Below are 130,099 nucleotides of genomic sequence, written 5' to 3'. Positions count from 1 at the left end.
AAGCTATGTAGGCGCTGAATGCCTGGGGCTAGATTTAGTGTGCTTGGGAAAAGGTTTAGTGACTTAACTGAAGTAAATGTAAACGGATCCACACTCTTACTGACAGAAACAGTGTACATGTATGCTGACATTAAAATTTTGAAGGTTTAGCGAAAGAAGTATAGCAACCTAAAATGCATTTAGGATGTATTGTCCGAATTTCTCCCTTGAGTGCAGAAGCTCATAGACTGTAAGAAACGACAATATTTGTGTATATACTACAGTGTACATAGACGGTGGAGGACTACACAATACTGGTGGTGGGAACGATAACCTTTTGTTCAACCCTACAGATCTGGTAGAGGTTCGTCTACATATGCGGTGAAGATATACAACAACAACAACATTGTCGCAAAAAATCGTTATTGCTGGCGACAAATAAATCACTTTCTAGAGCCTAAAATAGCTTTCTCTTACATAATTAACAGATCAGGAAAACACTCATACTTCCTTTGTAATGTGTATACAAAAGAAAATCCACTTACCCTGATAAAGAACGGTGTACAGATTGTGTACTTTGTCTCACGTAGAACTTTTCGCACTCGTTTTGCGTGCTCGATCTGCGCAGTGAAATACCATATCCGGTTACTAAGTCTATTTTAGAGAGAGATCGTGAATATTTGTTGTATTTTTTTTATTTTCTTTTATCTGGAATGTCTTGCTAACGCAAAATAAAATAACAATATTTTAAAATATGTTTATAAAATACCAAATATAAGGTCTTCAATAAATGTCTCAGAAAAAAATTATTCTTACTGTATCCGTAAACACTCGTATCTTTTCGGCCTAAACCGTAAAGTAAGGAACTTGTTCTCGCATGGATATGTAAACCATTAAAACAATGTCGTAGCCAATGCTTAGCAATTTTGCTTCAATATTTTTCTGTACATTTGTATGACACTGTCATGTTATATAGTGGTTCTATATTTCCGAGGCGGGTTATTGAGATATGCGAAGAACTACTTTTAGTGCGCATTAATTAGCCAATTCGGATAGGCTCTGAAAATTGGTATCATTCTTATGGCCTTGGGGCTATGCCCCAGGCCAAACTGCTATGACATCACCCAATATAAAAGTCAGTCAAACAATCTAATTAACTCAGTTTTCTCGCGGGCAAACAGAAATTGGAAATGCTTGCGTCTGAGATACAGACCAATCGATAATTTCCATCTTTGAACTGTATGCTTAATATATTTTACTGAATAAAAGAGTTTCAAAGAAATTGTATTAAGACCTAGACGGTGGTCTGTAGTTTAGTACATGTTATTCTATTCTAAATGCATAATATCTGTGTTATAAGTACACATTACTATTACAAAAGGTACTATTACAAATGGTATTCTTATTCTTTGATATGAACTTTAAGTAGTCAGAAAGTTTTTTTAATAAGAGCCAGATTGATGAAGGTTAAGTAAAACAAAATTAAACAATACTTCAAGTCTGACCCCAGTTGACACAAGTTCGACCAGGAAATACACGGTCTTCATGCAGATCATTCAGTTCATGTTGCATGAGTGCCATCGCAGTAGAAGTAATGCGGCCAACCTGTCACTAATATATTCATTGTCAACGCGTGCATTACATGTGAAAACAAAATGTTAGAAGAGTAAACACATTATGAGGGAATAATCCTTTAGAACGTATATGAGGAAATAATTTTTTAAACGTATAGATGAAGACCGTAGAGTATTTGTATCATGAAAGAACCATCCAGAAGTTGAATCAGGGAAGAAACATTCCGAACTTGTATGTGGGAAGAACCATCTAGAACTTGACTCAAGGAAGAACCATCTAGAACTTGAATCAGTGAACATCCTCCAGAATGTTCATGCTATTATAACGATCCAGAACGTTTATTGGTGTAGACCATCTAAATCGTATCCGAAGGACGAATTCTACTGATCTCTTATCAGAGATGAACCTACCACATAAAAATAGGCTAATTATATGTGAACAGAACCACTCAAAACTTATATGCATCAACCCTTCAACAGTGTTAATAAGTAAAGACCTTCCATAACGTATATGATAAAATAACCATCAAGAACTTATTTTGGGGAAAAACATTTAACCCTTTGGAACTAATTTAATGAAATAATTTTGTGGAGGAATAACCATTAACTGAAACGGTAACCCCCCGGTTTTGCTTACATAAGTGAAGAACCTTCAAGAATTTGCATTAGAAAATAAACAACCAGAACTTATGTGAGTAAAGATACCTTCAAAATTAATATGAGTTAAAGATCATTCAGATCGTATTTGGTGAGATCGTTTTTGGTATAGATTCTCAATAACGATATAAATATTGTTGGTATGTGGTAGAACAAGTACACTGAACAGTTAGGTGTTGATTTGCACAAATAATGTGGGGGCGGCAAAGTAAATTTACTTCGAATTCAGTCATGTTAAGGTCACGCAGAAACTAACTGGTGACGGTGTTTAAAATTGTAACATGGCTGCAGGTATTATTGTATATGATATAGCTTAAACGTTATCAACATTTCCCAATCCAACATTTCTAAAAATATTTAACTACGAATAGCATACAACCATAATGTTGGATTGATGCGATTATGTGTCCTGACTTCAAATTATTTATTTTCACAATAAACAAAACTTTAAGTTTGGAATGACCTAAAAATATCTTATAAATGAAGTATGAAATAATTATATTTGTTAAACTTAATAAATAAGCAACATTATACTTAAATAAATGCAATTATTAAGCTACGCCTGACATTGTGTGGTCACTTTGAATAAATATTCTCACGAAAACACGGATACATGTAAATTGGTCTTCCTTCGAAATGAATTATGTTATGTATCTATTTCAAACGATTGCTGTATATGTATGTTAATGACGATGAGCGTTACATGCTTGTATATGAATATACCATTATGTTATGATCTGTTCTGTACACATGTTAACGTATTTAGGAAAATTCATTACATAAGCCATTTACATACAAATAAACGTGACAATTAAAATGGCGCACACAATCAAATCCGTAAGCAAGTGTCACCAATAGTTCAACACGGTATGGTTACAACGCTATTAAATTTAAAAGACAGACCGAAATCGAAATTTCCTTTGCGACGAATCCGTGATTGCTATCATAATGTTCTTACTCAGTTTTTGTTTCGTTTGTAGATGAGTGCGTTTTAACACAATAAGTTTACAAACTATAAACACAACTAATTGTATTACAATCTTAAGTTAAAGTGCATATAGGTCATATTAATTTAACTTGTTTAAATGCATCCATAACCAAGCTATTGAAGATTGCATGTTTTACAAGTATTAATGCTTCCCCGGAACAACCACCTATATGCACTACCTGTCCCAATCATCAGGCATTTCGCGCTTTTTTGCCAATTTTTTAATTCACCCTGCGTTAAAATTCCCTTGCTCGAATTTGCTTCGCAATTCCTCGGTGCCCTCATTGATAAACATGTTATTTCGTTGCATAACTTATAAAGGGTATTCGCCTACAGTATATAGTTTATGAAAGTTTATTCTCTCATATGAATTATGGATGGTTCTCTCCTTATATAACTGACATCACTTAAAGATACATGTATTATATGTATAAAAGAATTTGTTTTAACTATTTATGTCATTATTGTAATATATAACTATAACATTATGTAATCGAAAAGTACTCAAATCATACTATAATATTTCATTGTTATAAAATACAAAGATAACAAAACATATACATATATCCTGTCATGGTCTACGACATGAAATTTCCCTGTAAGCAATACACTTACAAAAAAAAACGTATCGCATTCAAAACCTATACGAAATTCCATTAAGGTGAACAAGCTTTGTAAAACAAGGCCAAGCGCTCGATTTAGTATAATCCATATTCCTATGTTGTTCAAACCATTTGTGAATATTAGTCATGGTTCTAGAACATTCACGAGGCCAGCTATGCAAATTAGGGTCTGGCGAATCAACCATAACACGTTCAAGGAATATTTGATAATGTCTTATAAACTTCCCTTCGAGTATCACCCCGATACCCTGGAATTGTATTTCAAGAATCGCTATGGATTTTACATATGAAGTCTATATCTCATGGTTGACTTTTATAGTTATTTTCATTTTAGATATTTATTTCTCACTTGAATTATTCAACTACGAGCGACACTTCACAGTTTATAGCTGATATTAGTTCGATTGAGGTTTAAGTGGCTATAATGGATTGTACTTTTTTCAGGATTAATTGGTATGTACACAGCATTGAAGATTGTTTTACTACACTGCTTTCAACACATCAAATCAGACAATGATACTTGTAGAAAAAAGCAAAGAAATAGTACAGGTAAACTTATGATCTACTTATATTTTATTTAATTATGTATTAATATTTATTTTTATGAAAGTATGTGTTTATGTATTATTATTATTTAGAATAGCAATAAACAGTTCGAACATATTTTACAAATGATCCCATATACGTAGAATAATGGTCGTAAAAACTACGCCGTACATAAAACATTATGTATTATGACGAAACTTTTATCCTGTTTCAGCTGATGAACTCGTAGACATTCTCAACCACGATATTATGTTGCAAAACATGTATCAAACAACAGATACCAGCACAGCTTTAAGTCTTTTAAGAAAAGCAAACAATACCTTCTAGTTCACAAAACGTCAAGTAAAACGCTCTTTCCAAATCGTTACAGCATGTTATTAAAATTCACGTTTGCACATTATAATCTAATTTGCATCATTCACTTTCTCATCTTTGCGAGTGCGTGCAAGTCGCTCGATATTAGCGTAACATAAGCGGACACGTCGCTTTCCGATACCTTTTACAAAAGCAACAAAACGCGTCACTTGACATCTCAACCACGATATTATGGTGCAAAACAAGTATCAAAGAAATACTAGCATGACTTTAAGTCTTCTTAGAAAAGCCAATATCTTTTTGTTTACCAAACGTCAACTCAAAAGTAAAATGCTCACCCAAAAAACGTAAAAGCATGTTGTTAAAATTTACGCGCTCATTAAAATCGTAGAAAATGTACAACCCTCAGTTTCTCATCTGTGAAAGTGCGTGCCGGGTGCCTCTGAGAACGAGAGCGCCGATGGCGTGCAGATACTATTTGCAAGATACAGGGAACGAGTTCCTTCTGATAATGTTTCTAAACCCTTGTAAGTGAAATTTTCTAAAACCATTTTTAGAAAATAGAAAAGAAAACAAATTGCGTTCGTAAACAATTATATTTCTTCTATTCACAATCAGCAAAAATTGATAAGAGGGCGAAGTCACGCGACTAGCAAAATTCCAAAACTAGGCTGAACTTGTATCCATTTCTAATAGTTCCATTCAACGCATCTGATTTCAACCATTCACTCTTTTGAACATTCTATGACGTAATGCTAATGCCAACAAAAGATGAGATTGTCACAATGAGCAGTAATATTCACTTGCCATTTTAATTGTGAATTCATTAAATTAATTTCTTGATTGAAGTACTTGTTTCATTCAATTCAGTTTACACACATTTTACGCTCTTCGTTAGAGCCTTTTTTATCGCGGTGTTTTATCAAAGATCAATCTATAATCTTGTTTATTAATAGATATGTGGTTTTATTGCCCCTGTGTTTAACACAAATCGATTATCTCGTTGTGATCAGATACTGTGCCGACAAATATAAAATAGCAACAAGTTTTCATAAGCCACGGGCAGCAAATGTCTGGTCATAAAAATTAATTTATGAAACCTACATGCAGACATGTCTTCTTCTGGTAGTAGAATTGCGTTCTCATTTCTAGAACTAAATTAGCTTCAGATACTTAAATTGAAAGTAAGTTGTCAGAAACTAAATACTCTATAAATATAAGCCAGTTTAATTATAATTTTAAAGTGAATGACGGACATTAGTTCTTACGCTAAGTTTGACGATCCGTTTCTTACATTATTTTATCGTGGTCATTATTATCATACTTTATCTTAATAAATATTACAGTCTGGGCATTTTTTTACCGGACTTTTTAATATGTCATTATTAAATTGTGTGCTACATTTCCTATTTGCATAATATTTTATTCAGATTTAAGAATTTTTCGTGAGCATGATAATAATAGCATTAAAAGTAAATCGAATACAGAGTAACACTAACACGGAGATCTGTAATTGGCGAAACCTTGTGAAAATCGGGGCGACTTAAACTGCGTTGCCACCGTCTTGTAGACTTAGACATGTGATTCTTAGCCTATGAGCGACCCTCGAAGCATAGGACAGACTGACCATGTTCGTTTGATAGAAGTTTCATGTAGTAGTGAATTTAACGGAGTGGCCCATTACTAAATGCATGTATACATGTACATATCGATTTCACAGTTTAGGTACTGGGTATAATTGTACGAACCTATGTCCGAATGTAAAAAATACTTCGGAGCAAATGTCCGGGCGTAAAAAGTATGCAAGAAGGAATATCCCGACTCTCAAAATAATGTGAGAACCATTGTTCGGGTTGTCAAAATAACGTTGGAACAAATTTTCAGGTAGTCAAAACAACGTAGGAACAAATGTCTGCTTTGTCAGAATTAGCGTTTGAACGGTTGTCAGTGGGAACGAAAGTCGTAATCATATTAAAGCTCTTAATATTTATTCGTTTTATATATTATTTTTTAATGCTTAACATTTAACGTCTTAAGCATGTATCGAGTAAGAAAACACCTCCGTATAGGTCCCTGATTTTCGGGGTTAAATAATGTTTCCGAAACATACAACCATAAGATATTTATTATATATATGTGTAACTTATAATCACTCACTCACTCACAGACTCAGCGCTTCCGCTAGCTTTTAAAAGTTCGAAGTCTTGAATTCAAAGCCTTAAATTTGGACGTCCCAGACAAATTTTGAAGTCCAACTGTTATTTCACAATTTTAATAGACCCTACCGTAGGCCTACCAAATGTGATATCGATGGATACAAACATGTTCCAAGGATATAAAAATAGACATTTTATATTAATATTAATAGATAATAGATTATTTTGTCCGTCGCGCGGCGTCAGCATTTGCCTTGTTTACACTCTAGAGGCCACATTTATTTCCGATCATCAGATTAGTGCCATCAAGTGTTGAGACATATGCCCCCCCCCCCCAAAGTGTGTTGATTGATACAATACTCAATGTTTCCTTTAACTTTTCAAATCTATAGGTAATTCGTCTTACATGCCGTTGAGCTTTTCGGAAGGTCAAAAGCTGGGAGTTTGATTATTGCAACTACACTAAAGGTTCTTGAAAAAAATCAAAATTTACATGAAATGCACACTATGTTTTGGTAAATTATAGGCTTTAAAATGTATTATGACACCACTCATGCAACATATTATATAATTTTACAATTATAATTCACATTATTTCTGAAAGAATCCAATACATCAACATATCACCTTAGCCTCAAGTCATAGTTATTTTTTTACTGCAGTTTTGTCTTAAACATAATGTTGTAATTTTATGTTATGATCATGTTTCTGCGTTTATTAAAAAAAACATGTTAAACTTTAAAATTTGCGTAAGAGCAATTCAGATCGGGAATTAAATGAAATATCAGTAACGGGTAACTCTAGGATCACAGTCCAGAGTTATTAGTCACATCTGAAAATATGTGTTCGGCCATACATAATTTGTTAATGATTACCAGCAAGTCATATAAAAATACGTTTCTGTATTGATATGTCCAGAAGGGTAGTAGGATGGAATTAAAAAGAAGCACGGTGCAACACGCTGATACTTATCTCTTGGTATTTTAATTCAATTTTCAGGTAATTTTCATAACAAAAAAAACACGAAAGTCTCATATTTCAAAACAAAATTTATATAAAAAGGTAATATTACTGGTAAAAAAAGTAAATAACATCACCAAAGTTTTTGCTGCATCTAATACTCTTGATATTGCAGACAAGAAACACTCATTGTTGGAAAAGTGTTGTTAGTCTGCATTTTTCCAGCATGTATACATTAAAAGTGTTTAAAGTGGCAGATTTTGGCATGTATTGACGTTTGTCATTAAATGCTTCATATTGATAATTGTAAGCATTGGGTATAACAAAACTCCATTACAAAAATAAGAATAAAATTAAAGAAAGAAAAAAAAGTAACCCTCAGCTGGGCTTGAACCACTGACCCCTGAATATAACTTCTATCGCTTAGGCCACTCGGCAATCCGTGCTCATACATTGAGTGATGCATTTTATACTTTATATAAGCAATCCTCGTAGTGTCACAAAATATAACGACAACAACAGAACTCTCAAACTTTTTCAATCGTTTTGCGTTGCAAAGCTTTATAATTTTCAGGTTTTTAAATCGTCAAAAGATGTATATAATGGATATTTTAAAGCATGTTAAATGTTCAGTATTACTGTTTTCTCACAAATATAATAACTACAACGAAACTTTGCAAATCTGAAACATTTTTTATTTTATTTTGTAATTAAATATAAAAGTGATTTCCTTGCATGATTGCATGAAAACAGTTCATAAATGCAATCCGAATAATAAAAAATGCCATCACTAATATCAATTAAAAAGTCATGGAAAAGTGCCTTTTGAACTAAACTTATAGAATGAATATTTCAATAATACATTCCGAATATGAAATTAACAGTCGAATGATTCCATTGCAAGTGCGATGCACTAATTCAAATTCACAGCAATCACTATTTAAGGATACAACATGACTTAATATCCTTCATACACTAAAAACATAATTACACATTTTATCATGTTTATTAATTCTTGCTTACTTTATACATTTATCATAACAATCATGTGCATCTTCAAATATATAATAAACTTGTAACATCATTGTTTTTACACCAATAACATAATGATTGAAGCGAGCACAGTTAACAATTATCACCGATTTCTAAAGTACTTTGTATTGTGTGTTTATTTTTTTGTTTTTCGTTAACATAAAAACATGCATATACTAATTTACATCAAAAACAAAACACTGGTTTAAGCGTATGTATGGCTTTACAGAATGAAACAAGCAATTGCAAATTTGATAGCAGTCACATGATAAATGACACAACTATGACGTCACGAAATTCGTGACGTCATTAGATCGTTCTCAACTTATTCACTCCAGAGTCGAAGCCGTTTTTTAAACGTGGGAAATTAGTGTTTAATTTTCCTTTTGTTTTGACTGCGGATTTATATGTTTAATGTGTAAGTTTAATTAACGTGATAATTTGCACGCATGGGACGCTATTAATGCGCCAGATTTTGTTAAGACTTGGATCAAGGATGGTGTAAGGATTCCATTTCAGGTAAATAGTGACACTTGCAGTTTTGATTTGCCAAACAGACCATTTAATAGAAAAGAATCTGTTTTCTTTGAAAATGAGATTTCTCGTATAGTATTACTAGATTATGTAGAACATTGTACTGTCAAACCAATTTGTGTAAATCCCATACATTGTGTTCCAAAGCGTACTAGTTCGTTTAGGCTTATCACGGACCTCAGACGTATAAACTCATTGTGTACAGCGCCTCATTATAGAAACGAGTATTCAGAGACGCTGCTCAGTTTTTGAAGGCTGATGATAAGTTTGTAGCAGCTGATATCAAGGACGGCTTTTTTCATGTGCCAATTGCAAAAGAACACAGAGATTATTTGGGGTTCTGTTACAAAGGCGTTTATTACCGTTGGATAGTTTTGCCTTTTGGTCTTTGCTGTTGTCCGTATTATTTTTGCAAGATTGTTAGGCCTGTGGTAACATATCTTAGGTCTATCGGTCTGCGGATCACAGTTTACGTTGATGATTTTCTATTAGCAGTCGAGAGATCCTGTGCCACCGATCACATTGATCAATTGATAAATACCCTTACGGAGTTAGGTTTTACCATTAACTTTGAGAAATCTACACTTGTTTCGTCCAATAAGATCAATTATATTGGCTACACGCATCTAAGTGACCAGGGTCAAGTTAAAATTAAGGCTCAGGCGACCCGTGTATCAAAACTTAAGCGCAGTATTCGTAGAGCTTTTGATCAGAAAAGTGTCACTTTCAGATTTTTAGCGCAAATTTGCGGTCAGTGTGTCTCGGTAGCTTGGGTGGTTCAACCGGGGAAACATTTTCTTCGGCATGCATATAGGTTGTAAGGAACGCGTGATAGTTGGTCGAGTCAAGTGGTTTTGTCACTTGAAGAGATTCAAGAGCTCGAGTGGTGGTGAGAATCCGTTGATAAGTGGAACGAACGTTCAATATGTTCCGAATCGGTACAGGGGCAAATTGTAACGGACGCGAGTCACCTCGGTTGGGGTGCAGTGTACGAGGGACGGATCGCATCCGGCGATTGGAACCTCCAAGTTTCATATCTGTCGTCAAACGAACGCGAAATGCTCGCCATATTAATGGCATTGAAAGCTTTTTCAAGTTTGATACAGGGAAAGAACATACAAATCCTTACAGACAATATTTCAGCCATGGCTAATGTGAATTCCAAGGGAGGACACTGTCCTTCACTGTCAAAATAGCTATAGCAATTAGGGCCGAGGCAATCGAGATTAGAGTCTCGATCAGGTGCGCTCATATAGCAGGAGTAGAGAACCAGGAGGCCGACCTCTGGTCCAGAAAACCCGACAAACACAATTGGATGCTTCATTCACGACTTTTTGCGTACATCGACCGTCTATGGGATCCGCACACCATAGACAGATTCGCGAATTGTCACAATGCGCAGGTTCCGCGCTTCAACAGCAGATATTGGGAACCAATGTCAGAAGCTGTAGACGCACTTTCTCAGGCCAACTGGCATTACGAGAACAATTTTGTCAACGCGCCGTTTTGTCTGCTACACAGAGTTTGAGATGTAATTCAAGATCAACGCGCTCAAGCAACAGTCATTGCGCCAAAATGGTTAGCTCAACCATGGTACAGTCGCCAGGTCAAAATGTCCGTAGAACCGCCGTTAAAAGTCCCGAACAACCCGCGGGTGTGTCGGTCGATGGGTGTAGCGGAACCTTGCCGGAACCGGTAATGGGCACTTTTCGCCTGGAGAATTTCTGGAAATTCGACCTCGAGCTGAGAGGTTGGTCGATTAATTGCATAAATAGATTTCGGTTTTGTCTCGCTCCGAGCACGTTGAATTCTAACAATGGTGCACTAGAAAAGTTGCATTCATTCTGTCGGGAAAGAAATTGTAAATTTCCGCCCTTAGACGTTAGTTTGGTTGCTGAGTATCTTGCTAGTTTGTCGAAAAATTCAGAACGACCGCGTTCAGTATTGAATAATGCAATATCCGCGCTCGGTCACGTGTACCGGCTTTAAGTTTACCCAACGTCACAGAGAATTATGAAATCATAATTCTAACAGTAGCGCTTGTGAAATCGGGAACAGTTGTACCTATGGTGAGGTCAAAGAAAATGCCCTTAAGCAATTTTCACAACTTAGTCATGACTAAGTCAGACAATGGCACGCTTAATTTGAAATCACTGCGGCTCAAGGCCGTTACACTTTTAGCGCTTTCTGCGATGCTGAGGCCTTCTGATATTGCCCCAAACGCGCGATATATTGATGATCAAGGTGTTGAATGTAGGATAGTTTTCTCTGTCGACCAGGTACTGTTTTCGGACCAGGATGCAACAATCTCGTTTTTATTACTCTTAGGACTCCATACAAAGCTTTAGAGGCGTCGTCAATCGCTAAAATAATGGAACAGTTCATTTGCCTGGCAGGGCTTGGTGAACAGGATTTTTCGGCTAAGTCATTTCGACCTACCGGTGCTACTTCTGCGATTGAGCAGAGAGTAAATCCAGAGGTTATTAGAAAGGTCGGTCGCTGGAAAAATTCGGAAGTGTTTTTCGCACATTATGTGCATGCTAGAACACCAGATAGTTTTTCCGACAATATACTGAACCATGATTAGTTACCTGGTGTGATCAAATAGATCAGATTCACTTTCAATACAGTGCTAAAGAAGGGACATTATGAGTAGATCTACACCGGTATTTTGTGTTTTACATAAATAATTCCATCGTTCATCTTTAATTTGACTATTTAAGGTATTTAAATGGCTTTTTTTATTTTTGTTTTTCATGTTTAGTTGTTATCATTATGGCAATTATGTTATTTTGTTTAGCAATAAACATAAAAACTTGTATGTTTGGGTCATTGATCCCAGTGACGTATATTTGCTAAAATAGCAGTCACATGATCAATGACACAACTATGACGTCACGAAATTCGTGACATCATTAGGTCGTTCTTGACTTATTAACATTTCACGATTGTGTGTATACCGTATATAAGCTGGAGTGAATAGGAGAGAATATAGCAAATATGTTATTTTGTTTGTCAATAAAAATAAAAACTTGTATGTTTGGGTCATTGATCCCAGTGACGTATATTTGCTAAAATATACATTGTATCTTATATAAACTGTGTTTTGGCATTTTGTAAAACACGTACGTCGTATCCCACTTGGGTTAACGTTTCGGCATATCTGAATAATCATTTACCAGAGAAATACAAGAAATATGGAATTTAAATTATAAACTAACTGGGCGTGCGGACTGTCGTTTTACAGGCATACACTGTTTAAATTTAAAATGATGTTTTGATTCGGTTACGTTCAAGTTTTTGCTTTGCGTGTTGAGTTAGTAATTATTAATTTCAATACGTTCAATTAGTACACACAGTGGATATTACATTGGAATGAGCCTACAATCAACTTTTAAACATTGAGCGGGATATAAACTTTGCTTTAATTTACAATAGAAAAACAACTGAATTGAATATGTGCATGTACTCCGCTTCTTGACAGAAATTCGCTCAAGAACATGTAAACAAGTTACAATAACTTAATATTTCTCAATAAAGGTACGTACCTTCAGTCATTCCCATCATAGCCAAAACAACACACGCAACCAGGAGGTTAAGTAGAAAAGCAGTCTCTATGATGATACTTTTCTTTCGGTGTTTGAAGTCAGAATATCTCAACATGGATAGTTGAGCGCTATTTGTAGGCGATTTAAACTGGATGTTGTTCAGTGCAGTGTTTACGAGACAAGAAGAGGCGGTACGATCATCATTCACTTTTAAATTATCAACAACATTAAATCATTTTTGTATGACCCGCAAGCATCCGTCTTTTGGACAAAAATAGATCGAAGCGAGAAAATATGTCAATAACATGCCTTTTAATATATCGAGCAGATATGCGAGCAGATATGCGTTGTTTATGTCACATGCCATGTTGAAATGTACGGTTGTATAATGCATGTCTAATAAGATGTTTTATACAAATACACAAAATGACGGCTTTCCAGGTATTTTAGTTTTCTGTTTGATTCATGTCCTTATTACATTGCTTCATTTTTGACGTAACACATAGCATTGCGTAAAATAGCGCTAGCATTTGAATTTTGATTTAACATGTATCTCGATATTCATACCAGCTTGAGATTCGCAGTTCGCCGTTAAATGTTGATGTCAGGGCGGGAATGAAATTAAACCTAGGTCGATATTCGACGTTTCAATTTCGATCGCAGAGCTAGCACGAAATTCACACTAGATCGATATTCACGATCGATCTTTGAACTTCAATGTCAGTGCATGCACAAAATTGAACATACCTCGATATTCGCTATTCATGTTTGAAATTCGATCTCAGAGCTAGCGCAATATGCTTACAAGCTCGACATTCGGGTTTCAATTTGGAATATACATATAAGTACTGGCTAAAATTTCAACCTTATCTCGATATTCGCTATTGTTGAAAAAAGATACACAGATTGTAACTCTTCCCTTTATCGTTATTTCGCAATTGTTCAACTTGGTTGACGACACTTGCTCGATATTCGCAAGTCCGAATAACACAATACCTAGTATGGTATCGGTCATGCTCCCATTTGAGATAATGTTTGAATTCCCAATGCCCAGCAAGTGATTATTTCAGACTCCATATGTGCTAAATGTCGAATACCAAATACCCAACTAGGTATTCGCTAAAGCTTAAATACTCAATACAAAGCTGGAAATTGAACCATAGCTCGAAACTGATCAAGTTCGAGTACCCAATACCAAGCAGGATCTTCGACAATGGCTCAGTATTCCCTTATGTTCGTATACTCATTACCAAGCTGATTTTTCAAGCTGGCTTGATATTCGCTAATTTTGTAATAAACAAAACCCATTCTGACGCGATGTTCTCGATAGTAAGAAACCTCAATTACTAACAGAGTATTCGTTCCTGACTTGATGTTTTCGATTAGGTTCGAAGACTCACCATGTAGCTGGGTTTTTCCTCTGGCTCAATATTCGCAATAGTTTGAATACCCAATACCCAGATGGGTTTTCGCCCCTGGCACGTTATTCGCTTTATTTCGAATATAAAAAACCCAGCTGGGTATTAAACTTTGAATCGGTATTGATTTCTTAATACCAATGTCCAGCCTATGTCATCGATGTAGATGCAAATAGGCTTACTACAGCTAAATTAATGATACAAACTAATCATCATTTATTAATCATTTATAAGTTACATTAATTTTCGTTGATTTCGTGGACAGACCGACCCACACATTTAACAACAATTTGATATGAGTAAAGATACCTGCGCAGAAATTATATTAATGAATAAACATTCAGAACTAACCATCGGGAAATGCGTCAATAACGTATATCAACACACTAGTGACGATGACTGATATGAGTGAAGAGCAAACTTTGTTACAAAAATATATAATTTAATATAAATCAGAATATCAGTTTAAGTATGGTGTCAATTGCTTAATAGTTGCCTAAACAATATTATACCAATTCATAATGGCCTAAGATAGTTTTCCGGTTTGCCAATAAACCTTGAAATATTTATTGGTGTATCCGTCAGGATTGCAGAAGCTGTGATAACCCAGCGCAATAACCCCTCCAGAACCAGATACAAATACACAAGAACAATAAATAAATTTATTTACAACATTAAAATAAACTATTTACAATATGATATGAATATTAAAAGAAATAAACAAAAAAATATCAAAGTTAATGGCCAGTTAACGTAGTAAAACTGAAGATGGTAGATGAAGTGGTGGAGTGATATCGATTGTCACGACCTAAACCTATGTCCAGCCGTCAATGACCAGATCCGGAACTGAGAACCGGTTGTAGTGTTCTGCGAAGTAGCAAACTTCGAGCTGTACCAAGCCCGAAAGTAGAGTGCAGATAACTCGAGCTGTATTGAGCCCAGAAGTAGACTGTAGATACCCGAGCTGTATCAAACCCGGAAGTAGACTGTAGATACCCGAGCTGTATCGAGCCCGGAAGTAGTCTGTAGATACCCGAGCAGACTATGCCCGGAAGAAGACTGCGATACCCGAGCTGTATCAAGCCCGGAAATAGTGTTCTATCAATCACCGAGCAGACGATGCCCGGAAGTAGAACGTTGTAAAACGCCGAGCAGACTTTGCCCGGAAGTAGAACGTACTGATGACGTTTACGTGACCGGTCGTATACCGGTGCGAACGGTTTCCCGTATTCCGCCTTATAACGAGGTGTCGTAGGTAATGTCAAAGAGTATGACGCCCTGTAGACTTGCGGATGTTCATGTAGCACTGGCGTAACGCAACGGTGCGTTGACGACCTGTCGTCTACCATGCCAAACGACTACCCACATTGAAACGGCTAAAATAAATGACATTAGTAAATACTTTGCCATTAACGACTGTCTTACAGCCGTACCATATAAATATATATATATAGTACAATTTCATACAGTGTATCACAAACTTGTTTACTTCCATAAATGCGAAAGTTTCTTATAAAATATTGCTACTCGCTTGAATGCATATATTAAATGCATGGTGTGCCAAAAAGTTGTACACATAATACTCAATTCACCAACTAACATCTAAATGTTAAATATGATACTCCACCGTTTATGTGTAATATTAAATTAAATCAAACTCTAATGGTTTGTTTAATCAATTGATGTATAAAGCGTCAACACACAATAAATGATATAAAGACATAAACAAAGACATTATTATACATGCCTCGCGTACCTAGGATAATGTACACAAGCAAACAACTACACAGGTAATGCAAGTTTCCGCTTTTGACAACTATTTAAAAAATTGAAACACAACTTCGGCGTTTACTTGTAAAAATGCAAACAACAATCTACTTCATTTCTATAAGAATAAATTGCTATATTTAAAATAAACTTCGGCGTTTACTTGTAAAAATGCAAACAACAATCTTTTTTATTCCTCTAAGAATAAATTGCAATATTTAAATAAAACAACATTTTATTTCACCTAGCAAAAACAGGTATCAAAAATTTAATTAAAAATAAAATAACTTACCCAAATGCCGTATGTTATGTAGAGCTGCAACGATTCGATCCGATTCATCGAAAATCGATTCGAAATGCTTCGATTCGATTACGATACCAAACCTACCAAATTCGATTCGATTCTTTAACATATATACATATATATACATAGATACGTAAAGCACGCTTTATTCTGACTATTGATACGGGAAGGTGAAGGTTTTATCTCTACCTGTAATTACGACCCGCGCGATTGGTTGCTTAGTACTTTAGTCATCCAATCAATAAGCGCGTTACGGTCTACTTTCGGAAAAAGCGTCAAAATGGCTGAACAAGTTGTTGCCGACAAATTGAAATTATCAGATGCGCATAAGAAGCTAAAATCAAAAGTGTTGCAGTATTTTGGGTTTCGGGATGGTAGCCCTACCGATAAAGCAAAGTGTAAACTGTGCTTCACGGATGTGGCGTACGCAAAGTCCGGCTTACTAATCTAATGCAACATGTCAAACGCAAACATAACGTTGATTTAGCAAGACTAAGAGGACGCATAAGTGCAACTACTTAAGTCGCGAGCCAGAAAAGTAGTTCTATTTCTGTTGGAATTTTGTTAAGTTTATTAGAGAATGTGATTTGTCCTACAGGTAACAGGTGATGCTGTCATGTCACAATGGTAGACATGCTTATTGCGGTTTTGGGTAAAAGTATAATAGTGATAGTACTACCATTCAACTGATTCCAGATACGTTCTTATGTTGTTGTTTTTTTAATATATTATTGTGTAATCAAAACAATCTTCTAGTCAGAACTTTTTATATTAAAATTCCTAATTTGCTTTTCTTTTTTATGTGTTTTATTGAAATCACATTTGAACAGAAATGTTAATTTTGAGGCATAAGAGTGAATATATTATAAAACTAGGTTTTAAGATGAATCGAATCGAAATAATCGGTATCGGAGTGTCTGAATCGTAATCGAATCGAATCGAGCTGTTGGTGAATCGTTGCAGCTCTATTGTTATGGACACTTACGTCCCAGCTAGTGCTCTAGTCTCAAATCTGTAACTGTCCCTGTATGTCAAATAGTCTGTCGATTTATACGCCTAACTGCCCAGCAGCGTTTACCGAAAAAACGAGGAACGAGCTCTCCATGAACTTGAACTGAACAACTTTTCTTCAACTTACCAATAAAAATAGACATAAATCGATCTTGTACACATCACCCGATATCGTACGACTAAACGCGTAATTTACTGAGGCCCGTTAGTCTAACTTTAAAGAAAAACATAACAATTTACACAAAAATGAAGATCGAAGTTTCTTAAAACTTAACGTATTTAAGGGTGTTTTGGCTTAAAATGTATCTTCTACCACACTGAATAGTGTGGCGAACAAAAAATTGCTTAAACCCCTATTATAACCACCAAACAGAAAAATCTGAAAACTTACATAACTTGACAAATGTAAAGTTCTATACAAAGGACTTAACCTTTTCTGTTTTGGGATAGTGGAAACAGGGAAGATATCGAATTTCTTAATCTGATGAAAACGAAAAGGATCTTGCATTGAAGAAAATTGCATTATATATATTGGCTTAAAATGTATCTTCTACCACACTGAATGGTGTGGCTAACATAAACTTGCTTAAAACCCCTATTATAACCACCAAACAGAAAATCTGCAAACTTACATAACTTGACAAAAGTAAAGTTCTATACAAATGAAGCCCAATAATAAACATAACATAACATAGAAATAGGTTCTATCGCTGCAATTGGTTATAAATGAGCAAATTTAATATAGAGACTCCAGAACCTTTATAAGTATGAAATTCTTGTTCTCATCCACTTCTTGTATAACCGAACATCATCAATAGACATGAATTAATTGAAACTGGGTTCGCAGGATTGAACAGTTCAATTCAATGCATTTGTGGTTAGTGACAACAACATATGTGATATGGTATGTATGTCCCATTTGTATATGTGGCTATTGCTTAAAAGAGTCATGCTGACAGTTTTCCTAATTCGTCAAAGTGTCGAATCTTTAGCTACTATTTGCCAAATTATTTTATTGAAGTAAATAAATGTCTGAGTTTAAACAAACATTTGTTTAAATATTTTATTCAGACGTCAGACGACATTAGATGGCCAAAGCAGTAATCGGATTCCGTATAATAAAATCAATTTGTCATTTTGCATTTTGAATCATTATCGTTGTACTGAGGTTTCAAGATGAGTTTTTTGTTTCGAGTGCGTTTAAACGATAATGTATATAGGAGTATAAACGATTTTTTAAATACATAACACAATAAGCAAATAGCCGTTAAATTCCTTAATGCATGGCGCCTATTAAAAGGAAATGTGCATAATAAATGGAGCATTTCTTGAAAAGCCTTTCATTGACCCTTCCTAGGTGGTTGTGGCAATTTTAATCATTTTTGTGAAAACATTTATTTATTTTGTTGTCGTTATAAATTTAGTTTGGCAAACAATTTAAAATGTAACTTTCAAACAATCTTCACATTCTAGATATCAGTAACAAATCAAACAACGTGATTTATTTGTTATTTTATTCAATTATTATTTCGAGAAAGTATGCTCTTGGTTAGAACTTCTGAAGAAACTGCATTGTCTCAACATGGTTAAATTCCAAATAGTCCTATCACACATGACAAAATAATAATAAGTATCAAAAAATTAAAAATGTGAAGGGCGCAGAGGTTTGATGGCATAAGTGCATAGTTTTATAAATACACTACTACTGTTATATGCCCAGTATTTTGCTCGCTTTTTAATCATATTCTTAATACAGGAGTATTTCCCTACATGTGTTTCGAAAGCATTATTGTTCCCTTACACAAATGCTGTTCTTAACCGAAAAATTATATAGGAATACTTTTCATAAATTTAATGAATACAATATTTGGAAATATTGTAAATTTACAACATTGTACTTGGTTTAAAGAATTTATAAATTTTGATGACACGCAATCAGGTTCTCGAAAAGATCATTCTACAATTGATAACATATTCGTATTACAGAGCATTGTGCAAAAATATATAACTAAACCAGTAGGAAGGTTTCATGTGTTATATTTTTATTTTCAAAAGGCCTTTGATGGAATATTGCTCATTAACTAGTTGACATAAGGCTAAAATTAGGTTTAACATGAAAACTACATAAGATATTTGTCTCTTTGTGCTAAAATTCACGGAGTCGCGTGCGTGTAATAAATAACAATATCAAACTGATTTTAAGTGTAAGATTCGTGCAAGTTAATCGGACGTAACTAGCACTATCAATTTTAATTTATTTATTAATGGGTTATCTCTTTACCTACGTGACCGGGGCCATCAAATGATTTAATTTATAAAGATGTTAACACATATACAAGGAATACTATTTACAGATGATGTTGCGAGTTGCTCTGAAACCACTTTTTAACTACAGCGCCAATAAAATGGTATTTTTGACTTAGCCAAATAAGTGGCATGGTTTTAAATGAAAAAAAAATCAAAGTAATTATATTTAGAAGTGGTGGCCTATTGCTGTCATTTTAAAGTTGGCTCGATAATCGAAATCGTGTAAATGTTACATCAGTGTACAAGTACATGGGTTTACTGTTTACCCCTAAATTTTGTTGGTCCAAGGCTTAAGCAAAGTTGGCAATGCAAGCTAAAAATACTATTGATTCTATAGACAGTTAGAAATGCTATTTTGGACTATTTGACATTCAATGGTGTTTTAAACTGTTTGATTCAATGTTAAAGCCGATCCTTACATATGGGGCTGATATTTGGAGTCATACGATTTATGAAAATATAGAACACGTCCAGGCTCAACTATGCAAAGATTGTATTGGTCTTAATAGGTCAACCAACACTTTCATGGTTGAAGGGGAGGTTGGTAGATTAAACTTCAGTGTTAAATATCATTTCAAGTGTGTAGAATACTAGTGTGAACTTATTCATGTGCCATTGCATAGGTATCCTAAAAATCGGTATAATATGTTAAAACGGCAGGATGAAATCGGAAAGACAATTTGGACAACGTTTGTGTAACACTTTTGTCCTAGTAAACTTACTGAACTCAATACGAACTATCATACATGTAGGATTCGAACTGTCATACGAAGGGATGATCTATACATATAGGGCTCGAACCATCATACGATGGGGTGCTCTTGGCGGTCACACGGGTGTTGAACAGGCCACGAACTGCTGTTGACTGGGGTTAAGATACAAAAATGCTTCTAGAAAAAACAAAAATGCTACTAGAAAAAACAATTTTGACAGGTTGATGGAGAGTTTTGTTTACTGGCTGAGACCATCACGTTTTTCTAAAACATGACCGTTTATATAAGCATTTATATAAGAGTAAGTATAAAAGCGGGGTATTTCTTAACGAACTTCTAGAAATTTTGATAGCAACTCGCACAGTGAACATCCCAATTTAACGGCTTCAGTGGACAGTGCAGGAGAGATGGACAGTTACTTTTGAGACGAACTATATTTGTGATTGGAGTATCTTGATTATTTCATGTCTTCTATATTGTTTCAATTATTTAATACATTAAATAAGAATAATACACGTTTATTTAACCAGTAATAAAAACTGATATCCTTATAAAAGACTTGTGTCAATTATCCTGTAAACTTATGAGTAGTAAAACGAATCTGGGACATTTAAAGCAAATAATAAATAAAATTACACAACGCGAACTTTGAGAACCAATAGATTCACATAAGGACAGAAGTGCCACATGTACATATCTATTTTTGGTGCCGTGACCAGAATTACTTAAAAAGTTTGCAGGCAAATCAAGACACCGGAAAGGGGGCCAGAAAAACAGTTACCAATTTACTTTTTTACAGAACATTATTTCAAAGACGAGTGGGACGTTACGACGAACAACAATAATCAATCATTCTTTACAGAACATTATTGCAGCGACGACATTGACAAACTCTCTTTTAGAAACAACGACAACAGCAGCAGCAACGACTTTGGCGACGGGAGCGGCAGGAAACCATCACGACAACGACCGGAAGCGAGCGACGACCATTTTGTTTAATATTTAAATTTATTTAAATAATTGTAAAGAGATAAACAAATAATTCCTATTATATTATCTAAATATTTTTTAATAATTACAGGTCACGAACATATCGTAGGAGCTCTCCGGAAAAACGAACGGCTGAGGAGGTATTTCACCACGCAAAACCGGAGTCAGGTCAGAACCTTTTTAATATCTCAGTTCTTTGACCTGCTTGCCAAATTGTTAAGGTTGAGCTGATTAATACTCACATTTTAGGTCACGCTTTTAAGTATTTACAGTTTAGGATATAGCAATCAGGTTGCAGCTTTAAAAGATGGCCACAGGGTCACAACAAACACCTTTTCAAGTGCTAGCTGAAAGTTAAAGCTAATTTACCGAATATTTTATATGCTTACACGGCTTTGACTCAATTACCACGATTCTCTGGAAAAACATCAGAATTCCATGACTATACACTAGAATGAGAAAGATTATTTATGATCCACGAATATGATGAGACCAGAAAAGTTAAAATTGTTTTCCAGACGGCCGCAGGCACAGTCTGTGAATTCTTGAAACGTTTTTTATCAATAAACCCTGAAGTTAGATATGTTGATTTAAAGGCTGAGTTAAAAATTCGGTACGGAGAAATAACGGATCCGCAATATGCCTTAAAGCTTTTGAGGAATGTAAAGCAACGAGTGGGGAAAAACGTCGCCAATTATGGTAAACGAATATTGATGTTGGATAGAGATGCATGCGAAGGAGAACTCGACGAGAGGAATCCCATGCAGAGAATTCTCGTTGGTCAATTCATCGATGGGTTAATCGATGATTCTGTTAAAAATAAATTGATCAGGAGTAACCCAAGTAATCTGACAGAAGTCTTTGATATGACTCTAAAGGAACAAAATATATTAAAACGTGTACACATGAGGAAAGGTCACGGGGGTACGATTCACATGACAATGACCCACAGCCGATGGAGGTCGACCATGCGCGTCCGACGCGCAAGTGCTATAAATGTGGGAGAAAAAAACACATAGCGAGAAACTGTAAAACCGTTAGTGCGGTTCATCAGCAACAACGGGAACCAGATGAACATAGGCTCAGATGTTACACGTGTAATTCAACCGATCATTTAATCCGAGATTGTCCTCATGAATATTACTGGAACAAATGTCATAAATGTCTGTCACCTAAACATTTGATTAAGAAATGCCCAAAACCAATGACCATTACTGGGTCTCTATCCCACCATTTTCACACTGAAACCCAAAAAGCAAAACGTTTGAAACGACAACGACCTTTCGACGCGGGCCAACCGAAAGGAACAAACTAGGGGCCACACAACTTAAATTACCAGAAGATCCTACCTCGTGCTTAATTAAATTAGGAAATGTTAAAGTTAGGGGATTAATCGACACAGGTAGCGATATAACTATTTTGAGTGAAAAAATATTTAAACAAATATCTCCGCGTAAAAATATGCGTAAATACTCACCAAATATTCAAACTGTAAGTGGCGACAGTCTTGAAGTTTAAGGTATATCAACACTTTCATTCACAATAGGAAAACAGAAACTTGTACACGATTTCGTTATTATAAAGGACATTCATCGAAATTGCATAATAGGAAGAGATTTTCTAAATAGATTTAGCGCAAGAATTTATTTTGATTTAAAACGAATTCGAATTAATAACGAAATGATTCCAATTGAGAGTGATATTCACATAGCGTCATTAGAACGCATATGTCGGTCAATCACAATTCAGCCGTATACTACGCTTGTCACAAACGAGAAAATAAAAAACCATAGCTGCACGCTTAACGGTGTATATAGTTTAACCTCAACGACAGACTGTCTAGACAATGAACCAGGTTTACAATTAATGGATACGATATTGACCGTGTCAAAATGCAATTAAATACCAATTTTCGTTGTCAATAATACCGGACGTACGATAAGATTACGAAAAGATCATATTATTGGAAAGCTAGATAAATCAGTCGAAGTAAATACCGTAACATCTTCTAATGATAAGCAGTTTAAGAAAAATTATGAAAAGTTTAAGTTTAATTGCAATCCGAAATATACGCACTTAATTCAGCCGATAATGAAAAAGAATACCGATTTGTTTGCACAAACGGATAAAGATTTAACTCCGACTTCTGCTATTAAAGCGACTATCGATACAGGCGATCACAAACCTATTAAGTTAAGACCGTATCCCACACCAATCAAACATAGGGAAATAATAGGAAATACAATTAAGGAAATGCTCGAGGCAGGAATAATTGAACCCTCAAATTTTCCTTGGTCTTTTCCAGTAGTATTAGTAAAGAAATCAGATGGTAGTCTTCGTTTTTGTGTAGATTTTAGACAATTAAACAAAATAATAAAAGATGATGCCTGGCCTTTACCTCGCATAGACGAAATCTTACCACTATTAGAAGGGTGCAGTTTTTTCACAAAATTAGACATGAAATCAGGATTTTGACAAATACCTGTTGATGAGAAGTCACGCGAAAAACTAGCTTTTACTTGTGCAGGGCTAGGATTTTATCAATTTCGTGTAACACCTTTTGGGGCAAAAATATCTCCATCAATATTTTAAAGACTTATGGATACCGTTTTGAGGGGCTGTGAATCTTTTGCTATTCCATATCTTGATGATATTATAGTGTTTAGCACTGACGTCAATAGTCACCTGACCCACATTCAAACCGTATTTGATAAATTAAGACAGTATACTCTAAAATTAAAACTTTCGAAATGTAGCTTTCTTGAGGAAGAAACAAATTATTAAGGCTTCATATTAAACAAACATAGTTACAAACCCGCCCCGGAAAGGTCAAAGCAATTAAAATTGTTCCTCCACCACAATCTGTTAAAGACATCAGATCATTTGTTGGTATGTGTGGATTTTATAGACGAATAATACCAAACTTTTCTCAAATAGCGGCACCACTGATTGCTCTTACAAAGAAATATGAACGTTTTAATTAGACATCCGAATGTCAAAGCGCCTTTGACATGTTAAAAGAACGACTGACAATTATTCCTTTATTAGGTTTTCCCGATCGTACTAAAGGTTACCAACTGTATACGGACGCACCAAATGATTGCATAGGGGCTGTTTTATGCCAAGAATATGACGAAGAAGAAAGCATTATTCCAGAAATACCTAATAAACGACCAATTCACTTTTTATCCCACAAATTTAGTGCTACAATGCAAAATACTCAGTTATAGAAAAAGAGGCGTTTGCTCTGAAATACGCTCTTGATAAACTACAAATATACGTACAAGACGCACCTATTACGTGTTTCGTAGACCACCGACCTTTAATGTACCTTATGACAGCAAATCTGACAAATAAAAAGTTACAGTCATATGCACTCGCTATTTCTGGTTACAACGTAGACATAAAACATATCTCTGGATGTAAAAATAAGGTTGCAGATATGTTATCACGATGCAGACATGATGGCACAATACCCGAGGTAAGTGAGGATGAATTACCTCAACATTTTGACATTGGAAAGCATGCATATGTTGCAAAGGAACCGTGCACGAAGTTAAGGGACTCTGAGGATAAGAAAATGGAGGTAAATGCTGTACATTTAAATTTATTCAATCCAAGTAAAGATTCTAACGTAACTGAAGACAGTGAAACTCAGAAAATTATGCCATCAGTGTACATCGATGACAGAATCGACGTAAAGAAAGCACAGTCTGAAGACCCGCAGGTCCAAAAAAGGATCACAGAACTAGAAAGGGGCGAGAGAGAGGGGAATTCTACAAGGTACATTATTATTGACCAGATATTATACTATCTTAGTGACAAAGATGAGTAACCAATTTTACGACTGTTCATTCCTTCGAGTTTACAAGCAAGCTTAGTTGAGCATTATCATGATAATTTGGCACACATGGGAATTGATAAGTGTTACGACACGTTAAAGAGAAAATACTTTTGGCCTAATATGTACACAGATTTATACAAAAATATTCGTTCATGCATTTCTGTATCTAGCTTTAAACACTAAAACAGCTTTTTTACTAATCAGATATTAGATAATTACATCATTTGGACTGGTCTTGACTTTTGTGCAGCACTTACTTTTCTTTTGGATAACTTGTTTGTTGAATTTAATGGTAAAATATTTAAACAAATTATTGGCGTTCCTATGGGTACTAATTGTGCGCCACTTATGGCTGACCTTTTTTTATATTGCTATGAAAGCGAATTTATATTAGAATTATCTAAAACTAAGCAAGTAGATTTGATTAATTGTTTTAACCTTACTAGTAGGTACATTGATGACATACTTAATTTAGATAATCCATTATTTGAACAATATATTCACAAAATCTACCCAAAAGAACTAGTCTTCAATTGATCGTGTATATCCAATACAGACGCTGCGTATTTAGACTTACATTTAACTATTAATAATAATTTGATCAAAACTAGTTTATACGACAAACGGGACGATTTTAACTTTGAAATTGTGAATTTTCCGTTCCTAGATGGCAACATCCCTAAAGGACCTTCCGATGGTATTTACATTTCGCAGTTGGTACGTTATGCCAGAGCATGTTCGTGTATTAAAGATTTTAATGATCGTAATCTAATATTAACTAAAAAATTGCTAAAACAAGGCTTTTTGTATCATAACCTAAGAAATAAATTTGCTAGATTTTACTCTAAGTATGGTGTTTTAATTTCAAAATATAATGTTTCTTTAAAATTGCATTTAAATAATGGAATCTCCCATCCATCATTTTACGGAGATGTTTTGAAGCGTGTCCGCAAATTAAAATATGTTAAACCTAATGTTCATATTAAACTCTTCAATTTAATTAACTTGTTTTTATCAAAAGGATACGATGCTTATGTACTTAAAAACACGTGTTTGATGGTTTTCGATTCACTTTATCTTTCTTCCCTTAAAATTTGGAATCATTAGTGATATTATAGGCATTTTCACTGTTTAACAAAATTGTGTCTTTGTGTCGTTTGAACAAATCTGCATGAAAACTACATTTGGACTCAAATCGTTCATCAAATCATTTCTTTCGTCAGTTGTCACAACACCTATATACTGTTTGATTCCAATAATGTCGCTTTAATGGAATTACTATTTTATATATTTGATTCTTAATATTTAATCAACTAAACTTGTTTTATAAGGGCATTTTTTACTGTTGAACAAAATTGTGTCTTTGTGTCGTATGAACAAATCTGCATGAATACTACTTTTGGACTCAAATCGTACATCAAATCATTTCTGTCGTCAGTTGTCAAAACACCTATATACTGTTTGATTCCAATAATGTCGCTTTAATGGAATTACTATTTTTATATATTTGATTCTTTATATTTAATCAACTAAACTTGTTTTATCAGTAGTACAATTTTGCAGTAGCCCCCCATTAATAGTTTTATTATTACTTTACAGTACCGCCCCTGGATTTTTTTCACGTCATTGTGTCTTCGCCTGTCAATTACGTCATAACTCTTTCTCTGTTCCTGGGTACATGTAAGCTACATGCATAGGTCAATGGGTTTATAACGTTCAATTTGATTTATATTTTTTCTCTGATAGGCGTTTCTTTTTTTATTTAATTACTATTAATTTAATTTTTAGCAGTCACATAAACAACCAAGCAATGTAATATGGAATTTTTACACCCATTATTGCTGCTTCTTCCTGTATTTGCGCGATGATTATCTGAAATATTAACTTAATGACGCTATATTTTTAAATCTTTTTCAATAAAGAAGGAATGTAGTTAACACATGTTTGTAGTTTCATTTTATCGTTCGTCAAAAAGTTGTAACTCTGTTGGTCTGGTATCTTCAATACCATTGAGTAATTAAATTGTAATTAAATTGAAAGCGTTTTAATTCCCTTTTATTATTGTTTGATTTGAGTTACAATGCGATGACGTTAAATTTTATTTACACTTACATGTATTATGAATATTGTTGGGCCAAGTGTGAGGTTGAGCGCTCTATAACCGGTTTAAACCACCAATGCTTTGCATTGACCGTTCCAAGGCGGTGACCCCAGCTTTATTCATATTTTGTGTTTATGTTGGTTTGTATAGTGCTGTATTGTGCTGTTTTGTACTGTTTGGGCAATCGGTCACTTGCCTTAAATAAAGGACCAACGAATTGTTTTTAATGAAAATTCGATACTGCTCCAGCAGCTGGAGTTTCACTTCTTTATATTGTCAAGAACGAGCCAAATCCAATAACAAAATTCCAAGTCAAGAAACTAGAGTATCTCATTCAAGCGGTATAACTTGGTCCGTAGACACTTCGGGGTCATATAAGGAAACTTTGGCAGGAAATACGTATCTTATCACATTTGTTGATGAAAACACTAAATGGGTAGAATCATTTCCAGTCAAGAATAAGCAAGCAGAAATAGTAGCACACCTTTTCCTCGACGAAATTATCCCTAGATTTAGCTTTCCATATCAGATAAGATCGGATAATAGAACAAAATATTGCAATCAGGTGATAGATTACATTTGTAAGTACTATTCTATAGGCAAAATTACCACTTCAACGTATAACCCCCAGGCTAATATTCAAGTTGAGAGAGTTAATAGAACACTCAATGACATGATTTCTAAGACAATAAGTGAAGGAGAAATTAACTGGGATTTGCATGTTAATGCCTGTTTGACAGCCATTAGGACAGCACCTTCAGAATCGACCGGATTCAGTCCATTTTACTTAATGTACGGACGAGATCCAGTTTTACCATTAGACAGTTTATTACAACCGCACCGGAAGTACATGGGAGAAGATACCTCAAGGTACTATATAGAAAATTTACACAGGGCCGTGAAACAGGCTCACAGAAATATGAAAAAAGCTAAAAGAAAACGGAACCAGAGAATTAATACAGATGCACAGGAACCAGTATTAGAGGTAGGTCAAGCCGTTATGATAAAGAATCATAATCGCACTAATAAATTAGACAGCTATTATAAGCCGTATTATAGAATAATTAAACAGATATCTCCAGTTACGTTTAAGGTTAAGAACGTAGCGAATGGGTCAGAACAAACCGTGCACGCACGTTATATAAAATCGGTAGATATCGAAACTTGGGACGTTCCGCAAGAACGACTCCAGCCGATTAAAGGTAAGCGAAAAACTGCTTATGTTGTACCACCGAGCAGTGATAGCGAGGTGAGTGATAGCGAGATGAGTTCTTAATACGATAATCAGAGTGAGGGTCGTATGTCGGACAATGACGATACGCCCTTAGCGAAATTAATTCGGCGACGTGTTTATGAGCGCAGTAATTCATCGGATAGTAATGATGACATACCTTTTGCCGAGTTAAAGAGAAAATATCGACGAAAGGCAGAGCGTTTGCGTAAACACGAAAGGTCAAATTCGGGTGATAGTAGTGATCACTCCGATATGGAGGTTAATGTAGTCGAATACGCAAGTCCGCGGTCGATTAAGAAACATTACTCCGATAAAAATGACCTTTTAATTGATTTAATAAAAAAGATGTTAAAGTAAATACAAACTCTTTGTACGTGTGAAAACACATACTTTTAATACCTTCCAGGACAGGATGTACGACTTACGACTGACGATACGGATATGGACATTGACATTTATCACCGGGTTGAGCATCGCACAGCCCATTGTAAGGAACAACGTAGTTTTCATGCCCGTAAACAAATTTTCTGCGACACAGTATACATGGACGATAAGCTTTGTACTAGATCTACAGCCATATGACGACTTTCTAAATGCATTAAAAGCAGACTTGACAGAATCATTGCTACAAATAAATACCTTTTTAAGTGCAACCTATCCAACACAAATTTATGTGATATATGCAGCGAACACATTGAAACAATAGAACACCTTTTCTGGGAGTGCAAACATATTCAAACTCTATGGAACCAGTTAACAACTTTTCTAGAGAAACAACAATTAAAATTAAAACTGTCTCTCTTAAATATCAGTTTCGGTGTGAATACTTTTAAAATACCAATAATTAATAACACTGTGAACCACATTATCATATTACTGAAATATTTTATATTTAGCTGCAAATACAAAAAACAAATACCTACTTTCAACTGTTTTATAAACTATTTAAAACTAAAGATCCAAATTGAAAAAGAAATAGCCCTCAACAACGATAAACTTCATATTTTTGAACAAAAATGGAAACGCATAAACTTTCATAACCCATTCCAGTTGTCATCCACCTAACTCTACGCAACTCATCTATAGGATTGATTATTACATTTAAAAATAACAGCATACACCACATGCAACCAAGGCAAAAAAACATTATATCCTAGCATATCATGTATAATATGTGTTTGATATTATTACTGTTGTATTATACCACCTTTGTTCTTGCTTATGCACATATTTACATTGTATGTTTTATATTGAATAAAAAAAAGAGCAGTCTTGACGATAACAGAAACCTTCGATGACGAACAAGTACCTACTCACTAATGCATACAAATTTCAAGAATTATATTTAAGTTCTAATCAAGGGTTAAATGCTGAAATACCGAAACTGTATAGTGTTTACATTCAACTTTTACACAAAGTAAATTCAAACAAGTTTATACGTCAGAAACGAGCTTTATTTGAGTTTGGATCGGATATATTAAGAGCAGTTTTTGGTGTTGCTAAAGATAGTGATATTCAGCAGATCCGTTCTGTTTTAAATACCCTTCATCAGAGACAATAACGTTTAATGCATGTTAGTTTTCAGTCTTTAACGCTGTTAAATCTCACACCAAACGCTGTAAAAGAAAATCGCAACTCATTAAATGACGTAATAAACACCTTTAATAAAGTTGAAGTACGATTACGTAACGTGACTGACGAGGTTAACGCCAGGTTACTTGAAACTAATAATTTCATGGTAGCATATTTTCATTTGGACCTTCTTATTCAAGAAGTAAGGGATTTAATGTCACGAGCAACCCTTATATTTGAACATTTAGATAATCAACTCACTGCCTTAAGTTTAGGACATTTATCACCAAATTTAATTCCTCCTTATCAGTTAAAGGATTTACTTCTAGAAATCAAAAATGAATTGCCACCATTGAATGCGTTACCGTTTGACCACGAAAAGGAAATTTTGGAGTACTATAAATATCTTCCATTATCGGGCGTTATCGAAAATAATAAAATGGTTATGGTAATAAAAATACCTCTAAACGAGCAATATGAATATTATCAGATGTATAATATCATTAATATTCCGCTCACATTTGCTATTGCGACAAAAGTTCAATTAACGTCGAATATGGCCGTAGCGAAATATGACATTCCAAACGCAGGTATAGCGATAAACTCGAAACAAACAAAATACGCGTAACTTGAGGGCGGAGAAATATCTAGTTGTGTCGGGGCACCATTTCGTAAATTAATGAAACCTCTTTATCCGATTGAACTATCAAGCAGATGTATTGTTCATATATTCATGAATAAACAAGATTTAATAGCTGAACATTGCAGGGAATTGGTTAAACCCAATGTACAGCTACCTTACGCCGAATATATTACTAATGGTGTTTGGGTTGTGGTAACACCCAAATCACTGAGGTTATCTATCACATGCAAACGTGAAAACAATTTAGAGTCTAGTTGGTCAACGATTAACCCATCATTTGACATCATTACCATTCCTCAAGGCTGTACGGCAATTAATTATCTAATTACGTTGTCGGCTACGTTTGATTACAAATCTACTTTTACTATTACTGATGATTTTGTACAAATCATGAAGAAAACGCTTAATATATCTTCATTGTCGATATGGAAGGATTACCCATACTTGTGCATCATCCTGGATCATATTTATTTTGTTTTGAATTTCAAATGATTTGTGTCCTGTTGATTTGTTTCATGTTGGTATCATACAAATTACAATGCGAACGTAAAAAAATCATCCGATCAAGTATATGCAATTTTTTAGCAGCCATAAATTTGGTTAAAAAATGTATATTTGCACTTTTTGCAGGATACAATGGCACTTTCATAACACTTAACAATGAATCAACTTTTGAAACACTTAATCGTGATTGTTTCCATATAGCGCACTGTGAAAACGGATACATCGTAAAGGACCAATACATATTAAAACTTATCCCTTTTATCATATGAAAAAAACAGTGAATGAAACCATTTAATCGGTTCATTTTTCTCGTGTTTTTTCGTCCCTTTGTTGCTCATAGGAGACTATGAAAGATTGCAATTGCACTTACAAATATTGTTCCTTTGGTAATATTTAACATATTTCTGTTTTGCAAATTAACATTTTTAACAGCAATTGGTAATTTATTTATATCTCAGTTTTAATTAACTTCAAGTTGGCTCTGTATTGTTGAGGTAAGTTTATAAACAGCAGCGATTTTGAACTTAAAAGGATGTGTACACACAAACACAGTTTCATGTAAACACACTGAAACGGTATAATGTGAAAACACTGGCACTGAATGGGTGGGGGTGTACACACTGACACAGTATGATGTGAACACACTAAAAATGTATGTTGTGAACACAATGTCACTGCAGAATGTGTATACAATGCCAATGCATGATCTTAGCTCACCGAGTCTGTATGACGTTAACATAATGCCACTGTATGATGATTACACAATGTCACTGTCGATGTCTTTACAATGTCACTGTATGATGTTTACACACTGTCACTTAATTATGTAAACATTCTCTCAATATATATGAAAACAGTTTCACTCTATGATGTCTACATAATGTCACTGTATGATGTATTAATAATGTACGATATTAACACCTTGTCAATTTATTATTTGAAAAAACTGTCATTGTATTACCAAAAAACTAAGAAATATCGAACATTATTGTTCACATAAAACATTGAATATAATATGGTTAGTCTAATCGTTTCAACGATGTGAGTGTAATAAAAATGAAAGTGTGTCGGTGGTCAATACATTTATATGTGTATACGAGTACTATTTATTGTAAATATAATCATGCAAGCAGATACATGTATGTGGTTAATACATTTATATGTGTATACGAGTACCATTTATTGTAAATATTCTCATGTAAGCAGATACCTGTTGTAATTAAAATATTATCATCTTTGGATTTCTAATTGGTATTGACTGTCCCTGTTTGTACGTTCTCATTGTAAGTTCTATCTTGATGTATGTATTCGTATTTATCCAGAGCTCAATCAAAATCAATAAATACAAACACACGTTTTTATTCTTTACGTGAACATTCAATAAATATTCAAAAAACAATTTTAACAACGTTTCGAAATATAATTCTATGATAATGACTTTTTCAATGTAACTTACGCATATAAGACAAAAAAATAAAATATACATATGTTGAAAAGACTTTATTGTATAAAACGGTTTTACAGTTATCGAATTTCATGTGGTCGTTACGGCTGGCATGCTTCTGAAAAAGGCGATCATTCAATAATGAACGTATCGGAGTTTCATGTTATTTCATTAGTTTTATATATATATTTTACTAGATCTACTATGATGATATTTGTGTAACAAGTAAGACAAATATATTTAACATTTAGAAAACAACCTACTTCCATGAGACCTGTTGAATTTATAATAAATGATCCTTCACTTACATCAGTTTACTCGCTTAAAACTTGTCTGCACTAAGAAAACGTGTATAAAAGGTTATTTATTTGATACTACACATAATCATTTTCCCATAAAAAATGCGACGACTTGGTGACCGTGACCAGCGGCCCATCTCCCGCTCTGCTAACCTGCACTACAATCTGCACTTCCAACAAGTGTTTAGGTGAAGGGGCATTGTCAATTGCTATAAAGCAATCAAACATATCAAAATCGGTACATTCGCTCATAAATAAGGCAACCCATTTTCCATTTCGCAACCACTGCCGGTGCATGCGAGTTTGATTGATCGTCACTATACAAAACATGTTGGATATATGTCGGGTAATCGGGTTTTCTCCACATATAACAAGTTAAATTCCAAATAACAAATGTTCAGTGAAAACAACACCTCATGTAGTCAAGTGAGTTAATTCGGTACAAGTGCTGGGACACACTCCGGGCCCTTACAAATTCAACCTCAGCCTAAGATGACGAAGGATCGCATTACATCTATATACACAAGCGCTTTTCATTCCATATCAATATTTGATTCCATGTCATAACGATCGTTTTAGACAGCGAACTGTTATTACGAATATTTGGATTGTAACAAAATACATTATATCAGTACCAGATATTGATATTATGTTTTGCTTTCGTGAAAAAAAAATATATATCATAAATGAGTTTAGAAATTTTGTAAGGCGAGTAACAAAGTTTCAATAAATTCGTTTATCACAAAAAATCTGAGCCAAGTTTGAGATGAGTGCTTGTTGGTTTTCGACCTCATTTGCTATTATTGGTACTGATCGTTCAAATGTGACTCAATAGTTATCGCCATATGTTCACGCCATCTGATTTTTATTCCTGTATCTAAATGTATGGCAATATTTCACTTGCCTCAATTAAAGGACGTTGCAATGATTATACGAATGATCTACTAATGATGCAACTCTGTTGTTGCTGTATTTTGCTTCAGTTGTTTCCGTGTTCCGATTAAAACTCTAGTAAAGAAAATTCAACAACTAATAGACGATTGCGATATTGTATTGTTCAATCTAACCAGGACATTTGAATGTCAATATGGTCCAGTGTGCCTTGGTGGTCCTGAAAAAGAAACTCAAGCATTGGATTATTCCTATTCATCAACATACCGTTTTGGAGGAAAGGAATCTGTTTTCTCATTTCTTTTTGCATGTTAGGAATTTACATTGTCTAAAGTACTAAAAATAGTTTTATTAATTACCAGAATTAATAAATCTACACAAATAAAATAACCTTCACACTTGGAATGCTTTGGTGTTAAAATAACATAATTATATAAATAAATTCTATGGAATAAGTTTCAGTACATTGACCGTTTAATATTGAATGCAAGGCTTTTGTAACGTAATCGCGTATGTGTGCATTGAAAAATGGTTAATATGTGCAGCATGTTTACCTCAATAATTTCTACAGCAATTCTTCTGATATGAGTTGTATGGACACGGACCGGCGTAACTCGTTCCGTAACGACACGGTCCGCTACTGCAATGGCAGTCACGGTTGGGTGGAGGGTAGCCTTGGGCTAGAATAAAAAAATATATGTTTACTTTCATGCCTTGAGTTCTGTGGACACTGACCATTGTACATCTCGCAGTACCGATACGTTTCCGTCCTGTGCAGGCAGTTGCCACCAGGTGTACCACGCTGAGCTACGAGCTCGAACACTACGTTCAACAAAGACAACGCATGCGTTATTCACTTCGCACATACCGTGCGAATTCCAATGTCACGTAACCTCTAGATGCAGGGTAACCGCTTCGAGTTAAAATAAAATAATAGGTACGGCAGTAAAATCACATTTAGAATAAAGACACTAACAGCAATAATCGTTTTGTTTATACAGTAAGACTTGCACCAGCACTTATGTTCGGTTGAAGGGTAACCGCCATAGATAACATTACAAACTATATGCATCATTTAAATACTCTGGAAGTCCGATGATGCGCCTTGCCTATTCCAAAATCGCATAGCCCTATATTGATTTCTAAATACAAACTGTACATTGATACATACAAAGTTGGTTTTAAGGTAACGTTCGGAAATTTACAAGCACATTTCATAATAGCTACTAATTAATAAAAGTACAATTTGAATGCATGTTATGTACTAATTATATTGTTTATATCATCCTCTTGTTTGTTGTTAACTTGCCTGAAATAAAAGGCGTTTCTTTTGTAATCATTTTTAAATGAACATTTGACAAATATAAAGGAACTAAGCATTCCAAATCAGGACGGCGCAGTGAACTGAACTTTACCTGAAATGTTTCTATGTATATTTCATTTTTAGAGCATGTATGTACTTTTTTAACTATATCTAAAGAATCCGTAGAAAAAAAGAGATATTTGCAATATTTGCTTACTCAAATGATCTCTAAAGAATTGCGAAGATCCTACTCACATGCACTGAGATATGTCCGAAACAATATTGCTTACCTTCAGTCATTGGCATGGTAACCATGACAATGCAAGTGAACAGGAGCGCAACTATGCAGGCAGTCTTCATGATGATACTTGTCCTACGGTGTTAAATGTCGGAAATAAATGTTCGCTTCGTTTCGAGCGATCTTTATACTCGATTAAAAACGGATGTTGTTCAAGGCTGCGGTGTCAAGACACGATAATGCGGTCATTTTTTGCTATTTTTTTCACGAACTGAACTTGTCAACAATTTTATTTTGAAGCTCAAATGACACAACAGTTCCTGGATATCCATTAGTGTCAATTTGTCAGCAACATAATCCCAAAGGATGAAATTTCCTCAAAACGTTCAAACAAACAATTCACATTGTATATATTGGATTCTGATTTTGAATGCGTCCATTTCCTATTTTGCATGCAATATTTAATCATGTTCATATGTAGACGTAGGCATAATATTATAAGATCAGTTGTTTGCCATTACGCAATTACCGCATCCATATTCGGCCTTGATGTAATGTATTGTTTGATACCTTATATGCACACAGAGAGCGACCAGTAACTGTCTGGTGTAATAAACAATCAAAACCAGTAGGTGTTCATTATCATAACAACAAAAGAACGACCAAATATTGAATATTTCATGGTGAAATAAAAATATAACTCTGAATAAAGGACATAGAGATAGGGATACAATCAAACCTTCTCGACTCGCTCTACAAATTATCAAATAAACAATCAAATGTCCATGATGTTAAAGCCGAGGAGCTATTATGTACTAGTATTTTACACAATATCAATTAAAACGAAAACGAACATGTTTCAAGGAGACTGACTTATGTTCAGTTATGTAGTCAAGTGCACAACAATTAAATCGAAGTGACGCAAACAATCCGATCCGTCTCCGACGGTCACCACCAGGATTTAATTTTGTGGTGGAAATTTTATTATAAATATACGAGGTGTTATTTATTTTGTTTTGTCATGAATACCTGAATTATTTGATAATGTGCTGGCAGATTGAAACAATGGCTCCGATTGTTTTATTGGTATTTTGTCTTTCATATAGCAAGCAATTAAACTCAAGAAGTCGAGAACGTTATCAAGAGATAACTTTTTTTCATTACCAGCTGCTATGTTTATTTCACGCAACATGAAGGCAAAATCGTTAGATATACTAGTAGCCTCTTTTCTTTCATATTCTCGTATCATTTGGCTAGTTACAAGATTCATTATATGATAGACCCTTTATCATTCATTCACTCATTTTACGACAGATCAGCACCAAGTCGATGTGGTTGTACAACAATGCATGGAAATACTTGGTTCTGAAGCTCAGTATAAAATCTCTGATATATAAATCAACTTTAATATAGAGATTTAGAGATATAGAGATTTTTGCTCAGTACGTGGCATGGTGTTAGTGAACAAACATTTAAATGGCTTCATATTGCTTTTATTCATTAATATTAATAACACTGACAAACAAACAATAATTCAGGATTCATTCAGCTCTAATATACCAATGACCAGAACACGATCTTTCGTATACATTATGGTATATAATACTAATGACGTGTTACATACCGGGAGGTTTGTGTAAGGAGATAGATACGATGCTATAATACTATAAATGGATGTAAAATATATACAAAAAAGCGAGATATCATGTACAGCTTTTGGGCACTTTCTTTGAGAATCATCTATGCATGTTTTAGTGAACTGAATTGTTTTCTGTTCTAACAAAAATTGTGTTAATATTTTAAATATTTGTTTTAGGCGTGTAATGTGCCTTGAATTCAATATAGAAACGCAATTACATTTATACCACAAGATTCTTCACATTTATAAATGAACTGCAAACGTAGTGTATGTGCATATTGTTTTAGAACAAATAAATGTACTTTTATATGACATTACAACTAATATACATAAATTCGCATTAAATTGTATTAATACTTTAAAGCCGTTCACCGGGTTTGTATTAGAAAATTTGGTGTCATAAAAATGTTCGTATTTGTTTTTTGTTTTTGTTTTTTATTATAATTAATTTCTGTTTAACTCGTGTTTTCTGTTCATTTTATTGCCCTTAATCCGCTTGTACAATCTAGAACATTTTCGTTCAGAAATTATAAAATAGCAAACAACTGAAGAAATATGTGTGCTTCTTTATTATAGTTTCAAATCAAAACAGTTAAATATCCCTGTTGAGTGCCACTGACTTCATGGCGTGCTTTGGCATTCCTGTAAATATGTAAAATACGTCCGATGGTTTACCTGTTAAGATCACACGCTTAACACAACGAATGAAAATTAATGATGTCCAAATGCATAGGCCCCGATACAACGCGGTATGACTCAATTTCATTAATATCTTTACACGTGTATGTAACATATATTATGTTACATCGCGGAGTTTCATCAATGTAAACCGCATAAAAACGCCCTCAACAGATACTATTTACAGTTCATCTATATATTGGTATATCTACGCTATTTATGTGTGTTCACATGTTAATTTAACAGTCGTCAAGCAATTCCAAGTTATACATTTAAAGTACATGTCTATCTCTTTTTTAACATAATTTGTATCATGTCATACATGTTAGTCGTGCAAATATATTACATCGGTCTAAATTTTAACGCACACATGTGTATAATTGCGAAATTTGGGACGAGATAGAAGATGTTGCGAGCTTGTTTTAAGTTAATTTCAGTATTCAATCAGAAATGAAGACGGTTTATCTTGAAACCTCAATGCACAATAATGTTTCAAAAGCTTCTTGACAAATTGGTTTAGTTATACAAAGACCGCTTAGTGTATTAGTCATCGAATGTCGTCTGTCGTCTGTAGACAATATCCAGACATGCAGACTTGTGTTTATGAGTAGAAAATATTAACCCATTTGTTTGTTAGTATTACAAATGTTTTACTGTTAAAATTATTCTACCAAATAGTAGTTTTAAATTAACGACAATTCGACAAAAAACGGAATAATGTCAGGAGGGATCTTTTAAGCACTAGATAACAGATACAAGTGGAAAATACATACCATACTATTTACATATTCGGTCTAAACAAAATAACGTTATCCTGGTATTTTGTTGTTTTTGTCGGTCAAAATATTTTTTAAACCACCAACGCTCTGCATTTATCGGTCCATGGCAATGATTCCAGATTTAATCATTTTATGTTAATAGCTAATGTTCAGTTATACAAGTTGTGGATAAGAAAAAGACATCTGACAAGATATAGATGTTCACTGGCGTGTAATATTACAGCGGCTTATCACCACATGCATTGCTACTTGTGAAATAAGTTGCTTCGTCAAAACTACGTTTCAATGGTGTTAAACTTTTTGTGCGCAAAATAATTCCACATAGCTTAAATTCTCCGACTTCCATGAGCGTTTATTTTATTTAGATGGTTGTTCGTGTCTTTTAACGTGTTTTGTTTTGACAGAACGAACTTTAGTTTACATTTGCTCTCAAACGGAAATAACTTATCGCTATGTAACGATAAAATGATATCCTGGTGGTGACAGTTTGTGACGGATCGGATTGTTTGTAATTGAGTGATTGTTTGCATTGTTAAATACATCCTTTATTTTTATGTACTTGATGACATAATGGATGTAATGAACGCTCGTCTCGTGCACATATGTTACAAGTATAAACTTGCTTGCGATATTTTTCTAACAGTTTTTTTAAATATAAATATTGTTGGCAGTTTATATTTAAAGTTGTAACGGTCAAATCAGACGCAATACTATTTTAGCCATTTTCAACAAAATCATAATTTAACTGTCCCATGGAAAGAACGATTTTTGTTCCTTTTTTTTCTGGAAAAAAGCATTTTCATTTCTTACGAAATAACCAGCAAGTACTTTCGCAGTGTTAAATTCTTGAGCTTGGCCATGTAATATCCTTTAATTTATAAGTAATTATTTCTTAGTATATTGGAATAAACATTAGGAAAAAATATCAGCAATATCCTTGTAAATCCCATACATATGTGCTTAAATCTGTGTAGATGTTGGCGACAGTTAAAGTGCGATTATCATTCATATCGCCAACAACTTCAACAGTTTAGGTTTATTATGATAAATGGTATTCATGCTGTCTAGGAATAATACAGGTATTTATTTAAATGGCATGTAATTGCTTTGATGTTTTTAATAAAATATCTACACGACACTCAGGTTGTAATTCAGTCATTTCGAGTATCTATACATTTTTTAAAAAGTGTGTCTATAGTTTCCGAGTCCTGAAACTTCCGGGTACACATCTTCTACAGTCGAAGATTTACAATAAGATTCAAAAATACAAAACGTGGTCCAAGCTTGATGAAACGTGGTCAGAATGTTTATTTAGACAACACCTAGACCAAGTTGCAATCTGATTCACAGGAGTCCACGAATAAGGTCACCTCATTTATAACTCAATCACGCTTTAAAAAGTTAAAACCCACCTTAAACTGTTCTTACACTACTTTAATAATAATCCACACTCTTGGCTTCCAGATTAATTAGGACCAAATAATTGACACAGTAGATCTGTTCCACCCACCCAGACAAAGGATGATCTCACTGAAGTTCCCATATTTACTCAATGAGTATGCACCGGGTGGTCAAAAGTATTTAATAAGTTGCTTGAAGGTTGCACATGTATTGTTCCCTCAAACGAAACTGTTTGTTCAGTTTGCTGGTTAGTTTGTTTTGTGAATTGTACTTCTAACAAGAAGAATTTAGTCATCAGGCCATAAAATTCTAATCTGTGACGATTTCGGCATTTCTTAATATATAATTGTGTAAGATTGTCGCCTGATGGTGTTTCTCTGGAAAGGATTAAGGGTTGCCCACCGTCTAACCATCCAATGTCTGTTCGCTACTTTCCCACAAAATTGTTCACCTTTTGCTTAATTGACAAAATAGAAGAACAACTGATTCAGATTTGTAAATTTTTGTTGTCGTTGTGATATTTGGGAGGAAACATTCAAATACTGAACATTTACCATGCTCTATAATATCCATTGTATGCATCTTTTGATGATATTAAAACAAGAGAATTATGAAGGGTAACGATTAAAAAAATGGAGAGTTGTGTATATCATTATATTTTGTGACATTACGATGATTGCTTATATAAAGAATAAAAATATATCAGTCACTGTATGAGCACGGATGGCCAAGTGGTTTAAGTGCAAGACTTTTCCTTCAAGGGTCAGTGGTTTGAGCCCAGTTAATTATAACTTTTTTTCTTTAAATGTATTCTTTTTTTTAACTGGAGCTTTTTATTTTTAATGTTTACAATTAGGAATTTTAAGAATTTAATTACAAACTTCAATACATGCGAAAATCTGCGAAAATCTGCCCCTTTGATATAAGTTGATGAGACATAGAATACTTGAAACCGACAAATGAGTATGATGTTTGACTTTTTATTCGCTGAAAAGTTAGGTCATTGTTACTAAAAAAAGGACAAAACATTTCTCAAAATATATTATATTTCATTCTATTCCAATTCGTCCACCTGTCTGTCCATATGTCTTTAAAGACTCAAATAACTTAAAAAGTTCCTAGGATGTCCCCAATTATAGATGACCGATCTATCAGTGATCTATGATATTCAATAGTAGCCCATAGATGATGATAATACTTAATATCATCATTCAAGTGTTACTTTTAACAAGTTGTAATCCTTTAGAGTTTTTTTATTTTATTTTATTTTTTAGTTTTTTTTAGATACTTTATTTACCTCGTCCATAGATATGTGCAGGTCGAGGTCATCCTGCTCCATACCGTACATACGTTTGTGTTAGTATGCATCAATAAACAGTGTTCTAATCAAGTGTTAGAATATAATATCCTTATACATACATATACACTAAATCATCTACAAACGTTTTAAACATTAACTAGAAATGGCGCGGCAGAGGCCGACGCGTATCCCCACGCCGAATGTTTGACCTAGGTGTGCCCCAGGGTTGGTAATGGGGCCATGCATAGCTGAGATTGACCGTATTGTCATAAGAGAAGTTCATCATCAATTAGAAGTGAATTGGTGAAGAAATGAAGAAGTTATAGTAAAAGGCAATTTTTGGTGGGTGTGACATATGTGGGCAGGGCGCCCCAGGGTTGGTAATTGTGCCATGCATAGTTGAGATTGACCGTATTGTCATAAGAGAAGTTCAGTATCAATTTGAAGTGAATCGGTGTAGAAATGAAGAAATTATAGTAAAAGGCAATTTTGGGCGGGTGTGGTCTATGTGGGCGGGGCCCCAGGGTTGGTAATGGGGCCATGCATAGTTGAGATTGACCGTATTGTCATAAGAGAGGTTCAGTATCAATTTGAAGTGAATCGGTGTAGAAATGAAGAAATTATAGTAAAAGGCAATTTTGGGTGGGTGTGGTCTATGTGGGCGGGGCGCCCCAGGGTTGGTAATGGGGCCATGCATAGTTGAGTTTGACTGTATTGTCATAAGAGAAGTTCAATATCAATTTGAAGTGAATCGGTGTAGAAATGAAGAAATTATAGTAAAGGCAATTTTGGGTGAGTGTGGTCTATGTGGGCGGGGCCCCAGGGTTGGTTATGGGGCCATGCATAGTTGAGATTGACCCTAATGTCATAAGAGAAGTTCAGTATCAATTTGAAGTGAATCCGTGTAGAAATGAAAAAATTATAGTAAATGGAATTTTTTGGTGGGTGTGGCCTATGTGGGCGGGCGCCCCAGGGTTGGGATTGGGGCCATGCATAGTTGAGATTGACCCTAATGTCATAACAAAAGTTCAGTATCAATTTGAAGTGAATCCGTGTAGAAATGAAAAAATTATAGTAAATGGAAATTTTTGGTGGGTGTGGCCTATGTGGGCGGGGCGCCCCAGGGTTGGGAATGGAGCCATGCATGGTTGAGATTGACCGTATTGTCATAAGAGAGGTCCAGTATCAATTTGAAGTGAATCGGTGTAGAAATAAAGAAGTAAATGTAAAATAACCTAAAAAAATGAGTGATAATTTCTGACGCGGCCCCACCCCAACCGCTATAACTTTTGACCCAGGGGTCAGATCAAAATTTCAAATTGTGCAGGGTCGCACATATGCTCATAGCTACCATGTGTGTAAGTTTCAAGGTTCTAGTGCTTTGAGTGTAGGAGGAGATAGTGGCCAGGACGGACGGACAGACAGACAGACAGACAGACAGACAGACAGACGGACGGACGGACGGAGAAGATAACCACAATATCCCCACCTTTTTTTCAAAAAGCGTGGGGATAAAAAAGCAAATAAAGTATATTATGAATTATGAAAATGAAAAATGGAGAGCAAATGTACATGTAGTGTTATGTAAAGCATATGCACAAACTATTTTCATTGTGGAAGTATAAAAAGGTTTCAGTCTAGTGATACTTTTATTAAGTAAGGTTAAGGTTAAGTAAGTTTTCGTTAAGTAAGGTTGATTGTGGAGTTTTTAAAGGATAAATTATAATCATATTATGATATTGGTTCAGCAGACAAACTTACAATTGCCCAAGACTGAACTTCTGTTTCATGACACTTAACATTGTTTTGGATTTTAAAAGACATATTCAGGCTCATTGTTAGCCCTTGTATAGATGGAACTATCCCTTTTCTCTGACATAGTTATACATATTTTTTCAATTCTAGCATAAGAATATTTATATCAGTCATATTACTTTTTGTACTTCCCAATATCATTGTTTTACAGCTTATTTCCGAGTATTTTTGCACATTTTCTGCACATAAAAAGTAAACAACATAATTCACAATTCTTTGTGTAAAACAGCAATCCCAAAACAGATGTTTTATAGTTGTCTCATTTTCTTTACAAAAAGTACACATGTTATCCTGCACAATATTCATTTTATACAATAGAGATATAGTTCCTAGGATTCTATGTATTATTCTTGTTTGAAACCATTTAGTGTAAGTATTTTTAGAAATATTAAAAACGAGACTATGTGTTGTTTTTTTCCATTCAATGTTGTTGAAAAATGTATTCCACTTTGTTTGGCAAGTCGGTATATCAGAATTGATAATAAAAGTTTTATAAACATTTTGGTTTGGGTTTTGCATAAAAACTATGCTATTCAAGTAAGATGATATAAATGCACATTCTGTATTTGGCTTTTTAATAACTTGGAAGTCAGAAAGACTGAGAAAACTTTTAACAGTTCTAATCAATCCTTCATAAAATAAGAAATTGATCTTTGTGCCAATTTGATTTTCTAAAACAGATTGTTGTAAAAATTGTCCAGAGGTATTAACAATATCCCTAACAAATCGAATTCCATTGCCATACATGGATTTATTATATATACTACTAAGACCTATTTTAAAATTGTGATTATAAAACAAAGGCATGTTAAGTATATCTTCACATTTGCAAACAACTTTCTTACTGATATACATAATGTGGTATGTAAGAACATCTTTCCAAAAACTATTCTTTAATACTTTACACATTTTCTCAGCATAATCTTTTCCTAAATTCATCATTTTTTTAACATCAAATATTGAATAAACAAGTTGAAAACATTTTCCAGTGCATAAGACAATTTTTCTTAACCATGTAAGCTTCGTAGTTTTTTCAAATGCATATACATCTATCATAGATATTCCTCCCTCCTCAAAAGATTGAATAGAAATACTATGCTTGATTTTCGCAGGGCCATTCCATACAAAATTATGGAACATGGTGTTAATTTGTTTCATTATTTTCTCTCCTGGGCTAGGAAGGGAGATAAATAAGTGAGTAAGTAGGGGAAGTTATAATGTTTTTATGACAGTTATTTTCCCTAGGGAGGGTAAATTTCTTCTATTCCAAAAATGTATAGTATTTTGTAATTTAGTTATTTTATTTACGAAGTTAATATCTATCATTCTATTTAAATCAACATCAAATAGAATACCTAGAACTTTAAATTGTGTTGTACCCCAAACTAGTTTGTATTTTGTTTTTATGGATTGTGTACTGTACTTTTTGGAGCCAATCCATATTAAATTTGTTTTGTCGTAATTTATTTTTAATCCAGAATACAATGCAAAGTCATTTAAAAGATCAAGACTAACCTTGAGTGAAGCTTCTTCGCCATCTAAAAAAAGTGATGTATCATCAGCAAACTGAGAGATTTTATATTCAGGGCTCTTGATTTCAATTCCTTTGATAGTATTAGAATGCCGTATTTTTATTGCTAAGATTTCAGCGCATAGAATAAAAATGTATGAGCTGATGGGGTCTCCCTGTCTGCAACCTCTTTCTATTGTAATGAAGTCTGAAAGAAAGCCATTTATTTGAATTGATGTTTTGATGTTATTGAGGAAGAGGGAAATCCATTTTTTAAATGTTACTCCGAAATTAAAATAGTCGAGTGTTTTTTCAATAAAATCAAACTCTAGGGTATCGAACGCCTTTTCAAAATCAATGGTCATCAAGAGCCCAGGGATGCTGTTATCTTCTGTATATTTCATTATGTCATATAATAATCTAGTGTTTTCCCCGATATAACGGCCTTTTATGAATCCTGTTTGATCTTCAGATATCAGAATATCAAGAACAGTTTTAAGTCTGTTGGCAATCCTTCAGAGTTTACTATACAGTCTTATCATCTGCATATGATGTTGTTTCTCTCCACAATGTGTGTTCAATAGTTAGGATAATGGATAGAAGACTTTCACATTTTCAAATAAACGGAATATCAGGAGGAAACAATTTATCAATGAATCCAAAAACTGACTTTACTTATACATTTAAGATAATGATAATTTCAATCATAGTAGTAAAGTGTCGGTGTAGCTAATGTTAAAAATGTATTTTAAAGAAGTGTGCTTTCATTGAGACTGCCTGTCAATGTTTTGCTGCCAAATCTTGTCTATTCAATTATAGGATTATAATTGTGAACACGTGGCCTCTTTGTGACCAAAGTGTGTGCCGTAGGGTTCTAGTTTTATGATGACTCCATGCAATTAAATAATCATTGTGGTATCATACTAATAATTGCAGAAGTTCACACAATTGACATTTATGACAATGACTTCATGAAATTAGATAACTAGTAAAGCACAAATCAGTATACATGTAGTTCAATTATTATTTTTGGGTTTAGAAAACATACGAAAGTATTGCTCTTGAATAGGAAAACATTGTTCGTGCGTTTGTACCAAGTTCAATTAAATATTAAAAGATTTTGATATATTGATATGGACAACAAAACGCTTCACGACATAGAATAATAATTAACACATTCTCGACAAGGTGCGCGTGTGTGTGTGCGTGTATGTGTGTGTGTGTGTGTGTGTGTGTGTGTGTGTGTGTGTGTGTGTGTGTGTGTGTGTGTGTGTGTGTGTGTGTGTGTGTGTGTGTGTGTGTGTGTGTGTGTGTGTGTGTGTGTGTGTGTGTGTGTGTGTGTGTGTGTGTGTGTGTGTGTGTGTGTGTGTGTGTGTGTGTGTGTGTGTGTGTGTGTGTGTGTGTGTGTGTGTGTGTGTGTGTGTGTGTGTGTGTGTGTGTGTGTGTGTGTGTGTGTGTGTGTGTGTGTGTGCGTGTGTTTGTGTGTGTGTGTGTGTGTGTGTGTGTGCGCGTGCTTGCGTGCGTGCGTGCGTGCGTGTGTGCGTGCGTGTGTGTGTGTGTGTGTGTCATCTTTTTGTCATCAATGAATGTGCTATTTTAATTATTGTTCTTATGTGCTGTTAATCTTTACTTATATATTTATCAATCAATAGATTTTTTTTAGTTTTGAAGATGATTAGGTTATAAAAATAATTGATGATTATTGTTGACTGATTTATGTTTTGACGCATTGTACATGACTGTGTATTGTTATCTAAACAAGTTTACTTAGTGATACCACATTTTAGCGAACACGCCATGGTCTCAGTTTCCTGGCCAATATGTTTGAGTTTTTTATTTATCATCTATTTTCTTTTTTGTTATTAAATAAACTTGAAACATGGAACACATTTTATGAAAATGTATTTTCAGAAACAATTAACAAGAGATTTTAAAATGGATTTTTAACAGTGTATATATTATATTTGGTCATTTGGGAATACACATGTACGTTGCAATATGCATTAGCTAATTGAATCCTTCGAGCAAACCTTGATACTAAACACTTGAAATTTAACGCAGGGTAATAATTACAAAGCAAACTATCTATTTGAATGTCTCTTACAAAACATATACATACATGTACTTTGAAGGACCACATTCAGTTCAATGGGCAATAACACTTTGTTATAAAGGTTATGCTTATTACAGACACTTACACAACTCATGGGTACCCAACGTCCATTCTAATTGATTTGGTTTGTTAATTATGTAAACTTATGAAATAAGCCTTGATAAATTTACTTTGACAATGATACAAATAAAATATAAAATGATTTTTGTTCAATTAACAAAATCATAGTGGCTATCAAAGTAACATTGTAAAGATGACGCGAATAAATATATTTAGTGTTGTAATCTTAAAAACTTAAAATTGGAAACATAACCAAATAAACAAAGATAAGTAACTGTTAGTGTGGATCGTTTATCTACAAATGAAACAACATTTTATGTTATTGAACACTTTTGTTTATGATCACCAATACATATACAATAATAATTTTCGTTACATGTCAACTTATTTATTAACTGACATCTTGTGGTAATTACTGTCGTTTGGTACCCTGAATATAATAATGCCAAAAAAAGCAATCCCAGATTCCAAATCCTCAGCCTTGTTTTCAAATCGTCAAGAGATGTAACTCGTACAGAGCGCAATCTCGGGAATGTGAACATGCTCTATTTGATTATGCCACGGGGTGTTTTTGTTTAGCAGTACATATTATACTATTATAATTTCCATCATTTGTCAACTTACATATGGACAGAAAGTTATCAACTGCAAATTATTGTCATCTGGTACCTGTAACATTGTATTCTCTTACTCGAGAGCTGACTATCAAGTAAGTGACACATGATTCCTACCTAAAACATTGTATTCTCTTGTCCCAGAGTTGACTATCCAGTCAGTCACCCATGACTCATACCTGTAACATTGTATTCTCTTACCCCAGATATGACTATTCAGGCAGTGACCCATTACTCCTACCTGTAACATTGTATTTTCTTACCCCAGAGTTAACTATCAAGTCAGTGACCCATGACTCCTACCTGTAACATTGTATTCTCTTACCCCAGAGTTGACTATCCAGTCAGTGACTAATGACTTCTACCTGTAACATTGTATTCTCTTACCCCAGAGTTGACTATCCAGTCCGTGACCCATGACTCCTACCTGTAACATTTTATTCTCTTGTCCCAGAGTTGACTATCCAATCAGGGACCCATGACTTCTACCTGTAACATTTTATTCTCTTACCACAGAGTTGACTATCCAATCAGTGACCCATGACTCCTACCTGTGACATTGTATTCTCTTACCCCAGAGTTGACTATCCAGTCACTGACCTATGACTTCTACCTGTAACATTGTATTCTCTTATCCCAGAGTTGACTATCCAGTCAATGACCCATGACCCCTACCTGTAACATTGTATTCTATTACCCAAGAGTTGACTATCCCGTCATTGACCTATGACTCCTACCTGTAACATTGTATTCTCTTACCCCAGAGTTGACTATCAAGTAAGTGACCCATGACTCCTGCCTGTAACATTGTATTATCTTACCCCAGAGTGAACTATCCAGTCAGTGACCCATGACTCCTACCTGTTACATTGTATTCTCTTAACCCAGAGTTGACTATCCAGTCAGAGACCCATGACTCCTACCTGTAACATTGTAATCTCTTACCCCAGAGTTGACTATCCAGTCAGTTACCCATGACTCCTACTTGTAACAATGTATTCTCTTACCCGGCGATGACAATCCAGTCAGTGACCCATGACCCCTACCTGTTACATTGAATTCTCTTACCCCAGAGTTGACTATCCAGTCAGTCACCCATGACTCATACCTGTAACATTGTATTCTCTTACCCCAGATATGACTATTCAGGCAGTGACCCATTACTCCTACCTGTAACATTGTATTTTCTTACCCCAGAGTTACATATCAAGTCAGTGACCCATGACTCCTACCTGTAACATTGTATTCTCTTACCCCAGAGTTGACTATCCAGTCAGTGACTCATGACTTCTACCTGTAACATTGAATTCTCTTACCTCAGAGTTGACTATCCAGTCCGTGACCCATGACTCCTACCTGTAACATTTTATTCTCTTGTCCCAGAGTTGACTATCCAATCAGGGACTCATGACTTCTACCTGTAACATTTTATTCTCTTACCACAAAGTTGACTATCCAATCAGTGACCCATGACTCCTACCTGTGACATTGTATTCTCTTACCCCAGAGTTGACTATCCAGTCACTGACCTATGACTTCTACCTGTAACATTGTATTCTCTTATCCCAGAGTTGACTATCCAGTCAATGACCCATGACTCCTACCTGTAACATTGTATTCTATTACCCAAGAGTTGACTATCCCGTCAGTGACCTATGACTCCTACCTGTAACATTGTATTCTCTTACCCCAGAGTTGACTATCAAGTAAGTGACCCATGACTCCTGCCTGTAACATTGTATTATCTTACCCCAGAGTGAACTATCCAGTCAGTGACCCATGACTCCTACCTGTAACATTGTATTCTCTTACCCCAGAGTTGAATATCCAGTCAGAGACCCATGACTCCTACCTGTAACATTGTAATCTCTTACCCCAGAGTTGACTATCCAGTCAGTTACCCATGACTCCTACCTGTAACAATGTATTCTCTTACCCAGCGATGACAATCCAGTCAGTGACCCATGAGCCCTACCTGTTACATTGTATTCTCTTACCCCAGAGTTGACTATCCAGTCAGTTACCCATGGCTCCTACCTGTAACATTGTATTTTCTTACCCCAGAGTTGACTATCCAGTCAGTGACCCATGACTCCTACCTGTAACATTGTCTTCTCTTACCCAAGAGTTGACTATCCAGTCAGTGACTCATGACTCCTACCTGTAACATTGTATTCTCTTACCCCAGAGTTGACTATCCAGTCAGTGACTCATGACTTCTACCTGTAACATTGTATTCTCTTACCCCAGAATTGACTATCCCGTCAGTGACCCATGACTCCTACCTTTAACATTGTATTCTCTTACCCCAGAGTTGACTATCCAGTCACTGACCCATGACTTCTACCTGTAACATTGTATTCTCTTATCCCAGAGTTGACTATCCAGTCAGTGACCCATGACTCCTATCTGTAACATTGTCTTCTCTTACCCAAGAGTTGACTATCCAATCACTGACCTATGACTCCTACCTGTAACATTGTATTATCTTACCCCAGAATTGATATCCCGTCAGTGACCTATGACTCCTACCTGTAACATTGTATTCCCTTATCCCAGAGTTGACTATCCAGTCAGTGCCCCATGACTCCTACCTGTAACATTGTATTCTCTAACCCCAGAGCTGACTATCCAGTCAGTAACCCATGACTCCGTGGAGGATACCAGGACGGCCCTGCCGCTGTACATGAAGTACCAGGAGCTGTCCAAGGAAGGCATGGATAAGGTGTGTAGGGTCATCAGGGAGATGTACGACTTCGGACGCAATAATCAGTGGAAGATAACGTCAGATTTGGGCGAGGAGACATTAGAAGATAGTTCCGTAGCGTTCTTGTGAATACAGACACGAGTGTTCTTTTGAATCGTGTGGAATTTTTGTAAACACAGTCAAGTGGTGTCTTTGTTAAAACAATGGCCATCTTGTAAACACAGAAAATTGGAGTTTTGTTTAGACAGTATTGTGAAAACATTGACCAAGGTATTTTGTTGAGGAAATCATATTCTTCTAAACACAGTCAAGTGGTGTCTTTTTATTGAGATGATAATTCTTGTACCCATTTTCAAGTGGTTTCTCTTTAGAGACATGGGCATTCTTGTACCCACTGTCAAGTGCTTTTTTGGTTTTAGATATTTGCATTGTTAAAAACACATTCAAATAGAGCTTTGTGACATTATGGTGGTGTAATGATGCTGTAGTTGTTTAAATGAGCAGGTATAAATCTCGTCTTTACAACTGATTTTCTTTAAATGCCAGGATTTCTTTTCAAATAATACGTAAGTTTCTTTACTCTTATATGTAAAATAATTTTCATCAAGCCAATGTTGCGTTCATATGTTTTCATTTCCAAAAGTGTTATTTAATTCATACCCCGTAAAAACAGCCAAATTCTTGTAATTAACTGTTTGTGAGAGAAACTAGTCAAATTCTATAGATTATTTGCATTCAAACAATAATGGTAATCTCTTTTCATGAGCTGATTAAGTGAATCTCTCATCAACATTTGACTGAGTGAGATAAAGAGTTTGAACTGAGACAAGGAGATCTGAGATACATAGCGCTGTATCATACAATTGCATCTTTGTTAATCATTACTTGTAAGATGACAATCTCCTTGCAAGGCCTGTTACAGGTCATTTGTATTTATGTGTTCACGATGCCATGTTGTGGTCGTTGAATTGTGTATGTATAATAAATGAATCATGTGGTATAGTTTATTGTTTCATGTAAATAGTGATTCAAAATAAAATTCATATGACGCCATTCTCTGTTTGTCGATTAATATCATGACACATCTCGTGCTACAACTCATATGTAAGCATAGACTTGTTTAACACCCCCAGGAAAACACCATGCTTATCTATTGTAAGACAAAGGTGAAAGATGGGCGTTGCAGGCGTTCCGCTTTCCCGAAAAAGTTAACGCCACTTATTTTCACCACTTATAAAAATTCTCGCAATTTTTTCTCAATCAATAAATAACTTCGGACACATACGTAGATAACGTCTCTGCTTTGGACACTATTATAATTGTTACATTCAAATGAAATTGATAATATTTCAAAGGATTGCATAACATTCATATGATAAAAAGAAAGTAGAATAGGACCGTCTACAAAATTTAGGTGTACAAATTTAACAAAATTGTCAATATTATTGATTGATTTGTTGATTTATGCGAAAAAGATTACATTCAAACAGCCTCAGGTTAAAACGGTCGCAGGCTTTTTCGGCACAAAGCTCTTTTGGCCCAGTCCGAAAAATCAGGTCGATTTGGCACCAAGCTTTTTCGGCCACAAATTGACCAGGCTTTTTCGGCTCCAAATTGACCAGACTTATTTGAGAGATGGAGAGAGAGAGAGAGAGAGAGAATGAGAGAGAGAGAGAAAAGAGAGAGAGAGAGAGAGAGAGAGAGAGGGGAGAGAGAGAGAGAGAGGAGAGAGAGAGAAGAGAGGAGGAGAGAGAAGAGAGCGAGAGAGGAGAGATCTCTGTAGAGAGGTAGAGAGAGAGAAGAGAGAGAGAGAGAAGAGAGAGTGAGAGAGAGAGAGAGAGAGAGAAGAGAGAACGAGCAGACGACACAGAAGATCCAGAGAGACGCTAGAGACCTAGAGCGCAGGAGATATAGAGAGAGTAGAGAGAGAGAGAGATCTCTCTAGAAGAGGGAGAGAGAGAAAGACAGAGAAAGAGAGAGAGAAAGAGAGAGTTATGGCATGTAAATGAAATAAGTTTAGAGGGACTTGTTTGGTGCAAACGAAGAACAGAGAGTTGAGCGTCGTTCTGTAGCATATTACGAATCAAATCGCTTACTTTTAATAATAAATGTATGCACAGCATTGGCTATTTTAGTATTGATTAAGTAGTTACAAGTATTATCTCCATATAGAATAGTTTCAATGCAGGGTACGGAATATACGGATATTGAGTTCAGAAGTTCGCCGCGAATATGTACATATCGAGTGCATTCGAGAAAGTAATATGACGTCGTTTCATGACGCATAGACATGGCGGGGATGTAACAATATTGCGTCTGAAAAGGTGTTCGTTTAAGGCGCTACATTTTGTGCGTAGGCGCGTGTATAACATTTGAGAGCGTCTTTCGGAGTCTGTCGATCTATCTATATTTGTCTTTTGAAGGAATTGATCGATTCAGAGTTTTTGATGTCATTGGGAAGATTATTCCATTCAAATACAGTGGACGGTGAAAACGAATTTGAATACAGTGACGTTTCCGCTTGAATAGTTTGGAGATGTGACGAATTTCTTAATGAGAAATTGCTTAACGATCCAACTGTAGCGGGTAAAAGGGATTGCAAATAGTTTGGTACTTTACTAGAGTTAATTGTGTACATTAATATTAATGTGTGTGTTGCGTCTTCGCTGGCTGATAGTTTCCCAGCCTAGCTCATTATGAAGTTCTTCTAATGAGACTAAACGTGTGCATCCAGACGTTATTCGCGCGGCTTCGGTTTGGATTTTTTTTCTATATCATCTTTTTCATATTGGGTACAATTATCATTTACAGCGTCTGAGTACTCAAGGATTGGTCTTATAAAATAAAAATATTTTTTTTCGAGAGTTTTTCTATCAAGCATTGTTTTTAATCGACGCATTATATGAACGGAGGCCATGCCTTTTCCTTTATGAATGATATATGCGCATCCCAAGTACAGTCATTGGAGATAAAAACACCTAAATGATTATGGACATCAACGATGGGTATTGTTACGTTATGCATGGTCAATGGTGGATGAGATGGTTTATTTATTTTTCGAGATGTAAGCATTGATTCGGATTTTGAGGGGTTAAACTTACCAACCATTTGTCAACCCAACTGGATATTTTATCAATGTCTGATTGCAAAACGGCTGCAGTTTCGTTTGGCGAATTTACGACCATGAACAGACTGGTATCGTCAGCAAACAAATGTACGTGTGCTTGTATATCAGCGATTACATCATTTATATACACAAGAAACAAAAGTGGACCTAGAATAGAACCTTGGGGGACACTGGCGAGAAGTTCAATAGCGCTCCCGGTATGATTACTTTTTGTTTACGATCAGAAAGATCATTAGACAAGAAAGATAATATATTTCCTCGAATGCCTGCTTGATGTAGTTTGTATACTACAACTTTATGCCATACTTTATCAAAAGCTTTACTTATATAAAAAAAATACTCTGAACTCAAGGCCATTGTCTAGTGCTCTGCAAAATGTATCATAAATATATGTAAGCATTTCTTGTAAGATGACAATCATCTTGCCAGGCCTGTTACAGTCCAATCACCAGGTAAAAAGCCAGATTGAGTGGGTGCAAAGATTGAATTATCTCGAAGAAAATTAAAAATGTGTTTATGTAATATTCTCTTAAAGAACTCTCAATAGTATTTAGCAATGATATCGGTCGATAATTGGACGTGACCGCGGGATCACCCTTTTTGAAAATCGGACACACATTAGCAATTTTCCAACAAGAAGGCATTTTGTGAGTATTTAGACAAGAGTTGAAAAGATCACACAATGGGTAGCTTAATTGATGCATTGCTTCTTTGAGGATACGATTATCAATTCCATCAGGACCAGATGCTTTGCCTAACTTAAGACATTTGATTGAGTCAGATATTTCTTCCTGTGTTATATGCATATTCTGAAGAGTGTTAGCGTTGGAATTGTTGATTATTGGAAGTTCGTGGTTGCTTTCGTCAATTGAACATTGGTTTGCAAAATACCCGTTTAGCGTATCGGCTTAACACGAGTCATTTGCTACAAACATACCTAATTGTTCATCGAAAAGAGGTGGAATTGAAGTGTTTTTGTTAGTACGAATAAATGTTCGAATTGTTTTCCACCAGTATTTTGCGCAAAGGTCAGATGACTTTAGTTTACGTGCAATATTGTTAAACAATTCATTTTTTGAGTAACGTCAAAGTAATACGACTTCAATCCTGACACGACGGAAATTTGACCAGTGCATATCGCTATTAATTGCTTGGCCTTTCTGTATAAACGCTTTTGTTGTCGACTTTTTTTCTTCATAATTATTATTTAGCCAGGGATGATCACGAGAACGTATACAGACATTTTTGTTTGGGATACATGAACCAGCCATTTGTAGAATTGTCCTGGTAATATTTTCTGCATATATATCAAAATTTTCGCATTTAAGAAGACCCCAATTAGTATCTGTCATTAGTTGTCGTAGTTTGGAATAATCACCAATGTCGTAACGCCAGATATGTCGATAAAACGATTTACGTATAGGTTTTACGAATTGTAATGTAACAAAAACAGGGCAGTGGTACCGAATAGTTTGGTCTAAAAAGGGTTCACCTGTTCCAAAAAGTAATACGATATTTGGATTACAAAGGTTAAGTCAATTATGGAAGATGTTTGTTCAGTATAGTGTGTTGGCTCATGAATTAGTTGTGTTAAGTCATATTGTAAACATAATTCGTTAATTGTCCGTGATGATAATTCGGCGATAGCATTTATATTCAAATCACCTGTGATAATGATGTCATTTTTTGTGTTTCTCTGGCTAGTCCTATAGAATCTTCAATAGAATGCATATACGATATATTCGCACTAGGCGGTCTATACAACACGCGAAAGAGAATGGATTTATGTTTCGAAGGGAATACTTTAATACATAAAGACTCAACGTTATTTAATTCGAGATCGTGTCTTCGTTTGAAGGCAATATTTTCATTAACGTATATAGCAACGCCACCACAAGAGTCAAATGGGCGATCCTTGCGAATTGGCTGGTGGAAGCCTTCGAAAAGAATATCAGTAGATGGAATAGAACTATTTAACCATGTTTCAGTAAAACCAATTATATCAAAATCACGTAGCCCTGTATACAGAACATCTATTTTAGCATCAGACTTTGAATATTATAATGAATAAAACTTAAGTGATGTGTTAAAGAGGCATCGGAAATGGATAAGGAATTGTTTGCATTTGCGTTATAAGATGTCTCAGACAAAGTAGGCCCTGGGTTATGATGTATATCACCCGAGCGTAATAAAACTAAAGAAATCCAGCAGCATGTTACACCAAACAGGAAACATTTTAAGACAGTTTTAGAAAGAAAATATCAGTATGTATATTTTTTCTTATCGGGACACGCGAACATGGGTGTTCAAAACTTCGTGATATATTTATAGACTGGTATAAATTACTTTGTAATGAAAAGAGACTAACAACACTAAGTTTGATTAAAGGTGATAATTTTGAGTATTTGTTTGATATGATCATTGTTGTTTTGTCGGTTATTTAGCAGTTCTTAACGCAGTTATTTCACAAACGTATAAAAGAGCAAATATTGTATTTATTGGTATCATAAACGCGTGCTTGTTTTGTTAGAGGGCTGTTCGCTCGTTGCAGCATGGTATCACATGTGACGTTTGTGACAGATGTTTCGTTTATACCAATACCAATTTTAGAAAATTGTATATGGATATCAACAAATTCAACCGAACTAGTATGCATACATTTATAATTTTGGTAACGAATACTTACAATAAAATTCTAACGACTCTCGCGAAATATTGAAAAAATGCTTTTAAAATGAGAACTGAGACATAACATGCAAACGTGTAGTAATCTTATGGCCTTAATGCATTTTTAATCCGATGACTCATGACACATGGATTTTAAAACCTGATAAAGGTCATAGAACCGGGCATAGGTTCGGATGATAGGCAATGGGTTCACTCAATAATGAAAGACGCGGCCGTAGTAAACAAGTGTACATGTACATCTTCCCTTTCATTTGACACTTTACTCAAATATATGCAATTTTGACAGTATTGTATTGTGTTTATCTCACCTGAGTTATTGTGATTGCATTTTATTTATTTTGTCTCTGTCAATTCTGTATATATGCAAAAACTAGTGGGCATGTGATTGAACTTATTGATAAAATAAACAATCATTAAAACATGAGCACTTGTTTTAATTTCTTTATTGATGCAAAAAATGTGGAATTATAATTGAAATAGATAATAAAATATATAAATAAAATAGAGTGTATGCCTATAGTCAAAACGATTTTGTGTATTTAGTCAAATTATAAACGAGTACGAAAAAGCCTGAAAATAAGGCCAAATGAGCCTGAAATTGGGGCCGAATGAGCCTGAAAAATCCGGGGCCGAAAGAGCTTGCTTCCGAAAGAGCCGACAATCGTCAAAAAGTCTCCAAGTTAAAACATCGCCGAAAATTGGTTAAAACGGCCCCAAAATTGGTTGGGATGACGCCATTTCGCTCGAATGGGGTAAAGTGCTTCCACTTATGATGAAATCGGCCCACGAATGAAAAAAAAACGAATGAGTTTTCAAGCTGTAGTTTCAGAATAAATAAGTGTCAACAGAATATTTACATAAGTCGACGATGCAGTGAAGAGCTGGTCCATTAGGTTTTGTGTACTGTGCCATGATAAATAATTTGATTTAACTTAAAAACAGTAAATGTAGTTGCATGTTTAAGTATGTAAAAACATGTTACTGGGACTTAACCTTGTTTTAATATTTTCACTGCTTTACCAGCTTCAAAGAATGTTCGAATCAGTTTAAATCATCGTATTGCTGTTTACTGCAAAATAATAAAAAATAAAGCATAATCTTTATTCGTCTTACAATGGCATTCTGGATACTTTTAGCTTAATCACCCCCTGTACGTCGATAATCCAAACTGAGTTTGATAATTCAAACTGAAGAAAAATATGTCGGCCGAAACTGAAACTGAGAAGTAGGTGATTATTTTATCATTTCTGCTAATTTAGTAACTATAAGGACGTAATTGCTCTACACATGTGTCAATGAATGTCTGACACACACACATGCGTTCTGAGTTTTGCAATGATTTAATAGTTTTCTAGTAAAAAACGATAAATGTGTCTTCGGAAAATGCTAATTTCATGAAAAGCGACCTATGTGTTAAATTATTTACAAGTTAATTGACAAAAGAGCGAACGAAACTGTTACAGAGATATGTCAAATTATATCATGAATGTCCTATAAATTTTACTGTTAACACCTATTGTGTTTCTGTGTTAAAATCATGTGTTTGTAGGACGGTTATAAATATTATGGTTAAATCCAAACTGATATGAAAATTTATGTGGATAATAACCAAACTCAAAATGGATAATGCACAAACTGCGATGTATTGGACATGTTTTCCATAGACAGGTTGGATACTATTCTTTGAAAACAACTATTTATAACCAAAAACTTACACGATGTGTATAATGGAATATAAAAAATACTTTCCACCAACATCAACATGCATTTATTTGTTATGAGTGAACTCAATTTCAATGGAACTTGCATGTATATACAATTGTAATTAGAAGCAAAGTAAGCATGCGAAATTTGCATTCCACGTACACCAAGATGCCATAACACGTGTTTCATACCATTTTGGATAGCATGAAAAGCATGGAAATTTAAAAAGGTCCCTACTTATTATTTAATTACTTGATTTAAAGGAATTCGAGTAGAAGCTGCAGGTTAAAGTGGCAATTGCCCTGCTGATTCGTATATTTGTCACCATATTAGAGATTTCGAATATTATTTGAGGCTTTACTGATCTAATTCATTCTACATTATATCAGAAAATTGCATCGAATGGTACACAAATATTAAAGGGGCATATGGACGAATAGTATAGCACTTTACTTTCCGAAATATATTTACACACTGAAAAAACAAACATATTCAATGATTTCTCAATACACAGACAGAAATATTAAAAATCTTCTGTAAATTATGTATTTTAATAATAATAAAAAGTTTTCCCCGTGACCCTTTTCGCCGGCGCGGGAAAATTGAAATAGTAGTAAAATATTTACGAGTGAATTGTACAATACCCCGCTATGCGCATGCTCATTACGATAAACGACTTTTAACAGTATTTTAGCATAGAAAGCTTGCGAGTTCTATATGGAATTACTTTGAACCCTGTTAAAACCTTTGTTGGCAAAATATTTGTGGACTTTTAACTATTTTTCTTTCCGATTTCATCAATGACGTATTATTCCTTCCGATTTTATGTTAATACAATTTGGACTTTTTGTAATTGTGAATATTTTATATTTCATTATATAGGGAACTACCGTCGATTCGCTCCTTAAAACTGGTGGCAAATAGTATTAGAGCCGGGGCAATCGGCAGGCACTTTGATTAACTTGTTCATTTTGATAACGCCATTTTCAATAGTGAGTTGCTGATGTTGTTCATCTATGTTTTGAGGAGTAATATCAGCATATATTGTTGTCCAATAACCTAATTTGCCGGTTGTTTCATCTAAGGTAAGTTCTTTAATTTTTATATATTCTACGTAATGGTTAGTTGTGTTATGGATTAGTATTTCTGTCAGGCATTTAAAGGACTCTGTACAATAATAACATCTGTAGTTTTCAATTATCTTTTGTTTTACCTGAAAAGAAAACAAAATCATTTTATTACAATTGTTTAACAATGTGCTAAAATGCTTTTGTTGTCAGCAATTAAATAAATCTCGAATTATTTAGAAGTGTTCATTTTACATAGAGCTTTACATAAAGACATCTTGCAGTTTGGTAATTATCCATCGACTTTATAATGTTAGTTTGGAATTATCAATACACTAGTTAGGTCATTATCCAATTTGTATATTCTTGACCCAAACAAATACGAACATATTGCGTTTTCGAGCATTTATGCCAATCAAATTGTTTACATACATATATGAAAGGTTAATACATAAGTTCGAGCATTAAAACATAATAAAATATTCGATATTAATTGTTTTTGGCCTCAAAATTTCGACAATTTCATTTACTTTTTCCAGATTTTCAAACATATTCATTTTATTTCGACGTAATAGTTTTTAATTGTTAAGGGTTTATAAGCGCATTGTATCCGGCAAAATAACATTTTATCAAAACGAAACGTTTATTATGTCACAACTTACCTTAAATAAACGTGTTCTTAGAAATAAATGACAGGAGTCTTTATTTCTGTCGCCATTGTTTCTTCAGTTTGACTTATCTTACTCAGTTTGGATTATCGGCGTACAGCGGGTGTTAATTCAAATATAAATTTTGCGTCAAAAGAATATAAAAATAGTTACATCACACGGATTAACTAATAAAATACACTGCAGTGAAAAAGACATTGTGTTATTTAATATAACACAAAATTTATTTATTTTTTATTTAGAAAACGCGTTATTCTGAAAATATAAACTACGCTTTTTTTTAGCAATTAAATACTACATCGAATTATCTATGCATAATGCAAACTGTTGATTTCGTTTATGGCAGAGGGTACACAAAAAAGTGGACATCACGGATATATTGGTGAACACACCTGTATAATAATTCCTATAGTATTGCCCCGCTTACAATTATTCACATGATATAGAGTTTCTATATATGTGAATTCCATTGGATTTAGTGTTGTAAATAATAAATAAGTGTGTGTTGGGTTTTCCTCCTAAAATAATTATTTCAAATTTTAATTTGATTTTGAATTCTTTTAATAATTATTACATTGAAAAGTTAGTGATGCACGCGGTTCATATTACTTTTCGATAAGTCTATATTTCCAGAGACGAAGATAACCATCTACGTCTCTGATATTAATAAGTTGACAGCTTAAATTATTGCGACAAGTGTAATACTCATGTTACCCCTACACTGCGTAAAAGACACACTTAGGTATTGAATGAGTTCAGAATACCAGAGACAGGCAACAAGACCATTTTACTTCTGCTACATTTCATTTAAATATAATTATAATTACGCGTAACGATTCGCAAAGTGAGGTGCGAGCAGTGGGCGACGGTTATCATCGAGACAATTACATCGTTTGCTTTCAAAATAGACGGACATGTGCAGGCTAAATCTATTTTTATTTTGTAATGAATTTTCCAAGAACATACAATAACAAGAAGTAATGTTTAATACCTAATATGCCGTCAAAATTAACGAACTTGTGCAAACCTCATCCGGGTTGGTTTTCTTTTTAATTGGAACAAAACAGGAAATAACAAGAAAGAACGTGTATACAATCTGAGTAAAATCGTTTGTTTGCAATTTTGAAATCATGCTTTGTTTTGACATATTTTGACATATTCTAACGAAACCAATTATACACATATCAATTCCAGCTTTAAACATACTAGGATCCGACCGTTCTATAAGAGGACTGTGCCGAAATAAAATGTATGCGAGTATATTATTATGGCTGCTTAAAGGCAATGGCCTTATCTCACTATTTACATTTTGCATTAAAGGGACCTTTTCACGTTTTGGTAATTTGACAAAATTAAAACAAAAATGTTTCAAATTTTCAAATTTTTGTTTTAGTTATGACATTGCGAGAAAACAGCAATAATGAACATTTAGTTACTCGAAAATATCCATTATATGCATCGTTTTCGATTTAACAGCCTGAAATTAAAGGCGTAACAAACGCGAAACGATTGATTTTATTTGGAGAGTTATTTTCGTAACGTAAAATTGTGATATGACGAGGATTGTTTATATGAAGTATAAAATCGATCATTTACTAAATCAGTATGGTTGGCCGAGTGGTATAAGTGCTTGTTTTTTACTTTAACGGCCAATGGTTTGAGCCCAGTTGAGGATTAGATTTTTGTCGGTTATTTTATTATAGTTTTTTTGTTTACTGGAGCAAACTGGTTCCAATGTTTACTTTTATTAATTTAAAGCATTTAATGACAAACTTCAATACATGCCACAATCTATAAAAAGACCCCTAATATATGCATAACTCATTTTGGAAAGGACATTAACATATCTAATGAAACGTGTGTATCAGATTAACACTATGTGGGTTTTAAGCTGCTCATTACTCGCACTTATATAGTTTTATAGTCCTGCCACATTGTATGGTTGAATGAGACGCAAATAAAAACGTTGTAAGTAGTTAAAGATTGTTGCGAAAGTGAAGTAATTAATGTATTCTGAACAAACAAAATAAATTACTCATATATAAACAATTAACATTAAGATGTCATCACAAAATGATATCCTTGTGGTGACAGTTGGGGACGGCTCGGATTATTTGTTTCAATTAATTTTTTGTGTGCATTTGATTACATGAGTGAACAACTTGACGACAGTCTCCTTGGAACATTAATTTGTTTCAATTAAAATAATGTAAAACACCGAATAGCACTCGCGAATTTAACATCATGAACATGTGATTGATTTTTAAAGCGAGTCGAAAAGACTTGGTTTTATCCCAGTCTCTTTGTCTACATACCGCCGTTTAGTTTTCAACGTCACTGTTGAACCTTATCAGTAATATATAATTATATATATATATATATATATATATATATATATATATATATATATATATATATATATATATATATATATATATATATATATATATATATATATATACGTTTTTTTTTCAGTTATAGTTTTGATTTCACAGTGAAGCATTTATTATTAAGTCGTTATGTGATTATTTTGATAGTAAACAAACATATAAAGACGATTTTTATTATTACACAATACCGTTACAAGACGCTCTCTTTCTGGCCTTATGAGGTCTCGAAAAATGAACTTAACGTCAGCCGAATAAGGATTCTTTAATTGCTTAAAAACAAGAAACTCATCTTTCAATAATATGCCTACATATGAATATAATTTAAAAGTGTAGGCATCAAGCACAAAAGGCAAAGCACGCATTCGGAATCCAATTTTTACCATGTGAATAGTCTGTTCAACTATTTTGAGAAAACTATCGTTTAGAAATGATGTTGCTGATTCATACAAATTGACTTTAAATAATATGCAACAACTTCTTCGCCATTAGCGCTTTAAAATATCATTTTTAACAAGTTCAGTTTTTTTACAAAATAAAACTAAACGAGTAAAACATGCAAACAAGACCGCATTATCGTGTCTTGACTACCTAGCCTTGAACAACATCCGCTTTGAATCGAGTATAAAGAGCGCTCGAAACGAAGTGAACAGTCGTTTCCGTAAGTAAACACCAAAGGTATCATCATGAAGATTGCCTGCCTAGTTGCCCTCCTGATTACTTGCGTTGTCATGGTTACCATGCCAGTAACTGAAGGTAAGCAATTTTGTTTCGGACACATCTTAGTGCATGGGAGTAGGATCTTCGCAATTCTGTCGAGATCATTTGATTGAGCAAATATTGAAATATTGCAAATATTTCTTTTTTTTCTACGTATTCTTAAGAGATAGTAAAAAAACATACATGCACTAAAAATGAAAGATACCTAGAAACTTTGGAGTTATACTGAGGTACAGAGAATATGCAATATTTTGAAGTATTCGGAAATATCCTACATTCCAGGTATACTTCAGTTCCTTGCGCCGTCCTGATTGGGAATGCTCATTCCTATATATTGTCAATTTTCAGTTGCAAAATGATTTCAAAAGGAAAGACTATTATTTCAGGCAAGCTAACAACAAACAAGAGGGTGATGCAAACAATATATTGAGTACATTACATAAATTGTAATTGTAATTTTATAAATTGGTAGCTATTATGAAATGTGTTTGTAAATTTGGCATGTATCAAGGTACATTTCGTATTTAGAAATCAACATAGGCCTATGCAATTTCGGAATAGGCTAGGCGCATCGGACGTCCACAGTATATAAATGATGCATATAGTTTGTAATGTTACCTTTGGTGGTTTTCCTTCAACCGAACATAAGTGCTGGTGCAAGTCTAAATGTATAAACAAAAAGAGTAATGCTGGTAGTGTCTTTATCCTAAAGGTGATTGTACTGCTGTATAATTGCAACCTTTTATGTTATCGTAACCTGTTTGATAACCCTTCATCTAGAGGTTACGTGGCATTGGAATTCGCACGGTATGTACGAAGTGAGCAACACACGCGTTGTCGCTATCCTAACGACATGTGTACTGATGTTGAATGTAGTGTTCAAGCACGTAGCTCAGCGTGGTCCACCTGGTGGCAACTTCAAGCGCAGGATGGAAACGTATCGATACTGCGAGAGGTACAATGGTCAGTGTTCACAGAACCCAAGGCATGACTGCAAATATATATTGTATTGTAGCCCAACCCGACCGTTGCCATTGCAGTAGCGGATCGTGTCGTTACGGAACCAGTGACTCCGGCCCGTGTCCATACAACTCATATCTGAGGAATTGCTGTATATATTATAGGGTAAACATGATACACATTTAAGCATTTCTCAATTCAAACATACTCGATTACGTTGCAACAACATGTTATTTAAACATCTTAGCATTCCGTGTATACAGGTTAATATAAAAAAAAATTGTAGTAATTTAGACAATTGAATAAGGAAACATAAATGAGAAAATAATATATGTATATATATATATATATATATATATAAATAATATATGTATATATATATATATATATATATATATATATATATATATATATATATATATATATATATATATATATATATATATATATATAATATTTCTTTCATCCAAAATAGTACGTTAATGAATACGAATAATCAAATGCTTGAGTTTCTTTTTCAGGGCCATTAAAGCACACAGACCACATTGGCATTCATATGTTTTGGTTAGGTTGAATCAATAAAACAGCGAAATTGTTTATTAGTTATTTAAATTTTCTTTATTAGACTTGTACCCTGAACACGGCAACAATTGAAGCAAAACACAACAACAAAGTTGCATCATAAGTAGATCATTCGTATAATCATTGCAACGCCCTTTAATTGAGGCAAGTGAAATCTTACATTAGATACAGGAGAAAAACTCAGATGACGTGAACATCTGCCGATAACTAAAACTGTAGTCACCTTTGAGCGAAATCTTTCATGCATAATATAGGCTAATATAGGCTTATACCTATATTTCATTTCTGTTAACAATTATATTTGATTTTTCTAAAAACACGATATCAATAACTGGTACTGATAAAATGATTGTGTTACAATCCTAATATTCACAATAAAAGTTCGCTGTCTTAAACGATTGATATGGGATTAAAAGCGCTTGTATATATATATGTGTGTGTAATGCCTTGTATATATAGATGTAAAGCGATCCATCATAATCTGAGACTGCATTTGTAAGGGCCAGGAGTGTGTCCCAGCACTTCTACCGAATTAACTCACTTGACTATCAATATTTTGGACTAGTTCTTGAAAAATAGCTACAATTGCTTGTTCATCAGGTGTTGTTTTCACTGAACTTTTTTAATTGAGATTTGACTTGCCCTGTCAAATAATGATGAGAAATTGGGTGAAATATTTGGGTTTTCTTTATGTACGAAATATTGACAAAAAGATTAAATATTTGGATCTGGTGTGTGTTTAACAACAAAGGGGTTACAATACTGTTGACACATGCCTTAGGCTGTATTTGCATTATTTATTATTTGTACCACAACGCTCATTAACGTGTGCATACTTGAATAGTGACTTCTCCAGATTGTAATTCAGCCAATTAGAAATAAAGACACATAGAACACTGACCAATGGGATTCATAACTGAGTTTCACGGGCCAGATGTTAGAGGGAAACAAGACAGTTAGCGTTTAGACTTGGAGGTGTACGGATCGAGAAAGATACGATCATGTAGCTATCAGACTGTATTTGTATAACCGGAAATATTAAGTATATTAGACATTAAATTGGACTAGAAACTGATACATGGTGTTGTTGAATATTTTATCATGTATTATGCAGAGAAATTAACATAAATAGATAGAATAGACTTGTCCCATGCGCGGCACGAGAAAATGGGAGTTAATGCAAAACTCGTCATCTTGGCAATTCGCGCATGACGAGATATCGAATGATAGGCTACATACCGGTAATTTAAGAGTAATGAACATTGTTAGTAACTATGTGTCGTCTATGAACTATGAACGATTACGGGACACAGGACGTTAAATGGTGCTCGTGAACCAAGGATTCGAACAAAGAAATACTACCACTTACGATTACGAAGCCATGAAAAACAACGCGAAGAAACTCCGTTTCGGCAACTTCTGTAACCAGTAACAACAACCGTGAGCCGGGAACAACGACATCAGACCGCACATATTCTGCAACTTCCGGTGAGTGACTGTTTTATTTCCTAAAGCTTGTATCAAAATGGCAAATCAAATAATCCCTGAGTTATTTCAAAATTTGAATGAACAAATTAAAGATGTTAAAACGGCCATAAGCACTCAGACTATTTCACAGGTGGTACAATCATTTGATGGAAATTCAAAAGAATTTAAAAATTGGATTAAAAATGTAGAAAAGTATGGAACACTTACCAATTTAGATGAGAATAAATTAAAATTTGTTGCTTACCAATCTAGTAAAGGGCTTGTTAGTGATTACATACATCATTTTTTGACTGATGATCCGACAGGGACGTGGACAGATTTAAAGGAACAGCTTAAATTAAGATTCGCGGAAATTCAAGACCCACAATACGCTTTCTCATTATTAAAGACGACTAAACAAAAGACCGACGAAAATGTTCAAATATACGCTGAGCGACTTTTATCTCTTGCGACTGACGCATACGAAAATATTGAAGGAAATTTAGACTATAAAGAAAAACAGTTAGTAGAAATTTTTATCGACGGATTATCAAACGATTATTTGAGACTTAAATTAATGCGCGAAAATCATGCAACGTTATCAAATGCTTTAAAAAGCGCTATACATGAGCAAAGTGTCAGAGCTAGGTTTGAGTTGCGATCACAGGTAAATAGACTTTATAACATTACGACCGATAATATTCAGACAGATATCGATTATATTAGGTCATCTATTGTTTGCACATATTGCAAGAAACACGGTCATTCTATTGAAATCTGTCGCCGTAGGCAACGCGAGATAAGTGCATATACGGTAGGGCGGAACTGTCATACGATAAATCAAAACGATAAAAGGCGCAAGAACGAATATGACAAAAATTGGAAAGATAAAATTGATTGTTGGAATTGTGGTAAATTAGGACACTTTGGTAGAGAATGTACTCAAAGAAAAACGTACATTAATCGAAAAAACTAGGAAATTCTTACCAAAAAGGGGTATATGGTAAGAATGAAAAAGTCGAGACATATAATATCGCTTTGTGTGGTAGTCCAAATTCTTGTGTTATTTCAACAGGTGGTTATCAATTTAGGAGCTTGATAGACTCGGGCGCTCAAGTCAGCATCGTGAGTAAACGTACTTATGATATGTTAAAACAAAAACCCGCACTGATATTTCAAAAAGTAAATCTAAAGTCGGTAAATGGAAATTCATTACATGTCCACGGAAGTGTAAAATTGAGATTCAAAATAGGGAGCATATATAAAGAGCACATGTTTTTTGTAGTAAGTAACGTTAATAGAAATGTTATTTTAGGAAGAGACTTTTTACAAGATAATGGTGTCCGTTTATACTTTGATTTAGGATGTTTGAGGATTGATAACTGTTATGTACCTCTAGAAGAAGATGTACATCTTTCAACGATAGCGAGATTAACTAGACATACTGTGTTAAAACCACAAACTGCATATAGACTCTTTGCTCAAGCTAAAAGAAACTGCATACGTTCAAATACGAATTATGAATTCAATGGAATAAGCAATTCTTTCTTTGATAATGAACCCGGTTTAACAATTGTTAATTCAGTCGTCAAGACAACGCGTGATAGACAATTTCCCATTTTAATTATAAACAATACGCACAAAACAATAAGGCTTAGACGACACTGTGCCATAGGGCGAATAAAATCGGTAAATGATAATGAAATATGCTCAGTACAAGAAGTTATTAAAAATAATCAGCCGATATCAGGTTTATCTAAAGATGAAATCTTATCAGATTTACGTGTAGATGAAAATCAAAAAGAAAATATTCTACCGATACTCTTAAAACACAGAACTCTCTTCGCAAGAAATAATTTAGAATTAACACAAACTTCAGCGATAGAATTTACCATAGATACAGGGGATCATCCGCCCATTAAATTAAGGCCGTATCGAACACCATTAAACAATAAGGTATTCATAGATAAAGCCATCGACGAAATGCTAGACGCAAACATAATAAGTCCATCAAGAAGTCCGTGGAGCTTCCCTATTGTTTTAGTAGATAAAAAGAAAAATAACCATGATTCAAATAAAGATAATAAAGATGAGAAAAGGTTCTGTGTTGATTTTAGACAATTAAACAAAATTACAAAACCAATTGCCTATCCATTACCATTAATAGATGATATATTGGCGTTATTAGGTAAAAGTAAATATTTCACCAGTTTAGATTTGATATCGGGATATTGGCAAATACCTATAAAGGAAGAGGACAGAGAAAAAACGGCTTTCGCTTCGGGATTCAGGGGTCTATTTCAATTTAATGTTATGCCCTTCGGTGCCTCCTCCGCCGGTGCTATATTTCAAGAATTGGCTAATAAAGTACTCAAAGGTTGTGAGAGCTTCGCTGTGGCGTATCTAGACGATATTCTAATATTTTCACCTGACTTGCAATCTCATTTATCACACGTAGATACAGTACTACAGAGTCTCAGTAAACATAACCTAAAGCTAAAACTATCAAAATGTCAATTCTTACAAAGAGAGACTAGATACCTAGGCTTCATCATAGATCAAAATGGTATAAGGCCGGATCCGTTAAAAGTGGAAGCGATCCGACAATTCCCTAGGCCAAAGTGCGTGCGCGATGTACGATCCATCTTAGGTGCTGTAGGATTTTATAGGAGATTCTGTCCGTCGTATTCAGAAGTAGTCGAGCCACTCATTAATCTCACGAGAAAGAATGTCCCATTTAAATGGTCAAAACAATGCGAAGATAGTTTCCAACAATTAAAAGACTCATTTACGCATATCCCTTATCTTTCATACCCTGATCCAAAAAAAGGTTATATTCTGTATACGGATGCATCTGATAAATGCGTCGGAGCCTGTTTGACTCAAAAATGCGACAGTAACGAGACCGGGGATTATGTGGGCGAAAAGCCGATATTTTTCATATCGCACAGATTAAGCCCCACACAATGCAAATATAGTACCATTGAAAAAGAATGTTACAGCATATTTTACAGTCTAAGTAAATTGCACCATTATTTACACAATGCTGAATTTGTTATAAAGAGTGATCACAAGCCGCTTAAGTATTTATTGGAAAGTCCGATGCAAAACAAGAAAATACAATTATGGGCCTTAAGTATAGCGGGTTACAACTGCAAAATTGAATATATACCGGGAAAAAAGAATATTATTGCTGACTTTCTAAGCCGACCTCCAAAAACCAAAATAAAGAATAATCAATGCGATCAAACAGAAATATAATTAGATATTAACGATAAACATTTTACGATCAATTCGCAAATAAATAAACAAGACCAAACACGCGAAATTAACGTAATCGACTCTACAAACATTGACCACAAGCAACTAATTGATAATATTATTACCCCGCAGCCGCTCCCAGTCGACGACACAGCGTCGAATAATAATATATCAGGGCTTAATATGCAAATAGAACAAGAAAAAGACCCTCATATATCTGAGATTAAAGCTAGATAAAGATTAGGGAAACAGAACAAGAGTGAAGATGATAGATATTTAACGGTTGATGACATACTGTACTACATATCAAACGTAGATGAGGAACCTACTCTCAGGCTTTTTGTACCTAAACACCTGACTGGTTCAGTTGTCAAGCAATATCATGATGAAAATGGGCATCCTGGGTCTCAAAGGCTTTTCCAGACACTAAAAGAGAAATATTACTGGCCTAAAATGTTCAAAGAATTGAATGATTATGTATCTAAGTGCATTATATGTCAAAGTAGAAATTTAAAAGCAATTAAAGCTCCCATATCGTCGGATACCTCAATACCGCCGTTTCCGTTTTCAGTTGTTTCCATAGATATATGCGGTCCATACCCAACAACGCTTTCCGGAAATAGATATATAATATGTTTCGTGGATCAATTTTCAGGATATATAGAGGCATTTCCGTCGCCGGATAAATCGTCTGATAGCGTAATACACCTGTTAATGAACGAGATTTATTGCCGTCATAGTTGTCCTATAAGAATTATAACTGATAACGGAAAAGAATTCACAAGCACAGCTTTCACTGAAACATTAAAATCAATGAACATTGACCACGTAAAGACGACAATATATCATCCCGCGTCTAATGGCATGAACGAGCGTTCACATGGGACTATGAACAATATACTATCAAAACGGGTTCAAGAAAATGTACAACAATGGGACGTACATTTAAACATGTCTTTAGCGGCAATGAGATTTTGTACATCCGAGACTTCGAAGCACACACCGTTCTTCTTACTTTTTAATAGAGACCCTATTCTTCCAATAGACAACTTGTTAAAGCCTAGACGTAAATATCACGGTGAAGATTATCATAAAATAATATTAGAAGAACAACACAAATCATTTAAAAAGGTATGTGCCCTAATTCAAAAATCGAAACGTAGACAAGCTGATTATGCTAATAAAAATACGAAAGATATTAAATTCGAAATCAATGACCCCGTTTACTACAAAAACTTTCAACGTACAAATAAATTAGACAGTAAATGGAGGCCATATTATCGTATAATCGAACAAAAGTCGCCGTTAACATACGTAATAAAAAATCAGTTATACAACTCAACTATTAAAGTTCACGCTGATCAAATAAGACACGCAAATATCGATGAATGGCCAGTGATAAATCAACCGTTAACGCGCCCGATTAGAAAAGCAAATTTAGCCTTTGCGGACGACACATTATCTTCTGATAGCGATTCAATTAAGTCAGTACATAGGTTACCTGTAATTACGCAACAGACCCGACAGATTAGAGATAATACGGACAACGAGGAAAATATTCCACTTGCGGAACTGCAAAAACATTTGAGAAACAAACAATTCGCGGATATACAGTCAAGCTCCAGTGAATCAGATACGATGCATTACAATAACGGTAATTCACAAAACTCACCTGTACGTAGGTTTGAAAATGATTCTTCAGACGATCAGATGCAAATTGACGCGGTAGCGTTAAAACACAAAAAACGAAAATTGACAAAAAAGACTTCACGTTCAAATAACGCAATGAAGAAGGCAATTTTCACGTGCCTTCAGACAATGGCTGAACACATGTAAATGAATGGACTACAAAATAAAGCGAGATAGATGTCGAGACTTAAAGACCCCAAAAATTTTGTATTAGAGAAATATGTTTTGAATGTATATGTAGTATGTATGTAAAAACAGGATTATAGAGGACGGTATCGTCCGATTTTGATAATGTATCGTCATTAGCATGGATTTACGGGTTTAGAATGAAATGAAAATGTCATATTTAAGTCTACGGGTGATATAATAGATATATTTCAGTAATATGTAACAAACAGAAAATATAAGAATCGTGACTCTCAAAATGCACATAAACAATTAATAGGTACATTAAGAGAAAAAAAACGCGACATTCCGATGCGTAAAATATAAGAATCGTGACTCGCAAAATGCATACAAACAATTAGTAAGTACATTATCTGTCTATGAACGCCAAGATACACACGTTTGACGCCCATTACTTGATGACAGGCGTGGGTCACGAATAAGGCGAGTACGTAACAAAATTGGTATAAATAACCCTCAAAATAGGCAGACAGGGCCTCGCCTTCTCTCAGGAAATATTCATTTTGTATTATTTACCTTGACAAGCTTATGACAACGCACTTGACAACGACATTAACCAACGCTAGCTTATGCCCTACAGCGCTCAGGTAAACAACATTTTAGGCATAAATAACATTTTAATACAGTTTGTAAATATCCTTAAAAACAAAGCAGTGTCCCTTTTATTAGTATAATGTAAAAGATACAACTATATTGCTATGATTCATTACAAATTTGATACTGATCGAATATGTAGTTTATTCTTTTTCGTTTCTTTATAAGAATACCTACATTAAGACAAGGGATTTTGTTTGTAAATTTTTGTTCTCAAGTAAATAAAACATAATAAAGCACAATGCATTTCATTGAATAGACAAACGCGTATAGTTTAAATAACACATCATAAATTTGCGTCATGAGAATCGCGTTCCTTTAGCACATTAATTTAATTTGGGTATATCTTATCATAGGTGTGAATAGTAATCTGAGTGCTTATATAGCAAATTCCATTAATATGTAAATAAAAGGCCCGTTTATCATTTCATGTAATTGACCCTATAAGATTTGCCAATGCGATACAAGTTAAGGAGAAAAGCAGCGCTCCTGACATCGTTGGCGTGGTTTGCCTGCAGCAACATGCGTTCATAACGCATTTGAGATCGTGATCAGATCTTAACACCCCGACAAAAAAAAGAGGAATATGTCATCGACATACCGATATCTTCGACGACGATGTATCCGTCGAGAATCAGATGACGTAACAGACGACTTCAATTAGGATCCAACATTGTCGACATGGATCCAAATTGTGAACCAGCATCAGTACCATACAACGAGTGGACTGTTAATGGACATTTCACACGTCGTCAAAAATGATTTTAAAAAATACGATGATATGAATGGACTTGATGATGAAAAATCGCGCGTACTTTGTACATATATTAGGTGAACATTTTATCGTCTATGAACTTATATATATATGTGTGTGTTACCTTTATTACATGTACATAAACACTAATTATAATACTACAGTCATGAATGCAGACATTCTCCAGAACTATATATAATAAACGTTTGAAGTATTCTAAATCGTGCTACAGCCGAGGACCAACAGCTTCTCCGACCGACCATCATCGTCTTCATTCGGAAGCCGTCGTTTCAATCGACTGCATGTTACCATCTACAACCAGATGTCAAATACTCTCCAACCGGACGTCTCATCTCTTCACCTAGACGCCACATCGCCTCCAGCGAAGATGTCAAAAATGGACACTATTCGTATTGGATTTCCCAAACCAGTGACACATTCCACTTCATTGTGATTGACATTGACTATTTAAATATTCCGACGTTTTATTATTTCAGCAGAAACATTCGATACAATTTCATTAATAATATGCAGATTTTCATCATATATATGTTTTAGTCACTGATGTTTTCATGTTTGCGTGTTTGATTTTCTACATCGTATGTATTAATATGTTTTCGGTTATTTCCATACTTACATTCTTAAAGATTTTTCTGTATCCTAAAATACATAAAAATTAAATTGAGAGGATAAGTTGTGTCAAATAATGATGAGAAATTGGGTGAAATATTTGGGTTTTCTTTATGTACGAAATATTGACAAAAAGATTAAATATTTGGATCTGGTGTGTGTTTAACAACAAAGGGGTTACAATACTGTTGACACATGCCTTAGGCTGTATTTGCATTATTTATTATTTGTACCACAACGCTCATTAACGTGTGCATACTTGAATAGTGACTTCTCCAGATTGTAATTCAGCCAATTAGAAATAAAGACACATAGAACACTGACCAATGGGATTCATAACTGAGTTTCACGGGCCAGATGTTAGAGGGAAACAAGACAGTTAGCGTTTAGACTTGGAGGTGTACGGATCGAGAAAGATACGATCATGTAGCTATCAGACTGTATTTGTATAACCGAAAATATTAAGTATATTAGACATTAAATTGGACTAGAAACTGATACATGGTGTTGTTGAATATTTTATCATGTATTATGCAGAGAAATTAACATAAATAGATAGAATAGACTTGTCCCATGCGCGGCACGAGAAAATGGGAGTTAATGCAAAACTCGTCATCTTGGCAATTCGCGCATGACGAGATATCGAATGATAGGCTACATACCGGTAATTTAAGAGTAATGAACATTGTTAGTAACTATGTGTCGTCTATGAACTATGAACGATTACGGGACACAGGACGTTAAATTTGTTCGGTGTAACTGAATACATAATATCTGTCTTCATGAAGAAATGCATAAATGGGCATCATTTGTCGTCGTCAAATTAGACGAAAAAATGCATCAAGTTATTGCCCATGGCTGGGTTCACTAATTAGTTATGTCTATGGTAAGCACATGCGCACTGTTAATTTGTGTATATTTTCATGTTAAATGACAGGTGAACTTTCATATATGCAGTTAAACAAACGTGGTCTCGCTTTATTATTGGCATATATATGCACAAGATGTGTGAGTCACACATAAAGCCATCCCGTATCAGGTAATTCAACTCATGTTAAAGTCAATCATCCAGACAGCCGTCACCCAATTTATTTGTCCATTATTGTATAAATTGGCATCTGCGTTGTATGAAGGAGAGTCTTACTAAAACGGCCGAACATACAAGTCGCATTATTGCTGGCTTTCGCGGGATGGGCCCATTGCGGGCTTCGCATGTATCTTGTATTTGACAAACATTTTGGAAACGTTGTGTTGTGTTAATAAGCAGAAATAAAACGCAAAGAAATCAGAAATGAACTTTGTTGGTTACTGTGTCTTTTCCACGAACGATAAATAATTACGTGACACAGTACATTTTATGGAGCCGTGTACCATGGATACGACCGAAGTACGATCACAAGTGCGATCACGTGCCGAAAAAATGAAAACATCACAACCACAACGCGACATGAATTCAGGTCAGTTGTTTAAAAAAATTATGGCAAACTTGGAGAGGGAATTTCAAAATTTATAAAGTAGAAAATTAAAGTAAAAGGCGTCATGACAACGAAATTTTTAAGAATTGTTTTAAAGAATTTAATGTAGTTAGATGTTAAAAATAATAGTGTTGATAAAAAATTATGTACGAACAAATTTTACAAATATCAAAATCATGCCAATTTTGCATTTATCGGCACATTTTATAAATAACGGTGAATTGAGGATAAAAAGAGATATTTGAGTTTTACATTATTTTTATGAGTTATAGAAATAATGAAATTAGAGGCGAACAAATCATTGAGAATATTTAAAGAATTTTGAATAAATTGTGTATGATTATAATATAGATTGTATACGAACGTGCGTTTTTTGCGCACAAATCCATTTTAAATTGTTGGTATTTTTTGTAAAATTTCATTTAATTAAAACGTACAAGGAAATAATAATATCTTATATAGTTGTGTTTATTATTTTAATAAAGAAACTTTGGCGGTGGTTTTATTTGTTAATATAATAGAAAAAACTCGGAGATGATACACATATTCAAAGAATTTACCTAGAATTTTACATTTACGGAATTAAGAATTCAGGAACTTAGATTATTTAAGACAGTTTCGTTTATTATTTTAATAAAGAAAATAAGGCAGGTTTTGTTTATTAGAATGATAAAGAAAATTAAAGAGGACGAATAAAAAAAATTATTGGAAAAATTAAAAATAGTTATCCGAATTGTAAAATAAAGAAAATAGGAAATAAGAAAAATAATGTTGATTGCGACTATGAATAGGGCAGACACACAAAAAAAAATAATATTATGTAAATATGTATATACGTCATTGTGTTGATGCAAATATACGTAGGATATCGGTAATATTGAAGGTCTTGAATAATTTTAAGTAAGAATTTAATGCGATCTGACGCGTATAGCGCAATGAAAATATAACGATATGTACGCATTAAATTTCTAATATAATTGTTTAAGGGTTACAATTATATTTTATGAGCACGGCTGACTGATCAGCGTTCGGACATACCGAGCCCGAGGTTCTGATAACCTTAGCGTCCTCATGAGTAAGAGAATTTATCCCTGTGCCATCGAAGCAAATTACGCTATGGACAGAAGATGCGATGTCGCATAAGAATTATTTGAGTAGTTCGATTAGGAGCAAAGACCTGAATTTTGAAGTATACCGATACGTGTTCTTATATTATGAATGCATATATATAAAAGTCTGCCTTGTCATATTTGCGCATTTTTACAAGTGCACAGGTCAAATATGTCAATAAATCTATGCCCAACGGCAAAACTATAGTGATAAAGATGAGGTTTATGAACAGGTACGTCTATCATTACCCATTACTCTAGGTCAATAAAGTGGCGCGCGCCTGTCAAAAAATTTACTGGCCGCTCGTGCGTACAAAAATTATGCCTAAGGCGGTACACAAGTCATATTAAGTAAATGGCTTGTCAGACGTCAAACTGTCATGTACTTATCCGAAGTTTGTTTTGAGGAATTGACTAATATTTTTTCGTTGTAAAGAATTTATTTTTTTGAATAAGATATCACAGTAAGTTGTCATGACGATATTTAACAATAACTAAGGGGATATTTATAAATGTTTGCCATGATTTTGAACAACTGATACTTGTATCACCACGACGCAGATAAAAATATCGAGATTTGAAGACAACGCCGAAGAAGAGCGACTTCGCGAGACAACGCCTTCCACAACGAATAGAAGAAACAAACAACATAATTAGAATGGAACATCACGGCGTTTACTCTCAAAGTGAATACCTGGTTCTATCGCTAAAAGAAGACCAACGCCAGAAGATTTCGAAGGACAACAAGTGACGCAACACTGGACACAATACTTGTGACGTTAAACACTATAGAGTAGATGCAGCCGTTCAACTGTTTGACGTGCGTAGATAACGCATTTGGAATGATACTTCCGAGGCCTAAGACATCAAGGAAAACACTGCTATAGTTAATACCTCGTGAGCATTATGGCCAATAGAAGATCTTAATGTCCCAAGAGAAATGAAGACGCTGGAACCAAGAACAAAAGTACAATCAACAACAACAGAAACGACAATGCGATCACAAAGGTTTTAACATACGTCACAATTGATAAGCAACGCGGTACGCATCAACACCATATCCAGAGACAATATCACGATGGATTCAACAACAGAAACAACGACGTGATGACGGCTGGTTCAGCGACAAAAACAAAAGAAACCACGTTGACATATCCAGCCTCGATGTGAACCTTGATACGCAGATGAGTGCAATCGACCACGTGCGATTTGCCTACACAGCTTGGCGATAGATAGAGCTTCTTCACGACAGCAATGGTAGATAACATCACCCATGAATCAACATAGACAGAAAACAACAAACCAAGACATCTACTTGACAGCAACAGGTGCATATTCAACCCGGGCAATACCTTCTTCGAATGGACAGCACAGGAGGTCACTAGTCAAACAACGCCTGTAGTGTTACGTGGACAATCGATCAACGTCATTTAACATTGATACATGATATTGTAAGACACTTGTCATTCAGGATTCGATCTTTCTAAAGATTTTAAATAATAAAATATAAAATCTTTCTTTAATGAAAATGAGGTGTGTCGCATAATTGATGTATTTCATGTCGCATAATTGGTGTATTTCATGTATATTCCTTGTTCGGTGTAACTGAATACATAATATCTGTCTTCATGAAGAAATGCATAAATGGGCATCATATGTCGTCGTCAAATTAGACGAAAAAATGCACCAAGTTATTGCCCATGGCTGGGTTCACTAATTAGTTATGTCTATGGTAAGCACATGCGCACTGTTAATTTGTGTATATTTTCATGTTAAATGCCAGGTGAACTTTCATATATGCAGTTAAACAAACGTGGTCTCGCTTTATTATTGGCATATATATGCACAAGATGTGTGAGTCACACATAAAGCCATCCCGTATCAGGTAATTCAACTCATGTTAAAGTCAATCATCCAGACAGCCGTCACCCAATTTATTTGCCCATTATTGTATAAATTGGCATCTGCGTTGTATGAAGGAGAGTCTTACTAAAACGGCCGAACATACAAGTCGCATTATTGCTGGCTTTCGCGGGATGGGCCCATTGCGGGCTTCGCATGTATCTTGTATTTGACAAACATTTTGGAAACGTTGTGTTGTGTTAATAAGCAGAAATAAAACGCAAAGAAATCAGAAATGAACTTTGTTGGTTACTGTGTCTTTTCCACGAACGATAAATAATTACGTGACAGCCCTGTGATGAGAAAACCGGATTACCCGACGAAAATTAATGTTTGTTATAGTAACAATCAATCAAACTCATATACACCTGCAGTGGATGCGAAATTGGAAATTGGTTGCCTTATTTAGGAGCGAATGCACATATTTTGATTTGTTTGATTGCTTTATAGCAAATGGCAATGCCCCTTTATATAGAACACTTATTCGGCAGTGCAGATTGAAGTGCAGATACGCAGAGCGGGAGATGGGCCGCTGTTCACGGTCACCAAGTCAAACACATTGTTGACGGCGCAGTTTTGCGGGAAAATGATTTGGTTTAGTATCAAATAAATGGCCTTTTATGCACGTTGTCTTAGTTCAGACATGTTTTAAGCGAGTGAACTGATGTAAGTGAAGAATCATTAATCATAAATTAATGTCAACAGGTCTCATGGAATTAGGTTTCCCTCTAAATGTATAATATATGCTGGTTTTACTTATTTGACCAATATCATCGTAGTAGATCTAGTGATATATATATATATATATATATATATATATATATATATATATATATATATATATATATATATATAACCTAATTTAAACACATGAAACTTGGACACATTCATTACTCGAATGATCGCCTTTGTCGAAATCCAACCGTAACAACCACATGAAATTCGATAACTACGACACCGTTTTATTCAATTAAGTATTTTCAGCAAATGTACAGTTGTGTCTAATATGTGTATGCTACATTGAAAAAATAATTCAAAATCATAGAAATGTATTGCAAAACGTTTTCGAAATTGGGTTTTGAATATTTATTGAATTTTCACGTAAAGAAAAAATGTGTGTTTTTATTTATTGATTTAACACAAAACTTTACCAAATTTTCAATTTTCTAAGTATAAATGGAGCCATAATTCTGTCAAAATGCCAGTCAGAGTTACATAACTTTGCCTGCACATTCCTCTTATGATAGTAAGTGTTGCAAGTATGAAAGCAATAGCTTTGATACTTAAGGAATAAAGTGGACTTAAGCACAAAACTTAACCAAATTTTCAATTTTCTAAGTATAAAAAAGGCACATTATTCTGAAAAAATGCCAGCCAGAGTTATCTAACTTTGCCTGCCCAGAACCCTCATGATAGTTAGTAAGTGTACCAAGTTTGAATGCAATAGCTTTGATACTTTGAGAGAAAAGTGGACCTAAACACAAAACCTTACCGGACGCAGACGCCGACGCCGACGCTCAGGTGATGACAGTAGCTCATATTTATTTTTTTCAAAAAATAGATGAGCTAAAAAGGATGTTAGTATCTCTTAAAACTTTACCCATGTGTTTTTACATACTAGTACTTGATTTGTATGTTCCATCAAGGCAGTACACTATAATTTAAAGTATCAGCAAATATTTCGATACCTAATATATTTTTCCTTTTCAAAGATAAAATTTCGATAACCTTTAACTGCTAATCAATTAGTGTTACGTTTTAAAACACTTCATTACATAATGGAACACTTGAATCAAATCATATGATTAAACATTATCGAATGACGCAGCATTGGACAGCGGACACTTGATTGGGGATTCTTATCGACCGTCCTTTGTAGTTGATTGAGATATTCAACCAATTGAGGGTAAACTGATATATCTATTGAAAATCAATCGATACATGCTGTTAACTGTCAATTATTTATCATAATATAATACGAGTCCTTTCCATCACAGTTCTACTTTTTACCATCGATCGCTAGCTCGCACAGGTACAGTATTATTTACAAAGCATTTCATAGACAATTACATGGAATTTATTCATTTAGAATATATAGATTTATTAAATTTATTTATCGCTTAATTTTTGGACCACCTTGGGTTTAGTACATAGCGATGTTCGGACACAGTGTCTATAGCCATGTATCCAACTAGCCCATACATATTGAATGGGATCAAGCGTCTGTTGCATAATTTCACTGGTACAAGTGAGCACGAATTAAATTAAAACGGTCCAATGCTGTTTTTGTACAATCGATCTTTATCTTAAACTATGTTTCATAATATCATATAAGGGACTGCAAACGTATCATGCCGGTTATAACCGGATTAACGGCCACCGTCTATTGCATTGAACAATTAATGGTATCAATTTCTTTTGACCTTGCAGTCAAGGATAACCCATGAAAGGGCAAGCACTTATTTCCAATGAGGTCCTTTTGTTTTTTTGCTGAAGAGACAGCAAGCAGGAGAGACAGTATTGACATACAAGGAATCTGGGTGAGATACCCTAGCTCTTTGCGAATAGATCCCTTGGTTCTTTTACGTGCTCAGTGTATAGCACCGATACACACGAGAATTACCTGGGTTTCATACCAGTACATCTCTAGTAGTTAACCAGTATTGGGACAAACTGTAGCAAAGAAAAATAATTAGGATTACAATTACAACCGAAATAAGACTATCATCAATTGTTACTGTTTTAAGATGACATTGTTAATTTGAATTCAGATCTTTGATGTCCAGATGTTTAATATTTCATTTTCTAATTGTTGTTGGCATTATATGCGATGATTATAGTTATTTGTGTTGTGTGTCATGTGCAAATATCTATAATATATAAAGGAAGCTCATTATGACCTTTGAGTTTTCTTCTTGTACTTTATACACCTGTGATATTTATACAAGTAATAATAGTCTAAATGACATTTTTGTTTAGTTTATTAAATTAATGTTATTCAAATAAAAAGGTGGATATAACGCTGTTTACGGTACGTCGCAAAAAATGGCGACAACTTTTTGGGAGCTAGTGTTACCTCTGATATGTATCAAGAGTTCCGATTTATTTAAGTTTCCCATTTTCAGCATTTCTCATGTACATTTACATTACATAATTACCCGAAATATAGACACATATTTAGGCAACACATATTTCATCTATTCACTCTTGTATGTATATATTTATGTTATTTTATATGTGCGAAATCGTAAAGATAAAAAAATATAAATAATACTTTTTCGATACACGTCTTCAGTTGATTTGTACTCACGCTTTGAACATCGGGCACTTACACGATGTGCGAAATCGTAAAGATAAAAAAATATAAATAATACTTTTTCGATACACGTCTTCAGTTGATTTGTACTCACGCTTTGAACATCGGGCACTTACACGAGAATTTTACTACAACTCTACGAGTACCGGAATCGATAGTGCGCATGCCTTTCATAATTACAGCGGTCCTTCATGTATATTTAATTCATAAAACTACTTTTACTATTGCCCGCCCGCTTAAAAATATTTATGAAACAACCTTTTTTATACATACTAACCGTATAAGACGACAATATGCCCCTTTATGAAAATCGCAAATAGTTGTGTACGTTTACGCGGTTAAGCACAAGTCTCACTTTTGCCGGTAGAGCCCCGGTCCATCCCGGTTTGCTAGCGCCGGTCGACCAGCGAGAACCGGGATGATTCGTCGAAAATTGTAAACGCGGTCACACTATTTCCCGGTGCCGCCCCGGTTGAAGCCGGTCAACAACCCGGCAGAGTCCCGGTCAACCCCGGACTAGCTACGGTTTATCCCGGTGAAGCCCCGGCAGAGCCCCGGTTGTCGCCGGTAATGCCCAGGTGGAGCCCCGGTGAAAGCCGGCAGCGTCCCGGCAGAGCTCCGGTTTACCGTAACTCCGCCGGCACTCACCGGGGCTATACCGGCATCAGACCCCGGCAGAGCTACGGCAAAGCCCCGGTTCAATCGCGGTCGTCGCCGGTAATGCCCAGGCGGAGCACCGGTGAATGCCGGTGGCGTCCCGGCAGAGCTCCGGTTTACCGATGTACCGTAGCTATACCGGAACTCTGCCAGCATTCACCGGGGCTCCACCTGGACACCACCGGCGACAACCGGGGCGTTACCGTAGCTCTGCCGAGATCTGTTTGGGCCCCGGTGAAGCTACGGTGCCGTCCCGGTTGTTCTCGGTGCCGTCCCGGTTGTTCCCGATGCCGCGCCGGTCGTTGCCGGTCCTTTTCGGTGACTCCCGGTTTATCCCGGAGGTATGAACATTTTAATACTTACCCGGTGGAGCCCCGGTTGTCCCGGTCGTCCCCGGTATATCACCGGTGGAGCCCCGGTTCATCCCGGTAGAGCCTCGGTTCATCCCGGTAGATACCGGATCACGCACCGGGGCTCCAGCGGCGTCATAGTGAGACTGAGCCTTTACCTCGTATCGGAGATTATTTCCGCATGCAGAAACGGATATGCTTTACTTCAAAACGGCCTTTGTTTATCAAAGCTTATGTTTGTTGTCGTTAACTTCCGTTATGACACATGACAGTGTATACACCTTTGAAAGTATGTGTTCAATCAAATTTGCAGATCGATAAGATATCATATAAAAGTGACTGCACATTTATAACTATAAATAACGAGGTCAAATTAATGCAGACATAAACTTTTCTCAAACAATGAAACATTATATTTCCCCAATACATATCCTCGTGATTATGTGTTTTTAAGTCATTAAAACAATATCAATTATATTTAATGGAATACTACGCCATACACAAACATCATTACAAGTGTGTGTATTTAATCTCAACAATTTAAACAAGTCTACATACATAAAGACAGTACCTTTCATACAACGTTCCCTCACATTTCAAAACATCGACTGCAACCAAGCAATGTGTTTCGGCAGAATGAACACAACCCTATCGCTACGGGTTGATCACACTGAACTTCATTTTTCAAAAATCCATATATCGTGCCAACGATTTTTGAAAAATCAGCTCACTGCAATGCGCATGAGAATTGTATTCAATGGGACATTCAATGGGACTAAAGTATATCAGCGTCAACGAATTATTAAAGGGACAACTGCAATGCAAATTAAAAATTATATATATATATATATATATATAGAAACGGGTAAAGATCATATTGGAATATATTTAAAAAGCAAAACAACCATCCGTGTACGGAAATGTATGCGAAATGTATTCATACATATAACAGGTGCGTTATTGAGCAACATATGTACAAGTATTAACCTTCAAATAGAGGAACACTATTTATACAAAATACAATATTGCACCTTTATATTGAGATATGAGCTTAATTAATTAAGTGCGTGGTAAGAAGAAGTGTACATGCGTTTCTTATCTTACAAAAAGTTTGCACGTTCAGATAAAACGCAATTTCAAATTTCACTTTTAACCAAACGTATTTTATAAATTGTGATGATTTATGCAATACTAAACCCCGAATTGTAAAACATATATTTCAATATTTGAAAATAAATAATATGCATTTTCCAATTTTCAACGGTTTCCATATGTATAAATCGAAATCCGAATTTGATATATTATATTCCAAATAATCATATCACTTTGACACTATTTGAACACTAAATTGTACAACGGGAATTTGGTGTTTAACAGAAAATGAAGCCATTACTTATATTATGAGTTTTGATAAACAAAATATGAATTGAACGGCTACCACAGCCCCTTTAATCTTTAGTTTCGATCATACATTTGTCGTTTTCTGAGAAAACTGGGCATAATGCTTGTGCGTAAATTGTCATCCCAGATTAGCCAGTGCAGTCCGCACAGGCTAATCAGGGACGACAATTTACGTTTTTATGGAATTTTTCGTTTAAATGATGTCTCTTGATAGCGAAAATCCAGTTAAGGCGGAAAGTGTCGTCCCGGATTAGCCTGTTTGGACTGCACAGGCTAATCTGGGATGACACTTTACGCACAGGAATTTTGCCCAGTTTTCTCAGAACACGACACATATTTGCACGATTGCATCATATTATTCAGGGTCGTACAGTAACACTATACATGTGTGACCATGTACCGTGACCGACATGTCATCTATTCATCAGTATACACAAAAGGAGAACGAAGAACGTACACCGTGATGGTCTTCAATACAAATCAAACATAAACTCTTTAACATATACTTTAACAATCAAATAAACGAAAATACCAAATGTTGACTTCGGTTGTCAGAGTTGCCAGTATTAGTTTCTACAACAATACAATATGTTCTCAGTGATATATCCATTAGCATTATATTATTATTTCCCCCATTAACATTATCTGCAGCATATTTTGCAAAGTATAGCATGTACACTTATTTATTTAAAGAGCGTTTACCATTATTATTATCTTGAATGTGAACCAGTTTGCTGACAAACAATATTATAGTGAATCATAGTACAATGATTTGTTCGACAGTGCCAACAACTGTGACCAACGTCGGTCAGGTTGTTTAAGTGTAAATGTGTTACTTATACCCATCTCATGCCTCTCCTTCTTCTGGACCTTCGAGGACCTAAAGTTTGCAATACCAACAACTTTTTATTTAAATTATGTATAATATCTTTTTCAATATTAAGTTGTGAAAACCTTCAACTGCAAACCAATTTTGTAAATATCTAGAACACTGAATGACATATGTGAAATTTTAATTAAATCTATTGATAACATAATATTGAATGTCACAGCAGAGGAATAGATTATGTTTTTCATATGAACAAAGAAACGAATATAGCGCAAAACCGGACAATCAATTCTGTATCGTCATTGTCAACTATTCCATTATACAAAACGAGGACCGTGATCGAGTCTATTGTATCTGATTCATAAAGCATACATAACAGTTCCACCCTCGTTCATAGATCACCAGCTACCGAGATAAACTGTGTTATCTAAATCATAAAAATAGCAATTATATATATAATGGTATACTACGGCTTATACAAATATGTGCAAGGATTTAATTTCAACATAAATTATTATTATCAGCATAAAGACTTTCATAAAACGTTCCCTTACATTTCAGAACATCGTCTGCAAGCTAGCAATGTGCTTTAGCAGAATTAACAAATTGCACGGCGTAATCACTGTGACCTTCATTTGTCAAACATCTAATAATAGCTACAACGTTTTTTGAACACGCAGCTTTATATTTAATATTGAAATTTCCATGTATTTGTTGTACGTCAATACATTTTTAAATGAACAAATGCACCGATTAAAATGTTCAATGTGTATATTGCATTTAAGAGAGTATAATGTGATTTAATTAGAACAAAATCGTACACGCCATATTTTATAAAAACTTACTGCTTGTCGGCAATACGTCAAGTAAATTTTAAAAAAGAGCCATTCAGACAGTAATTATTCAAAGTGTGACATTGACCTTTGATCTCGGGATAAGGCATGGTGCGCAACGTGTCCTCTTACTGGGTGAACATGCAGTCTACGTATTATTTCAATACCGGTTGAAAGATAATGATAAAGGCTGATTATTATGCCTATATTTTGAGCATCGACATTTGAGAATATTTTTAAATGATATAATTGGTGAACACAGGCAATTAATTCAACACGTCTTTACAGAATAATGAAAAACATCGGCAAGTGTATTAAAAAAGTGTCAGAAATTGCAATAGCCGGTATGATAACCATATTTGTTTATATCTCTTTCTAGTATGTGACCTTAAAGGGACTGTAAATCACGAATGACGAAAAAAGAAAAGTTCTAAAATACCGTATTTTTTACAATTATTTTTAGTTTATATTGATTAAAATATCACGACTGGTATATAATATTACTTGAAAAGTTATTTTTTTCATTTTTACTTTATTTTTTTATTTATTTATTTTTACTGGGTATGTCTACCAGGTAACTACCAGTTAACTATAAATAACGCAAGTAGATTGATCATCGTCGTCACGTGGTAAACCCAGGAATGCGTAGTGAATTGTATATATTTTATATATAAAATGATCAATCTACTTGCGTTATTTAAAGTGTGCATATCGTTATGTCACCTATTTTCGCGATGTACTTTCGATTTCACATCGCGAAATTTTATTACCGAATATACTGAAAATATGAACTTTTTTTAATACGATATTTAAGAACTTTTCTCTTTCCGCCATTCGTGGTTTACAGCCCCTTTAAGCATTTAGCTGCGGAAACAGGTCTTGCGCTTCGCCACAAGGTGAATTTAACAACTTTAGTAAAGTAAGAGTTCTTAACCAATAAAGTAACGAAAATAAAGCAAATGTCATCAGTATGGAACTGTGTATTCCAATGTAGTGTATAAGTAAAATAAGAACGATCAGATGCACCAAGTGTCTGTGAATATCTAACGTTTCGTTTCATTGCGTGCTATTCAATTACTTAGGCAATATGCCAAAAGAACCACACATCGGCAAATGTAATCGATCTATTAAATGTATTGATTGTCGATTTTAATAAAGAGCTTGCTATTGACATTCTGGTACTTTTTATCGCGAGTTTATGAAGGTAGCAGAACAGAACAGAACAGAACAAATCTTTATTTGCACCCAAGCATACAAGGTATACAATAAAGGCATCATAACAAAACGAGTTTATGAAGGTAGCGGCAGAAAATGTTATTTGAATCGACCATTATTCAATGACTGTGCGTGAACACATTCTCAATTGAAATTGTACAATATTGCTTCATATTAATTTGCAAACACAATAGGATTGATGTAAATGTACACTTGTATAACTGTTGCAATTAAAAAAACCATGACATGATTGATCTATGATTGAAAAAAAGCCATGTCCATAAAATCATAAAATAAATAAATATATAAATATACAAATATATACAAATATAAATATATATATATATAAATATATACATATATAAATATATAAATATATATAAAGAAATCTTTATATAATGACAACATAGACGACAAAGCAAAGTTCAGCCGACCTACCTATCCTATTCTTTTAGTGATTTAGTTGAAACACATTACTTTTTTAGGTCCGATATTATACGACTTGCGTGTTGTTATTAACTAACTTAATGACACAAGGTAGTTTTTACATCTTTGAAATAAGTAATTTATATGTATTTGCTTTTGCAGATCTATAAGTTATAAATAAAAAGTTAAAAAACTGTTCAAGATAATAATAACTTGTTTTTAATAGACACAATCAGACACACTTGGCAACTCTAACATACAACACATATTTCGCTATATTATTATGCGTACGCTTTACTAACAGCATTCCACACATGTATATTAACCGCATTTACATAATAAACCGTATGCAGCTTACTAGTGAGTGTAAGAATAAACATGGCACACTCTTCAATATGACACACACGGAAAATAAAAATTACTTTTAGCAAAATAAAAAAGTACCTTTTAAACAACTTTCGCGCACTATTTTAAAAATATCAACTGCAACAGCAGAATAAACATTTCGCTATAGCATGATCATTGTGACCTTCATTTTTCAAAAACCCACCTATAGTGCGAACGAGTTTTGACAAATCAGATAACTACAACAGCAAGCTCATTGTGTGTAAATTGACCAAAGTATTAAATGTCAATAAATTATAATCGGGAACAAAGGCACCGATTTGAATACGATTTTAAAATTGTATAATTTTTTGCGTTAAAGTAAGAAACCGCTTAACATCATAATATATTTGTTAAACGAAAAAAATCACTCGCGAACAAACAACACGTGCATCATTTATGAATAACTTTACAACCTTTGCCTTACAATAGAGCCTGAGGAACACTTAACATGTGTAAATAATGTGGGATAGATACCTATATATCATACTTCATGGCAATAATCAGTATTACTATGTTTTACCCATGTTTGATTATGTAAGACTTCGGCAAATGTATCTTACAAACGTAAAACTGTGCAACACAATACATGTTGACAATTGACAAAATCTAAGTAGTAAATTATATACATAAAGAAATAATCATTTTGAGCTATCCTGATAAATCAATTGTTGTGTATCATGTATCTTTTTAATTTGATATTACACCCTTGTTTAATGTTGAGTTATGTGTTGCCAATATGCCGCTTTAAGACAATCGAACATATGTATACATAGATCTATACCTCGAATCGAATATTAATGTCCGTGTGCGCAAACGGATATGCTTTACTTCAATACAGCCTTTGTCTATTGTATGTCCTATATTATATTTCAAGCTTGCTGTTGCTATCTTCCTTTATGATAAATGGCAGTGTATACACCTTTGAAAGTCTTTGCTTAATCAAATATGTAAAACTACTTGTTATAAGTAAAACAATCCAGATTGTGTACAAGAAAATAATTTTTAATATATAAAAACACAAAGAATGGAAAACATTCCATTTAGTCCTTCAGTAAAGTACCAAAACTTGAGGTGGGGTGTACCAGTAAGGGGGGCAAAACTATACCTTTATATCTTGGAAGATGCATGCCAGTAGCATGTGAAAATGGTTGATAACAGTCTGGTACTGGCGGCTTTTGGTATTTTTTTCTCCTTTGAATATGGGGCCTCAATCAGCTTAATTTTCATAAATTGTCTGGGAGAAATTCAACCGAAGTAGGGTCAATATACACTTTGACCACCAAACAATTGCTACAAAACTTATTTTAACTGATCCTGGTAGGGTAGAAGGTCCTTAAAAACATATCAAAAGTTTACCACAATCGGACCTCCGGAAAGTTGTTTTTTTTCGAGATGGCCGCCAAGATGGCCACCATAACCTATTAATGATCATAACTATGTAACTTCAATCAAATTTGATGAATTTGGTGTCTATACCTACATTTCAAGGGGTAAAGAACACATAATGATCATCAGAAATTGTTTAAGTTTAATTTAGTACACACCAATTCAACATGGCGTCGAAAATGGCCGCCAAGATGGCAGCCAAAACCTATTTATGATCATAATTATGTGACTATCAACTTAAATTTGATGAATTTGATGTCAATACCCAGGTTTCAGGGGGCAAAGAACACATTAATATCATCAGACAAAGTGTAAGTTAATTATGTTACACCGAAATTTAACATGGCGTCCTAAATAGCCGCCAAGATGGCCGCAAAGATGGTCGCCAAAACCTATAAAATGATCATAACTATGTTACTATCCACTCAAATTTTTTAGTGTCTATACATAGGTTTCAGGGGGCAAAGAACACATTAAGATCACCAGACATTGTTTAAGTTTATTATATTACACAAAACCAACACAGAGTCCAAAATGGCCGCCAAGATGGCCGCCAAAACTTATTTATGATTATAAAATATAACTATGTAACTATCCACTCAAATTTGATGAATTTGGTGTATATACCCAGGTTTCAGAGAGCAAGCAACACATTAATATCACATTTATATCATCAGACAAAATGTCAGCTAATTATGTTAAACAGAAATCCAACACGGCGTCCAATGGCCATCAACACAATACGAATGACCGCAAGTCCATAACTTGTTACTCAAACGTTATGGTTGTTATGTAAAATGCCATAGTTTAGGAGACAAGAAACACTTTAATCAAATTGAGGTTATCACTAAGAAGTTGAATACTCATAAAATCCAATTTACAAAATCTGTTATAGAGAATGAACCAGCACATGACTTCATGATAGGATCAGGTTTTACTAACTTCTGTAGACTTGATTTTTTACCGTTGCTGAAAATCATTGCAAAAATAATTACAGCCTGAATAAGCACGAGTTCTTTCAGAAGGTTAGTATTATACACTTTGCGTTCCTTTGACTATTAATTTACATAAAAGCGGCAGTAGATGGTCTTATTGTCCCTTTCGGAATAAAGCAGGATCAAGATGAGTAAATATGTATTCTCGCTCACCAACGTTGTGGTGCTACGACGGGATCGTTATACTGAATTTAACAATTTGAACGTCTGCATCCCCTGAAGACAGAACAACATAGCATCCCATTTTAGTCAGAGTTGTGCTGATTAGAGCAATCATGCCGGCCTTGTTTCTGTCACGAGATAAAAAGTCTTTCTTTTTAACCTGAGCATTCTGTCTCTTTGCTGAAACTCACAATATGATACACGTTTCCGGTGCGTTTTGTCTTTGTTATAATCACCGTCTTCGTAGACATCGAACCCCACTGTCGCTTGTCCGTAATGCCTTTCACTGCATCTACATAAGACTCGGCTATTGCGTTATATGAGTCGCCCTTCGCCATGGTTAAAGATGCAGCGAAGTGCCACCATCATGCATCTGTTTCATGAATACAGTTCATCACAGCCTCACATGATGTGTCTTCAGCATACTCTCAAATTACCTGAGCGATCTGAGGCTTATCTGCTTTACAAAGTATGTTCTTAGCTTCAAAGAAGGCTTCAGGATGGGAGCTCAGTTCATAAGACAATACGACTGCAAGGGAAGGATCTCCATATTTTAACACGACCAGAAAACGCTGGAACAGAAGAGCATGATCAAAAGCACTGTCAGAAGCGATCTTAACAGCAAGGCTATTCCAAAGAGATTTGGCTCTGCATTTTCTTGTGAATTTATAACCAAAGACCGACTTTCCTATGATATCTCTTATGATCGTTTTCCCAACCGCCTCAATTGCATCAACATTCACATGTGACTCAGCCACTATCCCATTTACCATGTTTCTGAGAGTAGGGTCAGCTGTGTATGGTGATCAGGTTGTAATCTGTGTCTGCATTTTCTCTAGATCAGAAGAATCCCCTTTGATGCACGCTTCAGCTGAGTCTTTGTGTTGTGGACTTGTAGTATAGGTCAGGTCTGTGAAATCCTTCATCGCACTGTTGTGCTCGGATGTTGTAGATAGGGTTCAAGGGTTTGCATTTCCTCAGTCATTCCACTGCCGCGAGTTAGACCACCTGTGCTCTTTAAAAACATCATCAATGTTTTCTCAATAACAAGATCAAGTCCTAGCCCAGCCCAGCACAGATGGCTCCTACAAACAACGTGAAAACCAATACCGAACTTTCGATAAATGTCCGGGTGCGTTTCCTCTAGGTTGCTTATTTGCTGCAGATATATGTAGTAATACGCAGATTGCAGTTAATGAATCCAGCAGTAGCAATGATAGATAGCAAATTGGGCACTGCCTAATGCATCAATCAATACCCAGTACGATATGGTTTAATCAACACCCTTGAATTGTTAATCATAAGCTAAAAATTCAGCCATACTATGCTTGTCTTTGAGGTCTGGGCAATTTCATGTTTCTATTTCTCTGTAGCCCTCTCGAGTTTGATCAAAATCGCATAACATATCATCTGCTAGCGTCGTTTCGCCCCTCAAAAGGGAAGAGTACAAATCCTTGGCATGATCCAGCAGCATCTGAATGTCTGGATCTTCCTTGGTCATTTCGGCTGAAAGCTTGCTGTGTATGCACTTTTCAACAAGAAGATGGTCCCGTGAAGCCCTCTTGACAGCTTTTCGTGTCACAATGTGCACAATTGCATTACTCAATAGAGAGCCTCAATTAATTTTTTTAGGAGCGGTTTCTTCCACGAGGGATCCTTTGCCCACCCCGCCCGCAAATGCATACGTTTATGAGGCATCCCAAATTCTGAACAACATTTTCAACTACTTTGTGGCGCATCAATGATTATTTCCAATACAAGGATTGGTCAAACGTTACAATGGTGTGAAGGTAGTGGCAAGGTTGCAAACTAAGACTTATGTTGACAGAATGCACGATTTGTCCCCATTGTACATATTATCATAGGCAAGAATTTGACTGACAACAGCCCAGGGTACTGACTTTGCTGATGCAAGATACGCATCATTCCCTGCCAATTCAGTGTTGCCTGAAGCTGAAAAATATCGACCCTCTTGTCAAAATCCAGAAATTGCGGCAGGTCCAAACTATGGCGTTTCCCATAACAAGCATCACGTCAAAAGTAATGGACTTGCGGTCCTTCGTATTGTGTCATTGGACGCCATGTGAGATTTCTGTGTAACATAATAAACTTAAACTATGTCTGACAATCGAAATGTATTCTTTACCCCTCGAAACCTCGGTATAGACAACACAATCATCTAATCTGAGTGGATAGTTACATAGTTATGATCATTAATAGGTTTTGATGGCCATCTTTGCGGCCATTTTGGGCGCCATGTTGGATTTGTGTGTCATATAGTAAACGTAAACAATGTCTGATAATCTTTATGTGTTCTTTGCCCCTTGAAACCTATTTATATCCACCAAATTAATCAAATTTGAGTGGATATTTACATAGTTATGATCATTAATAGGTTTTGGCGGCCATCTTGGCGGCCATTTTAGACGCCATGTTGAATTTGTGTGTACTATTGTTAACTTGTGGACGCCATTTTGGATTTGGGTGTAATATAATAAACTTATACAATGTATGATGATCCAAATGTGTTCTTTGCCCCTTGAAACTCATACATAGCCATCCAAATAATCAAGTTTGAGTGGATATTTACAAAGTTATGATCATTTATAGGTTTTGGCGGCCATCTTGGCGGCCATTTTCGACGCCATGTTGGATTTGTGAGTACTATTGTACACTTAAACAATGTCTGATGATTTTTATGTGTTTCTTGCCCCTTGAAACTTAGGAATAGACACCAAATTCATCAAATTTTATTGAATAGTTACATAGTTGTGATCATTAATATGTATTGGCGGCCATCTTGGCGACCATCTTGAAAGAAACAACACTTTCCGGAGGTCCGATTGTGGTAAACTTTTAATATGTTTTAAAGAAGCTTCTACCCTACCAGGTTAAGTTAAAATACCTTTTGTAGAATTTTTTTGGTAGTTGAAGGTATTTTTTATTTCATATATTGACCCTACTATTTTGGAGGCTCGCTAGTTTTTATGAACTTATCTTGCAATCTCATTAATATTCATAGATATGCACATGTACTAATTTGCATATTTAAGGGCAGATGATACTAGGTAATAATCATAATCCTCATTTTAACACCCAACTTTTTTTTTTGAACTAATTTTGAAGAAATATTTGAGAATTACTAGTATACTAGCTAAACTAGCTATTTAGTCAAAGCCTGACGGTTGCCATATAAACAGCTCAATAATAACTTATAGCTGCCCAACTGAGATTGTTATCACTCATTTTGTTTCTCCATATTGAGAATACAATCAAGTAAGATAGGTGTTATTTTGCCCCCCTGAGTGGTACACCCCAACCCATCTGGCTGATAGACTAGAGCACCGTATTTCTCAGGCATAATCGGACAAACTAAAAACTACCCCTAAAATAAAACATACAGTCTGCAAAATATGTATTCGTGCGATTTACTAACAGCATTCAACACATGAATATTTACCGCATTTACATAATAAACAGTATGCAACTCTTAAAGTGAGTGAAAGAGTAAACACGTTTTAAATAACGAGGTCAAATGAAGGCACATATTAACGAGTCTCAACCAATGTATTTCCCAAACGCATAGCCTCTTAATAATATGTCCCTTCGTCGAAGAACAATTACGTCATATACAAATATGTGCATTGATTTAATATCAACAACAAATTACCCACATCTACATAAAAACTGTACCTTTTATACAAGACTCACTCACATTTTACAATGTTGGCGATTGCAGTGGCAGGAATGGATAATCGTTAGCAAGTACAATGCCTTTTAAAATATGTTTTCAACCTATTCTACCCATGAATAGAAGTTGTCGATAATAAATGAAAGCCATAGTGTCGGTAAATTTCAGACACATGAATCGATCAATGAAAGATCGTATCAGTAGGTTAACTATACAAATACGTAAGAGTCTAGACGAAAGTTTAGCGAATGTTACATTAATTTAATGCCCACGTGGAGATCTTTATCAGGCTTTGTAATCATCTAAATGATGCATAACATCGAATATTGGTATCGTTTACAGTTCTTCTAATGAAACAGATATATTCGAAAGAGTTAACAAATCGACGCTTCAATTAAATGTATTTAAAAGTAAAATATCAGCATGCAAGCATGGGTAGCCAAACTACAGTACTACAGCTCTGTTATATATATCGATGTGTTACGTAATAAACACTATTATAATATATAAAATATTATTTTGAAGGCGATGTCCGTGTGGGAAGTGGGGCGAAATCACATATTTAACAACTTCATAACATCAGGAAAAACTCCTAAAAGTTTGAATATTGTAAGTTGAATACAGTTCTAGAAAACGCCTGCGGACAGACAGACAGATGGACGGACAGACAGACAGATAGACAAAAAGACAGACGAAAAGACAGACAGACAGATAGAGAGACAGACAGACATACAGACCGACAAACCGACAGACAGACAGACAGACAGACAGACAGACAGACAGTAGACAGACAGAACGACAGTCTGACGTCTACAGTGATTCCAATATACCCCCTTTTCTTCATATTGGGGAGAATAACTCAAACTTAATATTGTAACGGAGAGTAAAATAAGAGCGTGTGAAACGTTTTAAGTTATGATTACATGCGCGAGCCGTAAACTAAGCTTTATGTCTTATGTTTTGAGATTAATCAACATAAATGACTGCTCCTACTGTAAGCAATCTTGCGAAAAGTTCTTCCACATGCGGCCGACAGTGTTTTGACACTGACCAGACAGCACCCCACTTACATGTATGAGTTGTATTGCACCACTTAAAGCAACCGTGCTCGGCAATGTTGTGACCGAGGCTACGACATTGGTATAAATGAGAAAACTTTTGGAGTTTGCGTCTGTTTTCACATTTGAACAGTATTACTATTATGTCTATTCGGAAGAGTTTGTTGTTATTATTTGACTAGACGAACGATGTACTAACTAGTATGTTTTAACCGTATAAACACAGAACGCGTTTAAGTGAACAAATCCCTTCTTTATCTATGTATTACTTGCTTTATTAAATGGGTGTATACATAAGCGACCAGAGTCCAGATTGACGCCATTAACTTAACAAAATGATTATATCCTCATGTGTTGCCCAGTCAGGCACGTATCTATCATTGAGTAGTATATTCGATACCAGGTTTGGCAACTCTTCGACAAGAGATAGAACAAAATACACGTGTAATCAATTTGAAGCCACCGTCGCCCTCGACTATGTCGCAAACAGAAGAACCCATCAATGCTAATTTTGCAGAACGACACATATCGTGCTCAAAATACAAACCAATTCGAAAGCGACCACGCGCAGGCGACCAAGAAAACGCAGACTTATGCAGACATTTTAAAAACCATCACCGTCCAAAGCACGTACAATACCCATGATTGCTTCTAGGCAATATAAACAAGACATTACAGCGTGTGTACAAGATTCTACAACTGAAAACATTTTCTATATCAAAGGAATAAAATGTTATGCCCAAATATTCAAACAATATTTCACTCACATTCAATAGCAAGGTTCATAGCAGACATAAATACTTGACGCCGATAAAGCACATCTGGAAATACCTATAATACTTGTACACGGCCAATCTGAATGGCACACGTAACAATTATCAAAGTCACGTGTCTGCAACATAAATATGACGTATGCAACGGACACATAACTAATACATATGGAATTGACCGAAGATTGACACATAAGGTAAGCAAATATTCGTGCCCTGGTACTTATTGACGTTTGATAACCCGAAGGCTACTGAGATGTTCATCTAGGTGACTGCATATTTAAGATTGTATGAAATTTGGTACAAATTTTCGATTATGATATTAATTTAATAATGCCTCAAATGTGCGTTTTGTGTGCGTTATGTTACAAACAGTCAGAAACGATAGTATCAACCATGATTAAAATATTTTAGAAAACAACATTGACATTTACCAAAAAATACTTAATAAAAAAACTCGGATGAACTAATATCTTCTGCGGGAAAATAGCCTTGAAAAAAACAACTAACGACTGCGATACAAAGCAATCGATTATTGCAATCTTTTAACTCTATGCTAAATACTTGAAGCTGTTAAAAATGTATCGATCAAATGCTAGCTACACCTAGCGTGTTGTCTGTACATTAATACGTTGTAACGTATTTCAAAAATTATATCAATGAATTAGGATACATGTGTGCTCTGCTTTTGATGTTTTTGACTCTCTGATGTAAGTATGTTTTAAAAACAAGTTCAACGACATTGCACAAGCGTATAAGAATGTGATGCTTGACTGTTATGACGTAAACAAGTAATTATTGATCATAAGTTCACACAAATAACAAACTATTTGTATTGAAGTATATTACATTGATCATATCATTGTCATATACCTTTTTATGTGTATCATACAAACATGCTTTAAGGTCTACGTTCTTTTGCATATGTATGTATGTATGAGGGAAGAACTATCCAGAACTTGTACTGAGGGAAGAATCATCAAGAACTTGTATGAGGGAAGAACCATCCAGAACTTGTATGAGGGAATAACTGGCAGAACTTGTATTAAGGAATAACGTTGTTTTTTTTAATAATTTGTAATTTAACATAATAATGCTGACGTTTTCCATGTAAATAAAATGTATGTTATCTAATGTTGGCAATAAAGTACACAATGCATGTATCATGAATTGTGACCATTTATTTCATTGATTGACAAAAATTAAATTTTCTTTAAGTGGCGGATATAAGTGGCAACAACTTTTTAGAGCAAACAGATCCCCTGGCCTCTGTTCAAAAGCTTTGAAAGGACATGTGTAAGCTACTTAAGTGAAAGTGTTAGTTTACATCCGTGGCAGTACTTATAAGAGGACATATGTGATATCAACATATGTGGCTTGACATTTGCCCCTGGTACTAAAAAAAGCGTGAATCATGTTATGTTATTAAATAATAAACAGAGTAACAAATTTATTCAAATATATGTCCCACTCGTTTATAGCTGGATGTGTTCATTATTCTGTGCGGAGAAAACGATAAAACTTTTAGGAGTCGGAGATGACTTTGATATTATACCATCCTTTAATCAAATTCTGCAGACCATACATGTCCATACTTGTGCAACATCATGGATCATATTTATTGTAATTTGAATTACAAATTCAAACTTAACAATTGATCAATGTTTGAAACACTTAATCATCATTGTTTCCATACAGCTCACTGTGAAAACAGATAAATCGGTAAGGGCTTGAAAAAGCTTATCGAGCAATTCATCATGTGAAATAAAAACGATAAATCGTTTCATTTCTTCTCGTGTGTTGTTTTCGTCCCTTTGTTGCTCATAGATGAAATGAAAGATTGCAATTGCACTTACAAATATTGTTCTAGAAGTCATATAAAACAAAAATCTGATTTGCAAAGAATAACAGTTTAAATCGCATGGGTAATTTCTTCATATCTCAGTTTTAACCAAATTCAAGTTGGCTCAGTATTGTTAAGGTTATAAACAGCAGCGTTTTTGTCCTTGGAAAAATGTGTTCACAATGACACGGTTTGATATGATCACACTGAAACTGTAAAATGTGAACACACTGTCACTGTTTGAGGTGTATACACTGAAACAGTATGATGTGAACCCACTATACATGTATGTTGTTAACACAATGTCACTGCAGAATGTGTACACATTGTCAATGTATGATGTTTACTCACTGACTCTGTATGATGTTAACACAATGTCACTGTATGATGTCTACACAATGTCACTGTCTATGTCTTTACATTGTAACTGTATGATGTTTACACACTGTCACTTTATGATGTGAACATACTCTCAATAATATTATATGTTAACATTCTCACTGTATGATGTCACTGTTTGATGTATAAATAATGTAAAATGTTTACACATTGTCAATTTATGGTTTGAATTATCGAATACTAAACAACTAGATTTGATTCAACGTTTTAACCTTACAAGTAGGTATATTGTTGACGTACTAAATTAAGATAACCCATACTTTGACCAATATATTAACAAAATCTACCCAAACGAACTAGTCTTAAATAGATCTTGTCAATCCAACACAGATGCTGCGTATTTAGACTTCTTACTATTACTAATAATATGATTAAGACAACTGTATAAGACAAACGTGACGACTTTTAACTTTGAAATTGTAAATTTTCCGTTCCTAGATGGTCACATCCCTAAAGGTCCATCCTATGGTATTTACATTTCGCAGTTTGTACGTTATGCGAGAGCATGTTCATGTCTTCAAGCTTGTAATGATCGTAATCGTATATTAACGAAGAAATTGCTCAAACAAGTTTTTTGTATCATAACCTACGACGTAAATTCGCTAAATTTCACTCAAAGTATGGTGACTTCATTAAAAAATATAATGTTTCTTTAAAATGGCATTTAACTAATGGAATTTTCCACCCGTCATTTATGGAGATGTTTTGAAGCGTGTTCGCAAATTAAAATATCTTAAAGAAAATGTTTATGTTAAACTTTTCACTTTAATTAACTCTGTTTTATCAAAAGGATATGATGTTGACGTACTTAAAAACACATGCTTGTTGGTTTTCGATTCACTACATCTTTCTTCTCCTAAAATTTGGAATTATTAATGGAATGAATTAATGTTGGATGTGTTTGATTCTAAAAATATTCAATAAACATAGCTGGGTTTCTTTGGAAATTCGATTTTACAATACTGCCCCTTTAATATTTGCATTTTATTTTATTTTGCAGTACTGCCCCTTTAATTATATTGGATTTTTTTACGTGATCGTGTTATAGCTTCTAAATTACGTCATCCGATATTCTTAAATCTTTTTCTACAAAGAAAAGATATAGTTGACACTTATTCGTAATTTCATTTCATCGTTCTTCAAAAAGTTGTAACTCTGTTGCTCTGGTCTTCTTCCTACCATTCAGTAATTAAATGGTAATTAAATTAAATGCGTTTTAATCCCCTTTTATTTTTGTTTTATTTGAATTGCAATGCTATGAGGTTATATTTTATTTACACGTGTATGTATCATGAATATTGCTGGGCCAAGTGTGAGGTTGAGCGCTCTAAACTCGGTTTAACCCCCCCCCCCCCCCAATGTTTTGCATTGACCGTTCCAAGACGGTAACCCCAGCTTTATTCTTCTGTGTGTATGGTGTTTCATATTGTGCTGTTTCGTACTGTTTTGGCAATTGATCACTTGCCTTAAATAAAGGACCAACTTTTTTCTTATAATTAGAATGCAATCTGCTCCAGCAGCTGGAGTTTCACTTCTTTATATAAAAACACTGTCATTCTATTACTGAAAAACAATTAAATATCGAAAATTATTGTTCACATAAAAAGTTGAATATAATATGCTTAGTCTTATGTTGTCAACGATGTTAGTGTAACGAAATCAACGTGTGTCGGTGGTCAGTACATTTATAAGTGTATACGTGTACTATTAATCGTAAATATTCTCAGGTACGCAGAAACATGCTTGTTGTAAATAAACTTTTATCATCAATTAATTTTTAATTGGTATTAACTTTCTCCGTTTGTATGTTCTCACTGCAAGTTCTATTTTGATGTGTGTATTCCTACTTGTATTTATCAAGAGCTCAATCAAAATCAATAAATGCAAACACACGTTGTTTTTTTTCTTCACGTCAAAATTCAATAATTATTCAAAACCCAATTTTAAAAACCTTTGGCAATACATTTCTATGATTATGATTTTTTATGTAGCTTACGCATATAAGACACAAAATTAACTATACATTTGTTGAAAATACTTTATTGTATAAAACGGTTTCTCAGTAAACGAATTTCATGTGGTCGTTACGGCTGGCATGCTGAAAAAGGCGAGCATTCAAGTAATGAATGTATCGGAGTTTCATGTTACTTCATTAGTTTTTTATATATCTTTTACTAGATCTATTATGATGATATTTGTGTAACAAGTAAGACAAATATGGTATACATTTAGAGAACAACCTACTTCCATTAGACCTGTTTAATTTATAATAAATGATCCTTCACTTACATCAGTTTACTCGCTTAAAACATGTCTGCACTAAGACAACGTATATTAAAGGCCATTTATCTGAAACTAAAATGAATCATTTTCCCATAAAAAATGCGACGACTTGGTGACCGTGACCAGCGGCCCATCTCCCGCTCTTCTAACCTGCATTACAATCTGCATTGCCAACAAGTGTTTAGGTGAAGGGGCGTTGCAAATTGCTATATACCAATGAAACATATCAAAATCGGTACATTCGCTCCTAAATAAGGCAACCCATGTTCAATTTCGCGTCCACTGCCAGTGTATGTGAGTTTAATTGATTGCCACTATACCAAACATTGATTTTCGTCGGGTAATACGGTTTCTCCACACAGAACAAGTCAAATATCACATTAAAAATGTTCAGTGAAAACAATAACTCGCGAACTAGCAATTATAGATGTAATTCAAGAACTAATACAAAAAATTGATAGTCCAGTGAGTTAATTCGGTAGAACTGCTTGGACACATTCCTGGCCCTTACAAATTCAGCCTCAGATGATGAAGGATCGCGTTACATCTATATACACAAGGCATTACATCTATAAACACAAGCGCTTTTAATTCAATATCAGTATTTGATTCCATATCATAACGGATTGTAACACATGCAATGTATCAGTACCAGTTATCGATATTATGTTTTTACCAAAAAAAAATATAATTGTTAACAGAAAATGAAATATAGGTATAAGCCTTTATTATGCATGAAAGATTTAGTTTTTAAATAATTATACAGAATTCGTTATAAACAATATATATATTATAAGTGAGTTTAGAAACTTCGTGAGGCGAGTTACAAAGTTTCAATAAATTCGTTTTATGTTAAAAAAAATCTAAGCCAAGTTTGAGATGATTGCTTGTCGGTTTTGGACCTCATTTTTATTCGTGGTACCGATCGTTCAAAGGTGACTTCAGTTTTAGTTATCGGCATATGTTCACGTCATCTGATTTTTTCCTGTATCTAAATGTATACCAATATTACACTTGCCTCAATTAAAGGACGTTGAAATGATTATACTAATGATCTAACAATGATAAAACTTTGTTGTTGTTGTTTTGCGTCAGTTGTTTCCGTGTTCAGGGTAAAACTCTAGTAAAGAAAATTCAAACAACTAATAAACATTGCGCTATTTTATTGATTCAACCTAACCAGAACATTTGAATTTCAATGTGGTCTGGTGTGCTTTGGTGGTCCTGAAAAAGAAACTCAAGCATTGGATTATTCATATTCATTAACATACTATTTTGGACGAAAGAAATCTTCTTTTTTTCTCATTTAATTTTTCTTGTTTGGAATTTACATTGTCTACATTACTACAAACATTTTTTTTAAATTACCAGAGATAATAAATGTACAAATGAAATAACCTGTTTACTCGGAATGCTATGATGTTTAAATAATATATTGGCATAACTTCTATGGAATTAGTTTTAAACCGTTCAATATTAAATGCAAGGGTTTTGTAACGTAATCGAGCATGGCTGCATTGAAAAATGGTTAAAATGTGTGCAGCATGTTTACCTCAATTTCTACAGCAATACATCTGTCGACGGTTGTGTGGACACGGACCGGTGTTTCTCGTTCCGTGACGACACGGTCCTCTACTGCAATGGCAGTCACGGTGACGTTGGGCTACAATACAATATATATTTTTTACTTTCATGCTTGAGTTTTGTTGACACTGATCATTTTACCTCTCGCAGTACCGATAAGTTTTCCCTCCTGCGCAGGAAGTTGCCATCAGGTGGACCACGCTGAGCTACAGCTCAAACACTACATTCAACATGCTCACTTCGTACATACCGTACGAATGTCAATGCCACGTAACCTCTAGATAAAGGGTAACCACTTTAGGTTACAATAAAATAATGGGTACAGCAGTACAATCACCTTTATGATAAATACACCACCAGCATTACTCTTTTTGTTTAAACAGTAAGACTTGCACCAGCACTTAGGTTGAAGGGTAACCACCATAGGTAACATTACTAACCATATGTATCATTTAAATACTGTGGAAGTCCGATGCGCCTTGCCTATTCCAAAATTGCATAGGTCAATGTTGATTTCTAAATACAAACTGTACAATGATACATGCCAAGTGGGTTTTAAGGCAACATTCGGAAATTTACAAGCACATTTCATAAAAAAACCTTATTAATAAAATTACGATTACGATTTAAAAGTAGATAATGCACTAAATATATATTGTTTTTATCATCCTCTTGTTGTTCACTTGCCTGAAATAGATCTAAAAGGCTTTTCTTTTGTAATCATTTGAAAATGAAATTTGACAAATATATATTGGAATTAAAGGGCCTTTTAAAGATTTTGGCATGTATTGAAAGTTGTCATAAAATGCTTTATGTTAACAAATGTAAACAGCTCCATTAAAAAAAAAAACAAGAATAAAATTAAAGAAATAAAAAGTTACCATTAACTGGGCTCCAACCACTGAACACTGAAGTAAAAGTCTATTGCTTTGACCACTCGGCCATCCGTGCTCATACAAACCGTGATGTATTTTATACTTTATATGAGCAATCCTCGTAGTATCACAAAATAAAACGACAACAACAGAACTCTACAAATCATTCAATCGTTTCGCGTTGCAACGCTTGATGATTTTCATGTTCTTAAATCATAAAAAAATTGCATATAATAGATATTTTACAGCATGTTAAAAGTTCAATATTACTGATTCCACACAAATATCATATATAAATATAAAATACAACGAAAATGTGCGAATCTGAAACAATATTTTTAAATTTTGTCAATTTTTGTCACCAAAACGTGAAAAGGCCCCTTTAGACATTCCCACTCATGACGGCGCAGTGAACTAATCTACACCTGGAGTGTATGATAGTTCCAATGACTACAAAATATCGTATATTCTATGTACCTGAGTGTTTCTATGTATCTTTCATTTTTAGTACATGTATGTATTGTTAACTATCTCTAAAGAATCCGTTGAAAAAAATAGATATTTGCAATATTTGCTCAAACAAATGATCTCGATAGAATTGCGAAGATCCTATTCACATGCACTGTGATATGTCCGAAACAATATTGCTTACCTTCAGTTACTGGCAAGGTAACCATGACAACGCAAGTAATCAGGAGGGCAACTAGGCAGGCAGTCTTCATGATGATACCTTTGGTGTTTACTTCCGAAAACGACTGTTCACTTCGTTTCGAGAGCTCTTTATACTCGATTCAAGGCGGATGTTGTTCAAGGCTAGGTTGTCATGACACAATACTGCGGTCTTGTCTGCATTGTTTACTCGTTTAGTTTCATTTTGTAAACAAACTGAACTTGTTAAAAATGATATTTTAAAGCGCTAATGGCGAAACAGTAGTTGAATATTATTTAAAGTCAAATTTTTTGAATCAGCAACATCATTTCTAAACGATATTTGTCTCAAAATGGTTGAACAGACTATTCACATGGTATAAATTGGATTCCGAATGCGTGCTTTGCCTTTTGTGAATGATACCTACGTTTTTAACTCAAATTCATATGTAGGAATATTATTGAAAGATAAGTTTCCAGAGTTTAAGAAATTAGCGCATCTATATTCGGCCGACGTTAAATTCATTTTTCGATACCTCATAAGCACATATAGAGCGTACCGTAACGGTCTTGTGTAATAATAAAAATCGTCTTTATGTTTTTGTTTAATATCATAACAATCACATAACGACTGAATAATAAATGCTTCGCTGTGAAATCAAATCTATAACTGAAAAAAACGTATAAATATAATAATAATACTAATTATATATTACTGTTAAGGTTCAACAGTGACGTTCAAAACTAAACGGTGTTGTGGAGACATAGAGACTAGGATAAAATCAAATCTTCTCGGCTCGCTTTAAAAATCAATCACATGTGCATGATGTTGAATTCGCGAGTGCTATTCGGGTTTAACATTATTTTATTTGAAACTAACAAATGTTCCAAGGAGACTGTCGTCAAGTCGTTCACTCATGTAATCAAGTGCATAAAAAAATTGAAGCAAACAATCCTATCCGTCTCCAACTGTCACCAAAAGGATATCATTTTGTGGAGACACCTCAAGATTAATTGTTTATATAAAAGAACTTTTTCCAGAATACGTTAATTACGTAACTTTCGCCAGCCTTTGCAATCTTAAACAACTTAAAACTTTATCAATTGCGTCTTATTTAACCATACAACGTATGTGATAGCACTATAAATTATAATTGCGAGTAATGAGCGGTTTAAAACCCACATTCTGTTTACCGATCCACAAGTTTCATTAGATATGTTAATGTCCTTTCCAAAATGAGTTATGCACATGTTAAAGGGACCTTTTCACAGATTTTGGCATGTATTGAAGTTTGTCATTAAATGCTTTAAATTGATAAATGTAAACATTGTACCAATTTGCTCCAGCAAAAAAAAACATTAATAAAATAACAAAAAGAAAATACATAATCCTCAACTGGGCTCGAACCACTGACCCTTGGAGTAAAAGTTAATCACTTAAACTACTCGGCCACTCATGCTAATTTAGTAAGCGATGTATTTTATACTTTAAATAAGCAATGCTCGTTATGTTACAAATATAACGATAATAACAGAATTCTCTAAATTATTCAATCGTTTCGCGTTTGTTACGCCTAAAAAGTTCAGGCTTTTAAATCGTCAAAAGATGCATATAATGGATATTTTCGAGTAAGTAAATGTTCAGTATTACTGTTTCCTCGCAAATGTTATAACTACTACGAAAATTTGCAAATCTGGATTTTTTTGTTCAATTTTGTCAATTTACCAAAACGTGAAAAGGTCTCTTTAATGCAAAATGTACTAAGTGAGATTAGGCCATTGCCTTTTAGCAGACATGATTATATACTCGCAATCATTTTATTTCGGCACAATCCTCTAATAGGACAGTCGATGCATATATTTATGGTTAAAGATTGAATTATGTGTATAATTTGTTTCGTTACAATATGTCATTATATGTCAAAACAAAGCATGAGTTCAAAGTTGCGGAAAAAAAAGATCTTACTCGGATTGCATACACGTTATTTCTTGTTATTTCCTTGTTTGTTACAAGTAATTAGAAAACCAACCCGGATGAGGTTTGCACAAGTTTATTTTGACAGCATATTAAGTATAAAACATAATTTATTGTTTTTGTATGTTCTTGGAAAATTCATTGCAAAATCAAAACAGATGTTATATGAACATGTACGTCTATTTTGAAGGCAAACGATGTTATTGTCATGATGATAACCGTACATTGTCGCCCACTGCTCGTACTTAAAATTGCGAACCGTTACGCGTTATTATTGGTGTCGCTCTGGAGAGCGGCGATTAGTATGTAATGCATTTTTTCGCTAATAGGAGAAGTTATTTTACGGATCAATGTATATACTTTTGTTTTAAGAATATCTTGCATAGTGGTGATTTTTTGTTTTAATTAGTGTAAATAAGTACTGCATTTGTGCCTATTACATTTATTACAACATTTATTGCCAATAATGCAAAGCTAATTGTTTTAATTAATTACGGACCCACAACTGATCACAGAAGAAAGATCACGGGGACTGGGCCAATACGCAAAACTTTCTGGTTTTGTATAAAAACAAAACATAATCAAAATATAATTATTTTGTGGTTTTTCTAATTTGCTTATTTCGTGGAGAATCAATGTAGTACGATATTTGACGACCTATCGCGCAAGCAAGTTTATTAGAAGGCGTAGTGGTACGAAAACGTACAATGTATTAGTTTATTAAAATAGACATATAATAACGATCGCTATACACAATTTCACCAAATAGCAGTACATAAATGATGTCAGCCGGAATAGCTCAGTTGGGAGAGCGTTAGGCTGAAGTTGTTTACGCAACAATCATCTAATCCCGGGTTCCAGCACGAACGGAACAGTTCGGCGGCTGACATTTTTTTCAGTCAGGTTAATAAATATAATAAAGCTTTATTTTATGATACATTTTAAAATGTCTATCATAGGCCCTAATAAGTACTATCCCTACCACATATAGAGCGCGAAGCGCGACACGTATTATTGATTGTAACAATGAGTTGCGATAAAGGAAGCAGCCGCTTATCAAGGAGGAGCTGTGCCCCAGCAACCCGTTTCCCTAGAGTCAAACACTCCTCGGAGTTTTTTTTTAAGAACCACATATAGAGCGCGAATATAGTCTCACAAATTACTATCTAGGTGGTATGGGCCCTTTAGCATAATCCGACCATTACGTCCATAGTTATCTTCCTTAGAATTTGAGAAATTTTGAAATCTTTGTTCGAAGTCCAAAATTTTCATCCGATTGTTCCCAAACTTGCACAGGTTTTTTTATCAATGAGGACCCAACCAAAAATCTCTATATGAGCAATATCGGACCATAAGTCCAGAATTATGTCTCTTTGAATTTAAAAATATAGGTGAAAAACTGCTTGGTTAGGTGATTATGTCAACATTTTTCATCAGATTCTTTCCAAACTTACAGTGTCTTCATATCAATGAGCATTTTTACCTCATTAAAAATAATGAGAAACATCGGGACAATAAGTCCAGAATTTTGTTCTATTAAATTTGAAAAAATAAACAATTTCCTCTTGTTTAAAAGATTTCACAACTTTCGTCTGAATCTTTCCAAACTTGTTAAGTGTTTTTTATATCAGTATTACTCGAACCCTATTGAAAATAAATAAATCTATTATGATCTTTTACTGAATTACAAAGTATTGTGAAATGCAACTTCTTTATGCAATTTACAGTTTTCATTCAATTTTTTTTTCAAACTTTTACAGTGTTTTCATATCAATGAGTACTCAACCCCTATCGTAAATGAGCAACGTAATAATAAGTTCAGAATCATCTCCCCTTGAAGTTGAGAAAAATATGAAATTACGCTTACAAGATGAATCAGATTTTGTATAACCTACACAGTTCTGTTCCATTAATGAAAACTGCACACGGATGCCAGTAAAACAAAGGAAACCAATGTAACTAAATTGAACTATGAAATATTTGGGGGTCACAACACAAAATCATAGATAATGGTTAGTTGGGGGTTATAACACAGCATTATAAATAATGGTTATTTGGGGGTTATAACACAAAATTATAGATAATGGTTATACCAGTATCTTTTTCTATTTTGTTTAAAATAATCGGCCAATATAATTATATTTACAGTTGAAAAAAAATCGTTCAATGTAACTTCATTGGGTGCCTTTTACACTGAAATTCCCGACGCTCTTTGATGCTTTGCATCAATACTTATCTTGTTATTATATTTAAATGAAATGGAACAGGAGTAAAATGATCGGTATGCTTGTCACTGGTATTCTTAACTCATTCAAGACATGTGTGCCTCTTCTACGGAGTGTAATGGTTACAAGAGTATTACACTTGTCTCAATAATTTAGGTTGTCAACTTAGAAATAAAGACCTATCGACAAGTAATATGAACAGCGTGCATAACTAACTGTTCAATGTATAAATTCAAAAGTTCAAAATCAAATTCAAATTTGAATTTTTTTCAGGAGAAAAACACAGCACACAATTATTCATTATTGACAACATTGACAACACTAAATCGAATAGAATACACATATTTAGAACTCTATATCACATGAATAATTCTAATAGTAAGCTTGGCTATACGAAAGGAATTATTATACAGATGCGTTCACATATATATTCGTAATGTGTGTAGTCTCAGCCATAAGCGAACTCGTCAGAATTCATTCCGCATAGATGATTTGATTTAATTGCTCGCAATAATGTGTAGTCTGTATGTTCAGAATGACGCTTTTTCTTAATTAAAAATAAAAAAAATGTGTGTTATTTTACACAACACTTGCAAATGTATTTTTCACTGCCGTGTATCTACGGTGGCATAGAGGTGACATTCACTCCTCTCTTTTTTAATTGCACTCCTCTTTTTTTCTATCTCGTGGCTACGACTTAGTAACTCGTGGCCACGAGTTAGCTATGTCGTGGCCACGAGATAGAAAAAAAGAGGAGTGCAAAACTTAATAAAAAAAGGAGTGCAATTAAAAAAAGAGCGGTGCAGTAAATAAAGGAAGGATGCATTAAACAAAAGAGGAGAGAATTTCGAGATCTCGAGATCCCGACTTAGCTAACTCGTGGCCACGAGTTAGTCAGCCAATCAAATACTATCTTGTTTCACTTAAATGAATCAGCCAATGAAAACGTCCTTAATGCAAGGCTCTGATATAACATAACATACGACTATTAGTACTACTATTACTAATACTGCTGCTGTTGTTGTTGCTGCTGCTGCTTCTACTACTACTACTACTACAATTTTTGGCCGTTTTAACCAAATTTTGGCGACGTTTTAACTTGGAGCTGTTTTGACATGAGGCTGTTTAAATGTAACTCTTCCCAAGAACCTACAAAGCAAAGTATTATAAACGGTCACATTATACTTACTTTTAATCATATGAACGCAATGCGATTCTGTGAAATATTGTCAATTTCATTTGAATATAACACGAATAGTGTCCAAAGCAAATGCGTCATCTACGTCTCTGTTCGAATTATTCATAGACTGATATTTTTTTAAAGTGGTAAAAATTTGTCGCGACAACTTTTTAGGGCTAGCGGAACGCCTTCAACGTCCAACTTTCACTTCTGACTTACAATATATAAGCATGGAGTTTTTCTGGTGGTGTAAAAAAGACCATGCTTATATATGCGTTGTAGCTCGGGATGTGTGATGATATTAGTCAACAAACATTGAATGGCGTCATATTAATTTTATGTTACATCACCATTAATTATACATACACAAGCAAGTCAAGGACCATAACATGATCTATCGTGTGAACACATAAGTACAAACAACATGTAACAGGCCTGGCCGTTTGTGTAAAGGGATCTTTATCTTACAAGTAATGATCAACAAACATGCAATCACATTATACAGCGCGATGTATATCAGATTTCTTGGTCTCAGTCAAATTTCTTTATTTCATTCAAATCGCTCATCCTCGGTCAACTTTCTCAATTCAGTCATAAAGTTATGTGTGTGTCAGCGTGTGTTGGTGTTGAGTGCAAGCGCATGAGTGTGTAAAATTCTCTTAGAATGTCACAGAACTGTTTTAAGATGTCTTTTTGCGCTTAACTCAAGCGTAAAATATGATCTTAATTCATTTCCATAAAATAATTCATACATATGACCAACTGGCTGACAGGAAAAGTGGCTAACAGAAATTTCACCACACGGTCTTCACAAACGTTCTAACCATTATTGATGAGAGATTCGCTTTATTTGTATCAGCCCATTAATAGAGATTACCATTATTGTGTGAATGTAGATAGTCTATGGCATTTAACTAGTTTCTCTCACAAACAGTATATTACAAGAATGCAGCTGTCTGTATAGAGGAATGATTTAAATAACACTTTATGGAAGGAAAACAACTGAACCCCAAATTGGCTTGATCAAAATTCTTTAATAATAGAGTAATGAAACTTAAGTTATGTTTGTACAGAAAACATTTAAAGAAAATCAGCTGTAGGCCTTATGATGAGATTCATACCTGTTCATTGCAAGCATACTACTACAGCGTGTTTACATGACAAGAATGCCACAACGCTGGGTTTTAATGCGTTTACATCAATGCCAATATCTCAAAACAATAAACACTTAGCAGTGTGTACAAGAAGGCCCAAGTCTCTAAAGAGACACCACTTGACAATAGGTACAAGCATGATCATGTCAATAAAAGGACACCACTTGACAATAGGTACAAGCATGATCATGTCAATAAAAAGACACCACTTGACTGTGTTTAAAAGAATGAGAGTTTCTCAACAAAAATACCCTTCACTATGTTTCCTGTGTTTACCAGACCGCAACTGTCTTAACAAAAACACCACTTGACTATGTCTACAAAAATTCCACAATATTCAAAAGAACACTCGTGTCTGTATTCACAAGAACGCCACAGCACTATCCTCTGATGTCTCCTCGCCCATATCTGAGGTTATCTTCCACTGATTCTTGCGTCCAAAGTCATACATCTCCCTGATGACCCTACGCACCTGATCCATGCCTTCCTTGGACAGCTCCTGGTACTTCATGTACAGCTGCAGGGCCGTCCTGGCATCCTCCACGGAGTCATGGGTAACTGACTGGATAGTGAGCTCTGGGGTAAGAGAATACAAGGTTACAGGTAGGAGTCATGGGTCACTGACTGGATAGTCAACACTGGGGTAAGAGAATACAATGTTACAGGTAGGAGTCATGGGTCACTGACTGGATAGTCAACTCTGGGGTAAGAGAATACAATGTTACAGGTAGGAGTCATGGGTCACTGACTGGATAGTCAACTCTGGGGTAAGAGAATACAATGTTACAGGTAGGAGTCATGGGTCACTGACTGGATAGTCAACACTGGGGTAAGAGAATACACTGTTACAGGTAGGAGTCATGGGTCACTTACTGGATAGTCAACACTGGGGTAAGAGAATACAATGTTACAGGTAGGAGTCATGGGTCACTGACTGGGTAGTCAACTCTGGGGTAAGAGAATACAATGTTACAGGTAAGAGTCATGGGTAACTGACTGGATAGTCAACTCTTGGGTAAGAGAATACAATGTTACAGGTAGGAGTCATGGGTCACTGACTGGATAGTCATCACTGGGGTAAGAGAATACAATGTTACAGTTAGGAGTCATGGGTCACTGACTGGATAGTCAACACTGGGGTAAGAGAACACAATGTTACAGGTAGGAGTCATGGGTCACTGACTGGATAGTCAGCTCTGGGGTAAGAGAATACAATGTTACAGGTAGGAGTCATGGGTCACTGACTGGATAGTCAACTCTGGGGTAAGAGAACACAATGTTACAGGTAGGAGTCATGGCTCACTGACTGGATAGTCAACTCTGGGGTAAGAGAATACAATGTTACAGGTAGGAGTCATGGGTCACTGACTGGATAGTCAACTCTGGGGAAAGAGAACACAATGTTACTGGTACCAGATGACAATAATTGCCAGAAGATTTCTGTCAATATATTAGTTGACACCCATATTTATTTTATGCTTTCCGGTGGTTTATAGAGAAATATCGGTGAAATAAAACCGAGAAATTCACTGTTTCGAACAGTGAAAATTAACAGTGAAAATTATCTATATTTTTCACTGTTAACTGTGAAATGACGTTATTTTTTTGACAAAATGATGTCATTATCCCAGCAAAATTCTTTAGTTAAATTCTTTAACAATGTATATAAACTGTGAAAAAAAGCATAAAATAAAAAGAAAAGTTGTTGGATTCCGTGGAATATCGATTTTAATTCACTCATGAAAATATTATTTTCTATGATCACTCGTGAATTAAAATCGATAATCCACCGAATCCAACAAATTTCCTCTATATAATAGTTTTTGTACTGCTAAACAAAACCACGCACTGGCATAATCAAATAAGTCTGTTCACATTCTCAATATTGCGCTCTGTATGAGTTGCATCTTTTTACAGTTTTGGAACAAGGCTGAGGATTTGGAATCTGGGATTTTAAGTATTGGCATTATTATATCCAGGGTACCAAACGACAGTTATTACCACAAGATAACTGACAGTCAATAAATAAGTTGACCTATGATGTAAATTATAAATGTATATGTACTGGTCAACAGAAACACATGGTCACACAAACAAATAGACCCTGTTCGCATTCCAGATATCAAGTTTTGTATGAATAGCCTCCATTATCAAATCGAGATAAAGACTGACGAGGTGGCATCTGGGATTGCATGCATTGACTTGATAATGTTCAGGGTACCAAATGACGATAATTACCCTAAGATAAATGCCCAGACAAAAGTTGACCAATCAAGCAATTATAATATTACCATATGTGTACTGGTCAGCAAAATCACAAAGCTGCATAATCATATAGACCATGCTCACAATCTCTATATTGAGTTTTGTATGAGTTGCCTCCCTTGACAATTCGAGAACGAGGCTTACCGAAAATGAGGCTAATAATGTGGAATCTATGATTGCCTATATAGAGGCATTATATGTTAAAAGCCCATAAACACTCAGAATGAACAAATATTTCGAACAATATTTTAAATTAAAGTTTATACATAAAAGCAATTTTTCTCATAGCATCATCTTGTATCTCGTTAAATCTATTTTCTATGCAACATCTAGCATTGAAATTTTGGCTATTGCTATAAGGAACACTGATTTTGTAGGGGTTATGTTTATTTTACTAAATATTTTGCAAAATATTTTTTGATTTTTAGTATTTATGTTACTTAAAGGGGATAAGTGTCCAATAACATAAAATGCTGTTTAATTTGTTGATAGAGGTTCCACAGTCAAAGTAACTTAACTTTGAATATTTGGTCATGTTTGCAATTTTAAGATTACAAAACTAAATATATTTTATCGCAGCATTTTTACAATGTTATTGTGACAGCCACTTTGATTTTGTTAATTGAACAAAAATCATTATATATTTTACTTGTATAATTGTCAAAGTCAATTTATCGAGGCATATTTCATAAGTTTACATAATTAACAAACCAAATCAATTAGAATGGACGTTGGGTACCCATGAGTTGTGTAAGTTTCAGTAATAAGCATAACCTTTATAACAAAGTGTTATTGCTCATTGAACTGAATGTGGTCCTTCAAAATATTAAGGTGTTTTGTATCAGAGATTAAAAAAGATTTCACATGTGCAGTTTCAAGGTTGACTCGAAGGATTCCATTAGTTAAAGTCACTATAACGCTCAAAATCAACGAAAATTTCGTGAAGTATTTCGTAAAATAAAGTTAACACCTTAACAATCAGTGTTCCTTATAGCAATAGCCAAAATTTCAACGCTAGATGTGGTATGATTACTTAGATTTTTGTAGATACAAAATGCTCGTTTTTATTTATTTGTGGCCACAATTAATTCCTGGTGTGTAGAAATACCAAAATCTCCGTAATTACCAAAATCCCCCGAAATCCCCCGAAATCCCCAATAATATTTATTATTTATCAAAATACTGCGGATATTAAGATAGAATATTGCAAAATACAATCTATTCACTAATGAAAAATTGTTTTTATTCATGTTTGGTAGTGAAAAAGTAAAATATATACATAATTATTGGGATTCCGAGTATGAATCCATAGTGCATGTTTTCACATGCACGATCAGGTACAGAAATCCCCGCTGTAAATATTGTTGTTAAGTTTTTGTCTGTACCTCTTCTTTCTAATATCAACAAGATGTGTTTGAGAAACACAATGTCCCCCTTTATGATGCTGACCTTGTAGGATGACCTTGACCTTGACCATTCACCACTCAAAATGTGCAGCTCCTTGAGATACACACGCATTTCAATTATAAAATTGCTAGCTTCAATATTGCAGAAGTGACATTACATGCACAATTTTGACCCATACACTTGACCTTGAAGGATGACCTTGACCTTGACCTTTCACCTCTCAAAATGTGCAGCTCCATGAGATACACATGCATGCCAAATATCAAGTTGCTATCTTCAATATTGCAAAAGTATTCATAAAACAAGCGATTTGGGCCACATATATTTGACCTCTGACCTTGAAGGATGACCTTGACCTTGACCTTTCACCACTCAAAATGTTCAGCTCCATGAGATACACATGCATGCCAAATATCAAGTTGCTATCTTCAATATTGCAAAAGTATTCATAAAATAAGCGATTTGGGCCACCTATATTTGACCTCTGACCTTGAAGGATGACCTTGACCTTTCACCACTCAAAATGTGCAGCTTCATGAGATACACATGCATGCCAAATATGAAGTTGCTATCTTCAATATAGCAAAAGTTATTGCAAAATGTTAAAGTTGGCGCAAACAGACCAACCAACAGACCAACAGACCAACCAACCAACCAACCAACAGACAGGGCAAAAACAATATGTCCCCCACTACTATAGTGGGGGACATAAAAAGCCACCCAGATGATTTTTTGACACTTGAAGAGCTTTACAGCGGGGATTTCTGTACCTGATCGTGCTTGTGAAAACATGCACTATGGATTCATACTCGGAATCCCAATAATTATGTATATATTTTAGTTTTTCACTACCAAACATGGATAAAAACAGTTTTTCATCAGTGAATAGATTGTATTTTGCAATATTCTATCTTAATATCGGCAGTATTTTGATAAATAATTAATATTATTGGGGATTTCTGGGGATTTCGGTAATTACGGGGATTTTCGTATTTCTACACACCCGGAATTAATTGTGTCCACAAATAAATAAAATCGAGCATTTTGTATCTACAAAAATCTAAGTAATCATACCACATCTAGCGTTGAAATTTTGGCTATTGCTATAAGGAACACTGATTGTTAAGGTGTTAACTTTATTTAACGAAATACTTAACGAAATTTTTGGTGATTTTGAGTGTTATAGTGACTTTAATGCATATTGCAAAGTACATGTGTATTGCCAAATGACCAAATATAATAGATACCCTGTTTTAAATCCATTTTTGCATCTCTATTCAAATTATTTCAGAAAATATTTCTTCATAAAATGTGTTCCATGCTACAAGTTCATTCAGAAACAAAACAGAAAATAAATGATAAATAAAACGCATAATACATTGGCAAGAAAACTGAGAAACTAATATTTGTCTTGGCCTTGACCATTGCGTTTTTGCTCAAGTGTGGTATCACTTAGTTAACTGGTAAAGATAACAATACAGGATCAAATCTTCAACAAGAGATGTGTTTGTCAAAAACACAATGCACCCAACTGCGCTGCTTTGAAGCCATATATTTGACCTTTGACCATGAAGGATGAACTTGAGCTTTCACTACACAAAATGTGCAGTGTCATGAGATACACATGCATGCCAGATATCAAGTTGCTCTCTTCAATATTGCAAAAGTTATGGGCAATTTTAGTTTTCGGACGGATAGACTGACTGACGGACAGTTCAACTGCTATTTGCCACCCTACCTGGGGCATTAAAACTTAAAACTTCCTATTGATTGATAAATATGTAGATTAGATTAACAGAACATAAGAGCAATAATTAATAATAACACATTAATTGATGACAAAATAGATGACACCCCCACCCCATTTTCAATAGAACTTGGTACAAACACACGAACAATGTTTTTCTCATCAAGAGCAATACTTTCCATATGTTTTCAAAAAATATAATTGAACTATACTGAATTGTGCTTTACTAGTAATCTAATTTAATGACGACAATGTCATAATTGTCAACAGCAAAAACTACTACATTGATTAGAATGATACCACAATGATAAGTTAATTGCATGGAGCCATCTTAAAACTAGAACTCTACTGTACACACTCTGATCACAAAGTGGTCATGTGTTCATATACGAGTATATTATAATCTTGTAATTCAATAGACAAGATTTGACTGGCAGTCTCCCTGAAAGCACATTTGTTTAAACTACCTTGTTTCACATTAGCGACATCAATACTTTACTACCTTGTTTCATATTAGCCACATCAATACTTTACTACCTTTTTTCACATTAGCGACATCAATACTTTACTACCTTGTTTCCCATTAGCGACATCAATACTTTACTACCTTGTTTCACATTAGCGACATCAATACTTCACTACCTTGTTTCACATTAGCGACATCAATACTTTACTACCTTGTTTCACATTAGCGACATCAATACTTCACTACCTTGTTTCACATTAGCGACATCAATACTTTACTACCTTGTTTCACATTAGCGACATCAATACTTTACTACCTTGTTTCACATTAGCGACATCAATACTTTACTACCTTGTTTCACATTAGCGACATCAATACTTTACTACCTTGTTTCACATTAGCGACATCAATACTTTACTACCTTGTTTCACATTAGCGACATCAATACTTTACTACCTTGTTTCACATTAGCGACATCAATTCTTTACTACCTTGTTTCACATTAGCGACATCAATACTTTACTACCTTGTTTCACATTTGTGACATCAATACTTTACTACCTTGTTTCACATTAGCGACATCAATACTTTACTACCTTGTTTCACATTAGCGACATCAATACTTTACTACCTTGTTTCACATTAGCGACATCAATACTTTACTACCTTGTTTCACATTAGCGACATCAATACTTTACTACCTTGTTTCACATTAGCGACATCAATACTTTACTACCTTGTTTCACATTAGCGACATCAATACTTTACTACCTTGTTTCACATTAGCGACATCAATACTTTACTACCTTGTTTCACATTAGCGACATCAATACTTTACTACCTTGTTTCACATTAGCGACATCAATACTTTACTACCTTGTTTCACATTAGCGACATCAATACTTTACTACCTTGTTTCACATTAGCGACATCAATACTTTACTACCTTGTTTCACATTAGCGACATCAATACTTTACTACCTTGTTTCACATTAGCGACATCAATACTTTACTACCTTGTTTCACATTAGCGACATCAATACTTTACTACCTTGTTTCACATAAGCGACATCAATAATTTACTACCTTGTTTCACATTAGCGACATCAATACTTTACTACCTTGTTTCACATTAGCAACATCAATACTTTACTACCTTGTTTCACATTAGCGACATCAATACTTTACTACCTTGTTTCACATTAGCGACATCAATACTTTACTACCTTGTTTCACATTAGCGACATCAATACTTTACTACCTTGTTTCACATTAGCGACATCAATACTTTACTACTATGATGGAACTCATCATAATCTTATGAGTAAATTCAGTTTTTGGATTCATTCATAAATTGTTATGTCCTGATATTCTGTTTATTTGTGAATGTGAAACTCATCCAGAAAACTCTTTAACAAACATTAAGTATTATCATTATCTATGGGCTACTATTGAGTACCATGGATCACTGATTGAGTCATCTACGGATGTATGCTTACCAAGTGCTATTGGGGACACCTTAGGTACTTTAAAGTTATTTCAGTCTTTGCAGACAGATGGACAAACAGTATGAATAGAGAGTTGTATTACCAGACGAAAGGGATGGATTGATGGAGAATAACCCCTCCAGAGAAACACCAGTAGGGTACAATCTTACATAAGAATATATTTAAAAATGCCAAATCCGTAACAAATTAAAATTGATTGCCTGATGACTAAATTCTTCTTGTTAGAAGTACAATTCATAAAACAAACGAACCAGCAAACTGAACACAAATTTTTTTTTGAGTAAACAATACATGTGAAACCTTCAAGCAACAAATTAAATACGTCTGAACACGTAGCCCATACTCACTGAGGAAGTATCTGGCGAGGAACTTGAGTGAGATCATCCTTTGTCTGGGTAGGTGAAACAGATCTACTGTGTCAATTATCTGGTCCTTAGGAACCTGGAAGCCAAGATAATGGGTTATTAACAAAACAGTGTAAGAACAGTTTAAGGTGTGTTTCAAACTTTATAAAACACCATTTTTTTATGTTTCAAGGATTTGTGTTCACAACAAGCAGATAAAAAAATAACAAAATAATACAGTGTTTTTGTTTCTGTTAACCAAAAGAGATATGCAATTTACTTGCACACTTTTTAACAAGAACGCCATAATGACCGTAAAGGGCTCACCTATTGACAAAAACTTGACTTATCGACCTAGTTTTTTAACATACTTGACTCATATTCAAACATGGGCTTTACATAGTTGAGATAAACATTCTGCCCATGCCCCAAGTTCGACTGCCCGTCTCAGTGCCATTGTTTCTGGTGAATTAACATAGAGTCAAAACTGTGGGCTCTTGAGTAGTTAAGCGTTTTTTTCCTAAACTTAACCCAATGACCTGCTTATTGGATGCACATGACCCACTTTTAAATGATATCCTTAAGATAACTATTCTGACTGTTTTGTCAAGATTGAGTCATAAATAAGCTTTTACAGTGTTAACAAGGTTTAATCTGGTCACCTTGTTTGTGCATGCCATAAGACCTAATTTAACTTGATATTATAAAGATAAACATTCAACCATTTTTCAACAACATTTGTTTGACCTGGTTACTTAGTTTCTGGATGCACAAACTCGAGTTATACAATTTTGAAAATAAGCATTTTGTCCAAGTTTCATAGAGATTGAATCATAAATATGGCCTCAAGAGAATTAAGATGGTTTTTCTAACATTTGACCTAAAGACCTTATTTTAAGAATCAAAATGCAATCAACCAAGCAAGTAAAGTCAGCTTTTAAAATAAGATAAAGATAAGTTATGATTATTATTGTGACCAAGTTTTAGCACGATTAATTCGTAAATGTGGATTCGAGAGTGGTAACAAGGTTTTATATAAGCTTTTACATGGTGACCTAGTTGTTCAGCGAATGTCACCCAGATTCATACCGGGTATATGGTCTAGATATTGTCAAGATAATAATTCTGACCAAGTTTCATCGTGATTGAGTTATATATGAGGTGACCCTATTTGTGGACTCAAGTGATCCAGATTGCAACTTGGTCTAGGTGTTGTCTAGATAATAATTCTGACCAAGTTTCATTGTGATTGAGTTATATATGAGGTGACCTTATTTGTGGACTCAAGTGATCCAGATTGCAACTTGGTCTAGGTGTTGTCTAGATAATAATTCTGACCAAGTTTCATCATGATTGAGTTATGTATGAGGTGACCTTATTTGTGGACTCAAGTGATCCACATTGCAACTCGGTCAAGATATTATCTAGATAATAATTCTGGCCAAGTTTCATCGGGATTGAGTTATATATGAGGTGACCTAATTTGTGGACTCAAGTGATCCAGATTGCAACTCGGTCTAGGTGTCGTCTAAATAATAATTCTGACCAAGTTTCATCGTGATTGAGTTATATATCAGGTGACCTTATTTGTGGACTCAAGTGATCCAGATTGCAACTCGGTCTAGATATTGTCAAGATAATAATTCTGACCAAGTTTCATCGTGATTGAGTTATATATGAGGTGACCCTATTTGTGGACTCAAGTGATCAAGATTGCAACTCGGTCTAGGTGTTGTCTAGATAATAATTCTGACCAAGTTTCATCGTGATTGAGTTATATATGAGGTGACCTTATTTGTGGACTCAAGTGATCCAGATTGCAACTTGGTCTAGGTGTTGTCTAGATAATAATTCTGACCAAGTTTCATCGTGATTGAGTTATGTATGAGGTGACCTTATTTGTGGACTCAAGTGATCCAGATTGCAACTTGGTCTAGGTGTTGTCTAGATAATAATTCTGACCAAGTTTCATCGTGATTGAGTTATATATGAGGTGACCTTATTTGTGGAATCAAGTGATCCAGATTGCAACTCGGTCTAGATATTGTCTAGATAATAATTCTGACCAAGTTTCATTGTGATTGAGTTATATATGAGGTGACCTTATTTGTGGACTCAAGTGATCCAGATTGCAACTCGGTCTAGGTGTTGTCTAGATAAATAATCCGACCAAGTTTCATCGTGGTTGAGTTATGTATGAGGTGACCTTATTTGTAAACTCAAGTGATCCAGATTGCAACTCGGTCTAGGTGTTGTCTAGATAAACATTCTGACTGAGTTTCATCGTGATTGAGTTTTATATGAGGTGACCTTATTTGTGGACTCAAGTGATCCAGATTGCAACTCGGTCTAGGTGTTGTCTAGATAAACAATCTGACCGAGTTTCATCGTGATTGAGTTAAATATGAGGTGACCTTATTTGTGGACTCAAGTGATCCAGATTGCAACTTGGTCTAGGTGTTGTCTAGATAAACAATCTGACCGAGTTTCATCATGATTGAGTTAAATATGAGGTGACCTTATTTGTGGACTCAAGTGATCCAGATTGCAACTCGGTCTAGGTGTTGTCTAGATAAACAATCTGACCGAGTTTCATCGTGATTGAGTTAAATATGAGGTGACCTTATTTGTGGACTCAAGTGATCCAGATTGCAACTTGGTCTAGGTGTTGTCTAGATAATAATTCTGACCGAGTTTCATCGTGATCGAGTTATATATGAGGTGACCTTATTTGTGGAATCAAGTGATCCAGATTGCAACTCGGTCTAGATATTGTCAAGATAATAATTCTGACCAAGTTTCATCGTGATTGAGTTATGTATGAGGTGACCTTATTTGTGGACTCAAGTGATCCAGATTGCAACTCGGTCTAGGTGTTGTCTAGATAAATAATCCGACCAAGTTTCATCGTGATTGAGTTATATATGAGGTGACCTTGTTTGTGGACTCAAGTGATCCAGATTGCAACTCGATCTAGGTGTTGTCTAGATAAATAATCTGACCAAGTTTCATCGTGATTGAGTTATATATGAGGTGACCCTATTTGTGGACTCAAGTGATCCAGATTGCAACTCGGTCTAGGTGTTGTCTAGATAATAATTCTGACCAAGTTTCATCGTGATTGAGTTATATATGAGGTGACCTTATTTGTGGACTCAAGTGATCCAGATTGCAACTCGGTCTAGGTGTTGTCTAGATAAACATTCTGACAGAGTTTCATCGTGATTGAGTTATATATGAGGTGACCTTATTTTTGGACTCAAGTGATCCAGATTGCAACTCTGTCTAGGTGTTGTCTAGATAAACAATCTAACCGAGTTTCATCGTGATTGAGTTATATATGAGGTGACCTTATTTGTGGACTCAAGTGATCCAGATTGCAACTCAGTCTGGGTGTTGTCTAGATAAACATTCTGACCGAGTTTCATCAAGCCTGGATAAAAACTGTGGCCTTTAGAGTGATAACGAGCTACATGCTGACAACACCCAATGTAGACACAAGACTCATGATGACTGACATTGGGTGACCACATGAGCTTATCATGAACACTTCATGCTCAAGAGCTTAACTCATTTATGCCTAGTGGAATTTACCATCCTTCTAAATTGGATCAATGTATTTCCAAAATTAGGGATGTCTAGTATATTTATTTCTATATTTAGAATATTTCTTACAGAAATTCCTGTAAGCAAACAGCGCAGTCCCTGATGAAACGCCGCATCATGCGGCGTCTCATCTGGGTCTACGCTGTTTGCCAACGCCTTTTTTCTAGATGCAAGGCATAAATGAGTTAACAAAATACTTAAACAAAAAGATTTTCTGTCATTCATACAAAAATATGGGCATACTAACCCTTTGAGTCCCTTACAATTTCACAGACCAATGTAACGTCATGTGCTTTTATTTGGTAAAGAATACAATCACATCGATAATCCACCTTATATCACAATATACAGATATTTCATTGACAATTGGGTACAGTTCACTTATTTCTTGAAGTACAGGGCAATACTTTGAGCATGTGCCCAGAGGATTTACTAAAGGAAAATAATTTGAGACTGTTCTGAAATACCAAGGATTTTATAACCAACTTAAAAAAGTTAATATTTTCAATAAAACATCATTTTGTATCAGTATGTATATCAAAATTTATATTATAATGACTATTATCATCAGTGTTATCATTATTATTATCATTATTAAACTGACAAATCACTATTTAACTTTTTACAGTAAATAACAGAAAAAAAAGTGTGCAAAGTCCTGTGAATTTTAATATTGACAAGAGCAACATAACTTATGCCAGGAAACATCACACAAATGTGCCTGCTTGTTTCAAAAGAGTGGTAAACAGTAAAAAAAATAATAATAATAGGCATTTACATATTATCTTAGGTAATAAAAGAGCTGTCAGAGGACAGCGCGCTCGACTATTTCGAGTGTTTTTTTTTTTTGGGGGGGGGGAGGGGGGAGTAGGGGGTGAGAGGGGGGTATAATGTGGGGTGGGGTAAGTTATTAGATGATGTTAAAAAAAAATTAGGGTGGGGGTAGGGGGGTGGGGGGAGTGAGAGGGGGGTATAATGTGGGGTGTGGTAATTTATTAGATGATGTTTTAACAAAAAATCATTTTTTTTTGGGGGGGGGGGTTGGGGGTAGGGGGGTGGGGGGTGAGAGGGGGGTATAATGTGGGGTGGGGTAATTTATAAGATGATGTTTAAAAAAAAATTGGGGGGGGGGGGTTGAGGTTGGGGGGGGGGAGAAGGGATTCTGGTAGGGGCGTGGGGTATTGTTTGGGTGGAATCCATTGTGGTATTCAGGTAAGTGTTGTTTTGTCAAAGTAATAATAAAATGTGATCATAAATAAAGAAGTTATGGCAATTTAAGCAAAATGTTCAATTATCTAAGTGAAAAAGGGGCCATAATTATGTTAAAATGCTTGATACAGTGGTCTGCTCTTGTTTATAGGTTGGGGTCATGTGGGTATTAAGTATGCAACATATAAAAGCAATATGTCAAAGCATATAGGAAATATTTGGGGTAGTACGCAAACATTAACATAGATTTATCAATCATATGCATATTCTAAGTATAAAAGGGGCAATAATTATGACAAAATGCTTGATAGAGTTGTCTGCTCTTGTTTATAGGTTGGGGTGATGTTGGTAAACAAGTATGCAAAATATAAAAGCAATATGTCAAGGGACAATGAAAATAAAGAGGTAGTACGAAAACTTTAACATTTGCTGCATATTCTAAGTGGAAAAGGGGCCACAATTATGACAAAATGCTTGATAGAGTTGTCTGCTCTTGTTTATAGGTTGGGGTCATGTTGGTAAACAAGTATGCAAAATATGAAAGCTATATGTCAAGGGACAAAGAAAATATTTGGGGTAGTACGAAAACTCTAACATTTGCACGCAGACGCTAAAGCTAACGCTAACTCTAACGCTAACGCCGACACCGGGGTGAGTAGGATAGCTCCACTATATATATTTCATATATAATAGTCGAGCTAATAAAATTATGTGTGGCATAACCAGTTATAAGTCAACTCACGTTAATATTGATGACTCTGAAGTCCTTCTTCAGCCCATGTCCCACAAATATGACACCAATGTCGACGAGATATCGGATCTTCAGATAGGTGGCTTTCAGTGTGGTCAGGTGCCGGTTTGATGTTGCAGGGTCAAGGTCACCGGGTTTAATACCTGAGTACTGCGTCAGGTAATCAACCACCTGGCAATTTGGGAATAAGCCAGAGTGAGAGTCAATGAAGATAGACAATGTCTGTAAAAAAACATCTGGCAACATGGCAATAAACCAGGTAGACAATGGTTGTAGTCAACTATCTGGCAACATGGGAATTAACTGAAGTGGGTGCCAGTGCAGAAAAACAATGTCTGTAATCAACCATCTGGCAAAATTGGAATCAACCAAAAGGAGAGTAAGTGCAGATAGACATTGTCTGTAATAAACCAACTTGCAAAATGGGAATCAACCAATGTGAGTTTAAATGCAGAGAGCCAATTACTGTAGTGCACCATCGGTCAACATGGAAAGCAACCAGGTATGATTCAGTTTAAATATACAGCACAATTCCAATATAAGTAATCCATGAACGTTTTTAAATGGATGAACAAAAAGTCATGACAATAATGTAAGGAATGATCCTCAGTTTTCTTACGATCCTGTTTGAAACTCTTTTTGAAGCACTTACTCACAATTGACAGGTAGTGAGACATACATACTAAAAGTAAACTCAATTTACAAAATTAAACAAACCTAAGATAATTTTTGTTTTATGTGGGAGCGCACACTATGCTGGCTTCAACAGTGTACAAACTAGAGCTTTGTCACAGACGTGACGAATACCCCCACATGCCGCATTGACACAGAATATTTTGCATGTTGTCTTCACAAAAAATAGCGGACACCATGCTCAATGTTTAAAAAACACACTAAGTGAACCGGTGACCTGGTTTTTGACCCTGCATGGCACATGTTCGAACTTGACCTACACATCATCTAGATACAACTTCTGACCAAGTTTGGTGAAGATCGGATGAAAACTACTTGAATTAGAGAGCGACATGGACCGACAGACCGATTGACAGACAGACAAGCTCACTCCTATATACCCCCTTAAACTTTGTTTAGTTGGGGTATAATAACTTTCCGGGATGTAAACAATTAATTTCCTGTCATTGCCATAGATGTCATCTGTTCAAAATTTTCATCCATGATTCAATTAACAATAATTTATTGTAACAAAGTCCTTTTTCAGTGGAATAAAAATTTCACTATGAAGGCTTAATTCTTAGGGACTGATTAACAGGGTGTGTTGACTTTCTACCATTTTTAATTCAACAAGGATTATGAAATTGATTTATGTCAAGAAAATAATATATGCTTATAATTTATAGAACACATAGGTTCGAGCTAACACATACCTGTTCATGGGTACAGATGTAGTCATCAAGGAAAGGTTCTCCCAGTGTATTGCCTTGCCTGAAATGTGCATCATACCTTCACTAACACATACAAACCCAGCATAAATAGCACAAACAGTAGCATTTTGATTATACTACAAAGAATTGCTATCACTAGCATGACAATTCTAGAATATATGCACAAGGCTCGTAGCAAAATCAGGCTTAATGCATGTGCCTAAAGTACCATAATTAGATTTTAACTGCGGAGACTTCCTTTGAACAAAAATACCACAACAACAAAAGTGTTATCCTTCATCAAAATCTTATTTGGGAAAACACTGCCCACATGCATTGAGCCCAATTTTTCCAGTTTGTCCTCATGTTTTTCATTTGATTTTCAAGTTAAAACTTTAGATAAAAGCCCATGCTTTCAAAAATAAAAATATATGTCAGCAATACAAAAAGTTGACCAAAACCTGACAGCAAGTGTATCTTATTGAATAAGTTAAAATTCTCATAATGATTAACTGAAAGAAAAGTGACTTAAGTGACTGCTTCTCAAGGAATGCAATCTCTGAGTACTGTTGAAACTATAACACTGGCAAGTTGCAAGGTGTGTACCCCCTGATGCACGTGATGCGTGCCACAGACATGTGACTGGGGCGCAGGGTGGAGCGGGTACCGTCACTGCGTAGCTCGGACTCTTCCTGAAATTAAGTACAAACTAATAGTTTATATAATTTACTTGCAACAGATCAAGGCTATGTTCAAAAAAGAGGAGGAGCTTTCCTTGGTGAAGTTTTGGGGTAAATAAACACATTTCTATCAAAGGACTTTTAAAATTGCTGGCATGGAAGTACCATATAAGTAAGGATGAGTGAGAAAATAAAAGTTAATATTCAACAAAATAGGTTGACCTTAATACATACCTTATACACTTATGATCAGACAAATGAACTCCAAGTGACCTTTAACCTCACATTATGCTTAATTGAGTCTCGTTCTGGAAACAACAAGCTTAATGTATGTGCGTAGTGTTGTCGTAGATGAGCACAGACTAAAACAGGACAACCTTTTGTGCCTTATCTGGATTTTCATTTAGAAATGACTACCTCTTACCCAAATATTCCTATTAAAAAGTGCAGTCCCTGATTAGCCAGTGTGGACTGCATAGGCTAGGCTAATCAGGGATGACACTTAACATACATGCATCAAGCTCAGTCTTTCCAGAACAAAGCACATATTACAACATTGGAAATGCTCAAACACACTCCTGCCTAATCTTACAAAAATCAAGAGCAAAACTTCAAAATTCTGGGATCATAAAGTTGATATTTCCACTGTTTAAAAGGAAATTGCATTCCGGTTTTTCTAAAGTGAATGAAAACCATGCCATTTACAATAAAAACTGGAGACATTTCACATTCACGGTTAAAATAGACTTAATGTAATTACTGAACAAATTTAAATAAATAAATATATTTTACATCATTATTGATGCATTTTTATTTAATCTGATCATTAACACATTTATCCAGCATTACCTGATTGAGGGAGACAAATTCAGCATCCAGTCCAATTATGTCCCCTTCCTTAGGCTGCTCTTCAGTAGTGAGGGGAGAAAATGTCAGCTTCCTCCTTTCTGGGTTAATCAAGAATGCGTCGTCAGAAAGCACAGAGCTGTTTATAGGGTTGCGGACTGAAAATGGAAGTAATTTCAACATAAACAACATGTTTTATGAAGGGTCTCACTGGGTATGGAGTTGTTCTTAACAATTGTATCTCACTATCACAGATGATACATACAATTGTGTTGTTGTGTACAACACACAATTGTATATATCAGGCTGAATGTCCACCTTGTTTTAGAAAGAAAATGCATTCAGTCAAGTGATGTAAATTTTGTGTTGTTGTTGATTTTTCATAAAGATTATTTTAGGCTTTTAGTGTGTGTTTTTTTTGACAGCTGTTTTCTTGCAATAATTTCAAAAATAAGCCCAACCCATGCTTTATGTCAGTGGACCCAGGAAAGAAGGTTGTGTGACGGAAATGTGACTTAATACCACAGCATATATGGACCACTCCTTTGTAACTATTCTTGCAAATCAAGTGTTAAAAACAAAGTATATTTGACATTTGTTCTTTAAGCGAGTTTCATACTCAGTGCAAACAACATATCTCAAAATGATATCAAAATTGCCAAAGCACCAGAATATGATAGAAATGACAATCACATAAACATCGACTTTCACTATCACGACATACATGCACAAATTGCAAGCGTCCATAGTGACCTTGAACTTTGGAGTGATTTACATGTTTTTTGCAGGAGACACAAAATGTCCCCCAACCCAATACCCTAATAGCTACTAAATGTTTATATACAGACTGGACACAGTTGTTCTATGCTTTTTACATCTTTAAAACGCGTTATTGGAAAGTGTCATACCCGACTTGGATGTGCAGTCCAATCATGCTTATCACGGAAATCCTTTCCACTTGTATGGTATTTCTCGTTTAACCTTTTCCCCAGAAAAGCAAAGTGTTATATTTCTTTTGCAACCAGCATAAAACTAGAACAGCCTGCGAGTAACTTGCAGTCCTTAGGGTTGGAAATGAAGCCTTTCAAACTTTAATATATTAAGAAAGGATTTAAATTTAATTTGATTTTCTAAAGGACTTCAAAAGCCTCAAAATTAGTTTATAAGGGGTAAAGGGTTATAGAAAGTCTCTTCTTAGCAAAACTCCAGCTTAGGCGGAAAGTGTTCCCAGAACAAGGCTCATATGAACAACAAAATTGTCCAAACAAATTTTAGCAAAAACAAGCAGTAACGTTGTGAGGTAGCTATTTAATAAACCAATAATCTCACATACCTTTCAGATCATAATGTTCCTTGATATTGCGTCTAATGAAGTAAATAGTACACGGCACCCTCCACTCGAGGTTAAACCTCACTGCTTCCTCCTGCAACAGAGGTTACAAATCACACTTAATAAGTTGTAAGAGAATAGACTAAGCGAGCTGTGTTCTTGGAAAACTAGGCTCTATGCATGTTGGTAATTCATCGTCCCATATTAGCCTTGCAGTCAGCACAGAATAAGAAGGAACAAAAATTACTCCTTTGAAGTTTTTGTTTAAAGGAACATTCAGTCTAACAAGAAAGTGTGGTCCCTGATTAGCCTGGGGAACTTTACAGGCCTATCTGGGAGGACACTTTAGGCACACTTGCTTACAACATGTTAGCTAGACAGGAGGACACTTTAGGCACACTTGCTTACAACATGTTAGCTAGACAGGAGGACACTTTAGGCACACTTGCTTACAACATGTTAGCTAGACAGGAGGACACTTTAGGCACACTTGCTTACAACATGTTAGCTAGACAGGAGGACACTTTAGGCACACTTGATTACAACATGTTAGCTAGACAGGAGGACACTTTAGGCACACTTGCTTACAACATGTTAGCTAGACAGGAGGACACTTTAGGCACACTTGCTTACAACATGTTAGCTAGACAGGAGGACACTTTAGGCACACTTGATTACAACATGTTAGCTAGACAGGAGGACACTTTAGGCACACTTGCTTACAACATGTTAGCTAGACAGGAGGACACTTTAGGCACACTTGCTTACAACATGTTAGCTAGACAGGAGGACACTTTAGGCACACTTGCTTACAACATGTTAGCTAGACAGGAGGACACTTTAGGCACACTTGATTACAACATGTTAGCTAGACAGGAGGACACTTTAGGCACACTTGATTACAACATGTTAGCTAGACAGGAGGACACTTTAGGCACACTTGATTACAACATGTTAGCTAGACAGTACTACGGACAGGACCTTCATTTAGAAGGCTCCGTAACTGTAAAAAAAAAAATCAAAACTCTATTGATCTTTATGCTGAACTTCTTCCAAATTAATTTACACACATTTCAGCTGGCCTTATATAATTATCTTCTGAAAATAAATGCACATCTGGTTTCACTTTTCAACATTTATGGAGACTAAGCCATTTCCTAAATGCATTCTAGGGTCTTTACACGAATAACAACCTTTGCATATGGCAAATTAAATTGCAATAAACAAGAAATAATATCATCTGCTGGTCTTTTAACAATAGTAAGCGTAGGTAGATAGTGGAAATGTTTATAAAAAATAATTATAAATGTTGTCATTCTCATGTCTTACGTGACAATCTACTATCATTTAATAAATTAGCTGGTACTGTTTTGGCAAACACCCTGACTCAATCTGAGGGTTACATTTTAATAGTTGAACACATTTTATTATGGCTGTACTGCACTGTATCCACAAAGTATCCAATCTTCCTGTAGAGTTTTATCCTAATTGCACCTTTGCTTATGAGATAATTATTATGGGTAACAGCATCAATGCTTATGAGATAATTATTATGGGTAACAGCATCAAAACTTCTATGTGCCCTTGACCTTCGTCCTAATGTGCATGGATATATGGTCAAAGCTTTTTCTAGGCATGATGGGTAAACAATAGGGTTAACACCATCGACAGGTTTAAAGCAATTTACGTGCGCTCCACAGAAGCATTGTCATTTCTAATGTATAAAATTTATGGCCCACTTTGACCTTCCACTAAAGTGTTATTTCTATTTTTGCAGTAGATGAGTGCTAACAGCTTCAGCCTGGACAAGCTGTTAATGGCCAACTTTGATCTCGACATGTGATTTTGACCCTATAAGGTAGAGGATAGAAGGTACAGGCAACATGATGCCATATGATGGTTAACATTTGTGTGAAGTTATTTTAGAATTCTTTACTAAACGGAAAAGTTATGGCCGAGACAGGAGCTGTTTTATGGCCAAATGTAACCTTCATTGTCTTAAAATGTCCTTTACCTTTGAGCAAGGGAGAGGCTTGTTATATGCAAGAAATCTAGTTAAAATTTAAGCCCATTTATTTTCAAATGAATCAATATATGGCAAAAGCATAGCTAAAACAGGAATTTTTAGGTTGTTTCATGGTCTAATTTGGCCTTTGGCCTCAAAAGAATGACCTTTGACTTTGAGGTAGGGAGATGGGTGTAACAATGCAAAATATTATATGAACTAGTTATACCATTTACAAGCAATCACAATTCCACTGCATATTTCTTAATTCATATATTACCACACAACATATTGTCTTTGTGACAAGTTATATGAAAATACATCAACACACAGAACAGTTATTGCTGAGACAGGAATTTTAGGATAAACATCAACATCCATCCAAATGCAACTGCTATATGACTACTTCTTTCATTGTTCATACACAATTTCTTAGTCTTAGGAACAGTGCATGCAAGTGAAAGATGTCTTTGTGATAGAAATCAGTGTCTTTGTTACAGGCAGAGAATCGTACAGGCATCCATTAACCCCCCACTTCTTACTTGGGAAGGGTATGTGGGTCTTACAAATGCTGCACAGCACCCATTCAGTTGATTAGTTAAATGAGCCATTCTCAACAGAACTGCATCCCTACCTTCTCCACGTCAGAGATAGAGAAGTCATTGAAGAGGTACCACTGCGTGGTGGTCACACCTTCCTTGCGTTGGTGGTATGTCTCTCCAACCTTGATGTGGCTCACTAGATGGCCACCATAGCCTGGCGTTCAAATAAAGACATTTTTCATTCAATACCCATTGAACCTACATTCAAAATACAAAGTTTCAACACTTTTATTACAGATTCATAAAAGTTAACATAGTGAGTTCACAGTAGCAAGGACTGAGATAAAAACCAGGTCTGTTCAAGTCATCTCCCTTGGGTCACAAGTGGCCATACACTGGATATTACTTTTCTACCTTAAATCTCTAAAAAAAAAACTAATACCCGGACCTTTCATGTTTGGAATGTAACGACATAAGGTGGTCCTCTAATAATTTGATCAGTCTGTGGGGTGAAATGTTTTATATTGAATTATTATAGGAAAACAACTTTAAAACAAAAACTTCTCTCAAACCACAAAACAAACTTCTTGAAGTTATGACATTTGGTATAAAACATAAAACCATTCAAACCATGCCTCTGAGTTGTAAAATGGCCTCATTGGTTAGAATTATACGAGTTATTGAAAACAAATTGGGCTTAGACACATGTCCTATGTTAATACGGAAAATAACCACTGCTGAAATTGCAAATAAAATTTTAGTAAAAAATTATAGGTTTATGCCTCGCTGGTTGAATGCATGTGCGTTAAGTGTAGTTCTAAATTAGCCTGTGCAGTCTACACAGGCTAATAAAGGGACGACACTTTCTGCCTCAACTTGATTTTTTGCCAAGAAGAGATTGCAAAAAAATCCATTACAGCAGAAAGTGTTGTCCCGGATAAACCTGTGTGGACGACATTTAACGCACATGAATTAAGCCCGGTTTCCTGATAGTAAACGACTTTTTACCTTTAGTATCCTTGATGTGTGATACGGTGCCATGTAGTTCAAAATATTTGGTGTTCGGGTCCGGATTTGCCGGGACAGGTTCATCATCAGAATACTCTTCAATCTTCAGGGAGCCGTTGTCAAGGAGCTGAACTTTGAACCCAAATGGTATCCAGACTGGGTCATTTTCATCATCCATGTGTATCTTCATGAGGTCATCTTGCAGCCAGTCCCTGCAGGGAAAATATTTGGTACCCTAATAAAGTAAAGACAATGCAGATATGTTAATATATTTTTTACA

The 130,099-nt window shown here is 34.9% G+C and overlaps 1 protein-coding gene and 7 long non-coding RNA genes across 9 annotated transcripts in view; 4 read left to right on the top strand and 4 right to left on the bottom strand.

Annotated features, from left to right (window-relative positions):
- Positions 1 to 9,160: 9,160 nt before the first annotated feature.
- Positions 9,161 to 51,236, top strand: LOC127842063 (uncharacterized). The gene is made up of 3 exons (XR_008031470.1): positions 9,161 to 9,349; positions 21,514 to 21,590; positions 50,026 to 51,236. It is a non-coding gene; the product is annotated as an uncharacterized LOC127842063 (long non-coding RNA).
- Positions 34,099 to 82,018, bottom strand: LOC127842060 (uncharacterized). The gene is made up of 4 exons (XR_008031467.1): positions 81,976 to 82,018; positions 35,548 to 35,630; positions 34,509 to 34,634; positions 34,099 to 34,174 (listed from the first exon to the last, which is right to left on the bottom strand). It is a non-coding gene; the product is annotated as an uncharacterized LOC127842060 (long non-coding RNA).
- Positions 62,360 to 64,029, top strand: LOC127842059 (uncharacterized). The gene is made up of 3 exons (XR_008031466.1): positions 62,360 to 62,508; positions 63,488 to 63,597; positions 63,954 to 64,029. It is a non-coding gene; the product is annotated as an uncharacterized LOC127842059 (long non-coding RNA).
- LOC127842070 (uncharacterized) lies at positions 73,448 to 77,317 on the top strand. The gene is made up of 2 exons (XR_008031477.1): positions 73,448 to 73,732; positions 77,162 to 77,317. It is a non-coding gene; the product is annotated as an uncharacterized LOC127842070 (long non-coding RNA).
- An 18,212-nt stretch (positions 82,019 to 100,230) lies between the features above and the next one.
- On the bottom strand, positions 100,231 to 102,325 carry LOC127842062 (uncharacterized). Its single transcript, XR_008031469.1, has 3 exons — positions 102,194 to 102,325; positions 100,635 to 100,745; positions 100,231 to 100,306 (listed from the first exon to the last, which is right to left on the bottom strand). It is a non-coding gene; the product is annotated as an uncharacterized LOC127842062 (long non-coding RNA).
- A 6,271-nt stretch (positions 102,326 to 108,596) lies between these two features.
- Positions 108,597 to 108,956, top strand: LOC127842064 (uncharacterized). The gene is made up of 2 exons (XR_008031471.1): positions 108,597 to 108,852; positions 108,898 to 108,956. It is a non-coding gene; the product is annotated as an uncharacterized LOC127842064 (long non-coding RNA).
- Positions 108,898 to 130,099, bottom strand: part of LOC127842056 (PAN2-PAN3 deadenylation complex catalytic subunit PAN2-like) — a 64,069-nt gene continuing 42,867 nt past the window's right edge. The window contains exons 21-29 of the mRNA XM_052371386.1: positions 129,820 to 130,031; positions 128,904 to 129,025; positions 126,268 to 126,358; positions 124,938 to 125,092; positions 124,015 to 124,100; positions 123,412 to 123,469; positions 122,018 to 122,197; positions 116,464 to 116,557; positions 108,898 to 109,299 (exon numbers count right to left, since the gene is read on the bottom strand). Coding sequence (XP_052227346.1) covers positions 109,085 to 109,299; positions 116,464 to 116,557; positions 122,018 to 122,197; positions 123,412 to 123,469; positions 124,015 to 124,100; positions 124,938 to 125,092; positions 126,268 to 126,358; positions 128,904 to 129,025; positions 129,820 to 130,031 — 1,213 coding nt within the window. The 3' untranslated portion in view covers positions 108,898 to 109,084. The remainder of the gene's footprint in view (positions 109,300 to 116,463; positions 116,558 to 122,017; positions 122,198 to 123,411; positions 123,470 to 124,014; positions 124,101 to 124,937; positions 125,093 to 126,267; positions 126,359 to 128,903; positions 129,026 to 129,819; positions 130,032 to 130,099) is intronic.
- On the bottom strand, positions 114,784 to 116,197 carry LOC127842065 (uncharacterized). Of its 2 annotated transcripts, none has more exons than XR_008031472.1 (4): positions 115,765 to 116,197; positions 115,170 to 115,659; positions 114,855 to 115,064; positions 114,784 to 114,819 (listed from the first exon to the last, which is right to left on the bottom strand). It is a non-coding gene; the product is annotated as an uncharacterized LOC127842065 (long non-coding RNA). The 2 variants fall into 2 exon arrangements; XR_008031473.1 differs by having other exon boundaries at positions 115,800 to 116,197.

The sequence above is a fragment of the Dreissena polymorpha genome, chromosome 8 (genome assembly GCF_020536995.1).
Source record: "Dreissena polymorpha isolate Duluth1 chromosome 8, UMN_Dpol_1.0, whole genome shotgun sequence".
NCBI classification, from domain to species: domain Eukaryota; kingdom Metazoa; phylum Mollusca; class Bivalvia; order Myida; family Dreissenidae; genus Dreissena; species Dreissena polymorpha.
This window is presented reverse-complemented; position numbering and strand designations above follow the sequence as displayed.